The 144,179-nt window shown below is 34.5% G+C and overlaps 1 protein-coding gene across 5 annotated transcripts; it reads right to left on the reverse strand.

Moving 5' to 3' along the window:
* Positions 1-25,998: 25,998 nt before the first annotated feature.
* Positions 25,999-119,658, reverse strand: LOC143407307 (sodium channel protein type 2 subunit alpha). Of its 5 annotated transcripts, none has more exons than XM_076866463.2 (26): positions 119,392-119,658; positions 118,342-118,460; positions 108,699-108,788; positions 107,733-107,861; positions 107,064-107,155; positions 105,910-106,182; positions 103,190-103,253; positions 102,149-102,290; positions 101,790-101,996; positions 100,209-100,496; positions 95,214-95,414; positions 91,107-91,239; positions 86,115-86,353; positions 71,876-72,049; positions 68,840-69,196; positions 61,035-61,514; positions 50,776-50,896; positions 48,870-49,024; positions 47,257-47,430; positions 44,508-44,630; positions 42,805-43,086; positions 39,285-39,342; positions 36,810-36,943; positions 36,354-36,458; positions 29,774-30,044; positions 25,999-27,194 (listed from the first exon to the last, which is right to left on the reverse strand). In XM_076866463.2, the coding sequence occupies exons 1-26, from the start codon at positions 119,656-119,658 to the stop codon at positions 25,999-26,001; spliced, it is 5,874 nt and encodes a 1,957-aa protein (XP_076722578.2). The 5 variants fall into 5 exon arrangements, with proteins under 5 accessions (XP_076722578.2, XP_076722575.2, XP_076722577.2 ...); XM_076866460.2 differs by having other exon boundaries at positions 36,810-36,947; positions 39,289-39,342; positions 95,067-95,414; XM_076866462.2 differs by having other exon boundaries at positions 95,067-95,414.
* Between the last annotated feature and the right edge of the window lie 24,521 nt (positions 119,659-144,179).

The raw sequence follows: 144,179 nt of genomic DNA on the forward strand, positions 1-144,179 counted from the left end.
CTGCAAGTATTACCTACCTGCTGTTATAGAAATCTCTAAACCTGCCAGGTACAGTGGTGCACATTGTAATCTCAGCTTCTTGGGAGGCTGAGGCAAAAAGAACCAAGTTCAAGGTCAGCCTGGGCAACTTAAGGAGACTCTGTCTCAAAATAAAAAATTAAAAGAGCTGGGAGTGGGCTGGGGATGTGGCTCAAACGGTAACGCGCTTGCCTGGCATGCGTGGGGCGCTGGTTGGATCCTCAGCACCATATAAAAATAAAATAAAGATGTTGTGTTCATTGAAAAATAAATATTAAAACAAATGCTCTCTCTCTCTTTAAAAAAAAAAAAGAACTGGGAGTGTAGCTCAGTGGTAGAGTGCCCCTGGATCTGATCCCTAGTAACACACACACACACACACACACACACACACACACACACAAAAGAGAAAACACAAAAAAAGAAATCTCTAAAGTTGTATGTCTTTAGTTGAATTGTGTTTTCTGCTACCCTACAGCCCTAAAACTGTGTGACTCCTGTTTCATGACTTGTCTGTAGCCCAGTGGCCAAACACCTGGCCTACAAGACATGGGTGGATTTTCAGTCCTGCTCTCTTTATATGAAAGATGCAGAAGCCAACTTGATGAGGAGCAGGCACACTGTTCTCTGCTGCGGCTCCCAGATCTCAATTCAGAATCTGCTTCTACTTGTCTATGCAACTGAGTCCTCAAGACTTTTCTCCATAAAGGAATTGTCCGGGGTCTGCCTTGTTAACAAATCACTGACACTACATTTATGTTTTATTGCTTCCTCTGCTCGCATCAGTGAATTCCCAGGAGCTAATCTTGAGATTGCTATCTCTCATCTTTCAGTATGTTTATTAATATGAGAAAACTAGATGTTTCTTTTGAGGGAGGAGACACAACAACAATTGGGGAGGGGTGCAGCTAATCTTTATGCACCTACTCAGGGGTGCTGATACTCAGACAGTATCTAATATTCACCCACCAAAATCAATAAATAATAGAGGAGTGTGTCTCTTTCTCTTTTTACCTATTGTTATGCTCGAATTCTGGACCCCCAAAAGACCACCAGAGACCAAGATGGATTTAAGCAGCAAAGAGGTGTTTATTGTGAGCTACCTCGGTCCTCCAAGTGCACACAGCAACTGGTGACACTAAGAAGCCCCGAGCCTAGGGTTTGCAGCAGTTTTATATACTCTTTGGGGAAGGTAGGAACCCCACATACATCATATCATCTCTTAGCAAATCATCACACACCACGGGAAAATTATAAAACAACTCTAAAACATGATTAGCACAATCACTAGCGGGGACAAGTTGAGTAAGGGTGATTAGTTAGTACAAGAGAGGGATTCCTTTGAACTGATTGGTTTAAGCCAAGAGGGGTGTTCGTGCTAAACTACACAGTTTCCCAACACGTTATCAACCACCATAAACTACTGGGAGGGTCATCTGGCATCCCTAGTATTTTCCTGGTCTCATGCTGATTGGTGGTTGCTAGGGGATTACTATGGGTCCCCACCTAGCCTGACTGAGTCTGGGACCCCTGGCTCCTCCTGTTATTTGTAGATAAACAACTCAGTAGGGTGGGTATGTGCCTAGGAGTGCTCTGTGGGTCTTTCCAAGGACAAGGGTCACCCCCCCCCCCTTTCTTGGACAGGCTTTTCTCTGAGGTAGAGGCTGGTTTTTCAGTGGCTCACCTAGGGGGTGCGAGACCCTGGTTTTGATCCTCAGCACCACATAAAAATAAATAAATAAAAACAAAGATATTGTGTAAAACTAAAAGAAATAAATATTTTTAAAAAAAATCTTTTCCACAAGGGAAATATAGAGGTTTTTCTTCAGAAAAAGCAGACATGGAAGTATAAGTATATTAAGTTGCAGAAAGAACAAAAGAGATCATCAGGGGCTGGGGATGTGGCTCAAGCGGTAGCGTGCTCGCCTGGCATGTGTGTGCCCTGGGTTCGATACTCAGCACCACATACAAACAAAGATGTTGTGTCCACCGAAAACTAAAAAATAAATATTAAAAAACTCTCTTTCTAAGAAGTAAAAAAAAGAGAGAGACCATCAGACAAAGCAGTTGCTTTGAACTAAGCCAATGAGAGAGGAATCTAGGTAAGATATTGAAGGATTACTCACAAACTTTTCACTAAACATCTATTATTAATCAGTCTTAATAATAAGATCTCTTGGAACATTTGAAAAACAAGAGCCATCTAAGATATGTAAATGAGATTATAACAATATTAGAATGTCCATGTGAATTCTTGTATGGTTGATAAAATTGAAAAAAATGCAAAAGACTGATAAAATGCAGTACATTTTAGTAACAATTTACATAAGCAAATTTATTACTATGAGTACTTATGTCAGAGCACTTCCTGTAACTTCAAATGCCAGGAATTTATTAGTACAGATAAACAGAGGGTTAAAATATGCCACTCCACCTCCTTCAGTTTTGCAGTTTTAAATAGTGGATACCCTATAGATATGAGTTCTTTAAATATTATTATTGTTATAATCAAATATTAAAGAAAAGCTCTTTAACAATATTATTATAATATAAACTATAGCCATCCTTTTTATAGTATCACTTTGGATAATCAGGCAAGAAAAATTTCTGAAATAAGACATGAAAATTTCCCAGTTGATTACACTATTCATTTTGCTGCCTTTTATTTTTAGTTTAGAAATTAAAACAAAAAATTAAAAAAAAAAAACTTTAAAACTTGGCTATTCATAGCTTTCAGTGAAACCTGGGTCTAGAGCTGTTAAGCTCTCCTAGAGAGGTAACAGCCTCAGGGCTACATTCTAAAAGCTGTTAAACAACTTTCACTTGCTAACTAATTGCTAACACAGGGCCATTTAAATAGCTTTGTCTACTTATTTCTATTTGGTCTCCAGTGAAGTAGAATAAATAAAGCCAGTCAGAAAGAATGTTTCTTTTTCAAAGAGGGGATATATACTAGAAAGTTTTATTATTATTTTTAATTCACTCTCAAACAGAAAAACTTATGTGCAGATAAGGAATAAGAGAGACAGAGAGAAATTTTTATACAATATAGAGCACTTTCTCTACAAAAGGAAAATTAATTCAGTATTATTTATAAGTTAATTGGTTTTATTACTTTGGTTTAGTTAAACATAGCAAAACCAAATGTGATCCCAAAGGATACATTGACATGACTGTGATGCTGAAGTTTGTAAGTTTTTATTGGTGATTTATAACTACAGCCCACTAAAAGATTACATGGCCTGATCAGACATGAACATGCAATATCCACAGATATTAAAACGTCATGAAAGAAGAGATTCTTTTGCAATAATACAAATGGATCTTCCTGTTTATGTTACCGTTGTTTACCACTGAAGAGTCCTTGCTTTCCGAATGCTGAAGTATAACTCTAGAGAAGCACGATAAGGCAAGTTTAGAGTGGAAAGTAGAAGTGAAAAACCAGCCTCTACCTCAGAGCAAAGCCTGTCACCTTTGTCCTTGGAAAGACCCACAGAGCACTCCTAGGCACATTCCCACCCTGCTAAGTGGTTTATCTACAAATAACAGGAGAGATCTGCTGCGCCAGGTGTCCCTGACTCAAGTCAGGCTAGGTGGGGATCCGTAGCAACCCCCTAGCAGTCACCAATCATCATGAGACAGGGAAATACCTGGGATGCCAGATGACCCTCCCAGTAGTTTATGGTGGTTGATAATGTGTTGGGAAACCTTGTAGTTCAGCAGGAACACCCCTCTTGGCTTAAACCAATCAGTTCAAATGAATCCCCCTCTTGTAGTAACCAATCACCCCTCCCCAACTGTTCCCGCCAGAGAATGTGCTAATCATGTTTTAGAGTTGTTATTTGATTTTCCCGTGGTGTGTGATGATTTGCTAAGAGACGCTATGATGTATGTGGGGATCCCTGTCTTCTCCAAAGAATGTATAAAACTGCTGCAAACCCTGGGCTCCGGGCCTCTCAGCGTCACCAGTTGCTGTGTGCACTTGGAGGACCGAGCTAGCTCGCAATAAACACCTCTTTGCTGTTTACATCAATCTTGGTCTCTGGTGGTCTTTTGGGGCTCCAGAATTCGAGCATAACAATACGTCCTTTAAAAACTTGCCCTCCCTCCTAGGAGTCTATTCATTTTTAAAACTCTTCATGGCCTCTTTCTCTTTCTTCTTTCCCTTGCTTTCTTTTGGAAATCCACTCAAATTTAAAATCAGGGATCCTCACATTTTCCCTGCCTTTCCCTCACTCCCTTGTTTCTGGGAGTCCAGGCTCACTCTTCCCCTATCACAGGTTTCAGAGGGATAAAAGCAGACTTAGTGTTACTTCTGAACTCAACAAGCCTAATTCAGAAAATTGTGTAAAATACATTCATCAGGTTCACACACATGATCCATGTCATTGGATAGGAAATATCCAGGTAAGATCAACTAAGGATCATTTTAAAAATTTATATTTTACCCTTGTTCTTATGCAGATACCTGACCTTTCTTCATGTTTGTGCCACTTTTTATTAGATTAGAAGGAAGGGATGGGAAGACAGCTGGACATTTGGCAGTCAATTTAACATGCCGGATCGCCAAGCCCTCTCTCAGCAGTGCCCTGGCACTGTCTCCTTCACATTGTGCTTGCAGTGACTGTAGCTCTGCAGTTGCTCCCCTGGGTGTGCTCCCAGGAAGCGCTGGAGACATTCTATCAGGACCAAAATCAGGCAACGGTGGCATTGTGAAGTGGCTGGGGGGGTGGGGGGATATGTGAAGTGAGCTTGTAATATATGTAGGGGCATCTTTCAGCACTATTTCATATACCCATCATTTCATAGATGCGGGTGCTTTCTTTTTTATTTCTACTTTGCTCTTCCCTAGAACACAAACATATGTTCAGGGGATCCACCCAGTATAAATTTGAGGAGAGCTGCTGAGGCAGACAAAAATCACTACTTCCCTCAAAAGCTATATTTCTGGTTCTAAGGGTTTATGGAGGGTCCAGTTAATCCCACTGGCTCCCTCATGTCCTAGTTGCTTCTGCTAAACTGCCTCACACTCCCTGAAGTTAGATTACTATGTGACCAGCCTGTTCAGTACACAGGAATGGCCAGAAACACCAAAGAGATGTGGCTTCAGCTCTATGCCTTACACAGACAGACTGCTCTTGGGCTGACTGCCACCAGCAGAGGTTGAAGCTATGTGCTCTTATTTTGACAAGTTGCCTGTATTAATTGGATATTCTTTTCCAACTCAGTATTACAATCTCCTTTAAATGTGCTCAATCCTGAGACCTTGGATTATTTCTCATGTCCAGGTTCTTTAGTGACCATATGTTTAATACTTGCCTCAAAAATCACATTTTTTTTTAAGTTTAGATGAATACAATACCTTTATTTTAAATTTTTTTATGTGGTGCTGAGGATCAAACCCAGTGCCTCCCACGTGCCAGGCAAGTGCTCTACCACTGAGCTACGGCCCCAGTATGTATGTGTGTGTGTGTGTGTGTGTGTGTGTGTGTGTGTGTGTATAATGGTGCCGGGGATTGAACCCAGGGCCTTGTGCATGCTAGGCAAGTATTCTACCAACTGAAATATACCTCCAGCCCCAGAAATCACATTTAATAGACAGTCCGCAGAAGACGGGCTGGATTTAGAGGCAAACAGAGCAAGTGAAGGAGCAACTGGTTCATTCATAATGAAGTTGGAATATAAAGCAAATGCTTATTTAAATATTTTGCTAAATGAGTCAACAAATAAATCCAGAAGCCAGCTGCTATGTTTACATTTCAAGAAGTTCAAATTGTTTTGAAGACATTCAACCCAATGACTTCCTTGCCCTAGGATAGTTCAACCTGAAGAAAACTGCTGGCTGTTGAGGTTGCAGGAGAGTAAGAATGCATTAGGAGCACTTGGAGTTTGAGGCTGTAACTTAGTGGTAGAACAGTTGCCTAACAAGCGCAAAAGCCCTGAGTTTGATCTCTAGCACTACAGTGTGTGTGTGTGTGGGGGGGGGGGGGGGGCGGGGAGGGACATATTTTGAAGCTGGGAGAGGTAGCAAATGCCTATGATCCCAACTACTTGTAAGGCTGAGGCAGGAGGATTGCAAGTTCACATCCACCCAAAGTAATTTAATGAGACTCTGTCTCAAAATAAAATTTAAAAGGGCCCCAATGGTAGATAGATCACCTAGCATGCACAAAGACCTGGTTCAATCCTAGTATTCCCTGACTTAAAAAAAAAAAAAAAAAAACTTTGACTCTCTGGTTAGATGAAGCCATTGAGTGAGTTAAGAAATTGCTTTGGCAAAAGGGAGTTGAGTCAAACTTACACATATGACACATTTCAGTAATAGCTGGAGTCATATACCCTACATTCAAAGACTAGCTCTGTGATATTAGGCAAGATACGCAATCTCACTGTACTTCAGTTTCTCTGAAATGTGGAGAACTTTATATTTATATTTTTGATGTCAGAGATAAATGAGACAATCCATGTAAATTGCTTGGAAGAGTGGTAGTAAGACTTGGATTAGCAATAATAAAAAAATAAGTACTATTATATGTTATAATAGAATTAAATACATTATAAAATAATTAATATTATTATCATCATTATTATTCTTCCTAAGTGAGAAGTGGAGATGATTCTGAAAGAAGAATTTTAAAGAATACAGTAGAAAGAAGGCTCATAATAAATTTCTATGAAAGTTTACACTGATAACTAGTAAATATTGCCAGAAGATAAAAGATTGTAGGATGATAGCAAAACCTCTCCACCTTTTGTTCTAAAAGTCACTCTATGTTTGTTTCTCTTCTCTAATCATTTGTCTTCTCATTAGTTTAAGCTATTATCTATCCTGGGTCCCTGTTCCTTTCCGTGTCTGTCTGTCTGTCTCTCTCTCTGTCTGTCTCTCACTGTGCTTTGAAGCTACAAACATACAGCATCCACAGAGTTTCCCTGTATCTCAATTGAAGTGTATGTGGCTGAAGGACACTGTCAGCAGGAGGGCTGACTTGTGCAGAGGCACAGTTTACAGGTGGTCAAGGATGATACATTAGGTATTGGTGTTTTAGGAAATGAGATACCAGGAAGGCTACCCAGAGGACACGATGTCTGACCTAGATTGTGTAGGGAACAGTGTGTTTCCATCATGTTTTGCATTACCTAATTGGAAGAGATACCCTTACCTATTCGTAGCAGGAAGTCAAGCTTCGCCACAGGACTCTGCCTCCTCAGCCTGTAAGCTGCTGAGTGAGCACCATCTGTGTACCCAGAAGATTACCTAACAGTGACAAGATCTCAGACTGAAGTTTGGGCTCAGTGCCAGTTTACATCCGTGAGTGTGTACGTTGCCACTTTCACTATTGAGTTTAGCATGAGAGATGAGTGACAACAGGAGATTTAAATCACTCCTGAGTGTGGCCCTAAAGTGTGGCCAGAAAAGCACAGGGAGAAATGACTACAGGGAGTACTGCTGACACTGAGAGTTGAGTATTAATGGGCAAGCAGATCCACGAAGTCCACAGCAATATGGAGGACAACATGCAGCAGGAGGGGTGTGCTCCTGCTGCAGCAGTAGTCCTTATGCCAATGACCTCCTACCAATTGTAATAACGCAAAACTCAGTTCGTACATTTGTTCATTTTTAAGTATTCTCTCTAGTTTATTTGTAACTATATTTGTTTAGCAAGAAAGAGCAAAATTCAGCCCTGTATAATCAATGTGTACTCTCTAAAGCACATGAATCTCAGCATATGTACTTTAAAATACATGTGGTTTACTGGGTGTGGTGGGACACGCCTGTAATCCCAGAGACTTGGAAGGCTGAAGCCCGAGGATCAAAAGTTCTAGGCCAGCCTCAACAATTTAGCAAGGCCTTAAACAAAAAGGGCTGGAGATGTGGTTTGGTAGTTAAGTGTCCCCGGGTTCAACCCCCGGTACAAAAACAACAACAACAACAAAAACAAAAACAAACAAACAAACAAAAAAACCCCAAAACTTCTTTGAAATATTTTAAACATTGAAAAGTATACTGAAAATGTTCAAGAGAAAAGTAAAGCAGTTTCATGTGTTTTTTTTTAAAGTGCTATGGAAATTTAGAAATAATACTATCTAATAAAAAATTTTAAAAATTATATTGTATAACCCTTCTTTATTATTCTCAAAGTTTTAGGATTATGAAAAACAAGATATTACATTAAAGGGAAAACTTAATATATTATGTTTTACTAAGTCTTTGTGTAGGTTAATTTAGTGTTTTGTTATCTCTGAACAAGCTAGAGATAATTTGTAACCTATGACTTATAAATTGAAAACCTATATTGAATTCTCAACAAAATCATTCAGTGATACTGAATCTCTCTATGATCCTTACAATGCACATGTCACTTACTTTTATTTGGGAGAGGTGTTACTAGGGATTGAACTCAGGGGCACTCAACCATTGAGCCACATTTGCAGCCCTATTTTGTATTTTATTTAGAGATAGGGTCTCACTGATGTTCTTGGTGCCTCACCATTGCTGAAGCCGACTTTGAACTTGTGATCCTCCTGCCTTACCCTCCCTCCCAAGCCACTGGGATTACAGGCATGCGCCACTGTGACCAGCCACACGCCACTTACTTTTATGTTGAACTTTTTCTTCTGAGAATTGGGTTTCTGTGTGTGTGTGTGTGTGTGTGTGTGTGTGTGTATGGTGGGAGGTGGGGGACTTCTGTCAGTATAAAAACATTTCTCAGAACTTCAATTTATATGGATAAACCTGTTGCATCCCTGAAAGACTGTAAGGTGAGGGTAGAGAAAGATATTATATAGCTTTAAAAGCTTTAATTTTGTTAGATTTCATTCATGGAGTGAGAAAAATGAGAAAATAAAGTGAATCACCTGCAGATGTCTCACTTATCTTTTCTTGGTCTCTAGCACATTTTAAAAACATATTGATGGCCTTATTTAAGGCATCCTTGGTTGAAAGTAATATAATCTTCAAAGTAGCTGAAGCAACCAAAAACAAATGAGCGAAAAGGGAATTGAAAAAATGTTTCACAGAATCCAAAGATATGTTGAAGTTTCAGGCCTTAGGAAGACAGAGGTCTTTCCAGACGTGTGCCTTTAATTACCCCAATTTGCAATCCCCAGTCTCTGTGTCTTCAATTCAGACTTTTAAAGTAGAGAATCTCATTAATGCAGCTTGGTTCAGGTCTCTTTCCTTGGTCCAACCAACTGTGACCAGGGGGGGTATGGTCACCCAGTGGAAGAATGTTTGCCAGGTCTGTGGTATTCAGGGGGGAGGGAAACTTTTAATGGAAAAGGTGTTAGGGGTGCACAGACTGCTATTAAGATCAAGTCTCCCAAAACCCTCCAGAAAATCTATAAACAGATTTTTTTCACTCAACTTTATAGCAATATTTAATGAATACCTTCTATACGCCTAGTACTACACTATGCATGGAGGAGGTAATGGCATAACATTCTGTCATCATCCCTAATTTTGACACAGATGGGTGATTATTTTTGAGCAACTGAAATTAAAGTGCCTAAAGGGCACCAAAATATAACCATGTCTCTATGGTTAGTCCGCATACCAAAGGTGGCCAGTTTGGATTCCTAAGTACCCTCCCACTTGTGGAAACACAGGAATGTAAGTTTTAGTCTATAGTGAGGCAATTATGATAAGTCGTCATGTTGTGGAACAACCGAGTGACAATTGGATTGTGTTTGGTTGTAAGACTTCCTGAATATGCTGACCCCTTTATTGCCAGATCCAAATTCATACCAATTTAAGTCTTTTGCACACCTAGTAACAACCAGGCATGCAACAGGCCTTAAGTAACCACTCACTGACTGATTGACCTGATTGTTTTATAGTTTTTAGTAACTTCTAGTAGCTGATTAAATCAGGACTACTGAATGGTCCTCTAGTAAGAATTAGATTTCACTTTCAGATAGTTATTCCAGATGGCACACATTACTACTCTAGACTAAAAAATTATGCAAGATCTTGTCAGCAGGATTTAAAATTTACCTGCAGTGTGGTTTACCCTGCAAACGTTCTCCAAAGTATCTCTCTCCAAGATCTTCACTACCTCTTACAAGGCTCTTCAGACTTAATACTGTTTTAAGGACAATATTTTACTTGTTACTTCTCCATCACTTTGTGGCTTACGTTTGAGGACCTCTCTCCTTTTCTCTCTTTCCTGCCTGAGATTTTGATTTTTCAGTGGGATTGTATGGCATAATCACTTCTTTGTGCTAACACAGTAACCAGAATTTAGCTGCTAGCTCATTTCAGTACCACCTTGAGGAAACTTGTGTGCAAAGTTAAGTGATGTGAGAATGATCTCATTATGCATTTTCTTAAATAAGGAAATCTGTTTAAAACAAAACAAAACAGAAATACCCCAAAGGTTGCTCAGATTCTGAGTAAGAAAGCCAGTCATAACTATGACTAAGAAAAAAACACACACACACACACACAAAAACAAAAATCAAAAAACTATGACTAGGAGTTTGTACTTGATTTTTCTATTAGCTTACTAATAACAATTTAATTTTACATTTTAAAATACACATTACATACTTCTAATGGAAATTCTCTATACAAGTAAAAACAATTAATCAGTCAATGTTTAGGGTACTGTCTGATGGGGAAAAGGAAATTTATTCGGATTACAAATAAGTATGTGGCATTGAGGTAAGATTCAAGAAATAAAAATAGCTGGGCGCAGTGGCACATGCTCGTAATCTCAGCGGCTAGGGAGGCTGAAGCAGGAGGATTGAGAGTTCAAAGCCAGCCTCAGCAAAAAAGCAAGACGCTAAACAACTCAGTGAGACCTTGTCTCTAAATAAAATACAAAATAGGGCTGGGAATGAGGCTCGGTGGTCAAGTGCCCCTGAGTTCAATCTCTGGTTCTGCCTCCCCCCATTAAAAAAAAAAGAAAAAAAGAAAAATAGAAAGAAGACATCAAGGAAGCACAAGGCAATACAATTTTTATTCAGAAGTTCTACTACTTTTCCAGACCTGTTGTTACAGAGTGGGGGACTTCTGAGAAACTGAGGCAGCTCAGACCCCACTTCTAACCCCATTCTTGAGATCAAGTCACAAAGATTTCAGACATGTCACTCAGAGTAATAGAAATGAGTTTGTTGAAGGGGCCGAAAAAGGCAATGGGGAAGCTTTCAAGTGAGAGAGTGAGCCCTCTCAACAGAGGAGAGGAACAATGGGCCTCTCCTGCACCTCAGTTTTACTGAGGATCCCAGAGAAGTTTCCAGTGAGTCCTGCCAGGTCCATTTCTTGACTTTTGACTGATAGCAGGATGATATGAGACTTTCACCAGTGCCATGGCAGCTCTAGGTCACCTTGACCCGTGCTGACTGGTTCTAATTGGATTCTTTTTTTTTTTTTTTGTCTTCATGGGAGGATTGAACCTAGGGGCGCTTAATCACTGATCCACATCCCCAGCCCTTGTTTTGTATTTTATTTAGAGACAGGGCCTTGCTGAGTAGCGTAGGGCCACGCTAAATTGCTGAGACTGGCTTTAAACTCTCAATCCTTGTGCCTCAGCCTCCTGAGCCACTGAGATTACAGGTATGTGCCACTGTGCCCAGCTGGAATTGGATTTTTAACCATACATTCTTAGAGATTGGATGGTTAGGAGGAAATATCCTTATCTCCCTGAGTTGCAGAATCTTGTCTGTGAAAAGGGTCAGGAAAGGTTTCCCCTTCAAGGTAACTTGGGTTCCTCTTATCAACACATTTTGGGTCTGCATTTCTGCAGTGAAGGGTAGTTTGCTGAGGAATGTGACATATCCTGTCCACTTAAACCAGTCAGGGCAGCAGGTAAATTGCCTCTTAGAAAAGAAAGCATGTGGGGGTCATCCCAGTGGGCCCATCTTATAGAATTATTCCTTTCATTCCATTCACATCTGTCTGACCTCTAACACTGTCACTTCCTCAGCCAGCCTCTTTCTTAAGGCTGTCACTCCCAAATTCCTGAGAAATCTGTAAATCTAATCTTGTACTGTTCAATAACCCACCAATAAACTGATTGAGATAAGGCATTTTAAGAAACCTATAATTTAGGGGCTATTTCAACATTATCTATTGATCAGATAATGAAGAATATATCAGCCCAAGGATCCTGAGATTGACCAGACTACCATAAAACACTGGAGATCAGCAAGCAGACTGATGTGATTCCTACCTACCTTCCCAAACCCACCACTCATCAAGTTTCCTTTAACAGAAGAGCCAGGAACCCCTAAATCACATCTCTCTCAAGATGGTGAGTATCTTCCCTGAATGTGTATTCCTTGCTTTATCCAAAAGGCGTCTCTCTGAGGTTACCCACATTCTCTTTAAAGTTCATTTACTTCTTAAATAACCCTCTGTGGATGCCTTTGACTGGAGAATGCTCAAATTCTTTTCCATCACCTAAGCCCAGCATCTACTGGTCCTGGGTCCAGCTACTCCTGTTCCCTGGGAACTCTTCACCCATCCTCCAGAGACACCTCTCCCAGGACAGCCTGAAGGAATAAAATGATGACTGGTTTACTTGTTGTTCGTGTGACACACGTAGCCTCCCACACAGAAATAAGCCTTGGATGAAAAATGTTGCAAAGGTGTTTTCTTCCTGGCCTCTTTTCTGTAGTCAATGTAATTTTTTTTTTCTTTTTTTTTTTTTTTGCACTGGGATTGAACTCAGGACATTCGACTACTGAGCCAACATCCCCAGCCCTATTTTGTATTTTATTTAGAGAAGGGTCTCACTGAGTTGCTCAGCACCTCACTGTTGCTGAGGCTGGCTTTGAACTCGAGATTCTCCCATCTCAGCTTTCCCAGCTGCTGGGATTTCAGGCACGTACCTGGCTGACAATGTAATTTTGATTAGAATAGCCAGGGCTCATCTAGTTCAGTTAATTGCCTGTGTGACCCCACCCCCACCCTGGACAAGTCATAACAACCTAGGGTGATCCCCTCTACCTGAATTTAGTCAAAGCCAGGGACTGACTTCTACCCAAAATACCATGACAACGGTGAAGTGATTATGCAAATGCAATAAGGTCCCCAATGAGCTTGACATTATTTGAAAGGAGAGTATCCTGGGTAGCCTTACCTAATCAAGTGAGTCTTTTAAAAGAGGGATTAGGTCTTCCCTAAACTCAGAGACTTGAAGCAGAAGCAAAGCCTCCTTTTTCCTCCTGGTCTTGAAGAAACAAGCCTCAGTGGGTTCCATAGCTGTGAGGAGCTGAATTCCACCAACAATCTCATGAACTTGGAAGAGGACTCTGAACCTCAGGAGAGCCCCATCCCTGGCCAACACCTTGATTGCCAGAAACCAGGTGAACTGTGCCTGTACTCCTAACTCACAGAAACTATGGAGAATAAATATGTGTTTTGACCTGTGGTTCTCTATTACCTTAGGAAAGTCTATATAGAGCTATCTGGGATCCAGTGTAGTTTCTAATAAGCATCCAGATCTTCCTAAATAAAAATGCAGGATTAAGTCTATATTTATTATTATCTTGGAACTCTTTTGCCAGGTCCCATGTTGAGTCTTGTCCTTAACTGTCTGCAAGAACAGCTTCATGAAGGATTTACTAGTTTTGTTTTCTGGTTTCTCTCAGAGTGTGGTCTTTATGGCCTGTCAGCTTGTTCCTGAAAAAAAAAAAAAAAAGCTTTCCTTCCTATTGGAAAATGATGACTGGTGACCAAGAACTACTTTACAGTGGTATAAGTATATGGTTTTAATCAGAATGCTTTGATTCAGGTTTATTTTGGGGACCGTTTTCTTTGGTTAATTTTTCTCTGCTACTTTGGAATTTTATTGTGGATAGTGGCAGGAGACATACCCATTGCAGGAACAGTGTGGACTTGGAGCTGAAAATAAATATGCCACATGGGTGGATGAATGGCTTTTCCTGTGTTATTCTCGTTAAATTCCTGGTCAAGAAATTTAGAGATAGGAGGATATAGTTATTTTATTACCAATAGAACTTCAATGAATGTAGCTTTATTAAATGTTGAATCATTTCATGAATTGGAGAAATGGTTTACAGTACTACCTAAATCAAACAACCAAATTATATTGTGCTCATGAAAATACAGATGGATACTTTCAAGACTCCCTCAGTTACCTGTAGTGATAATGAAAATATTACTTGGAACTCCCTATAGATATGAGTAATCGGGCATGATGTTCAGTTTTACACAAGTCTCTGAAATGCTTTCTATTAGCCATTTCTTTAGTTTCATAATTTGTTCATGTGGGTGTAATTTTTGAAATATGAGATCTACACTCAAGGAAAGAAATCTAAAAACAGAAACTTACTGTTTCTTTTTGGAGATACAGTCAGATGTAAACCGTTGTTTTTTCCAGTAGTCTCTAAAATGCACATTGGCTTCCATTGTTTTACACATAAACTAAGAGCAAAATAAGCTGGAAAATGAATTTGCAAACATAGCCCCCCTCCTATCATCCTGGAAAATGAATACTAGATGTTTCCTAATGGAAGCATTGCCACCTAGTGGAGAAGGATGAAATAATGATTACTAATTTTTTTTTTTTTGTACATAAATTTTTCACTGAGGTGAAATTCATATAACCTAACCATTTAAAAATGTACAGTTCAGTTATTTTTTTAGTATATTTGCCATGTTGTGCAACCATCAGCTTTTTTTTTAGTTTCAGAACTTTCATCACTCCATTTAAACTCCCTTAACCATTAAATAGTAATTTCATGTTTTGTCATTTTCTTTCTTTTTTTTTTTTTATATTTATTTTTTTTTAGCTTTCGGGGGACACAACATCTTTGTTTGTATGTGGTGCTGAGAATCGAACCCGGGCCGCACGCATGCCAGGTGAGCACGCTACCGCTTGAGCCACATCTCCAGCCCCTTGTCATTTTCTTGTCCCTTGAAAATATTTAATTTGCATTGTCTACTGATGTGCTTATTCTAGGTATATAATATAAAATGAATTACATATAGTATGTGACCTTTTGTCTCTTGCTTCCTTCATTTATATTGCTTTTGAGGTTTATCTCAGTTATAGGATGTGTCAATACCTTATTCCTTTATATGGATGAATTTCCCATTTGAATAGACATGCCAAAATTTATATATTCATTCATAGATAGGCATTTTAAATGTTCCTAAATTTTTTCTATTATGAGTAATGCTGGGCTGGGGATGTGGCTCAAGCAGTAGCGCGCTCGCCTGGCATGTGTGTGGCTCGGGTTCGATACTCAGCACCACATACAAACAAAGATGTTGTGTCCACTATAAAATAAATATTAAAAAATTCTCTCTCACTCTCTCTTAAAAAAAATGAGTAATGCTACTATGAATATTTTTTTGTATAAGTTTCTGTTTCTCTTGAGCACATACCTAGGAGTAGAATTGCTGGATCTTATGGTAATTCTATATTTAAATGTTAAAGGAACTGCCAAAATAGGCCAACAGAGACACATCAGAATACAATTTTCTAAAACATTGGCAAGGCTTTTAGGAGAATACTTGTTAGTACGGGAAAAGAGTGGCAAAATTATGAACCCAATCATGAATCATTCTAATACTGCCTATTCTTTATAGGAGGTCTTCTAGAATTGGGCACAAGATGATAGTTCTGATTAACACCTTAAAATTGGTTCCAATAAATACTGTGAGATTTATCAAGTTAGAAATTGTGTACATATATTTGGTCTATTATGATAAAGTGTAAGTTGTCCCCTATTGCATTTTCTTTTCTTCTGTAAGTTTATTTATTTAATTTAATTATTTTATGTGGTGCTGGAAATCAAACCCAGTGTCTCAGGTATGTTAGGCAAGAACTCTACCACTGAGCCACAACTTCAGCCCAAATTTTACTTTCAAGGTAAGTTTCTCCAGTGAAAGTATCCTTCAAACTTGAAAATGAGAGATACTTTTTGACAAACTAAGCTTGAGAATTTCAAAAGAACAGACTCAAAGGAAATACTAGAAGGAGTTTTTGTTAGAAGAAAAATGTTTCGCAGGTAAGGAAGGAATTGCAAGGATGAACCAAAAGCTAAATGTTTGGGGGGAATTTAAGTGAATATTGACTGTATCAAGGTAACTTTAAACTACATGTAAAATGAAAATTCATTGATAATAATAACACAAGAGCTGGGCATGGTGATGCACGCCTGTAATCCCAGCAGCTGGGAAAGCTGAGATGGGCTGATTGAGAGTTCCAAAGTTCAAGCCAGCCTCAGCAACAGAGAGGTGCTGAGCAACTCAGTGAGATCCTGTCTCTCAATAAAATAGAAAATAGGGCTGGGGATGTTGGCTCAGTGGGTGGATGTCCCTTTCAATTCCTGGTACCAAAACAAACAAACAAAAAAACACATAAGAGATGAAAGTAGAGAAATGGAATAAAAATGTTCTCATTTCTTAGGAATATGCAGAAAGCTGTAAAATACTGATTTGTTTTTTAATTTAATAAGTCATGGAAGCACATGGCAATTGCCGGGGTGGCTATAATCAATAGAATAACTGTATGAAGATGAATAATATGAAGAATTCAAAGAAGTCTTACATTTAAATCCAATGTAGGGGTGTGTGTGTGTGTGTGTGTGTGTGTGTGTGTGTGTGTGAATTTGTGTATCATTAGATTCACAGACTGGACACAAAATGAAACTCATCAATATTTGATATTGACAACGAGGTTATAGAAACTTTAAAAATAAAAGAAGGAAAGAAGGTATGCTAGGCAATCTCCAGCCAAAGCCATTGCATTAGATCAGTGAACACAAGCAATCATTATCAGAAATAAAGAGGACTATTTCAGAATAACAATTAGGCTCAATCTACTAGGAAAAGGCAGCAATTTTAAATTTTAGGCACTTAATAGATGTGAAATAGCCAAATAAAAATCAAAATATATAGATAGCAAAGCTAACTGAATGAATGCGGAAAATAAAATAAATCCACAATCAAATTGGTAGATTTTTCCCATGTTCCATTTGGTAGATGACAGAAAAAAAAAACAGTCAAAATCAGTTCTTAAGGATGTGTTCTGAATGATATGTTTAACAAACTTGTTCTACTTAGCATATAAAGAATATTGCACTGAGCAATTGAATATACACTGATTTTTAACTGCACATAGAATATGTCACATTTGATAGATACTGAGTTACAAAACAATTCCGCCAAATGTGATTAAAATTAGGCAGAGTATATTATTCCAAATAAGAGAAATTAAATTAGAAATAAAATCAAGATACCTAGAAAAATCCCTCAAGTATTTGGAAATCAAGAGATATTCTACTACATATTAGGATATGAAGAAATCAAAATAGGAGTGAGAGAATATTTTAAACTAAGTTGTAATAAAATACAAGTCTGTGGAGGGCTGTTTGATAGAGTTATGTGTTGAAAGAAATCACAGTAACTATAATTATTTAAAATAAAAATAATGGCTTAAAATTGATGAATTACACAGCCATTTAAACTACCTAGAAAATAAATGGCAAACTGAAATCAAAGAAAATGAAGGAAGAAAATGATAAATATTAAAGTGAAGAAAGTAATGCATAGAAAAGATCAGTAGAGGAGAATTAAACAGACAAAGGTTGCTTCTAACAGACTAACTAAAAAGAGATGATTTCAACATCAAGGATCAACTACAGATCCTACAAATTTTAAAAGAGAACATGAAGTTATAAACAACTTTGTGTGAATAAACTTGAAATATTATCAAGTTATTGAAACCAAGATGTAAGAGACATAAATCTGAATGTATCTCTATTTATCAAAGAAATACATAATTACAAATTTGTACATAAAAGCAACTCAAGCCCAGCAGGTGTAAATAGTTCATTATCCAAATAATTAAGGGGGAAAAATAACATAAATTCTGCATTAGAAAAAAGGGAGAAAACTTTTCCCAACTCGTTTTAAGATGTTAGCATAATTTCAATGTCAAAACCTATTGGACACTTTATAAGATGAATAATGTCTTGCACTAAAATGTAAAAGTATGAAACAGAATGTTGGAAAATCAAATACAGAAATATTAGAAGTTGCAAATGACCAAGTTGTATTCAATTCCAGGAACATAATTAGAATTAATATAATGAAATCAGTCAATGATATTTTCCACAATATCAGAACACAGGAAAAAAATATGATTTGATTAAGACGTAGAAAAAAGTGAATAGAATTTAGTGTTCATGATTTTAAAAATTCTCAGAAAATTAGGAAATGAAGGGATTCTCTTTAAGATGATGATGGGCATCTGTGAAAAACAATCCTATACCAAACACCATATTTAATAGTGAATAATTAACACCTTCTACCTATTCAGAACAGAAGCAAGACAAAGCTAATGTAATCTTTTCTCTTTAATGTTTCAGGGGTATCCAGCCAGTGCAGTCAGAAAAGAAAAGGAAACTGACATTGGAAAGATTGGAAAAAGCAGAAATCAATACAACTAAACACTGAAAAACAGTAGATACGAAATCCACAAACCAAAAGCTGATTTTTGAGCCTATTAATTAAATTAAAGAATCCTTACGCAGGCTAATCAACAAAAGAAGCTAAATAAAAATAATCAGTTTCAGAAATGGAAAACAAGATATGACCAGAAATACTACAGAATTCAAAAACATAACATGGGAATAACATGGACAAGTTACATGGTACATTCAATAAAATATATGAACAAATTCTTCGGGAAAAAATACCATTCATTAAAACTAAGAGAAAACAAGAGAATTTAGTCCTATATCTATTAATAAAATTGATATCTTTAATTAAAAATGTTTCCACAAACAAGACTCAACTTCCAGATGTCATTACTTGTGAATTCTATCAATATTTAAGGGAGAAATAATTCCCATCTTACAGGAATTCTTTTAGGAATGAATACTTCCTGAAAGAAGATTTTAAAACTAGCACTATCCTAATATCAACACCAAACAAATTATCTAGAAAAAGCACTAAGAGATTAAAAAAAAAAAAAAAGATATTGAATCATGGAACAAAAGATTCAGAAAATTCAAATCTTTTACTCCTTCACTCAGGAGTTCCAGATGGGGAAAAGAGAAAAATGGAATATGAAAATAGTTGTAAGTTCTAAAATCCTAAAAATTTCCTGAAATTTTCTGAATTAAACATATTGATTAGACTTGTGCATCTTCAAATTACTAATTTAGCATTAATTATGAGTCAAATTAACACAAATAATTTCCTAACTAAACTTTGAAAACTGAAACACAAGGCCGGGCTTGGTGGTGCTTGCATGTAATCCCAGTGGCTCTGGAGGGTGCGGCAGGATTGTAAATTCAAAGCCAGTCTCAGCAAAAGCAAGGTGATAAACAACCCAATGTGACCCTGTGTCTAAATAAAATGCAAAAAATAGTTGGAGATATGGCTTAGTGGTCCAGTGCCCCCGAGTTAAATCCCCCATACTCCTCCCCACAAAAAATAAAACATGCAAAAATTATATTTTAAGATAATCTATCGAAAATGCCCCTGAAGAACAAAACATCTTCAGAAAGAGTAAAAATGAGTTAGTTTGTTCCCTTAGATTTCATAAAATCTCTAAGAGATATATTTAAAGAAGGAAATAGACCACAAAATTAAAAGGTGAGGGAAAGAAGTAAATTTGAGGAAAGGAATTAATTAACATGTTAGTAAATCTAAATAAGCATTGCTTTTACAAATTTGCAATGAAATCACCATTTACATTGCTGTGTGTCAGTCAAATAAAGTTACAATAGTAGTAAAAAATGTATACTAGGTGGACAATGATATGTAATTGTCTAGGATATTTATTGTCCCAAATGAGAGTACAAATATTGATGATAATTCACTATGATTGAAATGTAAGAATAATCATTAATAAAGAGGTGAATGGAAAATTGTTTTTTTTTTAAATAAAGAATGAACAGAGAACAGAAGAAGATACTCTGTAATTTTCGAACCAGTAGAAATGGGGGAAAGAAAAATAAATACAATTGATGTAAAAGAGGACAAGAGGGGAGAAGAAATACAAGGAAAACTTGAAAAAATAGAAAGCATAAAATAAGGTGATAAAAATAAAATCAAATATAACCATGAATACAGTAACCTCATGTAGATTAAGGTAGGCTACTAACAGAAAATATCACATCAAAGACAGAGCCTACAGAATGGGAGAAAATCTTTGCCACCTGTGCCTCAGCAACAGCATTAATCTTTAGGATATATAAAGAACTCAAAAAACTTAACACCCCAAATACTTCCAAATAACCCAATCAACAAATGGACAAAGGAACTGAACAGACACTTCATAAAAGAAGAAATACAGCCAACAAATATATGAAAAAATATTCAACATCTCTATCAAATTAATGAAATGCAAATTAAAACTACATTGAGATTCTGTCTCATTCTAGTCAGAATGGCAGTTATCAAGAATACAAGTAAAAATAAATGTTGGCGGGGATGTGGGGAAAAATGTACATTCATGGGACTGCTGTTGGGACTGCAAATTGGTGCAACCACTATAGAAAGCAGTGTGAAGGTTCCTCAGAAACCTTGGTTTATACCTAAAGGACTTAAAATCAGCATACTATAGTGATGCAACTGCATCAATGTTTATAGCAGCTCAATTCACAATAGCTATACTATGGAACCAACCTAGTGTCCTTCAATAGATGAGTAGATAAAGAAAATGTGGTATATGTACAAAATGGAAAATTACTATGCCACAAAGAAGAATAAAATTATGGCATTTGCTGGTAAATGAATGGAACTGGAGACTATCATGCTAAGTGAAATAAGGCAATCCCCAAATACCAAAGGCCAAATGTTCTTACATGTGGATGCTAACCCACAACATAGGAGTGTAAGGAGGGAAAGAATAGAAAATCAGAGCCAGGTGCAGTGGCACACACCTGTAATCTCTGAGGTTCAGGAGGCTGAGATAGGAGGATCATGAGTTCAAAGGCAGCCTCAGCAAAGGTGAGGTGTTAACTCACTTAGTGAGACTCTCTCTTTAAATAAAATACAAAATAGGGCTGGGGTTGGGGCTCAGTGGTTGAGTGCCCCTGAGTTCAATTCCCAGTACCGAAAAAAAAAAAAAAAAAAAAAAAAGGGATGGGATAGGAAATCCAGTAGAATTAATAGGACATACTTTCCTATGTTCATATATGAATACATTACCAGTAAAACTCTATATCACATACAACCACAAGAATGGAAGTTATGCTCCATGTATGTATAATATGTCAAAATACACTCTACTGTCATGAATATCTGAAAAGAATATTCAACAACAAAAAAGAATATGGATCTTGGAGGAAATAATGTGAAACATGATGGTGTGCTTTATTGTGTGAAGCCTGGAAATGCTCAGAACTGTTGGTGAGACTCTAGAGTGAGTCTTTATTAAATTCTGTGAGAGAAAGAGATCCTCGACTTTGGTTGTGATTTCAAGGAATAATTTGTAACTTGAACAAATTTTGGCTCCCTGTCTTTATATTTGAATCAGAATAAGATGTATTCCATGTAATTATAGCAAAATGGATTCTACTGTCATGTATAGCTAAAAAGAACCAATAAAAATTAAAAGTAATTAAAAGAATATCACACTGGATTTAAAAAAACAACAACTCTAAACTCTTTAAAAATATGTATGCTGTATTAAGTGGTAGAATAAAAGAAATCCAAAATAAAGAGATGGGGAAATGAGATAGCTGAAAAATACTAAGTGCAGAATGGGCAAGGTTGCCTCAATACTTGGCACAAATGTACCTGAGTTGCTATTAATCTACTGCTCAACGGTAGCAAGTCACCTTGCCAACACATGCTTTAGTGGGGTTTTCCAGGTTCTTCAGTTCTGATTCATTTTCCTGTAGGTTGTTAAGTTTTATCTTTGATTTCTCAGCTTCTACCACAAACTTAATATATAGTAGACTCTCAGAACTTATTTTGACAAGGAAAAACCCAATCTGAATCCACTATCATAACAGTTAATTGCATCATGTCTTCTTCCTCTTTTACACAAGTATTTTTCTTAAAAAAAAAAAGGAGGAGAAATATGTTTTTTTCCTGCAGACTTGTCATGTTAGTAACTAAGAAAAAATTTCTTCCCTCAAAATTCTTTCCTTCCCCCTGCCCCACCATTGCTGAAGGTATTAACAACAGACTTTGTTTAGGAGATAATTTATAAAACACCTTTCCCATTTCTTAGCCATCCTTCACTCACTTTCTGGGCATTTTTGTTCCCCTCTCATCTCCCATCTGGTTGTGTTCTGGCCTATATTATACAAAACTCAGGAAAAGAGTTGATTATGACAAGTGTCCCAAGAATGGAGAAGTTGAGAATGGGAGCCTATTCTGTCTATATAAAAGTTAGTAATGAAAAATGGAATCTATTTTTTTTTATTTGGCTGATCACTTTGAGTTACTTCCTATTGGTCTAATTTAATGATTCCACTGCAACAGAGCATGTAAGATTCACACAGGACTGGTTTTATGATTTGATAGTGTTTTCTAGACTATGCCCATCTTCAAGCCACTTTGTATACAAGGATGGTTGGGGTCCCATATAGTATGTGTGTGTGTGTGTGTGTGTGTGTGTGTGTGTGTGTGTGTGTGATTTGAAAAGTTCCCTACGTCATTCTAATTCCTTTTCTACCAAACACAGTCCTAGTGGAGAACTTCTGATAAAAGTGCATCAGTATCACTTACTTACAGTTGAATATTGTTTTACTGTTGGGCAAGGAGGACCCTAACTCATTGGTCCTCAACTTTTAGTATGAATCAGTATCAGTGAAGAGCCTTAACAATATTAGTTGCTTAATGTCATCTCCAGAGATATGAATTCAGTTATTCATCCATACATTAGCATTTAAAAAAAAACTTCTTAAATAATTCTAATATGTAGTCAGAATTGAGTAACAGTTCCCAACTGTGCATAATTAAATGGGAAAATGAAATCTGTCTAATCTGTGAATTCTGTTTATATATATATATATGGAATATATATATATATATATATGTATATGTATATCACGAGCAGTTGAGTTGAAAAGTTTCTAAGAATTTTTGCTAAGGAAATTATAAAAACAAATATATAGACAATGTATAGATGTTACCGAGTGACAGCAAATAATCACGTGCCTAAGTGCATGGAGTCATGGTCCACAGATTGTAATAAATAAGATGTTTGGTGACTAGGAAAGAAACCAGAAGGATATAATGAATGTAAAATGCTAAGAACCCAAGGAAAGGAAGGAAGAATATACAGAAGAGTAGATCAAGGATAAATAACACTGGGCTAGGACTGCAGCTCAGAGAGTGCTTAGCATGTGTGAGGCACTGGGTTTGATCCTCAGCACCAAATAAAAATAAACAAATAAAATAAAGGCATTCTGTCCATCTACAACTACAAAAAAATTTTTTAAAAAGACTTAAAAAAGAATAAATAACAAAGGAACTGAAATGGAAAAGTGAAAAGCAAAGCAAAACAAGAGGTAGGCGGGAAGGAGAAAGGATCACAACTTAAAATATTAGTCAATTTTTTATTAATTTTTGTAACTTTCCACTACTCTACCTGATACCATTTCTATGTTTTTGGCCAATATTAAAACTAAATATCCAATACACTCTTCTTAATTTTCCATTCCATGAAAAAATTTAAAGATGAATTATTATATTTAATGTGTATTCTTTACATTATTTTTTTCTGATAGATCATTTTTACATGATAGAAATTTACCTTTAAGTGGCATTTCAAAGATAGAAACAGAGACAAAACAATTAAATACAAAAACAAAAGCAGAACCTTTATTCTTTTGGCTTGATTGTAATGTGGTTTACCGTTCTTTATGGTAATAGCATTTTCCTGCATGCATTTCACCAACACACTACAAGTCAATAGCTTTAGTATAAAGAATCTACGTTTAATGTTGCTTGTGAAACACAAAATGTTTTGCTGTAACTGGTAATATAATTTCACTACCTGGTTTTGTGAAGAAAAAAAAATGCTTGGATCCCATATCACATCTGATATAGTGCTAGTGCCATATGGAGCAGTGAGATTAGATCTATCTGTGTAAACGAACATTGGAAAAGACTGATGGTTACTGAATAAAAAGACTAGGTGGAAACATCCAATTAAAGCAATGCCAAGAATACCAACTGATCTTTCCTTAAGCCTCTTTCAATGATAAGGCATTACTATTTGAAAGCAAATAAACATTAGACTCAGTCTGAGAATTGGTTTTCACATTGAAATGTGTGCAAGTTTACATACAGTACTAATAGAAAAGCAGAAACCTACACTGCATCTTAGTCCTTGTTTCTTATTTTGTGAAGTGCTTTAATTAAAAGTGCTGGGAACAGAAACTGAAAATAGTGACTGTGACATCAACCTGAAGATACTTTTAATTTCTCCTTTTATGTACAAAAGGCTGAAAAATAAAATAAAATGAACTTTTTACAGTATTTATATTTTCTTAGAAAACTCTAACCATATATTTTCAACAGATCTAAGCAGCTTGCAACATGTTCGTACAGTCAGGCTTTTCACCAGAGTGTTCGATTAAGATTGGAAGAAGAAAAAGCAAGAAGCTCTTCGTTGTTTGCTGCAACCTATTGCTCAATGACATGAAGAATGAGGTCTTGATAGAACAATTTGCTTCACTTCACCACTGACATATGGCTTCCCATATTAGACTTCTGAACAGTGGAAGGAATAAGATACAGCAGCATCGGCAAGAGAAACATGCAGCAGTGACAGCTTCAAACTATAATGGAACCAATTACATCATATTACCTGTTGAAAGCTTGCAAACTATACTTACTGTGGTACATATTTGATGCAATAAATACTGTGCTTAAATCATCATTTTTGTTTGCTCAAACATGCACCACTGGGTAAAATTACTATTTACAAAGCAGACTTTTATTTTTTTTAATTGACATATATTATGTCAACCTTACCAAGAGCAGAAGATGGCTAAACAATACTGCAGGAAAAAGCGGAATCAATTTAATAAAGTGGTGGTGGGATGCTTTTTGGTCAATTCAGGTTTCTTAGAAAGGACTGATAGGATGTTGTTGTTTTTTTTTTTTTTTATGCCAAAGGACACTTATCAAAATTGTTATAGTCATGCTGCTGGGACTCTGAGTGACTATGTAATGGTACGTATGTGTCTCTGTGTGTGCATGTGTGTATACATATATATGTATATACACGCACATATACATATATACATATATACATGTACATATAATGGATTATGTAAAAATAAAACAATTCTTCAATGCTTGTGATTCTGTGGAACATTTACAGGCACATTAAAATTTTTCTGGATGAAACACCTTAAAAATATGAATAGCTATTTAAGCACCTCAAAAATCTAAAAACATCCTGAAACAAGAAGTAAACTCTTTCCTTTTGTGATGTGATTTTCTTTTTATGTGTGAATGAGAATTGCAGCATGCCTTCATTTAAAATATATCCAGTTATACGATAGAGAAATGTATAATTCCCTCCCTTTAATCCCTCTCCCCAAACATAAACCCATTTACAAAAATAGTCACGTATAATAGTAAACAACCTGTGAGTCGAAAAAAAAGGTGATCATTCACAGCACACATTTGTAAAAATATGGCAGGTGTGGCAGTTAAAACAAACAGTGGTGACGATTACTGTTATCAAGTGTCACATGTTAAATTCACATAAAAATTTAACTTCCCTCCCCCCTTCAATTGGTTCCTATAGTCTGAGTAGCCATTACTCTCTGCTCTTCAGCAGTGTCAGCTGGTTGTGAAAACAGAAACCTCCTTTCGATGCTATTTCTCTGATTTATTGAGTCCCAGTTTGCTAAACAGAGGTCCCTGTCTTGTTATAGGCACTGACCTTAAGTATACATTTGTAAAAACAGTCAGTTTGGCATAGACCTCCTGTGGGAGTCCTGTTGACACAAATACATCACCATCACAGGCTGTAAACAATTGATCACAAAATGGAGTATATTCTTTGTTTATTTTTACTTTTTACTTTCCCTGATATCTTTCCCTTTGTCTTCCTTTTCTGATTTGTCTTTTTCAAATTTTTCTTTTTCTGGTTTTGTCACACTATCATAGGAAGGGGGAGAAGTGGTGGAAGGTGTCACATCGGTTTTCTCTGGAGTAGAATTCTCATTTAGTTTGTCAATGAGGATTTCTTCTTTGATAGGTGTTCCATCACCTTCTTTGCCTTTGTCTTTCTTATAGATAGATGAAACCTTTTTAACTTTCTGCTTCAGGAGGTAGCGTCTGTAAGCTCTCTGGATAACAATAGCAGACACCTCCTCTTGCTTGCGCTTCAAAGTGGTGGTGATGGGCTCATAAGAGACTTTGGAGGGGTTTGATGCCATGAAACGCTCTTCCATCTGTATTCGAAGGGCATCCATTTCTCCACTCTCACCCAAAACGCGTTTTGTAAAAGCAAATAAAATGTCGAGGCAATGGATCCGGTCTCCACTGACCATTGGCAGGTCCATAGCAATGAGCTGAACTTTGTTTGGTTTTGCTATGAGAAGAGGAGGATCTAGGGCATCTGCAAAATCAGAGAGCTTGGCGAACTCTATGAACTGGGTTGCATCAGGATCAAACTTCTCCCAAACCTCATAGAACATCTCAAAGTCATCCTCACTCAGGGGCTCTGCACTCTCTTCAGTAGCAACACTGAAGTTCTCCAGGATGACAGCGATGTACATGTTCACCACGACCAGAAAGGATATGATGATGTAACTGACAAAGAAGAAAATCCCAACAGAGGGGTTCCCACAGTCTCCCTTAACTGAACTTCCAGGGTGATCTTTTTCAGGGTCACAGTCTGGAGGTCCACTGTTGAGAATAGGTGCCAGCAATCCATCCCAGCCAGCAGAGGTGGTGATTTGGAACAGGCAGATCATGCTGTTGCCAAAGGTCTCAAAATTGAACATGTCATCAATTCCAACTTCTCTCTTAACATAGGCAAAGTTAGACATTCCAAAGATGGCGTAGATAAACATGACCAGGAAGAGCAGGAGGCCAATGTTAAACAAGGCAGGAAGGGACATCATCAAAGCAAAGAGCAGTGTGCGGATCCCCTTAGCCCCTTTGATCAGACGTAGGATTCGGCCAATCCTGGCAAGACGGATCACTCGGAACAGGGTTGGGGACACAAAATATTTTTCTATCAGCTCAGCAAGAAACATTCCTGTGGAAAACCATTAACCAACAAAAATAGTGTTAATAATAGCAGAAAACAATTATTTACATTGTAAGATGAACACTTATTGGGTTTTACAAAAAGTATATATAAGAGTTAGCTACACATACATGCACATATAACTCAAATATATATATATTCAGTAGTTGTATATATTATATATATTCAGTAGTTGTTCAGTAAAATGGAAGTGGTATTTTGGTTTTATAACATTAAAGACTTTATATCAAATGAAGATACCTAATGGTCAATATTCCCTTATCAAAAAACACCTATTAAAATAATGAGTCAACCATTGAAAATCTAAAGATGTTATAGACAGTAGCCAACATAGAAATACTAGTCCTTTTATTTGTGTAAGTAGTAAAAGATAAAATAAGATTTCTGATTAGGAATATGAGAGTTCTTGTCCTTCTGAGATAGTGAGAGTGATCTTGTTATATTTGGGAACAGAGAGAAAATCCTGGCTTTGGAGAAAGACACACTGGAAACTGAATCCTAGCTTTTGGTGTTATGCAGTATGAAATGGTGATAATTTCAACTTTCTGTTGTTAAAGGTAACTTTTACTGAGTCTTTCCTTCATGCTAGGCAGAGTGATAAATACATTTATTTACATAACCTGATTTAATCCTTGCAATAATACTTTACAAAAATATTTCTTGGAGAACCAGGAATTGGAGAGCTGATGTAACTTGTCTTAGTTCACAGAGCTGATAAGCACAAATAGGGAATCCCAGGTCAGATCTGTTTGACCCTGAAATCTCATCTGTTAAAGCAAAATTGTATTGCTTTCAAAAGCAAAAATGCACATATTTATGGGGTACCATGTTATGTCCCAATATATGTTACATTGTGTAATGTTAAAATTACCCTAAACCTCTATCCTCGAACATTTACATTAATAAAGAGTAAAAATCTTTCTTTCTAGCTTTTAAAAATATAACATGCATTATTATAATCTATAGTCACCATACTGTGTGGTATCACACGAACACTTTATACTCTTACCTAACTATAACTTATTCCTGGCTTGGGGTGTTGTGAGTGGTAGAGTTTTCCTAGCAAGCACTAAGTCCTGGGTTTAATACCCAACACTGCCAAAAAACAATAATCCTCATTGATAAGCCCTCCCCATCTGCCCTCCTCCATACTGTCCCTATCCTTTGGTAAACACCATTCTGTTAGAGTCTGTAAACAAGTCTGGATGGCGCCTGGAAAAATGCCAGAGGGAGTGGTTTGTGAAATAACCTCAGCGAGCCATTAAGTGTGGAGATTCCTTATTGGTTGACTGCTGTATCTATTTTATGTTAATTAGATAAGCTGTGTGGAATGTATAAATACCGCTCCTGTCCTACAATAAATGGCTCCTACTCCTGCTGTATCCATCTACACAAGTTGCTTGTCACCCGCCGCCGGCTATTTTGCTGCAGCTGGACTGCGGCACCATTCAATTCTCAACTTCTAAAAGATCAACTTTTTTATATTCCTCATCTTTTAATGACTATATTATTACCTCATGTCATTATTATGAGAACAAAATTAAATTGCACATAGTTATAATGTTCTATTCTATTAGAGAAAGTAGTGTAAATAGGAATACAGACATACTGTGGAGATTTGCAGTGTTGGTTCCAGATAAGCACAATAAAGCAAATACAACAATAAAGTGAGTCACATGAATTCCTTGATTTTCTGGCCATCTAAAAGTTTATGATTATTCTATTCTGTGGCTTATTAAATGTACAATAACATTATTTCTGAAACATATACATACACCTTTATTAAAATACTTTTTTTCTAAATAATGTTAATGATTATCTGAGCTGTTAGAAAAATAATGTCAATATGCTTGCTTGATGCAGAGTTGCCATGAACCATTAATTTGTTTAAAAAACCCATGAAAAGTGAAATAAAATGAGTTATGCTGTACACTATTTTACTTTTCCTGTATATGTTCCTTTTCTCAAATAGATTGACCCTTGTCTAAAATCTTCTAAAATGACTTCTAGCATCTCACGGAGTATTTTACACATAAGAATTTAGTATACTTTGATGATAATGAATCAGATTTTTTGAACATAATATCTATTTATAAAAAGGTATGTTCAAAATCATAGAAAAATATCTGATTCAAATATAGCATTATGTTTATATGTGTAATCATGTATATTAATTTATACATACACTATTTCAATTACCAAATACATCATATTTATGAACTATTTGACCACATGATTTATGTGTAAATGTGTATCTTAGTTTATTCAAACCAAGACTTATCTATACCATGGGAATATTACTGGGCACAAAAGTATTACAACAAGTTATAGTTATTGTCTTCTGAAATGGGACAAGGTGATAAATGAAAGCTGAACGTTAAAAAAAAATTAACACATCACTTCATGCACAGACAAAATTGGATAAATAACAAACTGAAGAACAGACTATTGAAATACAAATAAAATTTTGAAATGAATGAAAAAATTAGTGAAAATCACCTCTAAAGTTTTGAAACACAATTTTTCACTATTAAATTCCATAATTTAATAAAAGCACCTCTTCTTACCTACAATGGAGAGAATGACCACCACAAAATCAAAAATATTCCATCCAATGGTAAAATAGTAGTAACGAAGGGAGATTAGTTTCAGCACACATTCTCCAGTGAACAGAACGATGAACACCAGGTTAATCCAGTATAGAATATTCGTCATTTCTTGACTCTGGTCATCAGTTTCCACCATCATGGTGACCATGTTGAGGCAGATGAGGATCATGATGCTGATGTCAAAGACTTGTTTGGTTACAAAATCAAACACCATTCCTTGGAATTTGTTCTGAAAAATATAAAATAAATAATTCACTCAGAAACTTTAATAAAATCTAATTCAACTTATCTCATAGCAATATGAAAATGTAGCTTCTATAAAACTACATCACATTTACTGTATTTGTAATAGATAATTCTGTATATTGAAATATCCAATTCTTTTCACATGAATTAGTTTATGTGAAAAGAATTGGATATTTCAATACTACTCATGATGCAAATTTTATAAACTGGCTGTAGGTTACAAACCAATTATTATGATCTTGGTGCATGTATAATGTGTATGAAAGACAGTAAATATTTGTAACTATAACAAATATTTGTATTCCATGTGCTGGGGAGTAGGTGTTAAAATTAGCTTAAAGATCTAATAAATAACTACATCTTTAGAATTTTCTCTCATTTATTTCTTGTTTTGACCTCTTTCCTCTCTACATAGCTATAACATCTTAATATTATAGTTTTTAAAATTTATTTTTATTGGTTCTTTTTCTTAATATTATAGTTTAAGAAAATGTTTTTTTACATTAGTGGAAAACTGATGAAATCGGATCAAATTCTGTATTCTGCACCATGGTTAATTCCTCACTTTTGATAAGTTATCTATGGTTATGATGTAAGATGCTCTTCCTTCACACAAGAAAATCTTTGCAAAGATTATATGGAGCAACTCTTCTGTAAGAATTAAAATATCTTTTAAAAAAGTGTATAGTTCAGGATGGGAGGTAGTAGCACAGAGGCAGAGCACTTGCCTAACATGTGGCAGACCCTGGGTTCAATCCCCAGCAGAAAAAAAAAAGGAAAAAAGGAAAAAAGAAAAAGGTATAATTCACAATTCAGATACTGTCCTAGTCAATTTTGATCTTGTAAAATTACATTCTTAACTTGTATGCCAGTTCTGATTACCGGATCCTGTTTTATTCTATTTTGTCTGTATCTGCTTAATATTTTAGAGACTACAGGGGTAGGTCCTGACAACTTCTGGGAGCTGTCTTTCTCTATTTTCTCAACTGGAATGACTGCTACCAATACATTGATACCTTGGCACATGGATAGATCTATAGCTTGCCCAGATCCTGACACTTACATTGTTCTGGATTCTCCATTCCAGTGCTCTACCATATTCTGCTGCAAGACTTCTATTACTTCCAATAGAAATTTTGGGTATCAAACAATATCCATTCTATTTTTGCTTTATTCTTTGAATTCATATTTGGTCTGCTGGACTGGACTTCTATTATTTCATCTGGGACAGTCCTCTCAGGGTCTTTTTCTACCTAATAAATATGTCTAATTCCATTTCCTACAGTCCCTTCTTATTTCTTACATACTCTAGTTTACCTTTGAAAGTACTGTATTCCCCTTATTTCTACACTCTTATTAAAATTTGCAGATTCTATTGCATCATTTTTATCTTGTTTACCTGTCTCCCATCTAAACAAATCCTGTCACTTCTCTGCTATGGACTTATAGTTCAGTTTTAAATTTTAAGCACTCTATGCTTTCAGAAAACTTTGTTTTTTCATCTATCATAAAATTTATTATGTAATATTTCAATATTTCATTTAAATTTTTTTTATTCTTACTTGTTATATTGGACAGCAGAATGCATTACTATTCATATTATGCATATAGAGCACATTTTTCATATCTCTGGTTGTATACAAAGTATATTCACACTCTTTGTATCTTCATACATGTACTTAGGGTAATGATATCCATTTCATTTCACATCATTTTTACCCCCATTCCTCCTCCCTTCCCCTCCTACCCCTTTGCTTTATCTAGAGTTCATCTAATCCTCCCATGCTCTCCCTCCAAACCCCACTATGAATCAGCCTCCTTATATCAGAGAAAACATTGGAATTTGTTTGTTTTTTTTTGGGGGGGGGGATTGGCTAACTTCACTTAGCATTGTATTCTCCAACTCCATCCATTTATCTGAAAATGCCATAATTTTATTCTCTTTTATTGCTGAGTAATATTCCATTGTGTATATATACCACATTTTTTAATCCATTCATCTATAGAAGGACATATAGGTTAGTTGCACATTTTAGCTATTGTGAATTGTGTTGCTGTAAACACTGATGTGGCTGCATCCCTGTAGTATGCTGTTTTTAAGTCCTTTGATTATAGACTGAGGAGTGGGATAGCTGGGTCAAATGGTGGTTCCATTCCCAGCTTTTCATGGAATCTCCATACTGCTTTCAAATGGTTGGCACTTTAAAATTTTTTTTTTAGTTGTAGATGGACACAATACCTTTATTTGATTAACTAATTAATTAATTTTTTAATTAATGTGGTGCTGAGGATCGAACTCAGTGCCTCACATGTGCAAGGAAAGCACTCTACCACTGAGCCACAACCCTAGCCCCTGGTTGGCACTTATTTAACTTTGGTTTTCTCTTTTCCACTTGTTTGCAGACTTTCAAGGTTCAAATTGTCATTTTTGTCTCACAGCAGTAGCATTTAGGGTGTAATAATTTTAAACTACCTTAAAATCCAAAATTTTCATATTATCAAGATCAATAAAAAGTTCCTTAGATTCCCTGCCCATAAGTTTTCAAATAGGATGACAATGTTCAACTCCAATCATGACTCACTATGTGCTATCTCCTATTTAAATCCTATGGTGCAGAATATGCTGGGGAAAAAATGTATAACCTCGAAGCCTTCCCCAACAAAGAATATGTTCCCCAACTTCATCTTGGTCCTAAACATCAAGTAGCAATCTTTCATTCCTCATTGTTCAAAGGATCATTCTAACCTTCTCAGAAATTTCCCATTTCCCCACCCTTCTTCCTCTCCTTCTCCTTTTCATTCTTGGCAACATCAAAATTAATTAGTGTAAAGAAAAACTTCTGCTTCTTTATTCATATCACATTATCTTGATTTCCACACTTTTTTTTGATAGTCAAAATTCACTCTAACCTAGACTATTATGTTTTTGACCCACAGTCTGTCCAACTTTATTCCGTGTTTGTTTTTTTTCACTCTTCAATATGTTCTTCTCCAGATTCCTTTTACTGTGCTTCAGACCTAATCTCTCAATCTTAAGAAATCTTCATATTTACTACTTCTTCTAATTATTCACATTTTCTCTCTTTCTCTCTATTTGGTTGCCAAATTATGCAAACTACCATCTTCAGTTTCTCAACACTCTTGTTTCTCATATGACATCACTGTTCAACCAGTGTGGAGGGCAAAAACTCAACATTTTTGTTTTCCTGTTGTCTTTCCCATATTCAGTTAATATACACGCCTTCTAATTCCACGTTGGTGATAGCTCACAAATCCATCTACTTTCACTCATATTCATTTCTCATTCTTTCACTCTGGCTCAGGCTACCTACCATCTTTGAAATAACTCCCAAACTTGTCTCCAACATGCACATATCTGTCTGTGTAGAACAGCTTGAGTGATCATTGCAAAAACTAAACTAACTAGGTCTGTACTGATGTTTTACTACTGCTCTTAGGATAAAGAGAATTCCTATAAAGCCTGGTCCCTCCTACTTGTAGTTATCAAAATGTCCCAAATGAACCCCTTCTATAGGGCTTTTCACATCCCATTTTTCCTATCATACTTTCTCATGGACCCTCAGCTAATACATAACATTGGTAAAGCCTTAACTTCGCTAATCAACCCTTGCCTCTTTTCTACATTCAGAGGTCTATGTATCTGCTCCTTCTTGGATATTTCCATTTGTTAATGTCACTTATGATTATTATCTTTTGAATTAGCTGGACTGTAGGTTGTTGAATATTTTAATCAAAATTCTTAGCATAGTGCACGAATAGTTAATGAATGAATGAATAGATAGATTTTATCAGATTATTTCCTAACTTTCCAAACTATTACTGATAATATTTTATCTAAGTGCATTGATATTTTCACATGCATCCCTACCACTACCCAGGTAAGCCTATGTGTTATTTAATGGAAAAATCTTTCTTGCTTGTTTTTTTTAAAGATATGCACTGTTTAATCACTCTCATTCTCTCATTGATTTACTTTTCCCTATAACTTGGAGAAGTGCCCAAGGATTAATGCTCAGGACTTTTGTCTTTTCTAATTATTTTTCAAAAATGGCTACAGTGATGCAGCCACATCAATGTTATAGCAGCTCAATTCACAATGGCCAAACTATGGAACCAACCTAAATGCCCTTCAACAGATGAAGAGATAAAGAAAATGTGTATGTATACACAATGGAATATTACTCAGACTTAAAAGATAATAAAATTATGTCATTTGCAGATAAATGGATGGATTTGGAGAATATCATGCTTAATGAAATAAGCCAATCCCTCCAAAACAAAGGCCAAATATTTTCTCTGATGTGTGGATTCCAATTCATAATAAGGCAGGGGGATAGGGAATAATAGAGGTACTCTGAATTAAACAGAGGGGAGTGAAAGGAGGGAAGGGGGTATGGGGGTAGGATGATAGTAGAATGAATCAAACATTATTACCCTATGTACATATATGGTTATGTGGCCAGTGTGATTCTACACCATGTACAACCAGAAGAATGAAAATTATACTCCACTTACATGTGATGTGTCCAAAATACATTCTACCATCATGTATAATTAATTAGAACAAATTAAAAAAAATGGATCTGTATTTCAAAACTCAACCAAATTCTGTTCTGACAACTTCAAAATTCTAGTCTCAATCTAGACATTTCATAACACCTAAATATTACTTCTAAACATTTTTAAAGATTCCAATTTATATCCACAGAACCAATAATTTTGTAAAATGTCAACCATTTTAGATTCTCTTATCTATACATCATATTCTGTTTCCTACGCTGCACTGCTGTCTCATCCATTGTTTCTTCTTCTTGACCCAGTTAGCTCTTGCGTTCCAATTCTGTTGGTATGACCCAGATTACAGATTGGTGTTTACATAGATGTGTTTACTTTCTTAGCTATGGCCTGGAATTATTCCCATACCAGTCTCTGTGTAAAGCTCTATCAAAAATATCTTTTTCTTCACATTATTATGCTGATCGATTAACTACAATGCACTTGCTCAATTAAAAACTATTTCTTCAGACACATGTGGTCATCTTGTCTCATCTAACCCAGAAAACTGTCTACTATTCACTAATTTAAAAAAAAAAATCTTTTCTCTCCATAAAGGAGAAAAGGAGAAGGACTTTTTTTTTAATTTGAAGGACCTTGAAGTATACATTTTCTCATATATTTGTCCTCTATTTTTTTCTTTGCATTTATTTAAATTGTATCATTTCTCAACGACTATGCTCAAACTGTACATTCCTTATATTTTGTCCAATGTAACTATTCACTTTCTTTGAGCTAGTGGCAGATCTAAAAACTGAACATTTGATTATGGCTAGGTTTATATGGTCACAAATTGATTCACAAAGCCAGGATTGTTGAATAGTGTTAGATTGCCTTACACTATCTGCACCTTGGGGGAGGAGACCTGAGATTTAATATCTGAACTATTCCTCCAGAGGTGATGAAAGAACTCAAGGACTCTCCTGATAGCAGGTCCCTGAAGCAGCCAAACAGAAACATCAGTTATTGGCAAATGATAATTGGAAGAGCCATAAAAAATTATTAAAAACATGGTATCCTCCAATTTTTGGTCAGGGTAGCAAGGGAAAATATGATATTTGGTTATTTATTGGTTGGTACTGGGACTTGAACCCAGGAGCACTTTATCACTGGGCTACATGCCCAGATCCCCCATCATTTTTCATTTTGAGACAGGATCTTGCTAAATTGCTTAGGGCCTTGCTAAGTTTCTGAGGCTGGCCTTGAACTTGCAATCCTTCTGCCTCAGCCACCCAAGTTGCTAAGATTACAGACATGTGCCACCATGCTCAGCTTGCTATTTTTTTTTAAGTAGAAAAAAAACCCTGTAAAACTATTTCACACACTAATAGTCTGCAGAAAATAGGACCTGAGATCTATCAAGTATTCCAATAAGTTCCTACTGAAGTCAGAGACCATTCACTATTTCCACGATATGTATGTATTTGCATGTTTGTTCTTTTCTACATTATAAGGATCTCCTTAATGACTTCAGTTCTGTGTGCTACTACTAGTATTTAAGACTAAAATGTTTATTTATAGTTAAGATGCATATGTTTACATACATATTATAAATGTATAAATTATGCAGGTCATAAATATACAAATATTCAGGCTATTTAGCCCGCTTAGTCACATTATTAAGGTAAAATTATTGTGTGGCAAGTTCACAAAAATACTACTTTCTCTCAATTTTTGTTGCAAAAGTGAACCTGGGATAAAAGTATACTGTTCTTACAGCAGGACGAGGTATGGGTTTTTGTGGTTTCTTTGAGCCCAGTTTTTTCATTGCATTGTAGTATTTCTTCTGTTCCTCTGTCATAAAAATGTCTTGACCTCCAAAGTAAAGAAATAAAAACAAAACTCATTAAAACCATGTTCTTTGCCAGCTATCAAATGCAACTCAGTAATCACATGAAATTGACTTCCATATTTTCTTCAAATGTCCCTAATATCTCTATTAGGGGGGATGCATATTTTGACATATAAATTATACCATACTAGGTCATATTCACATGCTGGACACATTAAAAATCTGAATTATCAGTCATTTTAAAAACTTGAAGATTATTAATCTTAAAATAATTCTGACTTATGTTGGTTTCTCTTAGTGATTGCATTTGGGAACCTGAAGGAAATAGTGCAATCCATTTAGTTCACATCTTCCAGCAAAGAGAAAGTTTATTATACTTATCTTCTTTTTCTGTTGGTTGAAGTTATCTATGATGACACCAATGAACAGATTCAGAGTAAAGAATGAACCAAAAATAATAAAAATGACAAAATAAAGATACATGTATAGATTGTCTTCATACTTGGGTTGCAATTCTACCTAAAATATATGAAAAATGATAAGCATTAGATTTAATACTTGTTTAATAAAAAGTACATCCATAAATTTTTCAATTCTATAAGTAGATTTAATGAACCTTTAAATGTAAAATATTGGTTGAAGAACCCTGTAAGACTATTCACTGAGTTGAGAATAAAATAATTCACAGAAAAGTATAAATAATTATAAGCAACTTCACAAGGTAAATTTCTAGATTATAAATGCATTTTTCTTTAGCAAACAAAGATCTCAACACAGCATGCAAATTGAGGATTTTCTCCTCCTATAGAAGAAAGTCTAAAGTCCAGATTATTCTATTTTAAAATTATTAGCATTTACATTCTCCACCTAGTTTCCTCATCTGTGAATTGAAAATAATACAACCCAAAACTTTACAGGGTAGCTGTGAAAGTTAAATATATTCATATATGAAAAGTACAGAACCTGGTGAATAATAATTGCTAAGTATAAGGATTTAGTATTTATTATACATTTTTTAGGTAGGCTAGATCATTATTATATAGTCCATGTAGATATATTTTGCAGGATTATTCGTTCCTAAAAATGAGACTGTTGATTCATTCTGTTCATTGAGCACTGTTTCTGTAACAATGGTGCTCCCTCTTGTACAGATACTCTTGGTTAGGAAAACACAGTGTAGTTGGTTCAAGCATTGGCTATAATCTACAGTTCAGATCTCACAGGACACTATTCTAACAGAGATAGCCATTCATTGATTATGATCTACTGTGTTATGAAATCAATTTAGAGGATCATGACCAACCTAACTTTTCTAAAGAAATAGAGTAAACTAAATAATATCAGAACAATTTAATGAGATGTTGATTTATGTGTCTGTGTGCATAGCAATGATATTTTTGAGTATTTTATAATTAAACACAATACTAATATGGAAAATTACATCACACGGATATAAAATATAATACATGTCTATGAAGTAAAATACATAATCTAGGACATTGTCAGAATCTCAGAAACCCTGTATATCCTTTTAAAATATAAGCTCTACTATCCTTGCCAGAGGTAATCATTATCATGACTTTTATGGCAATTATTTTCTTTTATTTTTCTTTACAGTTAACACCTAAGTATGCATTCTTGAGTAGTAAGTTCACTTTCATCAATTTCTGAACGTTATATGAATGAAATCATAGTATGTGTTTAATTTCTTTAGTTGAATGTTATATATTATGATTTCTCTATATGGTTGAAGATGGCTGTATTCATTCATTTCCATCACCATATAATATTTGTTCATTTGAGTTGCTTCTATGTTTATTCTTATAAATGGATTATCTATACATGTGAACAAATTACTGTAGAGTTTTCTTTTTTGGGGGGTGGGGAGTGGTACTGGGGATTGAACTCAGGGGCACTCGATATCATCACACTTTTTAGTACTGCCAATGTGGAAGGTATGTAGGTACTGTCTCATCTTGTTTTAAATTTGCATCTTCGTATCTGAAAGTGTTCAATTGCATAGAAAGCAGTAATAAATTAAATTAAAAAAATCCATATCAGGTTCATAATACAGTGCAGGGATTTCAGTGTTCACTGCCTCTGAAGTTAAAAAAAAAATCAGAAAGTTTTCATTCAGAAAGCCAGTTGTTGATACCAGAGAAGTAGAATTTTGAGCTTAACTGTCTTGTTCTACCAAACCAGCAATCAATCTCTTTTTCTAAACCATAATTTACTTTCTTGTTGAATAGGGAGAAATTAATTGTGCAAAAAATTTCAAAGGTACTGAGGTGTATAAGGTAGATTATAAGCCAAAAATAAAATGCTTTATGGTACAAATATAGTTAATACATTAGTAAGTGTCAATTGCCATGCTAAATACTATAACAGTGTTAAAAAATTCACAATGAGGGCTGGGGATATAGTTCAGTGGTATAATGTTTGTCTAGCATGTGAGAGATCCCAGGTTTAATACCCAGCACCCTAAAGAGTAAAGAGAATGGACTGGGGTAGTGGCTCAGGGGTACTGTGCTCGACTAGCATGTCCGAGGCCCTGGGTTTGATCCTCAGCACCACATAAAAATAAAGATACTGTGTCCATCTATAACTAAAAAGTAAATATTTAATAAAAAAAAAGTAAAGAGAAATCACAATGGGTAGAGGAAAAAAAACTCATCAAGGAAGAAATAATGTGAGATAAAATATTTTAATACAATTAAATATATATTTTTATAATATATTTGTGCTCTATAAATAGATTTATAGCTTTATACATAGTTTTGTTTTATTAAAATAAGTAAATTACAACACTAGAAATAATAATTTTATCAGACTAAACAATTTTCCCTCTAAATAGACTTACATTTCGTGAATCAACAGCTGCATACATTATATCCATCCATCCTTTAAATGTAGCCTGTAAAAAAATAATAATATTTAGTTTTTCCCATGTTATGATTTTATAAAACAAATTATTTAAAAAATTTAAAAAGCTAGATAGAAGGATTCTGAATGTTTTTTACCACAAAGAAATAATATATGTTTTAAGTAGAAGATACATGTACTTTGAATTGGACATTACTCAGTATATACGTGTATTAAAATATCACTTGGCACACCATGAATATGTACACTATTTTATATGTAATTTTAAAGGAGAAAAGAGTACCAAAGTAGTTAAGATTTTTTCTAATATATGTATGTAAAATACTTTGAGGCTAATATTTAAACTCTTTGGGCAATGTTTTATAATATGTACATTGAAAATACTTCAACTTTTGTTTTTCTATGACATCTATCATAATCAACAGCTTTTGACTTGGTATGAATATTTTAAGAGTACCACCAGTAAGAAACAAATTCAAAAGCACACTGCATTATTTGCTCTTATGTTTTCTTTTCCACTTATTCTTTTCTACATAGAGTTATCACTGACGACCAATCTTAGGAATTTATTCTTGACAATATCCTTAATGTTGCTGAATATTTTGAAACAACTAGTATATGAGAAGAACTTTCCTAATCAGAAATCAAACATATTTAACTACAATTTACTGCTTTCCATATTTTTATTCTTTTTTTTATCTCACATATGGTTATATTTTACAAATAAATTGTGTTGTTACACTCTCAAAACTTTCTATTTTAAAACTATTTGGGTTATGCAATAGATAAGGGATTTCAAACCAGTATAATACAGACATTATTCCATTGTCTTATTGTAGGCAGTTTTGCTGTTGAAAATCAGTTTCAATCTGATGCTTTACCCTGTGTAAGTTACATTCTTTTTTCTACAGATTTTATAGACTATTGATTTTGGTTTTAAAATTCTTGAGCTTTAATATAATGTTCTCTTTAAATTATTAATTAATTTATTTTAATTAGGTATATATGACAGCAGAATGCATTTTGATTCATTGTACACAATTGCAGCATAACTTTTCATTTCTTTGGTTGTACAAGATACAGCCTTGCACGATATGTACAGTCATGCATGTACCTAGGGTAATGATGTCCAACTCATTCCACATCTTTCCTGCTCCCATGCCCTCTCCCCATGTTTCCCTCCCCTTTGCCCAATCAAAAGAACTTAAAATTGGCATAGTAACACAGCCACATCAATGTTTATAGCAGCTCAATTCACAGCTAAACTGTGGAACCAACCTAGATGCCTTTCAATAGATGAATGGATAAAGAAACTGTGGTATATATACACAATGGAATATTACTCAACATTAAAAGAGAATAAAATTATGGCATTTGCAGGTAAATGGATGGAGCTGGGGAATATCATGCTAAGTGAAGTAAGCCAATCCCAAAAAAACCAAAGGCTGAATGTTCTCTCTCATAAGTGGATGCTGATCCATAATGGGGGGGAAGGGCATGGGAAAAATGGAGTAACTTTGATCAATATTTTTTTTTTTTTGTGGAAATAGTAATACTGAAAACAAAAGATTGGATATTATTTTCAGTTCCTTAGTGCCACAGACTATAGCCTTCTCCTCAGTATTCCTTTAATATTGAAGATTGTTTATGTGGATTGCCTCCAGGAGCAAGTAGATATAACATACTATGCACATTTGAAGGGCTCAGTGAATTCTTATGAATTTTGGGCAGAATTCATAGATAGAAAGATTGTCATTTGTAAGACAGCAGTCTTCCTATCTGAAAGTGTTCAATTAGCAGGCAAGAAGATGAGCAGAAAAGGAGAGTTGGGTGTGAAGGTAGGGAATTTGGTTATGGTATTGATGAAGTTTGGGTAGGTGGAGACTTGACAAGGTCTAGTTCCTTACTGTCTGGTACCTGAGAAGGAATCCAGAAATCTACCATTCTTCCCCTTAGCCACATGCACACCTCTCCACCCGCCTACCCCAGAAAAGTACCTCTCCTTTGCTCTGATGGGATGGAGAAAAACAGTGGGAACACAGATGGAAACCCAGTTAACAATGAACTAGTTAGTGTCTTTCTACTTAATGCCCATGTCTGAAAGACTATAAATTTTGTAGAGCTAACTTGTTTCCAACATGTTGCAGAAAAGTTAAGTCAGCATTCATGGAGGAGTCTAGGCAGATGGGAATGTGGAAGTATTTTCATATACTAAGAAGTACTTTATTTCCTTTTTCTTTTTATATTGTTAATTGCACCTATGTAGTATCCTTAATGTTACATGCATTTTTGTATTAGTAGCTTTTAAATTTTTATTTATTTTTAAACTGGCATAAAATTATTTTTATTTATGTGGTACAATGTGATATTTAGAAACATGTGCCATTATGTAATTGGTAACTCTTTTTTTTTTTTCCTTGAGGAAAAGGAAAAAAGAGTGTTTATGGCTTTGCTGGCAAAAAAGAAATACAAAAGCTGTGATAATACTGCCCATCAGCAGAAACAGGGAGCTTATATAGAGGTGATTCAAGAAAAAGTAAGATTAGGGAATAGAGGTCAGGAAGGAGAAGATCAGGATAAAGAAGGTCAGGGAGGAGAAGTGTAATTGGTAACTCTTATTAGTTGGTATATACATTATCAATTTTGTGTTATTGATATATTTGTATCTATTAGTTGGTATATGCATATCAACATTGTGTTTAGAACTTAAAATATACTCTTAGTGATATTCAAGTATATCCTACATTGCTATTACTTAATAGTGGTTATGCAGGACAATAGATCTCCAGAACTGATTTCTCCTGTTGAAGTGAAATGTTTTGTCTTTTGCTCAACATTTCTTCTCCCCACTCTCATCCCCTGTTAACCTCCATCCTACTCTGTTGCTCAGATTCCACATATAAGTGAGATCATGTGGTATTTCCTTTCTCTGTGTCTGGCTTATTTTAGTTAATAGGTTCATCCATGCTGTTACAAATGACAAGATTTTTTTCTTTATGAGGCTGAATAGTATTCCATTGTGTCTGTGAGTGTGTGTATGTATGACACTTTTTCTTTATATGTTTATCCACTGATGACCACTTAGGTTGATTCCAGAGTTGCCTATTGTGATAATGCTGCAAGAGTAATCAGTATATTTCTATTTGCAATGTGAAATTTGCATGTGAAAAAGATAGGAGTGTGTCTTTTTTCACATTCTGATTTGACATTTGTTTTGGACATATACCCAGTAATGTGATTTATGGATCATATGGTAGCTCTTTTATAATTTTGCATGCTGTTTTCCATAATGGCCATGCTAATTTTCATTCCCACTAACCCTGTGCAAGGGTTTTTTCACATATTCGCCAACACTTGTTATATTTCTTCTTTTTGATAATAGGCATTCTAACAGCAGTGATATCAGAAGTGAGTTGATATCTCATTGTGGAGAAGAAGAATTTTATACTCATTTTCATTTTACAACACTGGGAATAATAAAATGGTGACTTACTACTTGAAGCAGAGAAAGATATCCAAGTCCCACATTATCAAAGTTCACTTTCACGTTTTTCCATCTGGCAGTTTGATTGCTTTCTATGAGAGCTTTACATTCACTGAAGTTGTTGACCACACTTACATCAAACATCTCTCCTGTGGTGTAGTTAATGCAATGGTAAAATTTGCCAGCAAAGAGATTCACTCCCATGATACTGAATATTAGCCAAAAAATCAGACAGACCAGAAGTACATTCATTATAGATGGAATGGCTCCTAAAAGAGCATTTACAACAACCTGGCACAGGATGAGAGGGACAAAAAAAGTGAACATCCAATAATTAGTATTTATTTTTACTTACTTTTAAACATGACAACAAGTGTAACAGTCAAATTATAGAAAATATATCTGTTCTCAAAGTTGAATGTTGGGTAAAAATATCTGGTAGTCAGCTAAGAATTTTGAAGTTATTATTGAAAGGGTAAAAAGTGAATTTACATTGTAGAACGTTTTCTTGAGAAGAAGAATATATGTGTAGCAGATATTCATCAAGAAATGGAACTAACTAAAAATGCAAAGAATAATTAAGACTACGTGGATATATAAGTAAGATCATCATGTGAGCATAAAAAAGTGTAAATGCAAACAATACAATTTACTACCAAAATTTGAGAGTAAAAGAAAATATCTGGGGACAAATTATACATAGGAAATATGAAAATTTTTCCATTACTGAAAGAATTAAATCTACTATGGAAAAAATAATGATTTCAAATTGAAAAGAATATAACATATAACAATTACTTTCTATATAACTATGCATACACACAGACACACACACACTCACACACACACACACACCCCTAAACACAACATTCATCTCTGATTTTGTTTGTAATTTTCAGATAAAGTCTAAGTAACTATATTCAAATATCACAAAAAGCATCATTTTCTGCAGCTTTCTTCTTAACAATTAAACTATAGAGACAGGGCAGCATCATTTTTTAGATGGTAGGGCTGTGGTCTTAGGTTTTGTGTCCCTGGGGATGCCAAACATCAGCACAAATTCCTCCCTGTTCCTTTGTATCACCTTTCTATGTGAGTTTCAGATTTCCACAGCTGACCTACTTTTTAGACTTCGTTTAGCCTGTGTTTGAAAAAGGCCAGATTCAGGCTTCAAAAGGCTCAAAATACATCATATGGAACAGTGAAAAAAGATAAGCAATTGTATGGTAGTTTTAAGTAATTGTGTGGTAGTTTTAAATGATAGCAAGTAGGTTTGCTAGTACATTTATAAGGGGAATAAAAAGAGCTAATATATATATATATATATATATATATATATATATTTTTTTTTTTTTTTTTTTCTTTTTTTTTTTCTTTTGGTGGTTCTGGTGATTGAACCTTGTGCACCCAAGGCAAGCACTCTACCAACTGAGCTATATCCCCAGCCCTGCAAATCTTAATTCAGATTAGAAGTGTACCCAAAATAAGAGATTTCTCACAGAGTGAGAATCTAGATCTTAGGAAACATTCAGGCATTATGCTTTGTGTCTTTAATAATGGCAGGTACTATGGACATCTGATAAACATTGACTGATTGATTATGTCAATGTGCATGTAGAACTTAGAAGTCCTCTTTGGATTTGTCATTTCTAATGTAAAAAGAAGATAAGTTCAACTATGATTTTATCCAATTCTAAAGTACTCCGTCTTACCCTCATTCCTTCAAACCGAGATAGGGCTCTCAGTGGCCTCAGAGCTCTGAGTGTTCTGAGGGATTTGATGGCACCAAGTTCAGAGTAGCCCAAGGCATTTGCAGTTAGGCTAACCAATGACACCTACACAGAGAAAACAACACAATGTTCTTATTACAGGCAAAACATCTACACATTTGGCTACATAGTTAATCCTTTCTCTGTGCAATAATGCAGTGGTTCTCAAGCTTCAGTCAATTTCAAAATCCCCAGGGGCTCATTAAAAATACTGACAGCTGGCAGAGTCTGAGTAGGTTTGGAGTGGGGCCTGAGAATTTGCATTTCTTCAAGTTCCTGGGTAAGGTTCAAAATACTGATCCATAAACCACATTTTGAGAAGCATAATTAAATAGATCAAATAAAATTAGTGAATTAAAATAAAATAAGTTGAGATATTAGTATAACAAAAAGTTTACCAGAAAAATGTTTTTTTTAGTCATTCATACAGATGACTAATGAAATCGATTAAAATTTTGAAATACTGAGCTAAAAAGAAAAAGAAAACTAGTTATAGGTGGCACAGAAATGTCTGATTTTCTTTGACAATATATAGAAAATTCATGTCAAGAAAATGTATTTCATCCTGAAGCACATCAGCATTCCAAAAGCAGATAAACAGAAAACAAATGTGCAGTATAATTTTAAAATTATATTAATATATATTTGTAAAAGAATGTTTAATAGTAATAAGTAAAACACATAGAATATTGTTACAAAATCTTAATTTACTTAAACCAATTTTTCAATGCTATCTGAAAGTGAAATCTCCAAATTTAGAAAAAAAAAATTAGCTACAAAATTGTATTCCAACTGGTTTATTTAGTTTCCCTAAAATCAGATGTTTTAGGATTTGTAGTCCTCTTCACAGGTAATGAAAAAACAAAGTAACTGAATTATGAACTGTGAGGATTTTCTGTATATAGGAAATGATGACCTACAGTACTTTACCTTCTCTGAAGACAGAACCAAAAAGAGATAGCATACATTAAAGAATGAAAGATAAAAGTTAAACATGAAAAAATATTCTGAACATGGGAAATATTTATCAACTGACTAAAAGAGCTTGTAAAATATGCTATTTTAATGTAATTTGTATTGCTAGGTTTGAAAAGGAGACACATTCAGACACTGTAGCAGTCTTCTAATTGGTCTTTTGATTTCTAAATGATTCCCTTTCTACTCCATTATTCGCACCGGCACCCTAAAAGAGCAAGCTGGTCTTGTCACTTCCCTGTATGTCATTCTTCAATGGCTTACTCTTTACTGAATCATGAGTCCAAATTTCTTGGATAGCATCTTGGGTCTCTTCATACTCTTCTCTAACTTTTGTTACCTTGTCATTCAATGACAAAACCAGCAAACACTTTTCTCTTATTTCCTGGCAGTCTATGCCCACCCCCGAGGACTTGTTTCTTGAACTGGCCCTACACGTCATACATCAGTGTTTTAACACTTGGTGTCCTCCCTCATCTTAACCTGCTGATGTTCTCATCCCTCAAATTTCAACCCACACTCCAATTCCCTTTCCTCTTCTTTCAAGTGAAGCAAATTGCACTTTTAATACAGGTGCCAATATGTCATTGAATAACTATCTGTCCTTACTGTTAGACTGAAAGTCCTTCAGGATGAGAAAAATGACTTAGTTATATTTGTAGCTTCCATAACAGAATAGATGAGCAATATACATATTTTATTTAAAAAACAGTATTAATCAGTTTCATATATACTCATAATTTTCCTAAGTCAAAAATAGTAGATATAGATATATATTAGGAAATATGAGTATGAACTTCAGGAAACCTAAATTTCTCTTAAAAATATTTCTCTATTCAAGTAGTGTGGACTTTGTGACTTATCTTTATATAGATATTTTAAGTATTAGGTATTTTATTAACAATCTGTCAAACTATCACAACCACAAGCTAAGTAGCAAAAAGTTATAGTATCACGCATAATCCCATTATTCAAATAAATAAATGGCTACAGTTTTAGTACATTTTTTCATTATTCACAGTGTTCAAACATATATACTTTTAAATATTACTTATAGTCTTTTTTATTTTCAGATGACTTTAATGTAATTCTGCATGTACACATATGTTATATTTAGTAGTAATTTGTCTCATATTCAATTATTTTAAAACTCTTCTGTATTCTGGCATCCCACCTTCTGTTATTTCAACACCAATGTAGTATAATAAACCTTTAAATAACTGGTTGATAGTCAATCTGTTTCTATCAACAAAAAAATCAAGTGGTATCTCTTGCTTTTTGGACTTTCAAATTTCCTTGGAGTTAATATTCCATTTGTATGACAAACACTTTTCAACAGGCCCTTTTCATGATAAAGATACTAATGACAAAGATGCTTGGTAAGAATTTAAATATTTATATTTTGTGAAATGTGAGAGTGAAAAAAAATTCCATAATTAATATATGATTTTGAATAACTTAGAATTTCTAATATAAATTTGAACCTAAACCAATAAGAAAATAAGGTGGCATTTAATTTTTCTTCCCAGAAAGTATACATACTTTAGTTGGCAATAAATATTTTAGGCATCCTTCCACTGGGAAAGTAGAAAGTATCATTTATATTTCAGCCACTGCAGGACTTACTGAGTGTCCACTACAAGACAGCCACCATTTTCAGGACTAGTACCTACTATCAGCTGCCATGGGAAGAAATAAGAGACTGCAGAATACTCACATCAACAATCAGGAAGTCTAGCCAGCACCAGGCATTGGTAAAATACATTTGAAATCCATATGCAACCCACTTTAGAAGCATTTCCAGGATGAATATATAAGTGAAAACCTTGTCAGCATATTCTAACATGGTCTTAATGGTTTTTCGCTGCTCAATATATATATCCTCAAAGGCCTGTAAAGGGAAGACAGTTTCATTGCATAAACAGTCTCTAATTTATGTATAAGGGAAAGACAAATATGCAAACCTTTCATGGGGTGCCCAAGGCAGGATGGGTTAGTGCTTCTTAGGGCTGCATTTACTTTATGGCTATCTGGACACAAGTGACTATTGAGTGGGCATTTCAGTCCCCTGAGGAATTCAAATAATTAAATTTTGGTATTAGAGTATCCCAAAAGAGCTTAAAATTTTAAGAGGCAGAAAGTCATTTGGGTGTAGATCTGCTTTCTTCAGTGCAATCACTGAAATGTGCCCTCACAGTGATACAAATAATGGGCAAGAAGGCCCCTTGGCTTCTGGAAAAGAAAAGGGATTATTTTCTTTTACTCACCTCCCCTCACCGGGATGGGCATATATGCTCTGTCCTCGTTTTGTAGAGTTCTTGGGAAAAGGTAGGGAACTCAACTGCAGGAGCCCCTTGGCTTTGTAGAATGAAAAGTCAATTTATCTAGATCAATCCTCTTATAGGGAAAACTACCTGGGTGACATGGTGGCCTGGATCAAGGACAAAAGAGGCTTATGATCAGGGCTCAACACAAGGGCCTAAGAGCTCTGGAGCTCAGTTTGTGGCTGGAAGCTCCCAGAAACAAGTCATGGTGCCAGCATGTTTGTGGAATTTGGTGAGACTAAACTGAGTATAATCACTAGCCAGCCACTGATAAGACTTCACAGGTTCCTCTCTCCTTGGCATTAAAATACAAGGCTGGTCTTCTGGACAGAGTACATGGCAGGATGCAGGATTTTTGGTTAAATCAGAAGTGAGCTTAGAGGCCTCCAGATACAATGCAGTTATCTTCATAATAAAACCAACTCATTGAACATTCTAGTAAGTAATTGAAAAGCAAAGGAAATGCAATGATATTTATATCATCAAATGGGAAAATGAGTTACATCGTTTTCATTATATTGGTCAGCATTTTGACCAAACTGGCCATTCCAGTAAGTGACATTAGGTTTGCAATGCTCTCGCTATTTCTCGGTGATTGAGTTAGCTCACTCTTTGCCTTTCACCACGGTTGGCAAGTAGTGAATCCATGTGAACAAGACAGTTGAGTTCCATGAAGCATGGAGCTTATGTTAAGGAGTTTGGTATTTAGCTGACAATTGCCCATTATATATACACACTCATTCTTAATAGATGACCTGTTACTAAAAATCTTTAATTATCATAAGATACCATACTAAGCTGGGTTTAATTCCATCTGAGGATTACTCCAGACAAAGCAATGACAGTTGCTCTTTACTGGGCCTCTCATGTTGTGCTAAATACATCACATGTATTGTCTTTCATTCTCACAAATATCTTATTCTAAAGAGTGCAACATGAGGTTCATTGGAGGGAAAGGGAAAGGGCTTCAGGGAAAAGGTGAAGGAGCAGATTATGTACCACCTACCAGAGCCCCACTGCTGAGCAGAATCATGAAGACGATGAATGTTTCAAACCAGTTGTGCTCCACAATCTTATAGCATGTTTTCCTCAGGTTCCACCAGAGTTTCCCTTTGCCTTCCTCTATGCTTATCTGACAGCACTTGAACTTCCGTACACAATCTAAAATATGTGAGAGTAAATGAAGAAAGATTCACTCTTTAATCATTTATCTTTGTATTGGTGGAACATGCATCTCTATTATTCCCCTATATTACAAATAACTACTTCTTAAGATGATTTTATTTATAGGAATCAAAACAGTCTATATGGCTTTTAACTCTTCATTGAATAAATATTTATTTTTATGTTTCTAGGACTATTATAGTAGATTATATTATATTATGAAAACGTAAAAGTAGAATGACAGGAAGAAAAGTAATATTACTTAAAGTTGGTATTTCCATCCTGCCCTTGTATTGAGTGTAATTCCATTCTATATGGAAATTATACATATATGAATTTTAAAATCTGTTCATTTAATGGTATATTTAAATATTTCCCATTTTATCATAAGCAAGTATACTTAAGAAATATTCCATAATATTTTTCTAAATAGTATTACTAAAATTTATGTAACTATTCCATTATTATTGAATATTTGGGTTGCTTTAATTCTGACCATTAGCTGTACCAACATAATAAGCACGTTTACATAATTTGTATAATTTGTGGACTACTAGAGCAAAGGTTCCTAAATATTTACTTAATATTAGCTTTATTTAAAAAAATCAAATTGAAGAAATTATACTACTATAATACTATGACATATAAGACATCCTTGCTGTAAAAGAAGATGCATTTTAACTAGGTGTGATTTGTCTACAGATTCTATAGTTATGGAAAGCAACAATTATCACAAGATAAAAAGTTTATAAATGTTCATCAGTGAAGTTTAATTTCTAAACCTTATGGAAGATGTGTGGAGTTGTGGCTAGATCTTAAAAGATACATGAGAATCATGTCTAGAACATGAAGCTGTAAGAATGAAGAAGTAATATAAGCAAAATTTAGTGACAGGACATTCTGAGAGCTTCAGAGAAGGAACTAGAAGTTAAGACTAGAAAAGTATCTTAGAGCCAAATGGTAGTAGTTGGTTTGCTACACAGCATTATTACAACAGGTAACAGATTCATACCTCAAATAACATAATTTTATCTTTCTTCAGAAAATACTTTTGAGATTACTCCAATGACATGTTGCCCAATATCATATAACTTGAAGCTCATTTCAGCATTTTTATGATCTATTGTTTTTGTTAACAAATAATAAAAATTTTGATCTTGAGTAGCACAGGGAACTGTTACTTAAGAACAGATTGAGGGCTGGGGTTGTAGCTCAGTGGTAGAGTGCTTGCCTAGCATGTGTGAGGCATTGGGTTCAATTCTCAGAACCATATAAAAGTAAATAAATAAAATAAAGGTTTTTTGTCCATCTACAACCAGAAATATTTTTTAAAAAAATAAAAGAACGGATTGACATGTACATATATCAATTAGCATACACTATCCTATGACCAAACAGTAAAAGACAAATTACCACTTTCACTTTCTTTTTAAAAAAATCTCTAAACCTAAAGAAAGATATGTATGGTTTGGTGTTGTCTCCCATGAGATACTTTAGATGACTACAGAAAAAGCCAGTTATCAAGATATCTCCAAGGTGAACAGGATCCTCAGAAATAAAAAAGCATCTAATTATGTAAGTTAAACCTGTTTCTTAAAAACTGCCGTTGCTTTGATACAGAAAAAGCAAAGAATGTGCAAATAAACAGTTGTTAGACAGGCCTAGACTATTAAAGGTAGATAGAGAGGTAAGCGGGTGAGGAAACCGGGACAGAGAGACAACAGCCAGGCGCCCAATGCCTTACAGACCTTCCGTGAAGCAAGCTTCTGGTTCCAAAGACTCTTCCGGTTCCGCCTCAGGCTGCTCTCCCTCAGCGGGGGCTCCTATATCGACTGTGCTGCCTTCAGATGAACTGGTTGCATTGAGCTTCTGAAAATCAATCCCACAGAGAAAAAAAACTTTTAAATTTTTCCTGTAATCTAAGTATAAAAATTCATAAGGGGTGCTGCCCCGCCCCCCACGTCTTCCATATGCATTTTCTTGATCTGTAATTTAAAAGTAACTTAAATATATTGCCAGTCTGCTTTGATACAAGTGGGGGGTCACAAGATTAGATACAGCACTATAGTATAAATTTTTTTCAAGAAAATATGATGCTAAATAACTTTGAAGTCCATGTATACAGATTCTGAAATATTGATTTTTAAATTAGTTTGTAAATGACATAGTTGTTTTATTCTAAAATTGTGACCCAACCAACAAAAGCTGCACGAGTGTATTTTCATGTCAAATACAGAAAAGATTTGATCAAATGCACATAAACAGCAACAATCTAAATTTATCCACTTTTCATTGACATGAAAACTTTTACTACTGATTGTTATTAAATATATTCTATTATTTTCTAATTCCGAAAAGAGCAGCACGTTGTTAGCTAGATAGCAAGAGCTGATATTTTGCATTCTCTTTGGCCAATGCACTCCTGCGATTCATTGTGCATTTGGAAACTACTTGTTACTCTGGCACTCTTACCTGTCCTGTTAGTACAGGCAGAAATGAATCTTTGGTGGTTGTTGTTTTTCTTTCTTTTTTCCTTTGGTTAAATAAAGTATCACCAAAAGAATAAGACAGTAGACAGAAGTTGACTTAATTTTGAAATGCAATAAACTTTAGCCAGGTCAGGCCACTCTTGGGATCAGTATAATAAATGAAGGGATCCCAATCTTGAACCTGGTCTTTAGAAAGATGCAGAGCCAGGTGTGAGTGCCACACTGAATCAGAGTAGTTTTGGCCACAGCATTCTTGAACCTGTTACAATGTTATTACCATTAGTGCATAACATTAGAAATGGCTGAGCTGAAAAGAGCTACTTTATACAGAGGATGAAATAAGCACATGATAAAATGCACACTGAAGTATGTTAAACTAGATTAAAATGGATGCTGTAGTCAGTACTGAAAAGATTCAACCTACATTTGGACTAAGGATTATGTGGATTTTCCTCTAGGAAGATGATTCCTTTATTTTATGAAAATAACTTTACATAAAATATTTCCTTAACATATTGGCTCTGACCAAGTAAAAATATTTACATCTAATAAGATTAAAAATGTTTTTGCCTCAGGTAGTTTGATGAAACTAATGAAAGATGAATAAATATTAGATTCTCCTGCCATCTTAGAATTAGTTTTGTGATTATTTTTATATTTTTCCAAAATAGGCGAATCAAAGATTATATAAGTTGCTAGAAGATTGATTTTCTACTTGGTAGGCATAGCAAAATACTAGGCAATTGATCATAATACCTTTGTCATTAAAATTTGAATCTATTTTGTTCTAAGATGAAACATCTAAATAAGAATGTTTATTATGAATATTCTAACATTTTAGACTTATTCTGATTCATATCCTTCCCTTTCAGTTAAACTGTCTTAAATAAGTAAAGTTGAATTTATACGCATGTAATTGAGCAAGAAGTTACTAAAATATTCCTTTGTTTTAACACATCTAATTCATATGAAACTGTTACCTACTATGGATCTGATAATTCAGATCCTGTCATTTGCATGATGTTATAATATAACACAGGTAATCAAGGAAATTGAAGCTTAGTCACATCTGAACTAACTACAGACAGCACAATGGGGATGGGAAAATGCTCCTTTTAATAATTAGGATAACACTGCAAACAGAATAGGGACAGCTTGAAGTGGGTCCAGGGGAAACAAGGAGCCATATTCAGCACTTTCCACATGCTCTGCTGGTATTGGCCAATGACCATCAGATCCTACCTCAGGGCTGAGTAGGATATAAGTGCTCAGTCCATATTGTTAAAAATAAATGGATGACTGAATACCTGAATGAAAGACTTTCTAACAGAAGGTAGGCTAGCCCTCGATAGTGATAGGGGGCAGTTACCAAAGTACTACAGGAAATCTTGGTTTAAAAATTTAAAAGGTTTCCATGGGATCCCAGGAACAACCATGGTCACTCCTACTGCCACAGAGCTGGGTTGCTATTGTGTTAAATGATTTTAGGAAGGTCTGAGTTATCACAGCTATTCCCTCCTTCACTATTTTGTAGCAATCACACTTATTTCCTTTCATGAAATCTACCAAACGAATCTGGAATCCTCATTTCTCCCACCCATCTTCACCCTGAAATGTGGCATCCTAGATCCTGCATGATTCTTTTGTGGTCTATTTTGCATTTTGACCTTTGATAAAGGGTCCAATTTTTTTCAGACTGATAGATTCTGGTCTCCCTAACATACTTCTCAGATGTTTGGGGGCAGGAAACATGCACTCTAGGCCCTATGGATAATACAAGGAATATAATTTAATACTAGGAGCAGACTCTTAATTGCCAATATGCTTTTTATTGGTTAGTGAATGAATGAACAAATCACTAGGTCAATCATCTGTTTTTAATAGATTGTCCAAATTAAGAATTCATCCAATAGTTTGATCCAAGGTTAAAATTAAGGGATGTTAATCAAAGATTTTATACTCACCTGAAAATGAGACTCCCCTAGAAGTTAGTTAAAAAGTTTCTTTTTAGGTCTCATTTCTGGAAAGCCTAAAGATAAAGGGAACTTCAGTGCTTCCTCTCATTTAAATCATATTAAAAATTAGAGAATGAACATTGTTTCCTTTCATTTTAGTGCACTGATAAGAAGTACTCAATACATTTTTTTTTCCTGAACAAAGTACTTATATCTTTTTAATGGTCAGGTTATTACTTTTAAAAAAGTGTAACTTAAATGTATTGTGTGTTTCTGGAAGATATATCTTTATAGACCTAACTTTCTGAAGCAAAGATTATGTTTTTGTCATCATTGTATCTCTCACCAATGTCTGTTATGTAATACATGCTTGTCATATAAATCAATGAACAATCAGGGCAGAAACTCTTATTTAACCATTAACTACTTTTACCCCTTTCTAACATTTTCACATTCAAGGGAATACAAATAATAGTCTCCCTTAATTGCAGGGTAAGCAATGATTAACTACTCTTAGGATAGTGAATGTTGTTGCAAAACCAGGTTTCCAATAATTGAGACTGAGCTAAGTTTCTGGAGTGAACTTCAATTTAACTCTGGAGTCAGAAAAACTACTATTGAATCATTTTAACATTGTTTTCTCTGTTTTATGTACATGGTCTGCAGGGGTGAATAGGACTGATCTGGACTCTTCCGGTACTTAATTTACAAAGATGAAAAACTAAACTTCACTTTAATGTCTAACATTAGTGAGTCCAGTATCTATTTAGTTAAGAAAATGAGGGTTTAATCATGTTGTTAAAGTCATGGTGAATCAGTGGGTGGATTCTATGTTATCTATGCCCTCAGAGAATATCTTGATGCTTCAGAAGTAAACCCAATCTTATCAATTTAAAACATTTAGTAGACTGGGATATGTAATTAAACATTGTGGGTTCAAGGTAGTGCCTATGATATTATTGATTTCATGTTTCATAATCAAAAATCAGTATTAATTCTAGTTAATTTTGTAGCTCTGATGTCTATTCAAATAGAGTAGAGATAAGTACACATTGAAATATTTCATAAACAAATGTTTACTTTAATCTGTAATCCTGAAATATAGGACAGAAATTCTGATTTATAAAGGCTTTTTTGATATCAATCAATTACTTTTTTAAAATCACATAATCATATTAAAACGTGTTGATTAAAAGAGTTAAAATATTTAAACAGTCCACAAAAATCCAAATGAATCAAATTAAGGATATAAACATTTTAAGCTTCAGATAAGGTCATAATCATGATCAACCTAACTGCAGTGCAAATTCACCCATTAGAATTGTCAGATGTGTGTCACTACTTGGAACTGTTATAACTTGTGCACTTAAAGAAGAATTTTCAAATATAGCTTGCCTATAAGAGCTCCAATCTGGGCATCGTTCTCTGCAAAATGTTACATGTCTAATAAACCAATATATGATTTGGCCACAAGTAGACCTAGTTTGACAAGTTTTATACTTTCCTTTGGTAAAATTTGGATGTTTAGTTTCTTTTTTCACTTACCTATATTTGTTTATCAGGTAACAACAGGACTGGATGATACTATGAGAGTAACCCTTTCTTACTTAAGCTTTAATGAAAACTAAGAATACTCCAATGTCAGAATAGTAATGAGAATATACAGGAATAGCCAATTTTACTTGTTATGAAAAGCATTGGCAATCATTTACATTCATGTAGAAATATTAATTTTTTTAGATGGAAGTTTCATGGGATTCTTTGATTCTCCTAAGTGCTGAGTAATGACAGTCATACAAATTAAGCAAGCTAGGATCATATATTGCTTAATATCCAATAGGTAAACAGCAAGATACAATATTTAGTTTTGTATTTTTAAATACTACACTTAAACTTTTATTTTCCACATCAATTATAAGTTACTATTTTAAACATTAATGTGCTAAACTAATAGTTCTTCTTTCAGAAATTAAGTGTGAGTTAATTCTTCAATAAATAATTAATCACAATAGAAAAAGGGAGAAAAAAGTCACTTTCTAATAAGTTTTTCACAAGGACACTTGTCATTATTAAGTTAGGTACATTTTTAATAAAATGTAATCAGTAAGTATTGTACAATGTTTTGAGAAAAAGGCATGTTGTAATTTAATTTAATCAAAAGGAGGATTTTTTTTAAAAAAAGATAACTTCAAGTACAGATTAAATCAAGTACAGACTAAATCAAGTACACTATTTTGACCTCTAAGGTCAGTCTCTTGTTACTAGTTGTTAACCTGTATTAAGAGTTCTGGTCATCTAACACGAAAAATTTTAACATCAGAAGAATGGAAGTGATGGCTTGCTTGACCAAAGTGACTCATTACTATTAGAAAGGAAGTGTTGATGACATCTTTTTAAACGAGGAAGATGTCAAAATGTAGCATATATCCAAAAAATCATTTAGTGTTTATAATGAATATGTTAGTTATAAAACATTTTAAATAACAAATAGCAGGACTCTAAATTATATACTTGAAATGGCAAACAAACAAACAAAAAAAGAAACATTTATGTCATGATAGCCTATCTATCCCTCAGTAGATTACAAGTATCCCAAAGATTTTGTGTTTGGACTACTTTGTTCTAACATTAAAGATATTTGGAGCCTTTTCTTCCATTTAATCACTATCTTACTGAAAATGTTTCTCATGAGGATTGTTTATTTCCTGGATAAAATCACAGCTGAGTTCCCACTGAAGTCATCCCAACATGCTTACTCAGATGGTCCCTACACATTTTTGACCCCTTCCTATCCCTGGTATTAGAATTTAGTATATCACTTCAAGGCATGAACAGTGTTTCCTAAGGGACAATCAGAGATTTGTTTTTAAAGGAAATTGAAAATTATAATAATGTGAGGGATGGGAATAAATAAACCAGTTCCTGCTTAGATTGTATACTACTGTACTCATTCCATCTGTTTGCTAGATAGACTAGTAGATAATATACTTGATCATCACTTTCCCTCAAATACTTTTTTATACAGGAATTTGGAAAATGAGATATTCAGAGAATAAAGAAACTAAACTTATGTCTTTCCAAGACATTGGGAAAAACAAGTCATTATCCTAATAAGCTAAAATCTCATGCTTTTCTGAAAAATTAATACAAAATAGGGAAAATATTCTCTCTATTTCCAGTGTATACTTATGTGGAATTGTGTTTAGTGTGAAGAGTTATACATCTTGGATCCTATATTATATGATATTGTTCTTTAATATATAAGGCCTTATCTTTCATGAATCTGGAGTGCCAGAGAATAAAATAAATTATTATTGTGGTATGTCATTGCTCCTTTGAAAAAGCCACTTTTATATTAGGATTATTTAATAATTTTCATAGCAGCAAGAGAGTAAACTGGCTCTAAGTGGCAAAGTATTTAATATTTCTTAATGACCCATTGAATTGAATAGAACAATTTGATTATCATACTTGTCCACAAAACTGGTTTTAACAGCAGAAAATAAATGGTGCATATAACAGAGCCCTTACAACAGTTTGAGAGTTATCAATATGTTCACATGGGAAGGAACATCCGTTCATTTTAAAGAGGTGGAAGGACCAAGAGCTCACGATTCTCCTCCTATATAAGAGTCTGTAGAATGTGATACATTTCAATAATAAACTCAGGAGAAAATTGCCCAGTTAGATAGAAGTTAGAAAAAAACAAAACAATTCACAATGGACAGAGGAGTCAAAAGACAAAGAAGAAGGTGGACTCCAGACCTATATTCAGAGTGAGAATAAGATCTAAAGATAGATGTCTATTTTTGGGTATTTTTGTTGTGGTTTTGATGTACCAAATACACTCCTTTTTTTTTTTTTTTGGTGTAGGAATTTCAGGAGTAAATATAAACAGAATCTCCAAGGCAATTATATTCTAAATGCAAAATACTTTTGGTCAATTGCTAAAGAAAGTGATGCCCTTTTCCCTAAAATGAAGCAGATAAAAATTATACTCATGCTGCTAGCAGCCAAAACATAAACATAACATTCCAATTATATATATTATTATCACATTAGAACATCCTTTCAGAAGTTTGCACATGAATAATGAAGTGCTTTAATTTGCAGATTACCCTTCAGAAAAACAATATTACACTAAACACAGAATTATGAAAAATGTACCCTCACTGGGGCAATGTTTAAAAAGGAAAAAAGATTATTATTTTTTTTTTTAAAGTAGGGGAGAGAAAGGTTGTCTGCAAGAGTTTTTCAAACACCACCTACATTTCCCCTTTAGGCTCTTAGCATATTCAAAATTCTGTAACCAAACACAGAAATTAAATAATCCATAAAGGCATGCAATGTTAATTTCATCGAATATAATTTCTATTAGTATCTATATAAGAAAATTAAGCAGCTAATTTTTTTTTAAAGTTAGGATTGTCAGACTTGCCTGACCATGCTTTGTATGACTCAGCATAAGAGCAGCTGTGCATGTTTTTATTTTACTGCCAATGGATGGGCAAGGAACGTAGCTGAGTAACATGCAGGCCAGTCAAAAGTCATTTAGACATTGATTGTATTTATATATATACAACTTGCTTGGGTAACCTGGGTAAAAGTGGTGGCACGAGCCTCTGGCTGGTTATAAAACACCAGAGCTGCGTTCCTGATGGTTCCAGCTTGATTTTACCCCTGTGAGAAGTAAGAATGGTAAGCAGTGAAGGTCACCATAGACAGTACCAAATTATACTTTGAAAAATTATCAAACACGGCTTCAACATTATTAAAAACTCTAAAAGGAAAATCAGTCTTTCAAAATCACAAAAGGAATAGCACTAAATACAGTTAAAAGACATAATAATAGTTAAAACATACTTGATTATGACATGAATTTTACATTGTATACTGGAGAGAATCTTTAGAAAGCTAATAAAGAACTCCACAAATTTGGTAAAGGCATGGAAGAAAACTAAGTTTAAACACCCCCAAACTCTAAGTTCACTCATTCTACCCTAGAAAAAGAAAGGCATTTAGATCCCCCCCCAAAAGTATTTCATTTTTCCTTTTACTTAAAAAAAAATCATTTAGAAAGGAACAGTAAGAAGCTTCAGGCCATTTTTTAAAAACTATTCTATGTATGATACTAAACAACCCAATCCCAACTCACCAATTTAAAAAAAAATGAACAAACAAAAATGACTAGAAGACAGATACTAAGAAGGTTATTTCAAAATGAGTGTTCAAAATTCTTGGAAAATCATTTCAATTCTCTTTTGCTTTCTAGTACAGCTACCAGATAAAATTCTGAAAGATCAAAACCTCTGTATATTCTCTTCACAGACTGATCCTAATTCTTATTCATTTATGAATTTATATCTAGAAAATTTGATCAAAGTGACTATTCTTCAAATAATAAACTTCAACACTAAAATGACAATCTCTGTCATGGAAAGATATTGAAAGGACTTCAGAACCCAGTTAAATAGTTTCTTTTACTTCCAATGGGCAGATCAGTTCTTTCCAAAACTCTGAGTCCATGATATTATTTTGGAGTACTTAACTCAAACAGAGTTAGTGCCAATCAAACAGAAAACAATACGAACAGCTTAATAGTCAACAGAAAAACTAGAAAGAGAATGGATTTTCCTATTATAACCCCCACCGTATTGGACATTCCTGTGTCAAACTTAATGGTTTGAGGTGAGGCCAAATGCATGCTACTTCAGAGTATTAAACTTCAAAATTCTTAAAAATTAGGGATACTGGATATAAGTTAACTATACTCCAAAAGGCACGAAAACTTAGCTAAAAGATAAAACTAACTTATGGCCTCAACATTTGACTCTTTATAATTTAATCTTACTTACCCTAAACTTATACACATGTGTAAATAAAAATCTAATTTCTCTAGTACAAGGGAATATCCACTATTAGGTTCAATGGCAAAATAATGATAAAGAGCTACATTAAAATTTGAATAACCCAATTCTCTTTTCTAAGTGCTGACTTCCACTTCTAGAAGTACACAATATGAGAAATTAGGCACCATACTTTCAGTATAACTCAACTAGTTACGTTCATCCTTTTTTTTTTTTTTTGTGGTACTGGGAATTGAACCAAGGGCCTTGTGCATGTAAGGCAAGCAGTCTACCAACTGAGCTATATTCCCAACCTGAAATTTTATTAAAAAGGTTTAAGATATTACTATTTAAATAATAGTCTAATTAGTAAAAATCTTATTTCATTGAATTATAGCAATTCTTTTCTCTGGGCTCTAAGGTTTTACCCCTTCCCTCTTAAATCTCATTAGTTATTTTGTGAAACTGATAACTATGGCTCTGTTATTTATTCCTTAGTTTTCAGTACTTATATTTAAACATTGACAGAATTTCATGCTGAACATCTACTTCCACCTAACTCTTGAATTAGCAATACTATGAACTTTTTATAAACAAGAATGGAAAATACCATATACTTAGCAATTTTATCAAATAAATACAGAAATGTAGACTAAAATAATCTAAAATTCTCTTCTTTGAAATATAGTTTTCTTCATACTATTAATGCTTCATAATTATCATGACTGTGCTAAACTACTTAAATTTTCTGTTTCAGTGCCTCAGGCTCCCCCATATCTTCTTTCTTAGAATGAGAATAGTAATAGAAGCCTTTAGCTTGCTTCCTTGGTAAACAATTAAGGAAGAAGCCAATCTATGGTCTTGACCTATTATTTTTGTAGGTCTATGTTAATTACTGGGAATCTTATCTTCATTTTGGTATAATTAAACAATTAAATATTAAGGTTTTAAATTCTTTCTTATATTTATCTCCTACTCTTACAAACCTGTAGGTGAATAACAAAGCAAACCAAACCAAAACATACTCTGGTATTAACACTTGTAAACCAAGGAATACTTTAAACTATAAAGACTTTTACTGAGATAGTAAATTCAGAATTTTACATTTTATAATGCATCAATACTTGTTTGTTTAAACAGCATGCACTGGATTCAATAGGGTTAAAATATGTTTACCATGATTCCTTATCGCAAACTTCTTTTCCTTAAAAAGAAAAAAAAATCATTTGCTTCAGGAAACAGAAAACTATGAGTAATTATCAAGCCAAGATCCCAGGCAGTTTTCCCTGAAAGGCATATTTCATCAGAGGCAAAAATATAACAAGATGAGAACTGGAACTATCTTTCATCAAGTATTTTTCCAGTATATACAAAAACTACTAATGTGGGTGAGTTATAAGGAGGAACACACATAAAACTGAAACATTTTTATGACTCTAAAATTATCTTAAAATAGAAAATTGATATTATTCACATATTACCAAGTATTCAAAAAATTGAGTATTTGAGAAACTGAGGCAGTCTATCATTTCTTTAGCTATATTTTAATCTATCATTAATTTATCAATTGTCATTTTGCCATAGGAAATGTAACAAACCAATACATAGTTCGTATTTTCTTGTGTAAGAAGGAAACACACAATTAAAAAATATCTAATGGTTTTAATGCAAAAGAAATGCATAATATCAAAATATCCCCATATTTAAAAATTCCTACCTCTTTGCTTTCCTCCATATCTGACTCACTGCTGAACTCCTCAGTATTTAAATTTTCAAAGTCAGATTCTCCAACAGCAATGGGCACGGTCACAGTGAGGCTGGGGTTGTTTATGAATGACATGTAGTCACTCTCATCAACGACATACTTTTCTACACTGCTGCCTATGCCACTAGTTGTTCCGTTTCCGTCTTTGAGATAATTGAGGTCTTTGCCTATTTCTATAGTGGTATGGTTGGAAATACAGCTGTCTTTTTTGTTATTTAGATCTTCAAGAGGTTTAATTTCATCTAAAGCTTTCTGCTTCCTAACAAAGGCTTTCTGAATGAATTCATGTATTTTTCTTTTAACAAAATCGATTCCTTTCTGCATTCTTCCCACAGCAATCTGGAGGTTGTTCATTTCGTTATCATCATCAGTGGCCGCAAGATTGTCAGAACTGAAGGAGCTCAGGAGCAAGGCCAGGAAGAGATTCAGAACCTGAAATAGCAGGAAAAGAGGTGATCACAAGACTCTGCTGCTTCAACTTTTTAAGTTTTTCAGATTGTTCTTCCACCTTATTTTATGTTAGGCATTTAATCTAGTTTATGATAAACTATGAAAAATAGTAAATGTAATAAAAAATACCTGGCTAGTATACAATAATACCATTAGTACTATTTAATTTTGAGTAGTTGAAAATCACAGAAGCCATTCTTGCATGAAACTTCTATATTCAAATCAGTTCCCAAGGAGAAATCTAGGCAACTACACAGTGTCTAGATTTATTAGGGATGGTAGGTATTTTGACCATGTTGGCTGTATTTCCTAGGACATTGATAATATAATATAAATGTATCCCTAAAACCAAAAACTATCCCAATGTACTTAAATATGATTTTTTTGTGACTTTGTAACATTTTTTTTCACCTAGATAAGTTGCTAAATTAGAGAAAAAAAATGTATTTATGGCTCATTAAAAAGTCCTAATTCTTGATTTAGGAAATCATAGCCAAAATATTTATACCACAATTAGGAATACTATAAAGAAATGGTTTTTAGAGAGCTTGCCAGGCGTGTGCAAGTTCCTAGTTCAATCCTTAAAACCAAAAAAAAAAAAAAAAAGAAAAAAAGAAAAAGAAAAAGAAATGGTTACAATAATGATGATAATAATGAATTAAGGATTGTGGAGTTGAAGTGTTGTTATATAACTCCAAAAATAAACAGCACTGACTTGAGTAAATGGAAAAAAAAAAAAAAATTGGCTGGGGTAAGGGGTGCCTGTGGTTGAACTTAGGGACACCTAGCCACTGAGCCATATACCCAGCACTATTTTGTATTTTATTTAGAGACACAGGGATTATAGGCATTCACCACTGTGCCTGGCAAATTAAAATATTAGTGGCAATAAATCCACTGTGTAAACTCAAAATGAGAGAATTTACTAAGGAATCAGGCATTTCCAGGGGCATAAACCTGACAGACAGATATATATATATATATATATCTATATATATAGATATATAGATATATATATATATATATATATTTTTTTTTTCCATGTCAGGATTTGATTGGCAATGTCCATGAGTCCTGTATGTATTTAACCATACAGAAAAAATGGAACATGGAGCAGTAAGGGGACCAAATGCAGAAAGTAGCAGTACAAAATAGAAATCCGGAGAAAGGTTTCAGTAAAATTCCAATGAAAATGTAGGTCAAAGTGTGTAAGATCCCATAAAGACTAAGTGCAACTTTTAAAGTCTATACTGAGCCATCTGTCAATTGCTATTCAATGGCTCCTTTACTTCTGGAATTTGCCAATAAAATTAAAAACCTGCTCCTTTACTTCTGGAATTTGCCAATAAAATTATGTTTTACCATGACTTGTCTTTGAATCTCTTAGTTAGACAAAAAAAAAAAAAAAAAAGATAAAAGAAGAAAAATAAAACTAAATGCTAAATTTTAATTTTTATTCATTAGAACACTGAAATGTGGTGTCATAATTATTTTCTAGATTTAATTTTCAAAGGTTTATTAATATACTGTCCTTGTCTATTAGATATTGATCCATATCAATCAATCATTCTACACTGATGTCCAACAGTGGATTTTTTAATGTTTTATTTTAATTTTGATTAATATGCAGTTGTTGTACATATTTATGATAGGGGACAGACAGATGTGAATGATGAGAGCACAAGGTTAAGGGAATAATTCCATAAAGTAGGCCAACCGTGCTGACCCCACATGCTTTATTTTCCAAGAAGCAATTTAACCACAACCCTGCCTGGCTTCAGTGGACAGGATATGTCACATTTCTCAGCAAAGTAGTTATATCCAGGAGAAATGCAGGCCCCAAATAATGTTGAAAAGAAGGAACCCACGTTACCCTGAAGGAAGAGACTTTTTTGATCCTTTTCACAGACCAGATCTCAGGGAGATAAGGATAATTTTTCTAACTATAAAATCTGTAAGAATTTATAATTAAAAAATGGGAGTTCATATCCCACTTGAATCAAAGTGTGAAATATGATATATCAAGAACTATGTAATGTTTTGAACAACCAACAATAAAAATTAATAAAAAAAAATCCAATTAGAACCAGTCAGCATGGGCCAAATGACCTAAAGTTATAAAGGGAGTGGGGACTTGACATCTGATGTCATCTTGCTGTCAGTAAAAATTCAAGAACTGGGCAGAACTCTCTGGAAACTTCTCTAGGACCCCCAATAAAATTGTCCCCCTCCTCTCTGAGAGGACCTAGTATCTCCTTTGAGAGTGTGCCCTTCCCCTATTCCTTCAATAAACTCATGCTTGTTACTCTTGAGCAACATGCCTGAAATCTTTCTGACTTGACTGTAAGAATCAGGGTTTGAAGAGGGAGGGGTTTCAAATTGCCTTGGTTTTCTAGAAGACCCCAGACCTGTAACATTTTTAGGGTAAAGTTATGATGCTTTGATACATCTATACATGTAAACGTGTCTTAGAGTCAGGTTCCAGAGCAGATAATAGTGTTTTGTAAAAGCTGCTTTTTACTGAGATCTCAATAAGTACCAGTCCTTGTGCTAGGCATTTTTATATTCCTATGACTTATTTCTCACAACAATCTCATGAATTATTATTATCACTATTTTATAGATGAGAAAACTGAGGCTTCTGTCTACTTTAGGTGACTTGTCCAAGATCACAGTTAATAAGTAGTTTTTTTTTTAATTGTGTTAAAGGTGTTCTTTTTTTTTAATTGATTTTTTAAAAAATATTTTTCATCTCCTTCTTTGGTACCTTGAACATTGTAAATACTTAGTTTTCGACGGACACAACATCTTTGTTTGTATGTGGTGCTGAGGATCGAACCCGGGCCGCACGCATGCCAAGCGAGCGTGCTACCGCTTGAGCCACATCCCCAGCCCCTTTAATTGATTTTTTAAAAAATAAATGACAGCAGAATGCATTACAATTCTTATTAGACATATACAGCACAATTTTTCATATCTGTGGTTGTTTATAAAGTATTTTGACACCAATTCGTGTCTTACACTTTGGATAATGATGTTTATCACATTCCACCATCCTTGCTATAAAAGAGAATAAAATCATGGCATTTGCAGGTAAATGGATGGCACTGGAAAAGATAATGTTAAGTGAAGTTAGCCAATCCCAAAAAAACAAATGCCAAATGTTTTCTCTGATATAAGGAGGCTGACTCATAGTGGGGTAGGGAGGGGGAATATGGGAGGAATAAATAAGTAGTTTTTTATAGTTAGAAAAGTTATCCTTATCTCCCTGAGTTTTGGGATCTGGTCTATGAAAAGAATTTGATAATCTAATTCTGAAATCTTTATTCTTAATTGCTGTGTTTGCAAAATCAACAAGGAAACAATGTTCCATGTGCACTCAATGCTATTCTACCCCACCCTTTCTCTTTCAATGCTGGGGATAAAACCCAGACCTCATGCATGCTAAGCAATTGCTCTACCACAGAGTTACATCCCCTTTCCTTGATATTTACTTTCTCTGAACTCCTACTGCACTTATGTCACTATCATAAAGCTTGCCCTCAATTTTCTAATTGCTTCTATGATCTGTTATAAATTGATAATTTAATGTTATTTCATTGTCAGGAAAAAATAAATGTTCCTCCAACCTACAACTTTTCTTTCTCACATTCAAGAGAGTCCCCTCCCTCCTTTGAAAAGCAGTCCATCTGCATTGATGTTGTCCTAAAATTTTTTCTTGCAAATACCTTCTTGACACCATTAGTTCCACACTTGATTTAACCACAGTTTTACTTGATATAACAGTGGAACTTATCTTTCAGAATTAGGATGCTGAGTAACAATCAAATTTCTATTGCTAGAAAAGTAACAATAGCGATCTAAGGACAGTTTCTTTACCTATAAAATAAATATTATAATTTTCTCAACACCTGTTTATGGGGTTGATATGAGAATTCAAAAAAAGAATCCCTATGGCTCTCAGCACAGTTTCTAGCACACAGTGGGAAAGTTTAGCTATTACTATCATTGTTACCATTATCCAACAAACTCTCTACAATTTTCTACCTTATTTTCTTAAAAATAAAATTTTGTGTGAGCCAATCTAACCTCTTTGTTTAGACTTCCTTCATTATTGAAAGCTATATGTGTAACAGCTGGCCCAGGAGTTTGGTGTGATCAACAAGTAACCTAAGGGAACAGAGTTAGACAAGCTTACTCAGGAATTGTAATCCTGAATCCTGTTTCACAAAGGTGCATGGATAGAGGACTAATCACTGAGTGCAATGAACTTCCTCATATGTTCCCCCAATTTAGTCTCAGAAGGAAAATGCTCCCAGATTGAAATTTATTGCACGTAATAATGATTTCTCCATTCTGACTCCCACCTTTTGAGAGTAGCTCCTGACCTTAATCCTGCCTGCCTGCTATTGCTCCATCTTCACTTAGAGAAAATGCTATCCACTACTTCTAAAACTAGCAGTCTTCAAAAAATCACATTCTCTCTCTGTAGCACTTGCCTTTCACCTATCAAAGGATCTCTAGCCACAGTGCCAGGAAACCAAGAATGGCTCCTAAAAACCCTGGGGAAGTGCAGACTGTGGCCCCACCTCTCTCTTGCCTGTAGAGGAGGCCTGACTTTGATTATTCACAGATACTGCGGTGGAGCCTTGTCAGGCAGTTGACATGTTAAAAAGAAGTTAGACCAGCTTCTTATTGAGTGATCTTTCCTTCTTTCCAGTAAAAATGGGAAGGAAGATTTGTAAGAGGCAGTGTATCAGTTTATTCCATCTTACTTAAGGAAGTATGATATGAAAAAAATCCTTAACAGTGGTAAACAGGTTGGACATTATCATCTTAGCTACTCCATAAATGTATCCAGAACATCACAAAAACATTTTTAAACTGATAATGGAAAAGAAAGGAGAGCCTTTAATTTTTCCTCTTAGAGGCATAAAATTTAAATTTTTGTGACTACACAAAAATAACTATTTTTATGTGTTACAGCAATCCAAATTAATGTTAAATGTCATCTATATATATATAGACACTTGATACTTTCTGAAATTATCTTTATACTTGAATTCTCTATCCAAGTACATATTAGAGAGATGTTTTATTTCAGTAAACTAATAGATGATATGTGATATGGTAAGTTTCTTTCTCTTTAAACCCACTCTGCATTCTCTGGCTACATTATTCTTATCATAGCTCATTTTCAATTCCTGATAAAAAGCCATCTGTAGTTTTGAATTGCCTAAAGGAAAATCCACTTTATTATGCACAGTCAGCCATTTCGTAAATTAGACTCTACACAATCTGGCCCTAGCTTACTTTTTACTATTCCCACTCTGAATTCCCTGTTGCAGTCCAATCGTTCCTTGCTGTCATAAAGGACTATGTTCTGCCTTTTCCTTCTCTTCTCCAATGCATGCCAGATACATAGAAGAAATGAAATCAAATCCACAACACAGTTATGACTTTTGATTTGTTTCTGTTCCATTTAACTCTTTGACCATTTATTTCCGCTCTATACAATTTTATACTTTCCTAAAGCAAAATTTTTGTTGTTTGGGGGATGGCTGTGGCTTTAAAATGTATCTACAAATTACCTGATACTCTTTTCTTCAAAAAATGGAGACTAATTTCTTCTGAAGTGTGAGCTTCTTTTAGTGACTATCTTCTAACGAACAGAGCACAGCAGAGGTTATGGAGAATGATTTTCAAGATTAGAACACAAAGAAGACCTACACTTTGCCTTCTTCTGTCTGCTTTGGGAGAAACCAGTGGTGATGTTGCAAGGATACTCAACATCCCTATCAAGAGGCCCATGTGGAGAGTAATTGAGATCTTCAATCAACAGCCAACAATGAACTGAGACCACCTGCCCCTAGCCATGAGACTGAGCCATCTTGCAAGCTGACCCATAAGCTCCGGTCAAGATGATGATAGCCTCAGTCAACACCTTCACAGCAACCTCATAATCGATCCTGAGCCAGAATCATACAGAGAAATTGTTCCCAAATTCCTGACCCACAGAAACAATGTTTGATGTTTTAAACCACCATTCATACTTCTGAATTATAAACTGTGCATGTTTCTTGGTACTTCAAACACAGATCAGGGCCAGGGATTAACTCAGTGATTGAGCACTCACCTAATACACATGAGGCCCTGGGTTTGATCCTCAAAAAAAAAAAAAAAAAAAAAGCAAAACAAAAATCAGGATTATTTAAGATAATGCTAAAGATTCTGAAATATGGCAATGAATAGAAATTAAAGGATAATATTTTGCACTTTTCCCTATTTCTTCATATATTTTCCTTTGGGGAATTGAAAGTTGTTTTTTTATTTGAATGAAAGTTAAGTCTATAGGTTAAAATAATGGTCATGTAGTTCTTTTCCTGTTTGATTGGTTTGACTCCTCTTTAAGCAAAGCAGCATGATTTCTTTACTTAAAGCCTAAGAACAGGCTCCTTCCCACAATGTGTACTATCCTGTCCCCAACCATTGCGTATACTTTTCCCTGGTTTAGAATGATCACCTTTCTTCCTACCAAACCAACCTTACATCATAATTAGATATTTCAGGTCCAAACTCTTTGACGGAGTTCCATGCTAATATTAAGCAATTAACTTTGCTAATATTAAGCAATGTTTCCATTTTGTTAACCTGGTAGACAGCCTTCATTTCCATATTTCAAACATCATAGAGAAATTTCTATTTTTAATTCCTGTTAGAGTAAATGTCATAACACTGTGTCATATTGATCTTCCTTTTACCTTTCTCACATGTCCAAGATGGGACAGTGGTGCTGGGCATGGTCAATTTTGTATAGAAGTGACAATTTATGTTTCTTGGTTCAATGTTACTGATTAAAACTACAATTTCTACATTCCAAATAACCTGTATATTTTAAAAAACTGAGATGATTAATATTTTTTTAAATTTTAATTTGAAGGAAACTTGAATTTAAACATATTCAAAAGATATTTTTGTTCCTACTTAGAAATAAAATGAATTCATAGTGACACTTCCATACTTTAGTACAAGAACTAAAAGATAAAAGCCCGAGAACTTCCCTTCCAATAGTAAGAGGAACATCGAGGAAGAACAATGTTGGTTCAAGAGGCATTTTGAGGGTCTGTGTGAATTAAAGACATCTAAATAATGCTTGGCTCTTGCAATCATGAATAATAGAAAATAGGAAATAACTTTGACACAAAAACAGTTCACAAAGATAATGCAAAATGTTCACCAGTTTAGTGTACTTTTTCATGATTACATAATCTTGTACTGAAAGTAAGGAAAACGTTTTTAGTACATACCACGAGGTTTCCAATTACCATGACCATCATGAAGACAGTAAGGCACATGGTTTGGCCAGCAACCTCCATACAGTCCCACATGGTCTCTATCCACTCTCCACACAGCACACGGAACACAATCAGGAAAGAATGGAAGAAATCGTGCATGTGCCAGCGTGGGAGTTCACAATCATTGGAAATCTTGCAGACACATTCTTTGTAGCTCTTTCCAAAGAGCTGCATGCCAACCACAGCAAAAATGAAGACAATAATGGCCAACACCAAGGTGAGGTTTCCCAGTGCCCCCACGGAATTGCCAATGATCTTTATAAGCATATTCAAAGTTGGCCAAGACTTTGCCAACTTGAAAACTCTGAGCTGGAAAAAAAGAAAAAAGGCTGTTAATGACCTACATTTATTTATTTGCTTCTTTTTTTTCCTTTTTCTTTTTACAGCAAGAAATGCAGATTGTAATTTTATTTTTTCGGTTTTGGTTCACACTACAATTTACAGAATATGATACAAAAGCCACAAAATTTGTCTTTTATCTTTTTTCTAAAAGTGCTTTTATTAGTGCATTTTAGTTTTTCATAATAGTTGGGTTCATTTTGACATAATTATACAAGCATAGAATTTAATTTGTTCATTTCAGTCCCACTGCCTCCTTTTTCCCTTCCCTCCTGCATCTCCCTCTTTCCTTTCCTCTATTCTACTGGTCTTACCTTTATTTACTTATTCACTCATTTTTAATGAATGCTTTATAGATATGCATAAAGATGGAATGCACTGTGTAATATTTGTATAGTACATTACATAACTTTGAATGACCTACATTTCTGAAGCATCTGTGGTTTTGTTTCCAGCTGCAATCTACAGGGTGACTGTCTCAATTGTAGATTGATGGATTATTTAAGTGTCAAACTATTATCTAGCAAATGTAGCAGGTATTTGATACCATGGGGATATTTTTCATTCTGAAATATACATGTTGTCAATAAAATAATTATGTTACATGGTTTTTGAATCAATATTTTAATAATTAGAATCCTACATGAGCATATGAAATATATCTTTTTTTTTTTAAGGAACTAAGATATTTAAGATTAATGGTGGCTAAATAGCAGAGATTCATTTTCAGGGAAGTAGGAGCTCCCATTGTTTAAAAGCTCTAAGTGAATATAGTTTTCAGTATACTTAAAATAATATACTGAAGTGCACAAGTGCAAATAATATTAACACTTAAATTGCATATGGTGAGAGAAAAATCAACTGATCCTTTGAGTATTAACATTATTTTAATCTAACTATACCTTTAGTTTGTTGTAATATTAGGCAATATTTTTTAAGATGTATTATATTTAAAGGAGAAATACATGGACTTAGTAAAAAGTTGCAGTTTTCAATCTGATGTCTTCAGTGACTTAATTAATCAACTCATTGTAGTGTGTCTCTCTGCCACTGTGCTTGACACTTTGGTTGTATTAGCATGCAGAGACCTCTCAAGTACCATTTACAGTTAAACAACAGCAGTATTTTATTTCTGATGCTTCAACAAATGTCAGGCTGAGAGTAGTGCATTATTTAATGGCATCTAAGTGACCCAAAGGAGCAAATATAAGCACCAAAGTGTTTAATTTATTCCCAGAGAATGAATTTATGCAAAAGAGCCTGACATACTAAGTAAGATGCTAATGATATACGCTCCCTTTTCAACTAAACTGCATCACATTATCATGAAGGTTTAACAAACATCTTTTTAAAATAGTTGCTCATATTATTTATCATATAATAATTTCTAACTTTTGTTCTGTTTTTTGTGTCTTTCTAGTTTCAAATTAGGTCAATATTCTTGAGACCTAGAAAAGGACATCATAGTATCATAATTCTCTGGATCTCAATTCAAACTTAAAATTTGAAAGTAGCAAAGAAAATTTCCTTCCTTCCTTCCTTCCTTCCTTCCTTCCTTCCTTCCTTCCTTCCTTCCTTCCTTCCTTTCTCTTATGGTTCTTATTTATTTATTTATTGTGTGGTGCAGGGATAAAACCCTGGGTCTTGCACATTTTAGACAAGTGCTCCACCACTGGTGGATCTATAGTAATGACCTTGAGCACAACCTAAGCACAAAGTAAAATTCTAAAAGTTTCACAACAATGTCTTGAGGCTAATAAGCATTAAGATAAATCATCTAGAATTTGTCTTTGGTAACTATATATAACCTCTGTTATTTGAAAATAAATTGCAAAAAGTTAAAACCAACTCAAAGCAACAGCACAATAAAACATATCAAACTTTCGATGGAAATAAGTCTCTTGATTTTAAAAGATCAAAAAATATCTTTGAAAAGCAAGGACCAAATAAAAGATGCATTTTAAAATTAGCAAAATTTATAGGGGCAACTCTTCTCAAAGAGTGGATTTGATAATTTTCTGATATGGCTGAAGGAACAAAGGTACAGAGCTCATTCTGTAATCCTCTCCTTTGTGCACGGTTCCTTGTTCCAACTCTTGGCTATGAGTTGCTCTGTAATTGCTGAGCCCTGCAGAAAGGGGAACTCATCCTGTATCTAAATGAAGACTTATACCTGTACACAAACCTCAAATAACTGAATTGACAACAGTGGTATTTAATTGTGATTTGGGTTTATGGCAACTACTTCTTTCTACCTCCCAGTTAGACTTGCCATTTGATTATGAAGGAGGGAACTGTTAACTGTTGACTTGAATAAACTAAACAGAATATTTTATCAAAAATAAATAAAATTTGGGGCTGGGTTGTGGCTCAGCATTAGAGCACTCGTCTAGCATGTGCGAGGCCCTTGGTTCGATCCTCAGCACCACATAAAAATAAATAAAATAAAGGTATTGTGTTAAAAATGAATAAATAAAATTTACTTATCAAAACTTCAATGAAGAAGAAATTACAATCTGGTGATGAGGCAATTTGGTTTGTTTCATGAGTGTATTAAAATATTAGAATTATACAAATTCTAAAATTATTAATAAATGAGACTAATTATTTAGAGAAATAAAAATTATCAACCCTTCTGAGTTAGTTTACCAGTCGGAATGATCGAAGAACTGACAGTCCTTCCACATTTGCCAAACCAAGTTCCATTAAACTAAGGCTCACAATAAAACCATCAAAAATATTCCAGCCTTCTTGAAAGTAATAATATGGATCCATAGCAATGATCTTGAGAAACATTTCTGCTGTGAAGATCCCAGTGAAGACCTGAATGAGAAATGAAGTTGATTACAGCACTGAATACTCTTGACACACAAATTATTCTTGAGCAATTTCATTTACTCCCAACACATCAAAATTAAATTCTGAATTTTAAAAATTGGTTTGGGACCAACAAATTGGTACTTTCAAATGATTTGTGTTCAAATAAGTATTTAATTGTTGATTATAGTTAAGGTTTATCAAGTGATAAAGTGTACATGGATAAAGATACAATTAATACTCTTATTTGCAAATAGAAGGTGCAGTTGATATAGTTATTTATCCACTGCTTGGCTCTGCCTGTGATCTCTCCAGTCTTCCCAAAACTCACCAGATGTTTACCTAGCAGTGCAGATTTTAGGCACCAAGCACAATGGATTGGTCCTCTCCCTTGGTCCTGCAGATTAAGCTGCTCCTATGGAGGATTCATGTAAACTGTAATAAATATGGGCATTACTAACCCAATACATGTTAAAGATGTTTTAAAAAGTTCCTTTAGCTAGAAAAAGGGAGGCAGCAGTTTCCATTCTCTATTTCCAGAATGTACATTTATTTCAAGCCTTCTTTCTCCTCCATTTATTTTCAACAATGTTATTATTCCATACTCTGTGTTTGCTTCTTAGAACTAATGGAAGTTGGCCAACCTGAAATTTCCATTTCCCTTTATCTATAAAACTGATTACATGCATATCCATGCTTTTTCCTCCTTGTTAAAATGAAAGAAGTGCCCCTGTTCTGAACTATTTTTCCCAATTGTGCTATGTGCCTCTTCAGACTTCCCAAAGAATCCAGTTTCTCAATTGAGGGATAGTTTCAAACTCTTCCTGCTACTGGCTGCTTCTTGTTGGGACTTTGTGGAAGCACAGCTTCTCAGTCCTTCCTCACCTTAAAAATATCATTATTGTCATCAGATAAACTCTACTTGTACTCCATTTCCCTTTCCAGTTGATGCCAACTATCATCTTCTAATAGCCAAATGTTTTTGTCTAAATTCATTATTTGGACTCTTCAACTTACTCTTAACTAACTCAAGAGTTTGACTCAAAGTGGTCCTCCATACCTAATGAATTCTAAACTGGATTGCTTGATTTTTAAACAAAGGTAACTTCGCCTAAGAATATACCCTCGTAACCAAGCTACCAGCCCAGTCATAGCAGCTGACTTCCAACCCATCAGAGGCTAAAAGCTGCCAAAACATTATCATATAAGGCAAATGCCTGCTGTAGACAAACAGGTTGTTTTTGTGTGCCACTTTCTTTTCTCTGGCTTTAAATATAAACGGCATGTGGCTGGGCGGTGAGTTCCATACCATCGCCCATCTGGAATGCTTCTCATTTCTAGAACCTCTCTATTTGTGCTTGGTTAAACTTTGTTAAATTGAAGTAGTCTGCTTTTCCCTGTAACAATCCACAATCTACCAATGAACATAAATTGCTTTAACTAACTTCACTAACATAAACTCATTGCCACATAATCTAATGGAAAATTTTAATAGTTTAACTTGTTATTTTAGAAGCTTTTGACATTGTTTTCTGTTTCTTGTTCCTTGAAATATTTTTCTGTCCTTGGTTCCCTTAATCTATTCCTTCCTGGATGCTTCTCAGTTGCTTTTTTCCCCCCTGAACAAATTATTTAATATTGAAATTCTTCAAAGATCTCAAGACAATTTCACTCTAATTATACTTTTTATAATAAATTACATTTTTTTATAAAGTTTACATTTTGAGGTCTATTTTTCTGTTCAAGAATATCTCCAAAGCTCCAGGTGACACTTCTCTGATTATTCAATACTTCCATTTGGATGACTATCTCACAGATAGCTCAAATTCAACAAGTCCAAAATTCACTTTATTGCTTTGTATGCACATCCTTGCTTCTCTTCTGATTATTTTCTAAATCAGTAAATGAAATCTCTTTCTACTTAGATGGAAAACTGAGAAATCCAAGAGTTTTAGTAATTTTTTTCCCAAATACCCTTGAATACTTCAAATTGAAATGCACCCATGTGTTACAAGGGTAATAAATACATAACTATGTATATATTAATAATTTACTCTTATTTGTTGTTCAATAGAACCTCATTGTTTGGATATTTTATATTTGAATATTCATTTAGATAATATATAGCAATTTTTGGTCTCTTTTCCATAAAGATTGGCCTATCTCAACTTCTCTAAATGTTCTCTTGTGTTTTATTTTAGAAACTCTGTTGTTTTAAATTTTATGCTTAGGCTACATCCATTATCAATTTTTGCATATCATGTGAGATTGGAGATGAGGTTTATTTTTTATTATAAAAATATTATATATTTATCTAAGTGTTCCAGAAATTTTTTGCTAAAACCTCTTTTTTTTTTCTATTTTAATATATTTGGTGTTTTATTCAAAACTGAGATAGAGTTTGGATCTATTTATGAATGTATGTTCCATTGATATATTAGAGTATGTCAATACCAAATATTCTAAATTAACGTGGCTTCATAATAAGGCTTCGAGTCATGTTTGTTAAGTCTTTGTTATTCTTTTGTCAGCATTATTTTGGCAATTTAAAGTCCTATGCATTTCCATATAAAATTTAAATTCAGTCCATCAACTTGTACAAAGAGAACCTGCCAAGATTTTAATTATGATCAGTTTGAATTGATAGACGAATTTGAGTAGAACTGATTTCTTAATAATATGAAATCAACAATTTTGAATTTAATAATATTTAATTCTTTTTTTGGGGGGGGTACCAGGAATTGAACCTAGAGGTGCTTAACCACTGAGCCACGTCTCCAGCCCATTTTTGTATTTTATTAAGAACAGGGTCTCACTGAGTTGCTTAGTGCCTCACTTTTGCTGGGGCTGCCTTTGAACTCATGATCCTCCTGCTTCAGCCACCTGAGCTGCTGGATTATAGGCGTGCACCACTGCACCCAGCAATATTTAATCTATTTCGTGAACACAGCATATATGTTCTGCTTATTTAAATCTTTAAAAATTACTTTCAGTTATTTCTTGTAGCTTTTATTGCAGATGTCTTGAAATGACTTGCAAGATTATTACTAAGTAGATTGTGGTTTCTTGATATTTTAAATAAATATTTAAATTTGCTGTTTAGACACCATACTTGTTTTGCAAGTTCATTACAACTTTTGTACACACATAATCATGTTGATGAAATAAAAATATCTTCTCACATTTCAACTTTTATATATTTTGTTTGTGTTTTCTCCCCTATTACACTCTAGTATCTAGTATTACACTCTAGTATACTCTGCAGGACTTCTAGTGCAATGTTGACTAGAAATAGCCAAAATTGATGTCCTGCCTCAAAAATTGGCCCCTTTTTGTATCAAGTATTCAAATTTTCTTAGACTTTCTATTCAATATTTTAATAATAAGCAAAATGTTACCTGTGAATTTTCTTTTTTTTCCCAATTTTAAAATTTGTTTTAATTAGTTACACATGACAGTACAATGATTTTGACATATCATACATTTGAATCAGATGGGATATAATTTCCCATTTTTCTGAGTGTACAGGTTGCAGAATTACATTGTAGCTGTGGGTTTTCTTATATGTCTTTTATTAATTTAAGAAAGGTACTTTCTACTCCTAATTTACTGAAGTTTATTTTTTATCACAAATGTCTAATTTTTTCAAATGACTTTTCTGGAACTATCAATATACTGTTATGTTTTTCTTTCCCCTACTAGTCCCCACCTTATCCCTCCCTCTCTTTCTTTCTTTCCTTCTTTTTTTCCCCTCTCTTTCACAGTTATACCCCCAGTTCTTTTTCCTGTCTCAGCTTTCCAGGTATCTGGGATTATAAGTGTGTGCAAATTTGTGTGGCTTTGTTTTCTTAACATAGTCAATTAATCACTTTTCAAATGTTCAATAAATATTGATTTTTCTGAGATAAACCTCACTTTTCATAATTAATAAACTTTCTATTTATTGTTAGATTGTATTACTATTTTGCTAATGATTTTTTCCCTCTATGTTTATAAGGGACGCTGTACTATAATTTTCTCTATAATGTTAATGTTGTGCCATTTTATATGAAATGTTCTCGTTTTTTCATATGTTTTACACTTATATATGTTTTAAAACTTTGCAACAATAAGTTGTCTTATGAAGAAATTTATAAAAATACACTCTTTTATATTTCCAAATATTTATTCATTTCTAATGGCCATCAAATTTATTCATTTCTAATAACCATTAAATTGAGAGTTTCTGTTGATTTGCTTTATTTTTTTAAAGAGAGAGAGAGAATTTTTAATATTTATTTTTTAGTTATCAGTGGACACAACATCTTTGTTTGAATGTGGTGCTGAGGATTGAACCCTGGCCGCATCCACGCCAGGCGAGCGCACTACCACTTGAGCCACATCCCCAGCCCCTGTTGATTTGCTTTAAATTCAACAACCATTTCTTCTTTACAAACCCAAGGACACTTTACAACTGATCTAAATCCCCAGCTACATCCCTATCCCATTATTTTTTATCTTGAGACAGAGTCTCACTAAGATGCTGAGGCTGACCTCAAACTTGCAACCTCTTGTATCAGTCTCTTGAGTCATCCAGATTATGCGTGGGCACTACCATGCCTTCCAACAAAAATTTCTTCTGACATCTGTATTTTTATTTTAAACATGTCCCATATTTTTATATGTAATTTCTAGTTGTTGATAGACCTTTATTTTATTCATTTACTTATATGCCATGCGGAGAATTGAACCCAGTGCCTCACACATGCAAGGCAAGTGCTCTACCACTGAGCCACAACCCCAGCCCCAACCATCCCATGATTTTTTTAATCTTAAAATTTGAAATTTTTAATTAAAAAAATGTCTAGAGTTTCCTTTTTAGTTTTCATTTTTTCTGTTTATATTCTCTATTTATTTATTCTTTATGATCATTTTTTCTTTTAAATTGTTCAACATATTTCCAGTAGTGCCTCCAGAATCCTTTTGCTTATTCTAACAAGTTACTTCCACACCTATTTCTATTGACTGCTTTTTCGTCTCAACTATGAGTCACATTTTCCTATTTATTCACATACCATCTAATTTTTATGTGGCATGAATATGTTCAATGCCAAGAATACTTCAAGGTAGGGAATTCATACTAAATAAATTGATGTGATGTTATGACAGGTGATATGTACAAGAATGTTTACTGCATCAGGAACATAAATTCTGGAATGAACTTGAGCATCCATTACTGGTCATTAGAAGAATAAATGGTGGATATTAGATAGTTTATAATTCAGTGACTTGTAGTATGTTCACAGAGTTGTACAGCTATGAAAATTGTTGAATGTAAGACTGATTTTTATCACCTCAAGAATAAATCACATACCATCAGCAGTTAGTTCCAATAACCCCAATCATGACCACCTGGTAACCACTAATCTACCTTGTCTCTATGGATTTGCTTGCTTTGGACATTGTATACGAATGGAGTGGCAAAATATGTGACATTCTGCAACTGAGTTTGTACACTTATTGTAATGTATTCAAGATTCATCCATGGTGTAGTAGATAGCAATAGTTAATTCTTTTTTATGTTGAAAAGTTTTCCATCACAAGAATATACCATGTATTGTTTATCCATTTCTCAGTTGATAGACATTTGAGTAATTTCTATTATTATGAACATAATAAGTTTTATTATTACTATTTTTATTATCTGTTCATAACAAATTATTCATGTAGAAATGTTTTTAATCCACTTGTATACCCACAAGTGTAATCTCTGGGTCATAGGATAACTCTTTTTCTCACATTGTTTTTTAAAGTGGATATATATATATATATATATATATATATATATATATATATATTGAGAGAGAGAGAGAGAGAATTTTTCTTAATATTTATTTTTTAGTTCTTGGCGGACACAACATCTTTGTTTGTATGTGGTGCTGAGGATCGAACCCGGGCCGCACGCATTCCAGGCAAGCGCGCTACCACTTGAGCCACATCCCCAGCCCCTAAAGTGGATATATTATTTTATGTTTCCAAGAGAAATTTATGAGCATTTCATTTTTTTTATACATCATTGCTAATAATAGTTCTAGTGTGTTTTTCTGAAAATCACCTTCCTGGGGGATGAGGTGAGATCTCATAGTGGGTATCTGATGTTTCCTTTTTTTAAAAAAAAATTTTATTTGTTATAATTAATTATATATGATAGTAGAATGTATTTTGACATATTATAGATATATGGAATATAAGTTCTCATTCTTCTGTTTGTACCTGATGTGGAATTACATCATATATGCACATAGGATAGTAATGTCCAATTCATTCTACTATCTTTCCTATTCCCAATAACCTCCCTTCCCTTTATTCCCCTTTATCTAATCCAAAGTACTTCTATTTTTTCCCTAAACCACCCCTCCTTATTGTGAATTAGCATTTACATATCAAAGAAAACATTCAGCCTTTGGTTCTCCAACTCCATCCATTTATCAGAAATACCATAATTTCATTCTTCTTTATGGCTCAATAAGATTCTATTGTATATATATACCATGCTTTCTTTATCCAGTCATTTGTTGAAGAACACCTAGGTTGGTTCCATAGTTTAGCTATTGTGAATTGAACTACTATAAACACTGATGTGGCTGTGTCTCTGTAGTATGCTAATCTTAAGTCCTTCGGGTATAGACCAAGGACCTTAAATTATACTACAGAGCTATAGAAACAAAAACAGCATAGTATTGGTGCCAAAACAAACATATAGACCAAGGATACAAAATAGAAGACATGGAGACAAACCCAAATAAATACAGTTATCTCATACTAGACAGAGGCACCAAAACATACATTGGAGAAAAGATCATCTCTTCAACAAATGGTGCTGGAAAACCTGGAAATTCATACGTAGCAAAATGAAATTAAACTCCTATCTCTCACCCTGCACAAAACCCAATTAAAAGTGGATCAAGAACTTCGGTATTAGAACAGAAATCCTGTGCCCAATAGAAGAAAAGGTATGCCCAAATCTACATCATGTCAGCTTCTATAACAAGACTTCTTTAATAAGACTCCTAAAGCACAAGAAATAAAATCAAGAATCAATAAATGGGATAGAGTCAAACTGAAAAACTTCTTCACAGCAAAGGAAACAATCAAGAATGTGAAGAGTGTGCCTACAGAGTGGGAGAAAATCTTTGCCAGCTGCACCTTGGAGCATTAATCTCCAGGATATATAAAGAACTCAAAAAATACTTAAAAATAACAAACAAACAAACAAAAAAACCCAAGTAACCCAGTCAATAAATGGGCTAAGGTCCTGAACAGACACTTTACAGAAGACGAAATATGTTTGATCAACAAATATATGAAAAAAATGTTCAACATCTCTAGCAATTAGAAAAATGCAAATCAAAAGTACATTGAAATTTCATCTCACTTCAGTCAGAATGGCAATTATCAAGAATACAAGCAACAAGAAATGTTGGCCAGGATCTGGGGAAAGGTTCACTCATACATTGCTGTTGGGACTACAAATTGTTGTTTCTTTTCTGTCTGTCTATCCATCTATCTATCTTTATTTTATTCATTTTTGTGTGGTGCTAAGAATCGAACCCAGTGGCTCATATATGCGAGGCAAGTGCTCTACCGCTGAGCCATAACCCCAGCCACAAATTATTTTTTTCTTTTTGAGCAGGATCTCACCATATTTTGCAGGCTGACTTTACACTTCTGATCCTCTTGCGTCGGCCTCCCAAACAGATAGGATTACAGGTGTGCGCCACCGCACATGGCTTTCATTGTGATTTTGATTTGCCTTTGCCTAAGGAATAATGGTGTTGACCATATTTTGTGTGTTTATTGGCCATTTGTATATCTTTTTTTTTTTTTGCCAAAATGTCTATTCAAATCCTTTTGTTATTCTTAAATTGAATTATATACCTTTTTCTGAGTTGTAAAAGTCCTTTATACAAATATGTGTACAAATTCTTATCAGATACATTATTTGCAAATATATTCTATTCCATGTGTTATCCTTATATGCTATTGATGATTTTTTTAGAACAACCATTACTGATTTTGATGAAGTCCATTTTATTAATTTTTATTTTGTTGCTTATGTTTTTGATATCAAAACTAAGAATTCATTAATCGTAGGTCATGAAGATCTAATTTTAAATTTCCTCCTCATTGTTTAGAGTTTTAGCATTTACATTTAGGTCAATGACTCATCCAGTGTCCATTTTTGTGTATGTTCTTAGATAAGTTCAATTCCATTACTTTGTATATGGATATTAACTTACTCCACTATCAATTATTTAACACTTCTTTGTTCAATTGTATTGTTTTGGCACCCTTGTTGAAAACAAATTGAACAAAAATTAAGGGAGTTTCTAATGCAATCTCAATTCTATTCCACTGAACTCTACATCTATTTTTATTGAGTATCAAATTGTCTTGCTTAATTTAGCTTTGAAATTAAACCCCTATCTCTCACCCTACACAAAACCCAATTCAAAGTGGATCAAGGACTTAGGAATTAGAACAGAGATCCTGTGCCAAATAGAAGAAAAGGTAAGAGTAAGTTTTAACCTTAGCTTTGGGGTAAGTTTTAACATTTTTAAGTTTGAGTTCTCCAACTTGGCCCTTCTGTGTTGATTGGTTTTGCACATGGCCCTTGGCATTTCCATATGAATTTCCATATGATTTGCAATCACTTTGTCAACTTCTGCAAATTAAGTACCTAGGATTTTGAGGATTGCATTAAATTTGCAGGTAGATTTAGTGAACATGATTATCTTAACAGTACTGTCTCCTAATTACTGACTATGAAACATCTTTCATTTATTTGTATTTTAAAAATTTCTTTCATGTACAAAGTCTTGTACTTATTTTGTTGAATTAATTTCTAGGCATTTTATTGTTTTTGATACTATTGCAAATAGAATTTTCTTAATTTCATTTTCAGATTATTTATTACTGGTGTATAGAATCATAATTGGATTTTGTCTCTTGATTTTATGCCTATTCTGCAACTCGGCTAGATTCAGTTATTAGTTTTTTTAGTTATATTTGTGTTTGTGTGTATTTTCAGTAAGATTTTTTTCAATAAAAGAGAAGGTTGCAAATGGTTTTACATCTTTCTTTCCAATCTGGATGCCATTCTTTAATTTTTAAATTTTTTCCCGCTGATTAAAACCTTTAGTTGGGCTGGGGATACAGCTCAGTTAGTAGAGTGGTTGCCTTGCATGCACAAGGCCCTGGGTTCAAACCCCAGCACCAAATTAAATAAATAAATAAGTAAATAAACCTTCAATAGAGTGTTGAAGAGAAATGACTAGAGGAGACATATTTGTCTTGTTCCTGATCTCAAAATGAAAGTATTCTTCAGTTTTACTATTTACTCTGATAGTAAGTGTGGGGTCTTTTTAGATGGCTTTTCTGGTGAAGTTCCCCTATATGTTAATTTTGTTGAGTATTTTTTTTAATCATGCAATTTACTGACTTTATTAAATGTGATTTCAGCTTCTGTTGAATTGATTGCATGTTTTTAAAAGAAGTAATATGGTACATTTTATTAACAATTTCTGTGTTGCTCCAATTTTGCATTGCTGAGATAAATTCCACTTGGTTCACTCCAACAACCTAAATACATTGTGTGATTGCTGTCCTAGAATTTTTTTGAGGATCTTTCTATCTATGTTCAATTGGGTAAGACTGGTCAATAGCTTTCTTTCTTTTCAATTTTTTGTCAAGTTTTTATATCAGGTTATTTGAGCTTCATCATAAAATGAATTGAGAAATATTACTTTTTTTTTTTGTTTTATGAACAGTTTTTTTTTGTACCAGGGATTGAACTCAGGGACCCTTAATCACTGACCCACATCTCCAGCCCTTTTTATATTTTATTTTGAGACAGGGTGTCAATAAGTTGCTGAGGATGGCTTTGAACTTGTGATCCTCCTGCCTCAGCCTCACAGGTAGCTAGGTTTTGGATAGTTTTTTAAGAATAGATTATAAGTCTTCATTAAACACTTGCTACAATTCACCAGTGACACTATATTGGCTCAGACTTTTCTTTGATTATTAATTCAATTTTTACATGTTAAATATCTATTCATATTTTCTTTTTATGACTTTATTTCCAAATATCTTATGCTTTTAATAAAAATATCTTTTTAATTGACATAGGAAATTGTATGTTTTTGTGTAGTACATGACATTTCAATATCTGTGTATTGTATAATATTTAATTCAAGGTAAGATTATCTATCTTCTTCAAATTTTATTATGTGATGAAAATACTTAAAATTCTTTATTCTAGGTTTTAAAAAATATCTATAATTTAGTACCTATTGACCATCATACAACTCTCTCTCCTTTCTCCTTTCCTCAGTTTCTTGGAACTGCCATTCTACTCTCAATTTCTGTAAGATCAATTTTTTAGATTGTGTATATGAATAAGATCCTATAGTATTCTCTTTTTGGGCTCAGCTAATTTCATTTATTTTAATGACCTCAAGTTCCATCCATGCTGTTGGAAATGACAAAATTTTGTTCTTTTTAATGGCTGAGTAGCATTCCACTATGTATATGTACAATATTCTCTTTATCCCATGATAATTTGATGGAAATTTAGGTTTCCTTTTCTTGATTATTATGAATAATGCTACAATAAACATGAGAGTACAGATGTTTATTTCACATACTGTTTTCAAAATGTTTGGATATATATGCAGTAGTGGGATTGTTATTTTTTAGAGGAACTTCCATAATATTTTCCATAATCACTATACTAATTTTTATTACTGCCAGCAGTCTATAAAGATTCCTTTTCTGTATATCTTTAGCAGCAGTTTTTGTCTTTTGTCTCTTTGGTAATAGTTATTCTACTCTCAATGAGATGATATCTCATTGTGGTTTTGATTTGCATTTTCCTGATTATTAATGATGTTGAACATTCTTCATATACTTGTTGGCCATTTGAGTGTTGTTTTGAGAAATGCTGGGTAAATAACAGTCTCTTAAAATATGACAATTTTGAAGCTGGGCACGGTGGCACATGCCTGTAATCCCAACAGCTTGGGAGACTGAAACAAGAGGAAATTCCAGTTCCAAGCCAGCCTCAGTAAGAACAAGGCACTAAGCAACTCACTGAGTCCCTGTTTCTAAGTAAAAATACAAAAAAAAAAAAAGGGGGGGGGGCGGGGATATGGCTCAGTGGTTGAGTGTCCCTGAGTTCAACCCCTAGGACCAAAAAAAAAAAAAAGGGGGCACTTGACAATTGGGTATCCACATGCAGAAGAATGAAATTGGACCACTAGTTTTTACCTTATACAAAACAACTCCAAGTGGATTTAAAGACTTAAATTTAACACCAGAAATCATAAAAACTCTATAAAAAAGCATAAACAAATATTTAAGGGCATTAGAATGGGCAAGGATTTTTTGAATAAGACCTCAAAACCACAGGAAACAAAAGTGAAAAGAGATGGGATACATCAAACTACAAGATGTCTGCACAGCAACAAAATAATCACACAGTCAAGAGACAACGTAGAAGATGGGGGAAACTCTGCATAACGTACACATCTTACAGTGGTTAATATCCAGAATATGTAAGGAACTGGAACAACTCATTTTGCCTTGGTATCCTTATTCTTCTTTGTGATTTCCATATGGTCTATGCTGATATACTGTCTTCATTCCTGATTTAGTAATTTGAGTTTCCTTTTTTTCTGGTTAGTCTAGATAAAGACTCATGAATTCTGCTCATCATCTCAAAGAACTAACCTTTGAGTTTGTTGATTTCCTCTGTTCTTTATGTATTTATTGTTTTAATCTCTATGCAAATTTTGGGTTCACTTTGCTCTTCATTTATGCTCAAAATGTCCATGGTAAAAGATGATTCTTCTAATCCATAGTCTAATCACTTCAGGGGAAAGGATATATTTATGATTTAAGGAATCATCTTTTTTTACCATGGACATTTACAGTATATATCTTTTGAAACACTGTTTAGTTGCCCGATTAATTTCAGTTTGGCGTGTTTTCATTTTCCTCTATCTTGAAGTGTTTTCTGATTTCTTTTATGATAAATTTTTTAATCCATTGGTCACTTGAGAATAAATTGTATTTGGGGCTAGGATATAGCTCAGTTGGTAAAATGCTTACCTCAAATGCACAGATCCTGGGTTCAATCTCCAGCAGCACCACCAAAAATAATAATAAATTTTCTGCCATTATTTTTGTTATTGATTTCTAGCATTTTATTTCATTTATTTATCAAAAAGTACTTTTCAATAGTTTTATAACTTTTTAAGTTTATTGATGTTTATTTTGTCACCTAACATACAAGGGAATCTTTCAAGTGCACTTGAGAAGAAATTGCATCCTGTGTTTATATTTTCTAGTATTCCATGATTCACCTCAAATGCAAATCCTGCCTTTCTTAATATTTCTGAGAAGTTCTAATTTTAACTTCCCATCTATTGTTTATGTCTTTCCAGCACCCATCTTTCTTTCTTCTCATAATCACATCCCAATTTTCTGCCTCATAGTGCCACTCATTTACTATTCAGTGATAAGAAGTCATTCTGATTTGTCAGGATATGACATTTTAATCCTACAATTAGAGCAATTGATTGGCTTAGAAATGGTCATGTAACTATCACGTGGTTGATGATATTTACTTCTTGGATCTTAGTTAAAGTTGCTAGTTGGGAAGCTACAATCTTCCTGTTCAGGGACTTGTATGGGTACAATAAAGTCAGTAGCATCTTGAATATAGTAGGAGATATCCAGGCAGAGATAAAGGAAACATCTGGGAAGAGATGGGTCAAGAAGCTGATTCCCAATGGCAGTGATAAAGAACTGGAATCTAGTCAGGTTAGAATCTGGAGTTAATTCCAAATAAACTTCATTTACTTAAGGTAATGAATTCCTTTATTTGTGCTTAACTCATTTGTGTTCTGATATTCACCTCCATAAACCTTTTTCATATCACATTCCCATTTTTTTAGATTCCTATATAGGTGAAAATTTGAACTAAATAACATGACTGTCCTTTCCTACTTTCAGTTTCTATGATTTGTGGCCATAGCTTACAGTATGCTCTGAAATAGCCTTTGGAATCTCTGTAGAGCCTTCAGATTGTCCACTGCTCTAGCAATTTATCATCAGCACAGTTTTCTTGATTATAAAATATAGACAATCAATCGTAGTATCTGCTACCTTAGGACTGGCTTTGTGGGAATCCAAAGACAGAGATTTCATGCAAATCATAGAATGTAGTGCCTGATAAAAAATAAGTGGCCAACATACATTAACTTTATCATTAGTGAAGACCTAGCTCAAAAAAGAATAAAATTTAAGTTATTAAAATGCATAGTGTTTAATTCAAATGCTGTATACTCTAACTTAGATTACATTGTTCACTATTTACATACAACCTGTCTAAATGCTCATTATCATGCTGTGTGGTGATGAGAAGGTAATAAGCACTTTATATTAGTACAAATATACATTTGCTTTATGTTTTTATTTCTTTGATTTCTTTGTATAAGACCTTTCTACTTTCATTTCTATTGCTAAGTGAAAGCTAATGTAAAACCTATCATTTACAAATTCTAGAATAATAGCAGAAACTAAAAAGGAAATAGCAACCACCATGTGAGATTTCCTCTTCAGGTATTTAAAAATGATGTTTCATAATTATTTCAAAATTATTATTATATTTGTTTTGCAAAGTTTTTGTTCTTAAAACCTGAGAAATGTGTCAAGATTCTATCATCATAGATCAATGGCCTCCATAATTCACAATTATCTAATGAATTCATAACTTAAATTCAATTTTAAATCAAAACTGTTCACAAAATCTCTGAATATTTTGCATTATGTTTAACTATAATAATATATTTTTATTATTAAAAGAAAGAATGCTAAACTTTTGTTGTGCAGATAAACGTGGCCAGTAAGTGGATATTTGATTTGAGTTAACTGGGTAACAAAAGTCTACCATTCTTTACCAAGAAAGTACATTCACCAAGGCAGTCATGAACTCTTTCAGTGTGAAGAGGAACCCTCAGTGTCTTACCAGGTTCCCCACAGATAGCACGCTGCTGAACTGCTCAGTCATGGGATAGTGCTCCATGGCCATGAAGAGCGTGTTTAAGACGATGCAGATGGTGATTGCCAGGTCTACAAATGGGTCCATCACAACGAGGTTGACGAGGTGTTTCACCTTTAACCATGGTTTACAGCAGTCCCAAATCAAACACATGTTAGCAAATTTATACCAGCAGGGTGGGCATTTCTGTCTGGATTCTTCAAGTTCTGGAAGAAAAAAAGTTAAAATTCTCATGAAAAGTGTTTACTTTTTATTAAACAGTCTTTGGGTTAAACTTGAAGTAACTTTTTGAGAAATTCAAAGGTGTTAAAATGTTTAATTGGTTAATCTCATGGTGAAGCAAGAAAAAATTTATAATGGGTTTGCAGTCTAACAAGAGTGTGCAGAGAAAGGCTAATCAGTTTTCCAAAGTTTTTATGGCTAACCATAGTTTTCAAGATTCCATTTGCAACATTAAACTGCTTGGCAACTGTCTTCAAGTCTTCCAGAACAGTATGAGTTACGTTAACTACACTTAAAGTTCATCGTGTACCAGACAGATCAAGAGGCATATATGTTATTGAAACTTCTTTTCAGTCGATGTCCTATAAACCTTACTCAGTCATGCTGAATCTCAGTTTCTTGGATTAGACATATTTTTAGGGGTTTCTATTGAGATGATTTTGTCAGTGTCTTTATTCTCTGTTAAAGTGTCTCACAAAAACTCATTTGATGCAGCTGTCATATTAAATTCAGCAAGATTCCTTCCTTCCACAATTCTCAATTTGACTAGAGGACACAAAAGAAGAGGAAATATGGAATCTAAGAAACTGCCATCCCCATTGTTAGTTTAAATCAACATTTCACAAAGTGGGATTTGTGTACTGTCAAAAATTACAACAGGATTTTAGAAAGAATATACATAGAATTCATAAAGTTTTATGGTATGCTTTTATTTTATTGTATTGAAACTATATATCAAACCTGTGACATGAAATTTCATAGTAAAATTTTAGGGAAAAAAAACTACGTTCTCAAGAGGAATTTTAACTAAATAATAGGAGGGAGAAGGAAGAAATGCACAGATCTTTAAGGGATTCTCAAAATTGTAAATTTTGGTAAACAATGGCAAATAACTTTGGAGAATTAGAAAGTGGAACAATATATACTGTCTTCCTTTGATAAGATGATCTCTTAATGAACTAACCAGTGGGAGGGGGATTTGCCCTCTGCCAATTTCACTGTTGCATACCCCATTACTTGCTCTGCCAAACATGGGACCATCAGTTCCCACACTGATATTGTGAAGATTTCTTCTTTTTCCATCCAATTAACTCTTGTTTTTACCTTTAGTGTCACTGTTATGGCATCTAGACCTCCATCCTGCTACAGTTTACTATGGACTACATTTTGTAAGAAAGGAACCAATATGTGAAATAGAGAATCGTGACTAGAGTAATTATTTTCTTATCTTGATGACAAACATTTGCTACTAATTAATACTACCATGTCCCTAAAGTAAAAATTGTCTCTTTGGATACTCACATTCTTCAAGTGAACAGTTTATTTCTGTTTCTTTTTATGTGTAATTTGGAAAATAATAAAGAGTATTTGAGTTTTAAATCAGAGAAAAATATACATATAATTGCTATGCACTAATTACATTGTAGATGATTTAAAGACTCCCCCCAAACCTCGTGTTTACACCAAAGGTAACATGAAAATAATTTATGATAAATAATAAAAGGAAAATTACAAAAATCTCACTTTGCCTCTGTACCGTCAGAATAAGTTACTTTTATATGCTAGCTGCCAGTTAGTAGAAAAAGAGAAGCAAACAGGAATAGCACAGAAAAATGAAATAAATCAGAGAAAATTTCAAAAAGAAAAATTCAGCCAGTATTATTCATCGTGACACTAGGAGAAACTGGAGCAAAGTTGTGTGAGCACTAAAATAAAATCTTTCAATTATTCATTCCAAAAAAAAAAAAAAGAATTTCACATTTTGAAAAAAAGCAAAGTACTCAGGAGACAACTACAGCCACCTCTCCATTATTCCTGTGTGGCTTACCACACTGAGAATCATCTACAGCTAAATTTGTACCTTTTGCTGGCTTGTTTTCATTCCTCTGGTGCTTCTAATTCACCCTCATACATCCTTCACAAAGGTGTGACCAGGAATTTTTTCTATGTGGTTTTGCATTTTTAAAAAAAGAAATAAAGAAAATGTGATATATATATATATATAAACTCAGTCTTAAAGAAGAATGAAATTATGGCATTTGCTGGTAAATGGATGGAGTTGGAGAATATCATGCTAAGCAAAATAAGCCAATCTCAAAAAACCAAAGGCCAAATGTTTCTCTGATATGTGGATGCTAATTCACAATAAGGGAGTTGAGGCTTGTGAAGATAGTTAGAATAATAATCTAACCTTTAGATTAGGTAGAGGAGAGTGAAAAGAGGGGAAGGGTATGGTAGTAGGAAGGATAGTTGAATGAATCAGACATTATTGCCCTATGTGGATATATAACTATACAATGATGGGATTCCACATCATGTACAACCAGAAGAATGATAAATTATACTCCATCTATGTATGATGTATTGAAGTACATTTTACTGTCATGTATAACTAATAAGAACAATTTTTTTAAAAAAGCAAAAATAAGAAGAAAAAAAATAAAGCTTAAAAAGCAAATAAGTCATTTTTGCTCATCCTGCACAGCTTCATTTACCATGAGGCTCTTTATTACCTTGGACAATGAAGATTTGGCTGTAGTTAAAAACAAGGAAAACAAAAGTTGCCACGGGATCAGTAAGCCTTTGTAAGAAGGACAGGTGAACTAAATCTTAGAAGAAGCAATCATCAAATAAACAGATTGTATCAACCAAGAAACCTCCTTACCATTATCAGCAACAAAAACGTACCATATTTATGTCAGCTCTAGAATGCATTCTGTGCTAAGTATTGCTACTGCCAACCTTGACCAATGCCACATTCCTTAGGTATAATTGAGTAAAGAAAAGTCATCCTTTCATTGTATGAAACTGAAGAAAACAGAGTAAAATGTAGCCACTGTCTCTCACAAAAACACAAAGTCGGAAGATCTGTAGATATTCAAACCCAAAGAGTCTCACTCTGTTCCTTCCTAAGTTGTACTTGTTCCTGGAACATTCTTTCCATCCTGAGAAACACGAAGCCCTGAGACACATTTCCTTGGAGAAGGATGTGGGTACGATCATTTGGAACTTTGTACTTTAATGAATGGATAAGTCCAATCTTGTGGTGGTTTGATGCTTTCTGAATAATTTCTTATGTTAGCTCAAACTTAATGCTATGAGAAGTGCAAAGTATGACTGTTAATTTAGACTTACCCTGTCTCCTTCTCTACTTCCTGCTTTAGGGAGCAGACATGCTGCTGACATCTGTAGCAGAACCACTGGCAGCTTCCTCTCAGTGGTTTTGCTATGGCAAGGAGCAGAAGACCAGAGAATCTTCAAAAGATTTACCTGGAGGGATAGGGAGGAGCAAGCTACTGGCAGCTGGGGGGGAAGAGGGAGTGCAAGCTAACGCAGGCGAGGTTGGGGAAGAACGACTAGAGTTTAATATTCCATTGAAATCAGAGAAAAGATTTCTGCTACTGCATTAGGACATTATGAAAATTGGGTCTTGTATTACTGTTTTGTCTGTGAGGTGTACAATTATCTACACTGTGAGGTTTTGTGGCTGTAACTTTTAAGTTTTAGGTACTGATATCATGGGATTTTTGCATTCAGACTGGAAGAGAATTATTCCAGGGATCTACCCAATCTCAAGAGAAAGTGTAATAAACAAGAAATGCGTGTGTCTTGGAACTCTCTCAGTCTCTTTCTCCTTTTCTTTTTCTCTTTTTATACACACACACACACACACACACACACACACACACACACCACAGATATACTTTCACATATGTGAGAAGAGGTGCAAAGGGGAGTTCAAAAGAAGGAGGGATAGAATATATTTTACATCACAGTAGGGAGGGAAAATAAGGAGGAAAGGGAAAAGGCGGGAAAAGTGAAAGGACAGAACTTATTTTATATGAAACTATTTTCCAAGTAGTTGAAGTTGACAGTCACTGTTTGAATTCATTTGTAATATGGAAAGGCAAAGACATGTGAATTAGCAAAAACAACACAATATAACAACGAATAGCAATAATATTTATTGACTTTCTTCCACATGCCAAGTACATAGGTGCTTTATATAGGGTGCCTTACTTAATCCAACTATAACTTTATGCCTAATCATCATTATCCACATTTCACTAATGAGGAAATCAAAATTTGAGTCATAAAGTAACACATTTAACATGTGGCAGAGCCAAGAATTAATTACAAATTGTGCTGCTCCCCTTCATGTGGTATTATGAAATCCAGATATCTAAACATTATTTTAACTACCTAGATAAAATCTGTAACTAAAGAAAATGCTAATGCATTTTTATGCTCTGGTCAAAGAGAGTTTTGTAAAAGCAGGATTACAAAATTTTGAATGCTTTCCTTCAATGAGGTTAATGTCAAACCTTAATTTGCATTTTTTTCATTTATATTTCTAGTTAGATCAATGGATTTTATAACTGTGTCAAGAAGTTAATACAATTCCAGCAGGTTAGCATCATCATAATGATACGCATTTATCATTATACTCATTTCAATGTCATGCACACAACATGCTTCAAGAGTTTAGAGTTTAATCTTTGAAAGTAGCATTCCAAATATACCTTGAATTTGCAGCAGCTTCCTAGAGGCTAAATGTAAAAATCTATGAGATAATAGAATCCATGTGTTGTGCATGGATTTTACTTTTACTTAGCAAAAGAAATAGTGATGATATGGAAAACAAGTTGGGGAGTATTTTCTTGGAATTTAAGGAAGTGGTTTTGCATCATTGTTAAAATACCACCACATAGCTATGGTGTAAGACTTCTGACATACCTTCCATGGTATTGGTCAAAATACTGGCTAAACTCATTGCTCTTTGTCTTGAATTCGGATCTTCCAACAAATCCATGGAAACATGGTAAGAACTGGATCGTCTCTTCCTTATTTCTGTTTCAGTAGTCGTGCCCTAAAAATAAAATTTCAGACAAAATCACCTTTTGTGTGTGTGTGTGTGGTGCTAGGTATTGAACCCAGTGCTTTATGCATTCAAGGCAAGAACTCTGCCAATTGAGCTATATTCTCAACCCACAATTATTATTGAGGGTAGCAAAAACTAACACATTCTTATAACAGATGCTACTTAACTAAATGTTCACCATGTTTTCTCAGTCATAAATAGCTCATGATGATATTGCTTGAATTATCATTCTTAGGGAGTGTTTGAAGGTTCACCAGATGCTAAGCTTTCTGGGATATTTAGGTGAATTTTTCTGTTCCTCCATTCTGGAGTATTCTCCTAGAAGTATGATGTTTTCTTTTGGGTAGATAATCTTTTGGTACTTCCAACTAATTCAACTGAGGAGTTCAGTCTTTAATTTATTCTCAGGTCTAGTCATTACTTCTTTATAGACATATTTTCATTTGGTTTAATGTGTGAAGGAGAAAAACATTCCAGAAGTAAAATGCTTTTGTTTATTAGAAATGGGTAATATTTCCCAATATAGGAAAATTAAATTTTAACTTGTCTATAACTTTGGTGATACATTTACAAATCAACTGTATCCACAAATGACCCATCCCTTTTATTGAAAAATAACATCAGTTTGGGGACCTTGGATTTTTATTATTTTTGTAGAAATGATGTAATAATTTCAAACTTTCCTATTATAAAATAAGCTCACTGGGATTTCAAAAAGGGCAGAAATTAATTTCTAATTCAGGAGTTCAAACAATGAAATTAACTATCACAGGACAAAAGCCAAAACTCAAGCATTTCAAATACAGTTCAGGGTATATTAATAATAAAGAAGTCATTTTCAGTTCTCTGAGTATTTTTAATATTTCTAAAAGAGAAATTTGAGTGTTATTCATCTATTTTGGCCTTATTTTGATAAGAACAATTAACTTTATTTTTTATCTTTATTAACCTGAACACCTGTAGTTCACGTATATTTAAAACCAAAGTTTCCCAACTGATATGATTGTCACTAATGGCAATAATCATCCACACAGGTTACTCTAAAATTAATTTTAAGGTAAAAAATAAGTGAAACTAACGAAAAAAGAAATATACCCTCTATGAAAATACTAAGTTTCAAATCAAAAGGGAGATTCTCAGAATTTAAAGTATTTTGCACTGTCAGAGAAAGTTTAAAAAAAATGGTCATATGAAGGTTATTTGTTCTTTTTACTCTACTGAAAACCATATGTAGCTGGCTATTGTGGTGCATGCCTATAATTCCAGCATCTCCCAAGGCTGAAGCAACCGCGAGGCACTAATCAACTCAGTGAGACCCTGTCTCTAAATAAAATACAAATAAGGCTGGGGATGTGGCTCAGTGGCCGAGTCCCCCTGATTTAAATCTGTTGTACAAACAAAAACGAAACAAAACAAAACAAAAATCATATATAGAACTCAAAATCTGTTTAGTTTTTTTTAAATATATATACATATATATATATGTATATATATTTAGTTGTCAATGGACCTTTATTTATTATATGCATTGCTGAGCATTGTACCCAGTGCCTCCCACATGCTAGGCAAGCACTCTACCCCTGAGCCACCACCCTAGCTCTCTGTCTAGGATTTAATGATATATTCAAAACCTTTAATGACATCACTGAGGTAATTCTTTAGTTAAATTGTCTCAATTGAATTTATGCGTAAAGATCAGGGAACCCTGTCCTCTGGAAGGTGCCATTTGACCACAGCTGTTTATTTTCTTTCCTCCCCTTCCCTCTGTAGCCCCAGGGCCTGCTTCATTTGTGGGCATACTCAGATTGTCCTGTGCAGCAGTGCGGTGTCCTACCCTGAACACCTGACTGCAGAAGTGAATGATGGAGGAGGAGGCGGACAACACAGGGATTGCGGTAGGCTTTGCTTCAAACTGGCCCCAACTCTGCCTTCAGAGATTGACTCCATCATCTCTGATAGGACAGGAGATTTATGATTACTGATGAATACCAGCTGGTTCCAACAAACTGACATTCTCCTTTGTGGAGAGAAATTGTGAAGGCTTTTTTCTCGATAAATATTTATGAAGATCAGTGATGGTCAGGTTTGTTATGCATAAGAGCCATGTGGGATCCTTATTGGGAGAAAGATAGTCAGACCTTGTTCACCTCAGTGTTTCAATCTGAGTAGGTCTGGGTGGGTCCAGGAATGTCCATTTTTAAGGAGCATCTTAAAAGATTCATCTCTAACTAGTCTGAGAGTGAAGTATATTTTGAGAAACTCTGGTTGAAAGAAAGTGTTTTTATACTTGGCCATTTTTTTTCCATTAAGAAAATTCAATGGAAGGTAATATTTTAATCTGGATAGAATGTAGGTTCAGTAACCAGCATACTTGGGGTGAAATCTTAGTTCCACCATGCACAGGCCTCATTTTCTTCCTCTGTATAATGGGGATGATATTAATAACTATCATGAAGCATCAAATGAATTCATATGTGTAAAGTGTTTGGGATGTGTCTGGCACATTGTTGGTGACAGCTATTTTTTAGCAAAAGTTGACATTTCCTCTTCCCTTCACTACAAATATCTACTTTTCTCATGGTTTGCTCTTACTCCTGGTTGCTTGAACAATTTCCCTGGAACAAAGGGGCAGGGAAAAGCCACACATAAAAAGTGAAAATCAGTGGCTATTTTTATAATTCAAAGCAAGAAACTCATCTAAGAGGTAATTGAAAACTAACTTCATATTGTTTTAAAGTGGCTTCAAAGAGCTTATCTAATATAATAAATTAAGTTATATTTAAAAAATCATGCAAAGATTTTTAATATGATTCTGAAAACTGGAAAATATAATCAAACGATATTGCCAGAGTGTATGTTTGATTTTTGAAGTGCTGTGGATTTAACCCAGGAGCTCCTGCTTGTAAATGAAATTTCAGGAAATACCAGCATTAAAAGTGTGATGTTTTATGAAGGAAATGCTAGTAATATCCTGATAACTGTCTAGTATTTTGCTGAAATACTTTTCCATGCATTAGATTTGGAGTCACTTTGTTTACCAAAGTAATTCATGACAGTAATATCTGGTCTAAAAATTAGATTATATGATTCTGAACCAAGTACTTTTTGAGGAACTACTTTTATTGAAGCAAATTTACAATGGTCAAGGCTAAGATGTTACCACTTTGACCTACAAAGAGAGAGAAAGCTGCTCTAGGATATACTGATCTATTTAGTACTAGTATTTACTTCAAGCAAAAGTTTCAAATTCTCTTCTTAACAATGATGGCAAAATCCCTGAGAAAAATATTTATGTAAGTTGTCCAAATTTTCTTGCAATCAATTCAATTATATCAATGAAACATTTTGCTTGATAAATTGTTGTTTTACTTTTTGGTAAGTTTCAAATTATAATCAAGATGAAGAAACACTTCAAAATTAAGTCCATGAGACCTGTTCTATGTTTCTAGTTAATGTGTAAAAAACAAAAAAAGTATGTGTAGGACAACTTGACAAGACAAGTTCTCGGCTTGATAAAACCATCTCCTGGCTTGTGAGCATTAGATTCAGGAAAAGAAAATACTTAGATCTAAAAAGAAAAAAACAAAAAAAACAGGGCTGGGGATGTGGCTCAAGCAGTAGCGCGCTCGCCTGGCATGCGTGCGGCCGGGGTTTGATCCTCAGCACCACATACAAACAAAGATGTTGTGTCCACCGAAAACTAAAAAATAAATATTAAGATTCAATCTCTCTCTCTCTAAAAAACAACAACAACACTCCTGCCTGCACCAGCCCACTGCATTGCTCCCATCAATTGCAGTTTTAGTTGGCCTCACCTCCGGCAGAAGCTGCCCAGCTGGAGAAGTGAGGGCAGAAGGGCCCCCCACTAGAGAGACCACTCCATTGCAGTCCACTGCACTGTGCATCTTCCCATTCATGGGCAGGATGGGGAGCACCCTGGAGGCACGGCTGGCCTGGCTGACATTGCTGTGACGCCGCTCTCCATGCCTATGTGGCACAAACAGAGAGTCTCTTCTGCTGTCATTGTCCTCAAAGGTGCTGTGCTCATCGTCAGCAAAGTCATTCTCAGAGCCAACATCCTTAGTGCGACCTCTGAAGCTGAAAAGGCTCGCCCTGCTGTTGCGTCTTGGAGAGAAAAGGGAGCCTCGGATGCTCAATAACGACTGTGAACAATAAGCAAAGAGATAAAAGCAGATGAGTAGAATCAAGAGCTGGCATCCTGAAAACATGACTTGCCTCATTCTTTCGTGGACACTGACCTATCTGAGTTACTGGACAAATGTAACCACAGTTTCCTATGGTAACTGTTAGCAGCATTCCATCACTTTCTGCTAGGTTCACTTTTGTTTTGCTCTTTCTCCTTTCCCTTATTTTTTCCTAAGCTTTCTCATTTTCTTCTAATTTTCCTGTACTTTAGTATATCGAAAGTATTGCCATGACATTGTCTTGTGTTATTATCAACACTCAGAACAGCAGTTTTTGCTAGACTGTCTTCTAGATGCTAATTTCACTTAACAATTGAGTGAAAAGCAACTAAATATGCACCTACATCCAGAGATTTTGAAGCCAAAAATATATTCAGTAAGAGCTCACAAGTGACCACACCCTGATGCAGATCTTCCCACAGAGGAAAATAAAATCCATCTTGCTAGTAGATCTGTTTAAATATAGTACAAGGAGCAGCTTCTTCCCTTCCCTTTGCATATTTTATAATGATCTTCATGAATAAATTAAACAAATCAAGCTGAAATAACTGTATGATTCATTCCCTGATTTTCACTCTCCTGTCTCAAGAAATCTGAAGAGCACCATATTTACAAAAACCTGGTTTTCACTAAGAATCTGATAATAATCACTTACAATATTCTAAATGGTGACCTTGTCAATTTCATCGCACCATTTATCTTGTTTCTTAGTTATAGCTACATTAGGGAGAATGAACTACTTCCTGTATTTACTAGTCTACCCTTTGAAACCTCACTCTATTGAACACTAATTTTTCTTTGCCAATATACTCTTCTCTTTTGTTGACAGTGCTCTGCCTGTCGCAAAAAAAAAAAAAAAAAAAAAAAATGCTCAACTCTCAAACCATTTAACTTGAGAGACACACTAATCCCAATTTCTTGATCCAGTACTAGGACAGTGTCCCGGCTTTGCCAATTAGTACATTTTGTATATCTTTTACACAGAGTGGTTTAAAGAGGAGCACTGGGTCCTGCTTGACCTATTAACAGCCATTCCTTTCTTTTACAACTGTTAGGAAGGAGGTGCCTTTTCAACTGAAGTTTCCAAAAATATGGGATATAATTGGTGCTAAAGGGTGCTTTCTTGCCACCATCTGGGAGGGACCAGGATTGAGATATGGGGAAAAATCTTGATCTCAATATGGTTTAGAGATCTGGATGCCTAGAGATACTCATGGACTATTTACATGATCTAAAAATTTTCTTCTTTTGCCTAAGCCAAATTGAGTTGGGTTTCTGTGAATATTGATAGAAAGAATATTAATGTCATCAGTAAAAATGATTAGCTCAATCTTTTCCTCTCCACAGGACATAAAGACAACTAAAATGATTATTTAGTTTTAATTGTGTTACTAAAATCGTAATTACTGTCATTTTTACATTCCCTGGCCAATGAATATGCTTTGCATTTTCTTTTTAGGCAATCATATATTTCTCAACAAAGTCTATAAATGCTAGAAGCTTCCTTATGAGATCTTACTCATTATTTATAGAAAGAAGCACATCTATAAAGATTTACCTTTTCCCCCTACAGAAGTTTTTTTTTTCTTTTCTGTTCCTATGTTTTTTCATCCTATTATCAACTTTATTGTTAAGAATCATTTTTTTCCTTTATTGCTTTTATACAGATGGCTATTTAAAAGCATCTCCTAGACTACACAATTTCTTGCAAGTCTTTTTTCTCTCTCTTCACAGGTATTTGAATTAGCTGTGAGGATATTATAGTGACACGATTTGTGACCTAATGGTCATGTTAGCTCAAATGAACAGCAGAAGAAATGCTTGGCAATACAAATAAAGAAGAAATTATTTATAGGTATCACTTTAGTAAGAGATTATATTTTAACTACAAGTACTCCATACAATGAGAATTACAGAAGTTTGGAAAGAAATATATTTAAGATTCAAAGGTTATTTAAATTGTACAAGAGCATATTTACATGCAACAGATATGCTAAATGGTTGCACTCCTTCTGTTAGCATCAATTTTTAATGCTTACATTAATTTCATAAATGTAATCAAACGCTCTTCCACAAGTAAAAGATGACCAGTAAGAAAAACTCTCTGTACCAATGAATCTCTAGAAAGCAGAATTCCTGATTTATCACAAATAGGGAAGGAAATAATAACTTCAGAGGGTCAACCCTATCTTTAAAAGGCTTTGAAAAAAATTATTCAGATTATTGTGAGACTTGATTAGAATGTGCACTCTTGACTTTCTTTTCCCCCCACTCCCACATGAACAAATCAAATAGAAGCCTAAGAAATATTTCATATTTCCACCTACTCTAGTGAGAAAATTGTAATCTTGAAGTAAAAGCCTACATTGGGTATTTTTTTTTTTCAGTATGAAAGCAGAAATGGTTGTGAACATCATCTCTTTTCCATCATGTCATGACAAAATGGTAGTTCTTGATATTTTCAAGTCTTAGACCTTGGAAAAGCTTAATTAAAGCTAAGGGCCATTCATCGCTGTACCTAGGTTAAGCACCTCTACCTGGCTTGATCGTTTAAATATTGTCTTCAGAGCATGCAAAGCAGGGTTAGTGTAATTTTGAGGTTTTCTTTCTCTGTCTTCTTCTAATTACCCCATCCCTTTCACCTTTTCTCTCCATCTTCCTTTTCTTAGCCAGTTGTTTGTGAGACTGCTTAAGAAATAAATGTCATCTTTTATAAGTTGGTGATCACTTGTAAAGACCAAGTAGCTGGAAAGTAGGCATGCAACAGTATGGAGAAGACAGTATTGGGGAAAGGTTATCGTAGAGAGCGACATTTGCAGAAAGGGGAGGGACAGAGCCTATCCTTCAAAGGCTTCATGATTTTTCCTGGAATTAGTTCTATTGCATTTGAAATACTGAAAATTGAAGAGAATCTGGGAAACTATTGATAATATAATGTTTCTAATTTAGGCTAACTTAGGATATAATTTAGACAAATTTAGGTTATGATTAAACTAGGCCAAAATAATCCTCCCTTCCTCTCTCCCTTCCTCTCTTCTTTTCTCTCTACCTTCCATTCTTCCTTTTGTTCCCCCTTATCCTCCTCCTCCTCCTCCTCCTCCTCCTCCTTCTTCTTCTTTTTTAACAAAATAACCAATGCTTTAAAAAGGAGATTTTAATTTTAAGGGATTCATATTTATTGATTAATATTTCTTCTAATAGAATGACAATGGTTGAGAAAAGGCAATGACAGAGAACTAGTGAATGTTTCAGTATAATTAAAAATAAATTCTATTTTAAATTTTAATTCAATCCTATTTACCTCACTTCATAATGCTAATTGGATTTGGAACGAATGAAGCTGACCTACAAAGGATGTATTTATTTTAAAACCATACAAAATGTAAGTGTAATGCTAGGTATGTGTATCTTTTCAATGAAATTTGATTATAAATATCCTTATCAGTTTTAAAAAAATATTTGTTATAGGCTGCCTGATAAAGTGGAACATTCAAGGCTTTCAGCGTCAGGCCAAGTTTGAATAGTACCTCAGCCATTCATAACTATATGACATTGGGCAGCTATTTAACTTCATTGAACCAAAACTACAGTGAAAAAATACCATGCAGATTGGGATTGTAGTTCAGAGGTAGGGCCTACATGCACAAGGCCCCAGGTTCTATCCCCAGACTGGAAAAAAGAAAAGAAAAGAAAAAAATTAAAAATAATAACAATACTAATAATAATACAAAGCACCAGAGCAGTTAGCATTAGAATAATGTAAAAAGAATGAACACTTAAAATAGGCACTCAACAAAGCACGCACCCTCTCGTTCTCTTTGTATCTGAAAATTTGGCATGAATATTAATTCAGTACCTGCCGGGGTTGTCATAAGGAGATTCAAACAAAGTTATATTGCAAGTAGCAATACTATGTGCAAATAGTAACATTAAAATCATCATCAATGTTGCTGTAATTGTTATTGTTACTATATGGACATTAAGGTTTTTACTTCTGGTGAAACTGTCATCTGAGGAATTGTGTATTCCCGGGAATTCTCTTGGTGATTTTAAAGGATCCTAAATTTTAAGTTTTCAAGAGCCTGTGTGGGTGCATAAGCCTGAGGCATCTGGTGATGTATATGCTGCAGTATTTAAGTCTGCATGTTCTTTGAGTGCAAGTCTTATGTTTAACATCAGACATGGAAAATCAAGTACAATTAAGCATCACTGTTTATTTAGTGTCATAAACCTTCCTCTGTGCATTTCTGCCTAAGAATTCTGACTACACTTCTAGAAAAAGTGTGCTTCAGTTCCCTTTGAAACAAGGTCATGAAGAATGCACCCAGCATGTCAAGTTTGCACATGGATGAGACAAACTGCACAGATGGTCTGAAAGTATCCCTGGTACACTTCTGAGGCCCTGCCACTCATAAAACCCACAGTTCACTGGGTCCAGGCACAAGAGGCATGGGAACCATCTGCTGATAATTCCTCTGTGGAAAACTGCCCAGAGATGTTTAAGTCTTCAACAAACCTCAAAACCATAAACCTTCCCAATCCAGTGGGATCTAAAAATCCCTTCCTGGGATTCCAAAAATGTGGTAAAACTCACATCTGTGAGGCAACAGCCAAAACACTTGATAGTCATTACCATTCTGAAAGCATTTGTGCCATCCAGGGGAAAGGCAGCTTTTTCTCCACCAAATCTTGGCATATTCTTTGAAATATCTTATTATGAAAGTGCAATTTATATCATCTAATATGTTTTACCTGGTGTGGAGAAGAAAATCTCTTTTCATATGTCAGCCTACTTCCTTCCAAGGAAAACCGGAAGCCTTTTCTTCTTATGCTATCTTCAGATTCTGATTTTCGGACTCCATCTTCCTTCTCTTCTTCTCCAGACTGTTCCTTCTGCTTCTTTTTCTTTCTTCTGTTTTTCAGCTCTTTTTCACTCTTGGAGCTCAACTTTGATACCACGGAAGAACTCTCGGAGAAAACTCCTATCCCACCTGCACCACTGAAGTCTCTGGATTCAGCAGATGCGGCTGCAGCTGCTGCCTAGAAGGGCACAAAGCAAATGGCCAGTGCGGATGAGCATTTAAATAATCGGCTGCTTCATTTGTCTTTAATACAGTGAAAATGGTCCTGAAAAACAGTTCTCCACTTGCTCTTTTGAAAAACAGCCCTGTGCATTAGATCAAACAAAGCACAAAACTGGCATACACGTGAAAGTTATGAGCATGAATAAGGACAGCCTTCCAGCTCTGGCTGCACACTAGGTGAACCAGTTAACCTACAAAATGAACAAGATACTCATATGGCATCCCATCTTTCTTTGATTTAAGCAATATTATAAGAAGGAAGAATTAAGTGTAAGTTTTCCTATTTAAGCCTGATAATCATTTGCCTTGCATCACACCTCGACTTGGCAAGGACTTTAGTGCTAGACTGAATTATTGAATTTAACTCAGCTGAGTATTTAATTTTAATGAACTTTTTACTTTCTGTTTATATTGAGAATTTCAGTAGGAAATGAACAACACAGGCATATTACAGATTAGGTATTAGGGAGTCCTGGATCTTGGTGTCTTCGTTTATCTATAAATTCTCATAGTACAGTTTCTGAAAAATATACAACTGAGGTGGTTGCTCCTGCCTCAGCATACCGTCCTTCTGTGGCTTTTATGACATATTGAAGGATAGTTGGAGACAAAAGGCAATTGCAGTCAATATTCAAGAAAAGACAAAACAAGGCAACTGGATGGGTTGATGCCATTAGTCAGGCAAATATACTTAGGAGAAATACTTGCCTCATTTTGAAGACTCATTTCAAAGTTAAAGGATGTATGATATAAAAATGTTAGTGTTTTAGTAACCCTTAAACCTGCATTTACACACTTCATGTGCAGGAGAACAAACATTGAATAATCTTTGCCTTCCAGACTCTATGAAATACTCTTCTTAGTTTGACTCTGATTTTCTGAACTTTCCCAATTGCAGTGACACTATCAAGAAGAAATGGCTGAAACTGAGTTCTTCCCTGGAAGGTTAAGAAAATAGTCTGATTGAGGGTATGTAGGTCCACCTACTTTATGAGCTTGAGTTAATGAGGGTTTTGATAATTTTCTCATGGTGAGGCAAAAAAGCGTTTAGTTATACTTCTTTATGGTTTTCTGCCTTCAGTATTGCCAGTAATCACCAAAAAATGGGGGCTAAGCTAATAGCCAAACGGGCTCCTTGCACCCCACATGACAGGTCTCTAATGTCAACCATCATGCCACTGACCCTAACACACACTTAGGTCAGAGAATTGAGAGGGAAACAGAAGGTCCCCATGCTTGCTAACTATACCTGAGCTTCTTCTTGCTGCTTTTTTAACTGTTCGAGCATCTGCTGAAATTCCGCCTCCTTCTGTTCTGCTTCTTCCAGTGTAGCCTGATTCTGTTCCTCGTAGGCCATGGCTACCACAGCCAGGATCAAATTTATCAGGTAGAATGAGCCCAGGAAAATGACCAGCACAAAAAATATCATATATGTTTTCCCAGCAGCACGCAGTGTCTGCAAAAAGGGAAGAGACATTTTAATAAATTTTATATAGGATGTTACAAATTCCCACTCTGAAGCAATAAAATATTACACAGCGATTCTCTCTTAATCTCTGTATTTCATGCTTCATGCTTCCCCAGAAGAATCATTATGTCTGTTCTCACCAGTTGATAAAGATTTTCCCAGAAGTCTTGAGTCATAAGACGGAATAGGGACAAGAAGGCCCAGCTGAAGGTGTCAAAGCTTGTGTAGCCATAGTTGGGGTTCCGGCCAGCCTTCACACAGATGTATCCTTCGGGACACTGGCTATAGTTAGGTTAGAGCAAGGAGAGGAGGTCAGCAGCTGCAAGCCCACTGAATGATTTTTCTGTTCCTAGGGATGCCAGTCTATTCGAAGCAGACTCTAGAGAAAGCCTGTTCCTCTAACCTTACCCAGCACTTGACCCTTCAGCATGCAAACTGATTTATCATAACAATCTGTTAAGTTTATTTTGTGGGTTCTGTTGTGATTCATAACTGTCAAGTTATATTTATCACATCTCCATATAAAAGCAATTATATCCTGATTAATATCTTCTGCAACTAGAAGTCAGGACCAGATAAAAAAAAGTCTACAGGGAAAGTTGACATTCACCAAAAATGTCTTGAGGCAGAAGTGAGTGTGGGGTATATAATTACGCCCATTTATCATATGAAAAAAAAAAAAAAGAAGAAGAAGAAGATTAGAGGAGGCACAAATCTATGAGGAAACTCCACACTGTGGTCTTTGTTTTTTTGCACTTTGTTAAAATATGCTAGACATTTAGTTACCAAGCCTCAGATATTGACATTATCTTCAGAGATTTTGCATTTTAAGCCATGGAGAGCACATTAGCATAAATAAAATGTCACACGTCTACAAGTATGTGCTTATGAATTCTATTAACTTAAGCTGCTTATGTATATGCACTGCTTTTCTCTCTATTTTCCATTGAGCTAACTTGGAAGATTAGATGTGACCTAGTATGGAAAAATAATTGCTGTATATGAGTGTGTGAAGGAGGTGAGAATCCACACTTATCTTGGCTATTCTGAGAGCCAGCGTGAAGTGGAATTTATGCAGTGCTTTGAATGAGGAGTGTGTGGGGCTGGATGGGTGGGAGGTGATAGGTTATTGAGGCTGAAGGAGCAGCAAGGGCTGAGAATCAATAGGAAGCACAACTTACCCTGCATCTGAGCTATTGCCACACAGCAGCGCATCATTTTGCCCTTCCAGAAAATAAAAGTGACCTATTTGAAGAGTAAAGAATAGAGAGAATCATTAAAAAGACTTTAGAACACTTTAGTATTACATTGTACGTAGGTAACAAAGCCTACAAATGTTTTCAATCACAACAAGGTAGATAAAATAATAAAAGATTTTCAAAAGTACTAAACAAACGTAATTATACAACATTTTTTATCAAATATGTGCTTAGAAAATTTATTTTAGAAAGAAACTTTTCCAAAGGAATAACTCTGATAGCATTCTCATGTCATTATCTATTGTAAATGGAAACTCAAACTGTTTGGGGCACTGAAAAAAAAAAAAAAACTGAGAAGTTAGGTTGATTTTTGTTACAAAATGAGAGAGAGGGAAACCCTGCTTCTAAGTGTTTACAAGCAAATAAATCTTTACTTTAGGATACTTTTTACCTGGACACAAAATAGCTTCAAACTTTTTTCGCCCATCCAGTTTTACTTAATTTCTTGTGAGAAATGGGCTTAGTATTTGTTCTTTCTCAAAATATTCTGTTCTGGGTTTTTGCTTGATTTCTGTCTTTCAAATGTATAAAGTTTTTATTTTTTGAAATACATGTCTATTGTATCTAATTTTTATTTTTTAAGAAATGACAAGGTTTTTATAAGAGATGAGCTCAGGAAACATACATATAAAAATGATTTATATATTCACAAATAAAAACATGAAAACATGTATATAAACAAACACATACATATATGAACTTCCCAAATTCGTTATGTTAATATTTAGGCCCTTTATTCAAGGATTATTCTAATAGATGATGTAGGTAGATCTGTGTCATATTTTGTAAAAAAAAAAAATAAAATAAAATAAATTCTCACATCAAAATAAATATTAAAAATAATTCTAGGTGTTTATAGATTTAAAGATAAGTTCACTAAATATGATAGCAAAAATATACATGACTTTTATTTGTATAATATTTAGGTGATTATTTTCATGTCTTAATCAACAGGTATTTTCTAAATACAAAACAGAAAAAAATGACAACAATTTTGTTTATTTGACTGCCTTTTAAAATTTAATATCACTTAGGCATCAAAAATAAGCTACAGGGGCTATGGTTGTGGTTCAGTGGTAGAGCACTTTCCTAGCATGTGTGAGGCACTGTGTTTGATTCTCAGCATCACATAATAAATAAATGAATAGGGCGGGGGGTTGTTGCTCAGTGGCTTAGTGCCCCTGTGTTCAATCCCTGGTACTCCAAAAAAAAAAAAAAAAAAAAATCCAAACCAAACCAAAACAACAACAACAAAAACAAGCCATGAGATGGAAAACAAGTTAAGAATACACTTCTCAAAATAAAATATAAAATTTTAATATACTGGATAAATTAAAAATCCCATATGAATTTCCCAAAAATACTTGATAAAAAATCAACAGATGATTCACATTATAGGAAATATTTAAATGCTTATTGATACTATTAAACATATTTTAATTCTCTAAATTAATAATTGAGGAACAACAACAACAAAAGAGTAGTATTTTCCATTTTTCCTTCTACCCAATGATTTTAAAATACAATAATAGTTAACACTATTGAGAATTCTGTAAGATGGATACTTCTGTTGAGGATATAGTATGGTATGATCTCTCAGAAAAGCAACTTGATGCTATATGTGTATAGTCTTAATCTGGTTATATCCTGTCACCCCTCCAAAATATTATTAATAGAAATTCATCTGAGGGAAACAACCAGAAATAAAGAAAAGATTTATGGGCAAAGCTTGTCATTATGCTATTATTATATATTAATAAATGGGAAATCTCATAATTAATTGATGGTTTTTAGGTTTATTCATTTATCCAATAATTTTTTTTCTCTCAAATCTTTATAAGAATATTAACTTTTTAAACAGCACTATAATGTGAGAAGGGATATAATTTCTTATGATCCTATAATACATGTATACCATGTAGGATAACTCAGAATAAATATCTCAGTGGAGTATGGATAATCAAGAGACCAGTGGAATTTGGCTAGCCTAATATTACATGGAGAGGAAGGGGCGAGGCCTACCAAAGGACAGAGGGGCTGTTCTCAATCATAAGAAATAATGAAGTATATGGCATCTTAAGATTATTCTGATGTCTGTGCTTAAAATAAAATCAAATTACACTGATAAACAACTATAATACAATGATTGACACCAAAGGAATGAAATGAAATATCAATAAGTGAATGACTGAACCAGGTTGCTTGACTTTCAAATTTGTGTACAAGTTCTGGCTTCTTCTTGGTGAGTGGTTTCTCTACTTCCAGATACATCATATGTTCTCAATGTATGTGTTGAGTCAATCAGATAGGTCCAAATTGTTTTCCCCAGTGATCTTAATAATATATATTAGCATAATACACTGAATGGTTCAAACTACTCATTTATTAAGATGTCTGAAACTCCTGACCTGTTTTATAGCATAGTATGGAACTGTTTACCACAGTGGTTTAGAAAAAGACAACACATTTTCAAATGCAATTTTCTTATAGAAAAAGGATTGGATTTCCATACTACATGAAGTAAATTGTCTTAAATTAGTCTAAGTCACATGGTTCCCATCAAATGTGAGATAATTCCCACCATATGTGGTTTTTAATATTTCAAGAACTAAACAACTTAATGTTAAGAGAGTATATCTTACTTTTATCCTCAATATATTCATCCCAGTTAAACATGCTCACTGTCCTATTGAAAGTGGTACCGTTCCCATCCAATGAGTTATTAAAGAAGGAAGTGATATTTATTTCAAAGGAAGAATTATCTGGGGGCCATTGCAAACATTTATTCCTCAGGTTGCCCATGAAGAGCTGCAGGCCTATCAGTGCAAACACGCTGAGGCAGAACACAGTCAGGATCATGACATCTGAGAGCTTCTTCACCGACTGGATCAGGGCTCCCACGATGGTCTTCAGGCCTACAAATAAAGCCAGAGGGAGCAATTTTAATGCACTATTCAATAGCTATTTTACCAATAAAAATATCATGAGCTTGTCCTGGAAAATAAAAATGTCATGCAGAATGCCAACAATATTAGTGTAATGCTTGTGACTGAATAACATTTCATGAAAAGCCTGCTAGCTGGTGAAAATGAATGAAAGCAGAACTTGTATGTTCATTAGAGAACTGTGAATGGAAACGAACCAAATGTGTGTTTCCAAACACTCCTTAGAGCAAAAGAAACGAATTTGTTACTCATGCTTAAACTCAACCTTATGTAAATATTTTGCTTTTTATTTGCAGATGTCTTACTCTCTAACCCATTATTGGTTTGAAAACGTCTATAGGAATAGAATAGTGAGAAATCTTGATGTCACTGAATTATGAGATTGTAAATTTGTGAATCTGGAATCTTGAATGTGGGTTTAAAAAAAAGGAAGACATCTGAAAACTGAGCCCCATGCAGCACTCATGCTATCCCTTGGTCTTTCATTTATCTGCAGTTAAAAATGTTGCCAGTTTGGGGCCTACATGGTCAAATTTGCATCAGTTTGAGTCCTCATAGTTTAGCTTCTATTGCGGAAAGCTTGATGTTACATAATGCAAACCAGGTAGCCTGATACTGCAAATGCCTCATGCAAAACTTGTTAAACTCAAAGGCTGATTTAGAATAGTTGAAAAGAAAGCAACTAGTAAAAAGCACAGAATCAAATCCATCCAAAACATGATGTACCAATTCTTGCTTTTTACAAAGTTATTTGCCATATGCACCAAGCAACAAGGCTCCTGCCGAAGGAAAGCAGTGATGGTAGCACCAGTGCAGCTAAAGTCAGCCTCAGTGTTTAACCTAGCTCTCACCTGGAATGACTGAAATAGTTTTCAATGCTCGGAGAACTCTGAATGTTCTCAACGCTGAGACATTGCCCAGGTCCACAAACTCTGTCACATATCTGCAATAGGGAGTTCACACACAAACACAATGACAGAACACAAGAAACAGTTGGAGATATAAGGAGCCTACCACCTTATACCAGTTTCTTCTTACCTGGGATTACAGAAATAGTTTTCAAAGCTCTCAAGACTCTGAAAGTTCGAAGAGCTGAAACATTGCCTAGGTTTACAAATTCTGTTACATACCTGTAGAATTAAATCAGAGTTATTCAGAATTTCGGGAAATCTAAGTCTACCTTGGTCTTCAATCAAGACCATTTCAACTTCGATGATTGTTGCCATCAAATTTCCCAATTAAAGAGAAATGGCATTGTCATTGATCATAATCTCTATTATTTGGGAGATGTAATATCATTATTTTACAGTGCTAAGTGAAACCAAAGCCACAAAATTTATTATGATGGTTCCTAATTTCTCCAAACTGAATAATTTGATTGGAAGAAAAATATTCTAAAATCACAAGGTAACTAAGGACAATTTCAATTTTCTAGGGGATGCCACTAAGAAGAAATAAAATGTAAACTCCCACCAGTGATTTACTCTTCCAGGAAAAAAAAAATATATGAAGATACTTACGCAAAAGTAATGACTGTGAAGTCCAACCAATTCCATGGATCCCGGAGAAATGTAAAATCTTCTAAACAAAAGCCCCTCGCGAGTATTTTAATAAGTGACTCAAAAGTATAAATTCCTGTAAAGGTATACCTGAGAGAAAATAGTCAAACTTACATTAAATATCTTTTAATCTTATGCAATTTACATGAATATACTTTAAAAAAAATTTAGGTGATGGGGATTGGATTTTGGGCTTCATGCATGCTAAGCATATTCTCTAAGATTTGAGCTACATCCCACACTCAATGTGTACATATCTTAAAGCTGACTTAACCAACAAATAAAACAGAGGCTTCCACATTGGTCTCCCTCTGATATGGAGCTTAGTTAGGGCTTAAGGCAAAAAGTAGCATTAAATTCTGAAAGACATTCTTATTGACTATAAATAAATGAATATCATTCTTTTTATATTAATTAATATTAAGAATCCAAAAAATATCATATTATATGATGATGTTACCTGAAATATACTGACTTTCAATCTGATATAAGCAAATATATATTATTCCCAAAATAAATGGAACATATGTGTTTCATAGAATATGCACCATTAAGGACCACAAAATATATATTACTAAAACATAAAACTGTAAAGCATGAGAAAAGAAATATATAAGCTAAACATAATTTTTATTAGTAGATACTAGTAATATTTGGTAATGTTTAACAGAATATAAGACTCATAAGGAAGATAAATGGCTACAAATATTAATAGTCAACCCAGTGCAGTAGTTTGAGTAACTGTAAAAGCCTCTGCAATCTTTGTCCTAGAGAGAATTGATGATTGAAATGAACTTGAGTTTGTGTCTGATTTAGAGTACTTGGTATGATTTGTTAAAGAAACTGAAAAGGTCAAAAGATATTAAAGCCACAACATGAAACAAAGACTTGTCAACATTGAAAGATATTTTAAAAATTTCTACTTACTCCACATTCTTTGTCCAGTCGGGAGGGTTACTCATGGTCATAAATACACAGTTGGTAAGAATTGTGCACATAATGAGCACATTGAAAAAAGTAGAAAATTGTCAAGGAAGATAAAGACTGATAGAAACATCTCAGTTTCATGCATTATTATGTCCTCACCACATGAAGGATAAAGTTTCCATGCTTATTTTTTTATACTCATTATTTTATCTTTTTTTTTTTTATATTTCTGTAATTCAACAATCCATTTGTAGAGCACTTTAACCCAAACCATCAACTTACTTGGGACTATGTATATGCATTTAGATATTAAAAAGATTAAATTTTAAGAAATGAGTTCATTGGTGACTAATTCATCAATATAAGTTTTCATAGAAACAGACTCAAATAAATAATAGAACTGCAAGTTTAGCATGTAAGTAAGCCTTGGAAAAAATTCAACAAAATTATTCAAGTAATGAATTAAATGTGTTATAACTTCATTATAAGGGTCATACTGAAAAAAAATGTGTTATAATAAGGTCCTTGCTGAAAGCTAATATACTGAAATTTCTCATAATATTCCAAATTGTGTGTGAAAGTGGTTGGTATTAGTGTGCATTACTTGAGTTTGTAACTAAGACAAAATTACTTATGAAGTTCCCTGAGTCTTAACTGACATATGATATTGTTGAAAGTAAGAAAAAAATTAACCATTTCACAAGATTGCTACAAGAATCAAATTAGTAAAAATATTTCAAATTTCCTACAACTTCATGCACATGATACATAGTAGATGCTCAACAATTTGCTTTCCATGTTTCCTGGATTATAGAGAATACTGCTTATAATAAATGATTTGTTTCATTTTATCCCACTTTGTTTATGTTGGTATAGCCAATGCTCTTCATTTTTCTTTATATTGATAAAACAGAAAAAAAAGTAAGAAAATATTCAGTAGTTCGATAAGTAAAATGAATTTTATATAAAGCACAATAAAGATTCATTTTCAAGTATATAATACAGCAAACTATATGAATTTTGACACAATTATAAAAATCTCAGGGAAGGACTAAATACTATTCACATCCCTCCTCACTCTGTTTTGTTTTTTTTTTTTGGGGGGGGGGGCTGAGGATCAAGATCAAACCCAGGGTTTTGTACATGCAAGGCAAGCACTCCACCAACTGAGCTATACCCCCAGCCCATCACCCTATTCTTATTGTAAATCATCATGTTGCTTAAACATCACAAAATATCAACAACATCCACTTGCGACACAATAGAACAGTTAGTAGGCAGTGCTGTATTAATATAGAAAGAAAGTTTCTTAGCAACTTTCCTCAAACTAATAATTGATTTTTGCTTTTAGTAACAATGTTATAAGGCCTTGCTTAATTCTCAGCTTGTTCAAAGGCATCCACATGAAAATGGTTATAACTGATTGATGTGGATCAGCCACGTGAGGGCACTACAATCTAGAGAACATAGAAAACACCATTTCAAAGAAGAAACACAGTTTTCCTTTATTGCTAAAAATGAACAAAAGATAAGATAAAATTAAAGACGCTTTACTATTAGCAAGTAAAACCAGAGGTTTCTCTGTGCCTACTGGCTTGCCTGGCCCTGCCAGGAAACATATAATCCTCCTTGGCAGATGGTCACCATTCTAAATGCATAGTCACAAACTTTGGGGGGTCCTCAGCAGCCATGTATTCCACTACTGGGCCCTACCTCTTATTGCCTACAGAGATAATTTTGAGCATTCTACACTTTTCTTCAATCAGCAACCCTCTTCTTGCTTTCCTCTGCATTGCAAGCTCATGGTCTCATTTCTTACTTTACAGAGAGAAAAGATGGCATAGGACTCCATTTCCCATCCCCAAATTGATAAACCTCTGTACACTGGGTATCCTCTCCTCCTTCTGGGTACAGTGGGGAAGTTTTCTATCCCCCCATCCATACCCTGAACACTTTCCACCTTTCTAGACTATGTCAGCAACCTCTTACTTCTTCCTTCTGTTACCTTTAGTGGCTGCAACTTTATTGGCCTCTTCCTATCAACACAAATTTGCTTATGTCCCTCCTGTCCTGGAGGAGAGGGAGATCATGCCTATAATCCATAACCCTCTGCAACTGCATACATGCCAACCACTCCTCCTTTTCACAGCCACACTTCTTAAAAGAGCTGTTGATCTTTCTTTTCCATATATATCTATCACATACTCAGCCTGCCAGCTTTTTTTTTTCTAAAGATGAAAACCATCTCCATGTTTTGTCACTAAAAAACAAAGGATAATTTTGAGTTTTTATTGGACATGGTTTCAAGTGAAACTCCATAAGGATCATCCCTCCCATTTTCATTAAGTTTTCTTCCCTTTGCTTTCAAGTTCCTAAGTTTCTTCATGCTTCAGGAGAAACATGAAAGTTGCATTTCCCTTTCTGAAAAAAAAAATACAGAATATCTAAGCCATCTTTCCTATCCTGCCATCCCCATCCTAGTACAGATCCTCAGCAAACATAGCTTAAGGTACCATCCACATGCCTACCAATATGAAAGACTTCTTTCCAGGTGACACTTCATTTGTTTCAGTTGTCTTCATGACAATTGCACTTATATACCTCATTGATACTTTAAAATCATTTAAAAGATTTTTCAGGTCTAAAATGGAACTAAAAATCTTTTCATCTTATCCCTTTGCTCTGACTAAATACCTCTAAATACCTTGGGTATCTCTGGATGGTACAAAATGTCTCATGATATAGCCAGGCACCTAGGAGCAATCTTGGATTTCTCTCTTTCCTTAAGACTATACATCCAACACAATATTTTCAATTCTGCCTGCTGTCTCCATAGTTAGTTCACTATTGTCCATGCCCACATCACTGCATGTTCCAAGTGTTCATCAAAACTAAAATCAAGTCTAATAGTCCATCTACATTATAGTAGTTTCCTCTACAATGAATCTATATTTGGCTCCTTTTAATCTATTCTGCACATTATCCCCAAATGACCTTTGGAAATGTAATCTGGATCAATTTGGCTCTACACTATTCTTAGAATGAGGATCAAGTGTTCTAATATACAGTTAAGATTCTAAGAGTTCTGTTCCCTGTAGACTTCATTTTCAACTTCTTTTCTCTTAATTGTATTTTCTGAATCCCAATTATTTTATAATTTGTGTATAAATGTTATAAGGGTTTTGTTTTGTTTTGTTTTGGCCCTTTGCATACCAAGGACTTGCTATTTACATTCCCTGGAAATGGTCTCTGCTTCACTCTGGCCAATCCATGTTTTTGCTTTAGCACTGAGATAAAAAGACACTTTCAGTAGAAAGCTGTTCACAATAATGCCTTTTCTGTTTATATCTACTAGTTACATATCCCTGTAGTACCTTAAAATATACCCCTCATGACAAATCACACATATTTTGTACATAAAGGTATCTGAATTTTATAAAAAGGTAGGACATAGAAATAAACATAAGGTGGACATTCTCATGAGATTTATATTACATATGGACTCAACTATAGCTTTGTTTCTTATAAATACTATTCATAATAGTAGAATTTAATTGTATTTAATAAGTTAAAGTATATTTCAATACTGATTACTAGTTGAATAATGATTATTTTTAGGAAGTCATAAATAATAAGGTATTATGCTCAAAACCAGTTATTTTTCATATTGCATCATATAAATGCAAGAGGAAAATAAACACTTTAGTTTAAAAATTCTGACCCACACTCAAAAATGAACTTGAGTGTCATGAGCCATCCATGGGCTGTGTGTATGAGCTATGCGCATTTGAGCATGATATGAGGGGACTGGTCTGGCATTGCATGCTGACTGTGAGGTGTGACTTAAGTATGCCTTTCCTCTTGCTCTGCCTGTGATCCCACACAACACCTGAGATGGGTGTGACTTGCCAAGATGTCCATCTATCTGCTGACTACAAGACATTACAAGACTCCACCTTTTGAAATACTATCCTTTGCCTTATTTGGGTGGAATATTCTATCAAATGTCTTTTCCCTAATAAATAGAGGGATTGTGGGTGCGCTTGCTCTCTTGCTCATTTTCCAGCGCTGTCCAGTGTGGAGTTGACCCTTAAGGTCGTAGAGCTGTCCTGCTCTTATTCTTAGAAACTCATGTTCGTGTTTTATGTAGTCTCTCTCTGTTTTCTTAGTTATTGCTGCAGCCAACTCCTTTAAACCCAGCTTATCTCATCAGCCCAGCAAGCTGATGGGACTTGAGTATCTTCCTTCCTCTTAAAATAAGAGAGGAGAGAGCTAGAGTCAAGTATGTACACTTTGGGTATCATAAGTATATCTAAATAGAAAGTTTCTAAATTCATTAACTTTATTAATAATTGTTAATTTATTATTACTTATTTAATGAGTCATATACTTTCTCCTGAATTTTGATGAGTGACTGAAAAAGTATAGTTTTAGTTAAACACACAGATATTCAAATGCAAAGATATAGGTATGAATTTGGTAGTGGTGATATCATATATTAATATAAAAATATACCTGAAAGGCAGATTTTAAAGGGCTAAAATGGGTAGAAAAATGCATAATCCTATATTATTTTCCAAATCTAAAACCAAGCCATAAGCTGGAGTGCATTTTTCAAAAGAGCAATATATCCTGGAATAATTCTTTCTTAAGAGCTTGGCTTCATGAAATAAAGCAGGCAGATTAACCTTATAAAAAAAATTAGAAAAGAAGTGTTTATTTTCTACTAATTTAGGTATTAGTAAAAGCATTTTACCCTACTGATGAACACTAACCTTCCAGTTGAAAATGTAAAATTTTTTCTGTGTGCATATAATGAAGAAGACCTTTGTGTTTATGTTGAAAGTGGTTGTGAGCTTTGATGTGGACCTCTGTCAGGCCTGCCCTCTGTCTGTGAGGCAGCATGAACTCTGTTGGTCACAGACAGCCCTTAGCAGCCAGGAAGGCTTCAGCAAGCTGCTTAGTTTTTGGAAGCTCAGTTTTCATATGTAAATGTGAATAACAGTACTAATACTTTTTTTATGCGATGTGGTCATTGTCTGCTAAGATAATAATCAACTATTTTTATTACCATCAATCTTTTGTTTATTGCACATAAAATGTAGAATATTTCTGTTATTCTTAAGGAAGGGCAGAGTGCTGCTCTGTACAAGAACTTTTCGTTGTTGTTGTTTGTTTTTTGTTTTTAGTGGTGCTGAAGATCCAACCCAGGGCCTTGTGCATGAGAGACAAGCACTCTACCAACTGAGCTCTGTCCTCCCTCATCTATACAAGAACTTTGTAATGATAGCTATTATCCAAAGAAGTTGCAGAGAAATCTTTAACTTATATATAAAAAAGAGGTAGAGAGTAGATTTATGTGAGAGTTTTCTGAACTAAAAATGGAGAATTAAGAGAATTTAGGATAGGTGTTTTTCTAGATATCTGTACCTATTTATAAACCAGGAAAAATATTGAATAAATCCCATATATATACAGTTAACTCTTGAGTTTTTCATTTTAATATTAGTTTGCTAGTAGAAAACTAGAAGAACCTTTGAACACTGAAAGCAAAAATAAGGAAAAGTCATTAAGTTGTAACATTTTCTTTCCTATAGACCTGTATAATTATTTGTTTGGAAATTTATCAGTTGCAATATTTTTTTATAAGTATCATCTAAGTCTAGTAAGTTGGAGCCACTGAAAAGGACCTTTGAAGTGCACAGAGATAGATTTTTCAATGTCCCTTGTATATTATGTCTAACAGATTAAAAATGAGTTTTCGTCTGATGAATAAAGAATGCAAAGAGCACTTGGATGAGAGTCAGAGGATTAGATCTGAAGTTTTATCCCTGCTATTGATGGACAATGTAGACTTAGGGAGGAACTAAACATCTCTGGGCCTCATCTCTCATCTGTAAAATAGACGGTTGGGGATGCTCGCAGAGTGTTTTGGTCATATAAAGCTCCCACTTTGGGTGCTATAAGAGATTTTCATTTGCAAGGATAAGGTGAAGCTGAGCATTAATTTGTATAGAATTCTGTGTGGAATTCCTTAAGCAATATGAAAGATTTCTTGCTAATCTTTATAGAAGTTACTTCTAGAATTATCACTACTACCAACAGCAGTGGTCATAGTTACCCTTTGTCAAGTACCCACTAAGTGCTAAGTGCTAGTCATGGATCCTAGGTTGAGATATTTGTCATGTATTTTATTATTATTGAATTATAAACTATGATCATCATTTATAGATGGAAAACTGCGTTTATAAAGAGTAAAGCTTGCCAGGCGTGGTGGCACATAACTATAATCTCAGCAGCTTGGGAGGCTGAGGCAGGAGGAGGGCAAATTCAAAGCTAGTCTCAGCAACTTAATGAGGCCCTATCTCAAAATAAAATAAAAAGAGCTGAAAATGTTGCTCAGTGATTAAGTGCCCTGGGTTCTATCACTGGTATACAAAAAACAAAACAAACAAACAAACAAACAAACCAAAAAAAAAAAAAAAACAAAGAATAATGCTCAACATCACAGAACTGATAAGTAAATCTCAGAAGGATTTGAATGTAGGTTTTCAATGATTTTCATTTTTCTAACATTTGATTTTCATTTTTTCTAACATTTGGTGAATGATAGGTAATTTCATATTTATCATGTGATTTGAAGTATCTCAGATCTTTTGCAACCTCGTCCAGTGCAGTGACTTTAAAGAAATATCCATAAACTGACATCTTCCAAAGTTTTAACTCCAGCCTAACAATTTCCTGAGCTCCAGATATGCATACACATCTAACTCTTCAACTCTTCCACTAAATGTCTAGCAAGTACCTCAAACATAAGATGTTCAAAACCAAGTTCTTAATTTTACCCACTAAATTACTCCAACTCCAAAGCTGTCCCAAGCTCACTAAACAGTAAATCCATTTTTCCTTCTTGACCAGACTAAACACTTACTGTAACCCTTAAATAGTTTTACTCCATTATTCTCCACATTCAATTGCTTAGCAAATCCTGTCAGCCTGTCTTGCAAAATAAATCTAAAATTTCTGACATTTTGCCACTGTATTGTCTCCACCAAAGTTCACCACAGATTCCTGTAACCATTTATAAGCATTTTTAATATACAGCAAAAAATGCTGTACTTGAAGTCAGAAAACCAAAGTTTGAATCTAGGGTTTGCATTGTGAGGCATAGAAAACAATGTAATTGTGAAAATCAGTAAAAAACTACAATGTTTTATATATATATATCTGAGTTCACTAGGATCTCTGATCAGCTAACTGATGGATTTGTCTGTCTTAGACTGTTAGTCCACCTGCCTTTTCTTTTCTTTTGTCTATACTCCAAGGTGAGACATCTGAAATATAATAGTTTCATTCAGGCAATTAGAGATTTGAGAAAGTCTCAATGTCTACCTTGGAAGAAACTTGTGGCTATATACCACACAGTCTCTAGGAGAATAAACATCACAGCCTAACCCAACTAATAGATTTACCTGGTTGATTTCACACTTCGACTTGCATCTCTACAGACCTCTTACCAACTTTACCATGAGGAGATTGAGTTCTTTCTTATGGAAAACCCTCAAATCAAAATTTTACCTGGCATTTTAGAGAGCTCCTAGCAGAAACTCTGTCCTCAGTGCCCAGATTGTTTCATCAGAACTTCGAAAGCTGGCTGTGGCTTCTACCATGAGAGTCTCTGTTCCAGAGGGTCTTAAGCTAGAATTCATAATATCATAGGAATATTTTCTTTTGAGTTTTTATGGGATTTTCAAAGAAATACATGATATCTCTACAAACATCTTTCAAAAAAAATCTCTATTTTTCATTTTTATTGGGCTTTCTTAATTCCATTTCATCATTAGTAGAAGACAAAATGAATTTTTCTGATCCACTCAGATCTTCTGTTTTTTAAAAATATTCTCTAACCTCTGATTTATTAGTCATTTATTTATTGAATACATATTCTCCCAGTGCCTACCATATGAACAGGGCTGTGGGCTGAATCTGAGTTTTCCATGTGGTTTCACATATTGATTATAAGTACATAATAATAATTAAAATATAAGTATTCAAAGTATAATGAGTAATTTATGGATAGATTTCTTTATTGCACTTGAGATATAATAAGAGATCATCATTTATAATTCAGGAGACCCAAATATAAATCCCAACTTTATCTTTCATTTCTAATGGTAACTCAAACACATTGTTTTCTAACTGGATTCTCTTATTTATAAAACAGAGATAAAGAAACATTATTGCTTAAGGTAACACACCATAAATTTTCAATCTAAAATACCAAATGAAAATGTGTTGATGCTTCTACAAAATTTGGAGAGAGGACTGCATTAGAGCAAAAAGCAGGTTTTCTTTATGTCCTGCTTTTAAATCTATTGTTTGCCTCGTGCTCAGGCAAGACTGGGGGTATGTTTTATATCCTCTCCATCCAGTACTGTAAAAGTATTCTGTATGTGACTTATCCCATGTTGTAAATTTCCTACCTATCTGACTCAAAATATTTTCTGTGCCTAATAATGGTAGTGGGCTTTTATGCTGCAAGCCTTATAACTAGCCTCTGAGTTGACCAGGTCATGGGATTCCCAAGCCATGACTCTTTCTAAAGAAGAAAGAATACAAACAATTGCCCTATCTGAGGAAAAGAGCTTCCCCTGCCTCTGTGTGCTTCCTGTCAATGGCACTGCCTGGCATAGCCCCAGTCTTCTAAGCTTTTGCTCCATAGGCTTTTCCAGGGCTGCTTTCAGCCAGACAATTGCCCTTGGCCTAGAATAAAAAGACTTTTATTCCTAACTACTACATTTGACTTCAAAGAGTAAATGCATTTTTGTCTGTCATCAGGGTGTTATCAATTCCATTTCTAGGAAGTAAATACTTCAATAAGAAAAATGAAGAATACAACATATACATATATGTATGTGTGTGTGTGTGTAAATATATATATAAATACAACATATATATATATGTTGTATATATATATATATTTACACACACACACATATGTACATATATAAAGAATGGAAAATACAACTAATATGTGCATATTAGTTGTAGTATATATATATGAGATAGAGAGGAAACTAATAGGAATACTTATGGGAAAATAACTTGGAAAAATATTGGTAAGGCGAGTGTGCATATAGAGAAAATTGTAAACCCTTATTAACTTAAAGTTTTCAAATTCCAAAATAAAAAGCAGAAAGCAGTAGAATTCAGATCAAAAGACACAAAATTGTATAGTTCAGATTATGTATCTAGATTTTTCAAATGTATAAGCAGTGAAGAAAATTAGTACATGAAAGTTATTATATAACACTGTAATATGTGAAGACAAAAAAGGAGAACCTGGTAATATGTTTTTTTTTTTTTTTTTAAAAAAAACCTGAAGTCTTGATGTAGCAAGCAATTCAGAAGGGAATGAAGGAGAAATGAAGGGAGTAGTGAGTGGGAGGAGAAATACCCAGGTTGAGGAACAGGGCTTTACTTACCTCTGAATCCATTTTGCAACATGCTAGATGTCAAGTAAGAGGAAAGAAAAAGAAAGAGTATCTAGCATCTTGCCAACCACATACAGTTAGAAAATTCATAGCTCAATAATTTGGAAAAGAAAAAATACCATATTAAGCAACCATTATTAAAAGGATATGAATGTACCAAAATCTTAATTGCTAGTTTTCTAATGGGGTTGAAGGGAGTTAAAATGTACAGGGCTGGGGTGGCACTGAATCGAGAGATTGCTTTCCCTTTATTCAATACTATAAATGTCTGCAAAAGAAGACACACACATACACACAGAAAAAAATTAGAATATACATTAAGGATATTTTAAGGGAAAGGTGAGACTATATTGAAAACATTGCCCAATAAAATAATTTACTAGTACACTAATTGCCAACATGTGGCAAGATGATAGAGTTTTTCTTTTCTGAGCACTATAAACTCTCCTAATTTAATAAGTGGCATGGTAATTTAAAGAATGTGCAGTAAATTTGTTGTCAGTGTCATAGGAATTCTTGGCATCTTTATTAAGTTTTAACATCAGTATTTTACAACTGCATGTAAAATTCACAGGAAACAGAAAAAAGATTTTAATTACTTTGGTTTAGATAATTTTCTTATGAGGACTTCAAGGTTTTTCCAGGCCATGTTCTTGGCTAAAACTTTCTGGCACTTATATATCATCTGTGATTATTTCTTCTGTGGAGAAGCATAGAAAGGAGAATGTCTATGGCTTGAAATCATAATTAAATCTGCGGAAGACCAAAGTGCCTTGTGTAGAGCTGGAGATCATAAAAGGGAATTTAGATACTGTTCTTGGAAATATAAAAAAATGTATTTCAAATATACTCCTACTTGCCACTTTTCACATCAACCTGATATCACATTGCCAGAGAACCAGGGTTGATTTGCACTCAATTTTACATATAATTAGCATTCATGAGGGTGAATTGGCATTTGCTCTTCCTCAATTCCCCCAATGCCTCTTCAGTTCTCTGCCTGTCCCCAGAATGCAGGTTCACATGAATGCTTCCCACAGATTTCTGGGATACTTGGTCCATTACTGAATCAGGCCCACCCAGCAACTTACAAATACTTTAGACAGACAGGAGGAGGTCAAACAATCTTTGCCATAAACCATGGGACCAGCCCAGAAACAGGCAATAGGGCAATAAAGACAACTGGACTAGAAACTCACTTTCTTATTGATATAGTAGGGGTCCAAGTCCTCCAGAGGCACTGACACCATCTCTGGAGGAATGTCTCCATAAATAAATGGAAGGGATTTTCCTGCTTCCAAGTCACTATTTGGCTTTGGGCCATTTTCATCATCCTCATCCTTGCGCTCCTGTTTGGGTCTCTTAGCTTTCTCTTCTGCAATTCGTTGTTCAATGGCAGCAAGGGATTCCCTGGTAAAGAAGCGGAAGCTGTCAGGTCCTGGCGGTACCAGCACTGACTGTGCCATCTTTTCATCCTGCTCCTTTAATCACTGTTTAGCTCCTTGCATGAGAAAGTGCTATAGAAACAGGGAGGGAAAAAAGCAATGACCATTAGGATAAAAGGTTATTGAGGCAGTTATATGACACTGAGCACTGATATCAAGTATGCAAACCAAAAGCCATAGTACTTTACAAAGGGAGCTGTGTTTAGCATTCAGGGAACCTCATGCATGCGTTCATTTGCTTACACAGAGATCTGTCATGCACATTCAGTAGGTGTCTATGAAGTCATCTAATCTTCCATTCCCGAAATGTTTTAAGTGATTATACTACTTGGGGGGAAAACCCCAATTCAGAGCTTGGAAATGGAGGATACTGGTTTGTGCTTGCTTTTTCACTTGTGTGAATATTTTGGCAGCCATCTTTTTCAACATTTTTTTTTTTAAATATGTCAGGAACAAAATAAGAGAGGAAACATCACAGAATTGTAGAAATGGAGCTGTGTAGGGATCCTGAATGTCCCTCTTAATTTTTTCCACTTTTATTTTGGCCCACTTTTTTACCTTTAAGAGTTTATTCAAAATCATTACATCAGGTTAAAAAAAAATCTAAAAATCCTGAAATGCCAGACTGTGGAAACACAGATACTGCCTGAGAGCAAGGGAATGGGGATGCCCGATTGTGTTTGGAACTGCTAGCAAGCTGCTCAGGAAGGGACCCAGTTCCTGCCAAACCTGGCAGGAAGTCACACACCTCAGAGGTCTGTAGCTTGGCCCCCTGGCTTAGCAACCTGCTGCTAGTTAGTGTGATTCTTTTTTTAAATTAACAAATATGCAGTACCTTAGGAAATACGGTAAAGGTAACCCATTTTTTTTTTTTTCAAATAGATCCCATTTTACAAATATCTAGCATAGTGGTCTGACTATCCATTTCAGAATTTCGAATTGAAAAAAATAACAAGTTGAAATTATCTTTTAAGCAAACTCCTATTATATGATCTTTGTGATAACATAAATGGAGTTTTACTGGGATTCAAACCATCTTTTACTAGACTAAAATAGACTACTCAGCAGAACACAGCAATCATTCCAAATGAAATTTCTTTAACCAAAGACAAGAGTTTCTATGCTATTTAAACAATACAACCCAAACCTTGGCTTGTGAATGCCAACTGTACAAAAAAAAAAAAAAAAATCAATTAAACTATTTGTCTCCTTTTTAAAAATATAAAACCACTTTAACCATAATACTATAGAAATGAAAGTCTCTACTGAAACACATGAGATGCATTTTCTAAGAGTAAAATATATTAATTCAATTCATTTCTCCAGTATATGCCAGAGAAAAGAGGGACTTCTGATCATAAGCTACTATATAGTTTTCATATATTTTTTTTGAAGTTGACCAGAACCTTTCAGCCACCAACTATCAGACTGCCCTCCCAGTATCACAGTACCTCCAAAACATCCCTCATTTTCCTCACTTATCACCGGAGACCCTCATGCCTACCAATAGGTATAGGCAATAAGCTGGTCCTTGCACACTCAAGTGGGGGAACTCTCATGCCTGGATGCTCTAATAGAAAAGACATGCCAAAACATGCTGGCAAAAGCTTCAAAATGAAAGTGGTCTCCCTGCAGATTTCCCCAAGGATTCTCCTGTAAAGGTAGAGAAGCATTGTAGAGAATAAACAAAATAAGAATTTAAAACATTACCCCTGATGAATCTTTTACACTCAGAGTTTGGGACTGATAAGCTGGAACCAAGAAGACTGCAGCTAAAATTCCATCATGCTTAAAAAAAAAAAAAAGAAAGAAAAAAAAAAAGATTTTTTTTTTTTTTTTTCAAATTCTCCTTCAAAGACCACACCTAACTTCCTGTGAAAGGATTCTGGTAACTGAAGTAAAAACAGGCATTTCCTGTTCAGGGACTACAAAGTGACATTAGTATAACTACCACTAGAGGGCTGGGAACTATGAAGGGGGAAAACCTCCAGTGTATACACAGATGAAGCTTTCAGCAATGTTCAGCGACGGAGCCTGAAGCTTCCAGCAAAGAAGCTCTAAACATTAAAACTTTGCAAATTTCAGTGATTTCATTTTAAAAATATCTTTTAAGAAAGTATCCTAAAATCATATAAAAATAAATAAATAAAAATAAACATATTGTGCCCATCTACAACTAGAAAAAAAATTTAAAAATTGATAGTGCTTCTGTTCATGTTTTTTACTTGCAAAGGCAGAAAGTCATTCAATTAATATAAATAATTCAAGTTAAAGGTAAAAAGAAAGCATTCATCATTCAGATTCCTGGATGATGAATGCTTTGGCTATTATTGTTATTATTATTTTTGTTGTTGTTGTTTTTCCCCATAATGAAGATTGTCAGGATGAGTTCTTGTGCTGCCCAATGAGGAATATCTGTGCACTTGAAGTGACTGTCCCAGACCACTTTGGAAGAAAGGAAAAAGAAGGAATTTCAAATAAAGGTGGAAAGTAAAGTTTGTGTGGGGGGGAAAAAAAGTGAAAATAAAGTAAATAGTACAAGATTAAAAATAAAAACCCGTATAAAACAGCAATTAGGCCTGGGGTTGTAGCTCAGTGGTAGAGCCCTTGCCTCTCATGCGTGAGTCCCTGGCTTCCATCCTCAGCACCACATAAAAATAAATAAATAAAAATAAAGATATTGTGTCCATCTACAACTAGAAATTTTTTTTAAACCAGCCGTTATATTAAGGACATATTACATATAGTCAGATTTAACATTAACCTCAGTCCCAGAGTATCTGAAATCCAATAAAATCCTTTGATAATTCAATAGAAAGACATCTTTTGTGTCATACAAATTAATTTTCCTTAGAAAGGAAAATTAAGTTAATGGTACATCATTCTTATTTTATCTCTGATTTAGGTCATTGTAAAGCAACCAGGAAAAAAAAAAAAGAAAAAGAAAAAGAACTCACAGAGGAAAAGTGAAATCCCAAGTACTAGTCTTTCAATCAATAACAGTTAAGATTTGAGGATTTACTAAGTGCCAGCTTCAGGGCTAAGATGTGAGCGTGCGCTGTACCATTTCTTCCTCCGTGTAACTATCAAATAAATGCTTTCATGATCCTTATTTTAAAACTGAAGAAAAGAGGTACACTGAGATCAAGGGACGTATCCTAAAATCATATAAGAAGGATTCAAACTCAAAGTCTGACACTAAAAATCTGTGATCTTTACTCAGTCATGAAAAGAAACACTTGCTCATCTAAATAAAGATTAAATAAAAATCAGGCAATGTTGTCAATTATAATTAAAACAATTCTAATTATTAAATTGATATATTTGCACATTTTCTAGCTTCATTATTTTCATTAGAAAATGTACTTGTTGGAAATGAACCTGGGGATGGTTTAGCCAGAAAGAATAGTTTAGTCACTATAACAGGTATCTTTTTATTATAAGAGAAAGAAGAGTACTCAAAGTAGTTGAAGAAAAATTTTAAAAAGAAAAAAAAAACAGAGAACAGAGTCACTATAACAGGTATCTTTTTATTATAAGAGAAAGAAGTGTACTCAAAGTAGTTGAAGCAAAAATTTAAAAAAGAAAGAAAAAACAGAGAACAGAATTTGTTCACATTATATTGTCTACAACTAGCTTTAAGCATAGGATGATTCAGGAGGTCAACTGATGTTATTAGCATGTAGTTTGCTGTGTCCTTGGGCTCTGACTTTCATGGTGATAGTGGGTGTTGTTTTTAGCAGATTCATCTCTGATTGTAGTAAGATGCTATAGCAAATCCAGCCTCCCAACCATCTGAAATTTAAACCTCATAGGAAAAAAATGACCTAGGAAAACTCATTCTCTCTCATTGGCTCCAGTTTAGTCATATGCACACTCAACCTGAAATCATCATTCTGTCCAAGGTAATGTTGCCCTTTAATTGGATTCCCCTGATCCACATCCCTTATCCTTAGAACAAGGAGAAACCTCCCTGGACAGTCAGGGTCATAGTGATAATAATATATAAGTTCCTCAAAAATAAGTCGGGGTACTAATACTGAAATAAGGGAAAAATAAATACTTAAAAGCAAGAACAAACTAGTAAGTGTGCACTCTAGTAACATTTCAGTCATATTTGCAATGCCTTGATATTTGGTGAATACAATTGCCAATATCAAGATACACACACACACACAAATATGTATATGGGTATATATGCTTATGTGTATGTATGTAAAATTTCCCACCTATACCAACAGAGACCAGGAAAGATATTTGGAATATCTCTTCCCCAAAGTAAGTTGTCCAGTAGGATATAGAATATAGTATAACAAAACACATACATTTCATGGTAAGCATCAGATTTATCAAATGAATATTCATGTCTCACTTTGTAAATTTGCTCCGCAGTAGATCAACTGGTTATACAGAAGATTCTAATTCAAAAAATAAATTAGGGAGTAAAAAAATTGCAAGGTAATTTGAGGGGGAAATTGTTCATGATAATAGCATGTAGTATTTATTTTTGTCAAGTATTATTTTGAGAACCATGAAATGATTTGATCCTTATAACCCCCTGATAAGTTAGATAGTGTTATCATCTCCATTTAAAGTATCAAGACACTTAGATGCCAAAGAGTTAAATAATTTGCAACGTGCCTAAATTCTCACAACTGGAATTAGTAGAGTCAGAATTTAGGTCCATACTGTCTGACTACAGAATCCATGTTCCTTAAAATTATGCATTGCTTAAGATTTTCTTCCAGAATCATTCACTATCAGAAACACACCAAGATATGCAGTTTCTTTGATATTAGTTGTAGGGGCACCCCTTTGTTTCCATTGATCCTAACCTGTGAGTTTGCCTTTGAATTTTTTAAAGGGTGAGCATAAAATGGTTTGTCAGTACATCCAAGACATGAAATGAGCAAAACCTGAATATTTTTCCCATATCAAAAAGATTTATGTGTAGGTTTGAAATAAGAGTATGTTCTCTTTATTAAGTAAATTCCTAGAATGAGATTTTCAAAAATCTAAGGACATTAATTTTTCTTCCTTTTTCTCTAACCCTTCTGACTTGATATTTTGTATTTTACATGACATACATTACCTAACAAAAAATAACTACATTCCTTTATATTACTTTTCAGACAAAAGATTTTGTTAAAAAATTTAAGGCTAGTTGCTATCTTTGGGGGATACATAAATAATGGGAAAGACAATGTAATTTGAAGTAGTAAGAAGAGAAAAAAATATTAAAAGTTGCATTTCTAAATTCTGATGACATTGTTATAGTGCTTCCCTTCTGATGATTTCTCTTCTTTGTTTTCTCCTTTACAAAAAAGGAGCATGAATTTTCTAAATTAAAATGTAAAAAAAAAAGTTAAGCCATATACATTTAATAATATATGCAGAACGAATAGTTACAGTTATATGAGGGACAAGGGAAAAAATAATTTGTAGTACTTATTACTATGTAACTTTAATTTCTCTTCATAAAGATTGACATTTATGGGCTGGGGATGTAGCTCAGTGGCAGAGCTCTTGCCTTGCAGGCAGGAAGCAGTAGGTTTAATATCCATCATTGCAAAAAATAAAAAAAAATGACATTTATATAATAAGTAAAGATAAAATTACACTAAGGAAATGATGAAGTCCTCATTGAAATAATTTATATTATAATTCATGATTGTGGCCATGTCTTCAAAACTTAGTTTTTTTTTTTTTTTTAAACCCAAGAGTTAACAAAGCTAAGACAGAAATATCTTTTTCTGGAAGTGCCTTTTTAGTTCTGTTTTACAATGGTAACTTTTAGGGTTTTTTTCAGTATATTAAAGTAATATGAACATTAACTAAAAAATGTTTTTTTTAATATTATTTGAAGATTTTTGGATTCTCTGCTTCCTTATTTCAGTGTTTGAATCTACATGCTCATGGACTGTTCCCTGCTGTGTTTTTTTATGTACACTTTTCTATTTTGCCTGAATCCACCAGAGCATTTCTATAGCTAACCATTTTCATAAAGGAGAGAAAGTTTTGAACAACCAGACTTACATTTTTTCTGCTATATATTAAGAACAGAGCACAATAGAATATGAAAGATTAAAGCTTAGATGTACTGGTCAGAAAATCCATTATTCTTTCTTTTAAATGGTAGTTTTAGTTCCACTATGAAACAAACTTAATTTTAATACTTTATTTTCATATTATGTGCATTGAGTAATAATATACATAGTGCTACCAGTGTTTGAACCCAGGGGCATTTACCAGTGAACTATATACATCCCCAGGCCTTTTAATTTTTAATTTTTTTATTTTTATTTAGAGTCAGTCTTGCTAAATTGCTGAGGCTAGCCTCAAACTTGGAATCCTCTTGCTTCAATCTCCTAAACTGGGATTATAAAGCATGTTTCATTGCTCGCAGCAAGCAATATTCTTTATAAAAGTGTAGGTATTCCTTGGAATGATTGTATCTTGGGACATATTTTGTTATCCTTCAACAGAATTTATGCTAAAACTTTATCATGATGATCTATGGGAAATATAATTTAATTCACAAATAGCCAATTTATATACAGCTTTCCTTAGAAAAATAAGTTATTTATACAAAAGGAAGCATAGCTTTATCTTTACAGAAGCAATTAAATTAAATTAATTTATTTGTTTATTTTTGAAGCTTGACTATAATACATTTTAGGTCCTTATAAAATCTTCAAAATGTATTAAATGTGTGTTAATAGACTTCCATGAACTAATTCAATCTTCTCTATGTGGCTCATTAGCAGTAAGGCCACCTTTAATCTAATGATGTGTTAGTTTTTGATGGATTGAATATTCTGGGATCATAGAGCTCCACTTTTGGATCTTCATTATTGGGTAAGAAAGAAAATTTTCTGAGGAATAGTTTTTTCCATGAGTGCAGGCACTTTCATTGGTTGCATACACCTGAATATTTCCAGGTCAGTTTTTTTTTCCTTTTCTTTTTTATGGAGATTCTACCTAAAAATTTTTCTTTCAGCTCTCGTCCTCTTCCACTGGGGCCATTTTCCCAATATTGAAACATGTAGGCAGAGCCAGAGGCAGAGATCTTTGAAATGAAAACTAATGCTCGAAAAATAGCTTTATTCCAAAACGTCCCAGACTCAAAATTTGTGTGTGTGTGTGTGTGTGAATGTCTATGTGTAGGTGTGTGTGTGGATGTGTGTGTGTAGGTCTGTGTGTGTGTATGTGTATGATACAGAGAAAGAGAATGAGCTCATAAGAGAACTTGGGTTTGTTTATTTGTATCATGTTAACATGGAGCTTAAACATTCTGGCACCCTACTAGATTCTTGACTTAGTTATCTTATTTGATTAACCCTTGCAGCACTTGTGAAGGAACTAGTAAGTTAGCAAGTGTGATAATGGTCAGGGTTCATACCTGTTGAGTAACTTTCCACTGTCACATTGAGCAAGTTTAAAATCACACATCTGACTTCAGATCCTAAATATATTTCAGTGTTCCTTTTTGTCCTTCAGAAATGAGAAATGTACCATTGAGATGCAAATTTAAAAATACATCTGATTTTTCTAAAGGAATGTGATCTCTATCTATACCTAAGATATTTGTACAATCCACTAGCCCTAGTGCAGTTAGACAAACTAGAATTGTAAGGTTCTATCTTAACAGCTGGATGACCATCTTAAGTGACAGAGGCCACCTTAAGAAAAAGTTTTGCTTTCCGGCCCAAAGGCATTTCTGAGAAAGGCTCACAACTCCCTCATACCAACCTCACTCTTAACCACCTCCCCACCCCCAACCCCTGCATTAGGACCCACCAGGCTCTATTCCCTGAGCCTGCCCATAAAAGTCACAGAACCCAAGCCTGTATTGCCTCTCTCCATCTATGGAGAGATGGCCTTTATTTGTCAGCTCTGACAAATATACTCTCTTGTGTATCTATACCTGGTCTCTGTCTTTTGTTTCTCGCTTATCCATCTCTTGTTCCTTGCTTTCCTTCAAGAATAACTTAGTTTCTCCTTATAAACTTGCTGTTGTGGTGCTAGTTTGTCCTCTGTTGGAAAATAGAAATTCCCTCCTCAATGTCTTTGCATGTACCATACTGAGTATACTGGTCCCAAGGATGGAGGAAGACCTGATATATTAGCAAGAAACTGACACATCAATATGACTGATGATTCTTTTGAATGTGGAGTCCTTAATTCTGATCACTTCATCTTAGTCTTTTCTGACCTTGCTTTCCTGCCCCTCTTTTCAGGTTAAACTTATTCCTCTTGCTTCCTAAAAATAAGTGCCACCTAACATTTTCTTGGAAATATTATATACTCTCTACTAGTGCACATTTCAAAATAACTTGTGACTGGAGCTTACAACTATATGATGATTGTCTCCATACCGATCCATAGTCTGGGATGTTCATTCAAAATCCCATTTACATATAGACAATTTCTCTTGGCTATCCATTCTTGGAGCCTTAATTGAACATTTTCAAAATTGAAATTGTCTTCCTATAAATTAGTGCCATTTCTTAAATATTTAATTTCTTTCACTAATACCAATTTCTCCTATTTTCCTACATAAGAAGTGTTTTTGTTTCCCTCTTCTTTATCATCTCGGTCACCAAATCTTCATATTTGTCCTTAGAAAATACCTCTAAGATTTGCTTCTACTACCATACTTTCATTACCAACCATGTACTTCATGCACAGATATACTTCATTCATTCAATAAATGTTGGCTAGGTCCTCATATGAAAACCTAAGAGTCATCCTCGATACCTTTATCTCACTCTCATACACTACATAATATCAATGAGCAAATTCTTATTGTTCTATATCACGTTATATATAGAATCCAACAATTTTTCACTTTGTTTATTTCCAGAACCCTGGTTCAAGTCGCCATGATCTTTCAATTAGGATTATACAATTGCCAAGGCCCACTAACATAACTTATGAGATACAATGCAAAATGAAAATGTGGGGCCCCTTGTTCATTATAAAGCATACTTTATTTTTTTACTTTAATGGCCTGTTGCATGAGCCGATGTTTTTTATTTGCTATTTAATATTACACTCCCTTGATCAGGTAGATAAAGGGCCAAGTGCAGAGCCACATGGGCACCTTCCTGCTCCCACCCCTATCTTCCTGGTTTCCCTTGCCATTAGATGCTGAACTGAAGCAACCTGACCTCAGGGAAAGTGAGAGAAGTCAATCTAGCTTTCCCATGACTCTGCTGCTCCAACAGATGTTCAAGGGGTAAACCCAAGAGGTTGTAACATCTGTACCTGAATATTCTTGGGCTGGGAATGGATGAGAGGCTGAGTGTCTCACTTGCCTTGGCTCTGCCAGCATAGAGTACGTGTTCTTCATTTCAACTTGATGTGTATTTGTGCTCTAAACCCCAACAAGAACAATGGAAGAAGAACACAGACCTCTCCTCACCATAACTTCATGAAGGGGAGCAGTAGTCATTGAGAAGATGTGGGAAGAGGAGGCTAAGCAGCCTGGGATACCAGGGGTGAGGGGCACAGGTGGTATTGAATGTGTTCTCAGCAGGGAGGCAAGATGCAGAATTAGAATCAAGACTCAGAATGTGCTACAAGCTGGTGAATGCAGAGCATTAGACCCCATACATGGAGCCCTTTTGAACATGGAACCCTGTGTGATGTCCCAAGAAACCAGCCTTGATAATCTCTGAATGGCTTTCCCTACCTGCTTTATTCTTGGTCTCCTCAATGTAGTAGCCAGATTTATTTTTCAGTAGTCAGATTCTTTTACAATGCGAGACGACTGAGTCACTATTCTGTTGAAAGCTCTGCAGTGATGCAGTGACTCTCCATCTTACTTAAATGAGAAAAGTCAAATTTCATACAGCAGCTTTTGTTGGTGTAGAAGATCTGCCCATGCCCATCAATCCCTTCTCCCATTTCTTTTCTTGCTCTGCTTTTCCACCCGAACATTCTTTTTCAAACACTTTAGGCACAACCTCAGTTCATGACTTTGCATTTACTCTTCTCTCTGCCTGAAATGCTTTCCCCACAGACATTTCCATAGCTCATTGCCATGGCACTTCTTAGTCCTTGCTGGTATGTTACCTCAGTGACAAAGCTCTTCCTGATTGCATAGTGCAAAGTTGCAAGCCATCCCCTACAAATGCACTGTGCACACATCCATACACCCTGACTACATTCCTTCCATATTTTCCTCTACAGTTGCTCATAACCTACATTTTAATTGAATTATTTATGTTGTTTATCTGTCTCTTCCCATTGCAATGTAAATTACACATCTTAGGTCAGGTTCCCCAGAAGCAGACATGAGTTAAGAAAATACTCCTATGATCAGCCAGTAAAGGAGTGGGAGAACTTGCTCAACTGGATGGGAAAGAAACCAAGCAAACGTGGATGTCCAACAAAACCTTATAGAAGGTTATATTTTCCTAATCCTATAAGACAATTTTGGAGTATTATTTATGTCTTTTTATTTGTCCCAACCTGAGGCAAGAGATCTGAACTTTCATAAGACTGTAATAAGTACTCAGTGACTAAAGATGTGAATGAGAAATAAAAACTCCTTGACACTAGGCTTTTTGCTAAAATGGGAACAGATTCAAATAACCAAAAGGCAGTTCTCCAAAGAGAGATACTGCTACAGATTCTTAGAAGCAAAAAGCACTTCAGAGCAGCACAGAAACAGGAGAAGAGACCAAGGAAATCTGGTTTGGATAAAACCACATAATGTCCACCACACTAAATAAGAGCAACAAATCTTGTTTCTCCATTTTCATTTTGTTTCCATATATGTCTCCAGTGCTCAGTACTCTGGCATACAGTCAAGACTGAATACATAGATAAATGATTATAAAGAGTGCCTTCTATGTTCCAGGCACTGCAATAGTGTGCATACATAGTAGACACAGAGGGAAAACTTTCCACCTCACCAAATTCCCCTCCTTTTTTCTTCTAAAGGCATAATCTCCTGCATTCAAATTTACAGCATGAAGATCACCTAACTCCTCCTCCTCCTTGCACTGCCCTCTATCAAGTCCTATCAATTGTGCCTCTGAAATTATTCATCTCTCTTCCCTTCTCCATCCATTGCCAACATCAGGTTCAGACCCTCATTATCAAAGAGCTTGTAGTACTATAATAAATGGTGAGTTTCCATTCTCCACTCTGTTCTTTATCTATCTGTAATGGTTCAGATATGAGCTGTCCTCCAAAGCTCATTCATGAGACAATGCAAGAAAGTTTAGAGGTGAAATGACTGGGTTAGAGAGCCTTAACTCAATCCGTGCAATAATCTGGTAATAGGGATTAACTGGTTGGTAACTGGTGGGCAGGTTGGGTGTGGCTGGAGGAGGTGAGTAGGTGCGAGTCTTCCTTTGAAGTAGACATTTTGTTCATGGTTGGGCGAGAGCCTTTCTCTATCTGCTTCCTGTGACTGAGCTGCTTTCACCCACTTCACTCTTCTGCCATGATGCTCTGCCTCACCTCAGGCCCTGAGGAATGGAGTTGTTCCTGCCTCTGTAGCTTATTATTTCACTTGCACAGCAAGTTTGCTTATATAATTTTTTCAATCTTGTCAATTCTTCTTGACTAATCGCTCTGGAAAACCTTATTGAATGAATCTGTTCTTCATTATCTAAATTTAAATTTTAAATAGAAATTTAGTTCAATATTAATCTTCTAACTCTTCCTTCTATGGTCATTTTTATTTGCTTTAATTGATCCTCCAAACTACTAGGTCAATGTTAATAAAAATATCACCTTATATTTATCACCTCTACTCAGGAATCTCCACTACTCTCCATATAAAGTACAAATTCTCTCCCTAAAAAGAGCACTGCAAATTTCTTTTCTGGTCTCTTCTCCTATCAATTTCGCTCAGCATCTGTGGGACAGATAGAAGGGTTTGCTCAAGTGTTTCTCCACTTGCATCCTGTTCTCTGAATTTCCACTTCCAAGCTGTTGCTCTTGCTATTTTACCCTGAAATTCTCTATATCGCTGGTTCAGCCTGCTGAAGCAACAGGAGGAGTAAATCTCAAATTCTGCCGTTTCCATGAATATTTTCATATCCTTCCAGCTTTGTACATCCTTTTGCTTTTTCAAGCTCAAAAACACACTTGTTTTCCACACAGTATTTGTAAAAATAGAGGTAGTCATCTCTATTATCTTGAGGCAAAGCTATGCAGTATTTTTCCTTGTAAACCTTGAAATGCATAAAGCAATACCTTTACTCAATAAGGTTACTCAATAACTGAATTACAAATTTCAAAGAGGTACAATAGTGAACAAGCTATCACGCTGAAGGGGGTTCGGGTGTTTGCGATGCTCTTGTGACTACAGGGGAAAGATCTAAAAGTAATATAGATATTATAGGAAAATTAAATTAAAACATAATCTATTTCTGAAAAATGCTTAACCAAACAAACCACCTTAGCAAGAAGAGTGAAGCAGGTGGCATCAGTATACCAGAACTTAAACTATACTACAGAGCAATAGTAACAAAAACAGCATGATATTGGCACCAAAATAGACTTGTAGACCAATGGTATGAATAGAGGACAGAGACAAACCCAAAAAATTATGGTTATCTTATATTAGACAAAGGCACCAAAAACATAAATTGGAGAAAAGATAGCCTCTTCAACAAATAGTACTGGGAAAATTGGAAATCCATATGCAACAAAATGAAATTAAACTCTTCTCTCTCACCACAAACAAAAGTGGATCAAGGACCTTGGAATTAAATCAGAGATTCTGCGCCTAATAGAAGAAAAAGAAAGACCAAATCTCCATCATGTCAGATTAGTCCCCGGCTTCCTTAACAAGATTCCTATAGTGCAAATCAAGAATCAACAAATGGGATGGATTCAAACTAAAAAGCATCTTTTCAGAAAAATAAGTAATCAGTAAGGTGAATAGAGAGCTTACAGAATGGGAGCAGATATTTACTACTTGCACGTCAGATAGCACACTAATCTCCAGGATATATAAAGAACTAAAAAATCTTAACACCAAAAAAACAAACAACCCAATCAATAAATAGGCCAAGGAACTGAACAGACACTTCTCAGAAGATGATATACAATCAATCAACAAATATATGAAAAAATGTTCAACAACTCTAGCAATTAGAGAAATGCAAATCAAAACTACTCTAAGATTTCATCTCACTTCAGTCAGAATGGCAGCCATTAGGAATACAAACAACAATAAGTGTTGGCGAGGATGCGGGGAAAAAAGCATACTCATACATTGCTGGTGGGACTGCAAATTGGTGCAGCCAATATGCAAAGCAGTGTGGAGACTCCTTGGAAAACTGAAAATGGAACCACCATTTGACCCAGCGATCCCACTCCTTGGTACCCAAAGGACTTGAAAACTGCATACTACAGGGACACAGCAGCATCAATGTTTAGCTCAATTCACAATAGCTAAATTGTGTAACCAACCTAGATGCCTTTCAGTAGATGAATGGATAAAGAAAATGTGGTGTATACACAATGGACTATTAAAAGAGAATAAAATATGGCATTTGCAGGTAAATGAATGGAGCTGGAGAATATCATGCAAAGTGAGGTAAGCCAGTCCGTCCCCCCCCCCACCAAAAAAAAAGTCTGAATGTTTTCTTTTATATAAGGATGTTGATTCTTAATGGGGATGGTGGGGAGCATAGGAGGAATAGATAAACTCTAGATAAAGAAAAGGGGAAGGAAGGGAAGGGAGCTGGCATGAGGGTAGGAAAGGCAGTGGAATGAGATGGACATCATTATTCTAAGTACATGTATGAAGACACAAATGGTGTGACTCTACATTGTGTACAACCAGATATATGAAATAGTGTGCTATATATGTGTAATATGAATTAAAATGCATTCTGCTGTCATATGTAACAAATTAGAATAAATTAAAAACAAACAAAAAAAAATCCCTACAAGTACTTTTACCCTTCCTTGATTTGCAAATATAAATAAAACTTAACTTGAGGTCTTTCTTGTAACTGCCAAGCAAAAGTAACCAACTCACATGGTTAGAAAATTCCCAAATGAATGGACAAAGTAAGACATCCTTATAACTGCAACCAATCTAACGTTTTCTTTGTTTTAATTTCATGTTTGCCCTATAAAAGACTTCTTCTTGAGATACTTTTTGGAGCTCTTAAACCAACTCTCATCTGGAGCTGTCTGACTTCAGAACTGCTGCTCATTCAAATAAACTCTAAAATTTTACTGCTTCTTAGTTTAATTTTTAACAAATATAAGCAATACATCCAATATTTACAACCCAAGTACAAGGAATGATGATTAAATTTGGAGACTTATAAAAAATGCGTATTTTAAAATATGAAACAATCCTCAATTTTCAGAAATACTCAAGTAGATACCATAGGAGGATGTTTGTCTGGGTAAATAATTGGAATGTATGATTCTAAGATTTTTTCTAACTTCTAGATTCTACGGTTGCTTTGAAAAAACACAGCAGCAATTTACTTTTATCAAATAAGAAAAATGGAATTATAATTAAGTGAATCATTAAGATCATTTACATAGACTCTGGATTGGAGATAACTGAGCATCCCAGAGATAGTCACAGAGCATACCATTGCCCTGAACAATAGCTGATGCTCTTCCATAAATCAGGGGACTTGTTGGAGCTTGCAGATAACTTTCCTTTCTCCAGTGCTTTTTACATCATATGGGATCTTCATAAATATGTGGTGCTGAATGAATAGAGAAGCCTAATGTACACTGTACAACTAGATCAAAAGCTATCAAAGGAGAAGACAAGGCAAGGAGGGATCTTAACAATAAAATGTCTCCTTTTAAAACTACAGAAATATAATAAATTATACTTTGGCAGTCTAAAATAAGCAAAGCACTCAAGAACAATGTTATGGAGATCTTGGTGCCTCTTTTTTAGAATTGGGCATATATATTTTGTTGGATTCATATTGCAAATAATGTACTTTTAGCAAATATGTCAAAATATGTGCCCAAACATGTTTTTTTTTTTTTTTTTTATTGACGTCCAAGCTCTTAACCCTAGAGAGTGGTGCACTATTAAATAATTTTCCCATTCCTCGTTTTGATGTTGTTACTTATGTTTCTAGGAGGCAAATTTGCAAATTTTTTCAATCAAACATTATTGAAACATTGTTTCTAGCTACACATTTTCGTGCAATATCACTCAATTAGAAGAGCTCTTATTGCTGAAAGAAATGAACGAACTTTGGAGCCAGACAAAACTGCTTTGCATTTCTGTGTTGACACTTTCTGACTGTGGTTCTTCAGGCAAATTACATGGATTATTGTGAGGATTACAGAAGACAACTTCAGTCAAATATCAAGTATATGCATCAGATGTTACTTATTCTTTTTTTCCCCTGGGTTTTTAAATCTCTTCTTCATAATAGTATGCTAAATGCAATGAATAAGACCAAATACAAAGGCAATAGTTTTCACTTTCAATATTTATAATCCAGGTAATCATTTAACAAACACTTTGAAGTGCCTAAACAGGAGTAATTAAGACCTCTTCTTATTGAGTGATATTGCACAAAAAAGTGTAGCTAGAAACAAAGTTTCAAAAATGTTTGATTAAAAAAATTGCAAATTTGCCTTCTAGAAACATAAGCAACAACTCCAAAATAAGGAATGGAAAAATTATTTAATAGTGCATCACACTCTGGGGTTAAGAGCTTGGACGTCAATGGAAAAACGTGTTTGGACACATATTTTGATATATTTGCTAAAAGTACATTCCAGCATTCTTCCAGATGCTTGCAATTCAGTAATGAACCAAGCAGTCAAAAACAGACAAAATCCTGACCAATGAAGGGATATGGATAATATATAAACAAGTTAAATTCAGCACATTACAAGGTAATGTTAATTGCTATGGGAAAAAAATAACATAGGAAAAAGAGAAAAAGAAAAAAAAACATCAGAGTTGGAGTGAAGAAGGGTGGGTTATCATTTTTAAATAGGGTGGCCAAGAGAGTTTTGCTGAGGAAATCAGATTTATACAGAGAAAATGAGATTTAAGCAGAAGGTGAGCAAGCCAGCCTAGTTGTAAGCCTTCCTAGAGGAAGAGGTTCCAAGCAAAGCAAATGCATCATAAGACTTGTGGAAAGGTATTCACATTTGAAAAGGCCTGAAGGAAGGCAAATAGCAAATGGAATGACAACACAAGGCAATAGCACATCAACAGGAAGAAGAAAGTAGAGCAGGTAGCAGTGACAGCGAGGACAATAGCAGATGCTGCCAACCCCAGTAGGCCTGCCATCTGGTTTCACAGCAGTTTCACCAGTGACACCTGTGACATAAATGTCAAGATCAGAGCCCAAGCCAGACCTGAGAAGCAACAATTGCACCAGAAATAAAGGAAAGCTCACACGGCTGTTCAGTGTCCTTAGCCCCAGCACAGAAGGAAGAGGTTAAAAGCAGGATAGCCATGCCCAGGCTGCCTGGAAAAATCCATACCTGGATGGTTGCCCACAGGGTGGACCCAAGAACAGCTTTACGGATATGGAGAGTACAGCAGCCAAATTTAGCAGCTATCAGCTCAAAATACAGAAAAAAAACGTAGATAAAGCAAAATGTTGCCTTTCCCTAATATCTAGAAATATTTGTTGAAATCTTGAAAGATTGGAAAAGTGATATTCTCTTTGACCACAATACAGTTTGTAAAATAGACCACAGCAACAGTGAAAAGATATTGCCATAAACAGGTATTGCTGCCTAAGATTTTTGTTTGTTCTCATGGTGAAAACTATACTGGGTCTGCTGGCAGTGTATTTGCCTATTCAGCAAATGGGCATGGACTCAGCCAGCACCTTCCTCCCCTGTGCTCACTCCTAATGCACGACAGAGAGGACAAACATTCAGCGGCTCTGTCCCTCAGTTTACTTGACCTTGTGATGATTGTTTTTATTTTATTTTTATTTTTTGACAATTTTTAGAAATCTCCTCCCTCTTCCTAATGAAATCCATAAGATTGCTAATTGGAATGAATTCAGATCATTGGAAACAAAACAGTTCTTTTAAATAGAAAGGCAATGCTACTTTGATCCTTTTCTTCTTTTCCTTAATATTTTTGAATTTTAAGTTTTGTCTGTAGGAATGAATGAAGAAATGTTATTCAAAACAAAGAGATATATATCTCCTGCATTCTGTATGTAAAACTTCCCTATAGAATTCCACATATTTGAATGTTAAAATTATGGTTCAAACACATAAGGCAGATTTTTGAACAGCATCTCTATCCATGTACACAGTGGCTGAAGCCCACAAATGTTAGATTCCTGTGATTTCCACACCGCTAAATTGCTCCACCAGATTCCTCTGCAAAGGAACAGGAAAAAGAGCAGCTCAAGAAGGGAAAGGGGCAAAAGCCTCAGGAATACATATCACCCCACCACAAAATGACCATTTGCTTTTTATGTGTTCATTGTGAGGCTCTTCCTCAGGAATGACATTTCTCATTTATTCTTCTTGCTTCCAACCAAAGTATGCTGAAATAATTAAAAGGACTGATCTATAAAAGCAAATTCTTGTCATTTGGAAATTATCAAAGAGCAAGAAATGACTCACACACATTTTTTGAAAAGTTCAAATCATGATCACAAATTGCAAACTAAACTTCCTGTTGGTTTCTCATAAAAGAAAGACAGATCGTGGGGTAGGGGGATGGTTTGGGTTCTAGAAAGTAATTATTTTTCCAAATAAGAAAGTTTATAAATTAGAAGACTTGACAGATTCAGAATTACATCTATCCTTTTATTTATGATCTCGAGAGAGTTTTTTCTTTATGTTGGCACCATAGTCAATACCAATTAAAATAATGGATTTTGTGTTTGGAAGTCGCCCCCCACCCTCCCGCCAGATCATTTAGTCAGGCTTCTTATATTCATTAAGGATTAAACTAAAACCAAAGACAGATGGTTTCATCTCATATCTCATAGCAGATTTCACAACTTTTGTTCATCTCTTTAATCACCATCTAATGTATCCTTTAGTTATAATCTCTGTCAACATTAACACTCTCCAAACTATCTCCACTAGCATTTCATTAGATGAAAATGAAAGCATTAGTACATGCCACTCGTTGGGACTAATCAGAGAAAAATTGCTAAAATGTTTATTTAGTGGTCTGTTTATTGGCATATTGAAAGGATATTTATCTATTAGTTTAACCAAGATCCAAGGATGTCATTACAATTGTAGTAGTATTAAAACACCTGCTCATGGTGGGCATGATTCCCATAATTTTCGGTCTTCAGCCTATTTTTCTGCTTTTCCCTTCCTCATTTCTACTAAAGAGAATAAAATGCCAATTTGATTCATCAGTTCCTGAGACAAAAAAAAAAAAAAAATGGTTAAATGCATGACTCTGTTCAAGTCTAACATGTTGCATTTTAATTATCTTCTACTATAGTACATTTTTTTAAAATTTTTCCATGATTTCTTCTTTGGATTATAGTTTGCTATTTAGAAATATGTTGATTAATTGCCCCCCAAAATAAGTTTTTTTTTTTCCTTGAATTCTCACTATTACAGGTTTCTAAATCAATTTCACTGTAGTCAAATGCTCTTTGAAATGGTTTCAGAATTCTTTATGATCTAATTAGTGGTCTTTGTTAACTGTTCCAGGTGCACTTGAAAATAACACATATCTGCAGTTGTGGAGTATAATAGTCTATTAATGTCAATTAATTCTTCATGTCTGATAATCATAATGTTATTTAAGTCTTTTACGTCTTTACTAATTTTGTCTTTTTTCTTCTATCAACTATTAGGAGAGGGTTGTTAAAATCTCTAATAAGTGTAGATTTTCCTACACACTTTAGTTCTGATGTATTTTTCTTGGATTTTGAAGCTATCATTTTATCATCACTTTTTGGGAGGAGGGTGCCAGGGATTGAATTCAAGGGCACTCTGCCACTGAGCAACATCGCCAGCCCTATTTTGTATTTTATTTAGACAGAGTCTCACTGAGTTGCTTAGTGCCTTGCAGAGGTTGGCTTTGAACTAGTGATCCTACTGTCTCATTATCATCACTTTTAAGATTACCATATCTTGCCACAAATTGTCCCTTTTATTCTTATGAAATGATCATTTTTATCTGTTAGTATCATTTGTCTTGAAATATACTGTTACATATCATCTGATTTTGCTTTTTATCAAGTCTGACAATCTCAATGATAAGGAAAACACACCCACACAAAGACTTATGCAAGAATGTTCACAGCAGCCTCATAATAGCTGAAACCCGCAAACAACTCAAATGTCCATCAGTAGGTGAATAAAAAACAATTATAACGTAGAATAGAGTACTCTTCAACAGGAGAAACATAAAACCACTTGTATGCAGCAAAATAGTTACATCTAATAAAATGGTATGTTGAGTGAAAGAAGCCAAGAAAAAAAGAGTAGATACCTTGTGGTGCCATTTATGTGAAATTTTTGAACGGGTGAAACTAACCTGTGGGGATAGAAATCATAACAATCTCTGAGAGCAGAAGGGACTGAGTGGGAAAGACCCTAGGTTGATGGAAATGCTCTGTATCTTAGTTGAGGTCATTGGCAATGTAAAAAATTTTTGAAAATTCAATCTAATATGCATTTGAAAGATGCTTATGTTGTTACCTTGTGGAAATAATAATTTGATGAAAGAACTATCATGAGCCCCAATTCCACAAACTTTTATCTATTTCCTCTTTTCTGTAAGTCTATGTGACTACACCAAGCCAGGCCTGGGTGAGCTAAGACAGGCCAACCATCTGTTTTCACTCTTGCTGACCCTCTTTCAGTTAACAGAGTGTTCCTTTCGGTTATCTTCAATTGACTGCCTCTATTTGGTTAGCCAGAAACCTTGTAAGCTTCTCTGATATGGTTCATATTTTAATGGGAAATGCAAACCTAATTTTGCCTCTAAGGTATTTAGGTTTAAAATGAATAGGAGCTTGAATTCATCATTATACTCTGCCTTCAAAGAATTCAAAATTAATACATAGAGATTTAAATAACACTGAGTCCAGTAGCAACATAAAAGAAAAATGTACAAAAATAATACAAGACAACAAGGTAGTATACCATTTGTTTTGATAGCAAAGATAAGCCTGAGTAATTTTAAAACAATTTTATGTGGTGAATTTATATTCATTATTTTACTTTCACTTATAGCAATCTTGAGAGTGGACCAGGGAGGATTAAATAGTTTCGACTTTTGGATAAAGAAACTGAGTTTTCAGTCAGGCTATACCACTGGCCACAAGCAAATAAATAACCTCTTCTGTGTCACTTCCTGTTTTGAAAAGGTTACAAGCATTGGGGGCTGAAGTGACTACAAAGACTTCTTAGACACAGTGGAAGTTAGACCAGGCTTCCCAGGTTGGTCTGGGTGAGAGAACATTCTAGTCCACAGAAAAAATCCTGAGCAAGGCCTAGTTCCAAGCAATGCCTGGCTCTGGATAAGAGAAAACAAGGCAAATCGCAACAATGGTGGATGACAGGATTAGGTGGATGGCAGTTTGCAGATTTAATCAGGAAAGGATGAAAGCATGAGAGAAAGTGTCAAATATAACGTTAATGGTCAATGGCAGTTTGCTAAAGCTTTTAAAAAAGAAAATGAAATATTAAAAACTATATTGTAGAATACATTAACTATTAATAAAATATTAATATTATACAATTAATACAATATTCATATTAGAGAAATACCAATGTTATACATATTTAAAGTTACAATTGAGTACAGTGATGAGAATGGATAAGCAATAACTTGGTTATAAAGAAATAAAGAAATTAGATGAACCAAATTTGTTTACAAAATTTACTACTAAGAGAAGAAAAAACAGAACCAAACAGCACATTTCATTTCTTAGTATAAGAGAGAGCCATACTTTCTTGAGAAGCAGGAACAAAAGGAGGGTACCAAAGAATCAGAAATTAAAGCTATGGAAATAAAACTTCTTTAAGAGGATTTTTTCTTGATATAAAAAGAACTGGAGGGAATCAAGAACTCAGAAGAAAGCTTTGAAATTTGAAATCATGGAGCATATCTTTAAGCATGAAAAGAAAATCAAAGTAAATGGATTCAGAGAGATCTAAATTAAGGTAAACATCAGACAAGTTTATATTCACCTCATCACCTCAAACTTTTCTATAAAGTACTGTGCAAGATCCTGTTAAAATAAGGTGAGAAGAAAAGATTTGAAATCACACAATTCTGGAAAGACTGATAAGGTCATTTGAATTATCACTGATAAGAAATGAGTTTTGTTGGTTGATTACAGAAGAAATAAAATTATGAAAATAAAAAGTTGAATTTGGAGACATGATTTTAATAAAAGCAAATTTAGAAAATAATTTTTCATACATATGTGTAGGTATTTCTTGCTCTTAAATTAAGCCTTATTTATTTGAATGAAAGAAAATATGACTTCTTCATATGGTATGGTTTGAATGAGTGTCCCTCAAAGGGTCTTGTGTTAAAGCTTTGATTCCTGAACTGTTGCACTATTGGGAAGTAGTAGAGACTTTAAGAGATGGGGCCTAATTGGAAGTCTTCCAGCTATATAGGGGTATGTCCTTGAAGGGGATATTGAAACTCTGTCTCCTATTCTTTCTCTCTGTATGCATCCTGGCCACCTAAGGTGAGCATCTTACTTCATCATGAGCTTCCTGCCATGACGTCCTTCCTTCTGACCACAGGCCAAAAGGCAATGGGCCAACTAGGGACCAAACCTTCAAAACTGTGAGCCAGAATAAAGTTTCTCTCCTTCATATATGTAAGTTGATTATCTCAGGTATTTTGTTATAGCATCAGAAAGCTGACTAGCACATCATATGAGGTCAACTTTGCTTTACGATTATTAATTTTTTCAGTCTAAATATATACCCCAGAATATCCCAGAAATGTAACACAATGGAGCATATAATAACTAACAATTTTGTGTTAAACAAAATGTTAATATTTTTTAATCTTTCTAAGGACAGGGACTTTTCTAAATTCTTTACATGTACACAGAATTATTTAATTCAATCTTCACAATAACTTTGGGGGTAGAAACAACTTTTTAATTTTACTTTATGAAGAAAGCTGAAAGAGAACAGGTCCATATTTAGAGAAGCCTGCATTTGGAGTGTGGCAATCTGACATTTGAGAACAAGTATTTAACCATCACGTTTGTAAGGTTACTTATGAATCCTTTATAAACCACAAAATGGTTTGTATCTATGTAAAACCATCTATATAAACAATAAAACGTTAATCATGGCTCTATTTCCCATTACAAAGTTAACGTGTCAATGTTTATTTTTAATTGACAAATGCTGCATATATTTATGATGTAACAAATGATATTTAGATGTGTATATATTACAAAATTATTAATAAAGCTATTAACATGTTCATCACTTTTTATTCTTTGCGTGATAAGAACATTTAAAATTTACTCTCAGCAATTTCAAGTAAATAATATCTTATTATTGACTATAGTTGCCATTTTATAGAGTAGGTATCCAAAATTTATTCCTCTATTCTAATTTAAGTTTTGTACCCTTTGGACAAACATTGATCTATGCCCAAGTGACTGTCACTAGTAGTCACCGTTCTATTCTCTGCTTCTACAAAAGGAATCTAATTTTTAGATTCTACATATAAATAAGTTCAAGTAGTATTAGATTTTCTGTGCTTAGCTTATTTAACATAACATCCTTCAGGGTCATCTATGTTATTGAAAATGACAAAGTTTCCTTCTTTTAAAAGGTTAAATACTATTTCTCTCTCTCTCTCTCTCTCTCTCTCTCTCTCTCTCTCTCTCTCTCTCTCTGTGTGTGTGTGTGTGTGTGTGTTTCATGTTGTGTTTATTTCTTGATCCGTATAGCCACTGATAGACACTTGGGTTGATTCCATATAGTGGCTAATGTAAACAGTGTTGCACAGAACATAGAAGTGCAGGTTATCTCTATGACATACTGATATTATTTCCTTTAGCTATGTACTCCAGAATGAAATTGCTAGATCATATGGTTGTTCTATTTTAAAATATTTGAGGAATCTTTATACTGTTTTCCACAATAGCTATACAAATTCACATTCTTCTCTATAATATGTAAGCATTTCTTTTCCTCCACAATCTCACTGACACTTGCTCTCTGTTGCCTTTTTGATAATAGATATGAGGTGACATGCCACTGTGGTTTTGATTTCCATTTCCCTGATGATTAGTGATGCTGACCGTTTTTCATACACCTGTTGGCCATGTGCTTGTCTTGTTTTGAGATGTGTCTATTTAGGTCCTATGTCCATTTTTTCATCAGGTTATTTCTTGCCATTGAGTTGTTTGAATGCCTTATGTATTTTGGATATTGACCCTTATCAGGTTATGATTTACAAATGTTTTCTTCCTTCTGCAGTTTGTCTCTTAACTTTGTTGATTATTTGCTTTAATGTGCAGAAGTTTTTTAGTGTGTTGTAATCACATTTGTCTATTTTTGCTTCTTATCATGCTTTTTCTTTTTTATATGCTCTTTTTAGTAATACAGGACAGTAGTCTTGTCTGTACTTTTAGGGTCATATCCAAAATATATCATTGCCCAGATCAATGTCATGAAGCTTTTCCTCATCTTTTTTTTTTGGGAGTGGGAATGGGTACTGTGGATTGAACTCAGGGGCACTTGAACACTGGGCCACATCCCCAGCCCTATTTTCTATTTTATTTAGAGACAGAGTCTCACTGAATTTCTTAGCGCCTCACTTTTGCTGAGGTTGGCTTTGAACTCCCGATCCTCCCGCCTCAGCCTCCCAAGCTTCTGGGATTATAGGCATGCACCACTGTGCCTGGCCTTCCTATATGTTTTATTCTAGAAGTTTTACTTTCTGATAGTATTTGTCAGTTGTTAATCCATTTTCAGTTGGCTTTTGTATGTAGTATGGGATACGAATCCTATTTCATTCTTTTTATCCATATCCGATTTTGTTAGCACCATTAAGTGAAGAGACTATTGTTTTTCCATTTTGTGTTCTTGGCACTTCTATTATTGGGACTCTTGGAAATGGACTACCTTTATTCTGCATTGTGAGTTGGGCATGAGATTTGGGGGCCAGGGGAAGAATGCTATGGTTTGAACCCGAAGTGTCAGCCAAAAGCTCATGTGTGAGACAATGCAAGAATGTTCAAAGGTAAAATGTTCAGAGTAGATTATGAGAACTAAAACCTAATCAGTGAGTTGATCCATTTGATGGATTAATAATTTGAGTGGACCGATTGTTGGGAACTGCAGGTAGGGAGGGGTGATTGGAAGAATTGGGTCACTGGTGGCATGCAGTTGGGGTTTATATTTTGTCCCTGGTGGGCATAGAGATGTGTTCCATAATGAGGAGTAAAATGATGATCTTTCTAAAAATAAAATTGAAAATCAAAGTCTTCATTAATTAAAATGACATATAAAAGATAAAACATTATTATAAAAATAAAGGTAATAAAAAGTAAACTATTCCTTTTTTCCTTTATTTAAATTTAGTTTTCTGACTGAAAATGAAAACA

This window comes from Callospermophilus lateralis, chromosome 9, assembly GCF_048772815.1.
Source record: "Callospermophilus lateralis isolate mCalLat2 chromosome 9, mCalLat2.hap1, whole genome shotgun sequence".
Taxonomy (NCBI): Eukaryota; Metazoa; Chordata; class Mammalia; order Rodentia; family Sciuridae; genus Callospermophilus; species Callospermophilus lateralis.

Bases quoted from the DNA above. Each gene is read 5' to 3' on its own strand.
- LOC143407307 (XM_076866460.2), bottom strand. From the start codon at position 119,658: ATGGCACAGTCAGTGCTGGTACCGCCAGGACCTGACAGCTTCCGCTTC. The intron at 101,997-102,148 runs GTGAGAACAGAC...CCCTTTTTGCAG, and splicing joins GGGAAAATCTTTATCAACTG to ACACTGCGTGCTGCTGGGAA. The intron at 36,948-39,288 runs GTAAGTCTATTT...CATATATTTTAG, and splicing joins CAGCTGTTGATTCACGAAAT to GTAGAATTGCAACCCAAGTA.